Source organism: Oreochromis niloticus, linkage group LG11 (genome assembly GCF_001858045.2).
Source record: "Oreochromis niloticus isolate F11D_XX linkage group LG11, O_niloticus_UMD_NMBU, whole genome shotgun sequence".
NCBI lineage: Eukaryota > Metazoa > Chordata > Actinopteri > Cichliformes > Cichlidae > Oreochromis > Oreochromis niloticus.
This window is the reverse complement of record NC_031976.2, coordinates 33597204-33741382: the sequence shown is the minus strand read 5'-3', so window position 1 is coordinate 33741382 and position 144179 is coordinate 33597204. Positions and strand designations below refer to the sequence as shown.

General features: G+C 39.9%; 2 protein-coding genes and 1 long non-coding RNA gene across 4 annotated transcripts in view; 2 read left to right on the top strand and 1 right to left on the bottom strand.

Annotated features, from left to right (window-relative positions):
- Positions 1 to 3135, top strand: part of rab5ab (RAB5A, member RAS oncogene family, b) — a 9646-nt gene extending 6511 nt beyond the window's left edge. For both annotated transcript variants that reach the window (XM_005472864.4, XM_003443149.5), the window contains exon 6: positions 1183 to 3135. In XM_005472864.4, the coding sequence (XP_005472921.1) occupies positions 1183 to 1298 (116 nt within the window). In that variant the 3' untranslated portion in view covers positions 1299 to 3135. The remainder of the gene's footprint in view (positions 1 to 1182) is intronic.
- A 26642-nt stretch (positions 3136 to 29777) lies between these two features.
- Positions 29778 to 124939, bottom strand: znf385d (zinc finger protein 385D). Its single transcript, XM_005472874.4, has 8 exons — positions 124667 to 124939; positions 113148 to 113290; positions 78523 to 78630; positions 63138 to 63306; positions 41181 to 41528; positions 39493 to 39674; positions 35720 to 35821; positions 29778 to 30868 (listed from the first exon to the last, which is right to left on the bottom strand). The coding sequence occupies exons 1-8, from the start codon at positions 124686 to 124688 to the stop codon at positions 30617 to 30619; spliced, it is 1326 nt and encodes a 441-aa protein (XP_005472931.1). The 5' UTR covers positions 124689 to 124939; the 3' UTR covers positions 29778 to 30616.
- LOC109204252 (uncharacterized) lies at positions 114955 to 115920 on the top strand. The gene is made up of 2 exons (XR_002063847.2): positions 114955 to 115004; positions 115730 to 115920. It is a non-coding gene; the product is annotated as an uncharacterized LOC109204252 (long non-coding RNA).
- Positions 124940 to 144179: the final 19240 nt, after the last annotated feature.

Here is a 144179-nt window from a genome sequence, read left to right as displayed (position 1 = left end):
TTTTTAAATTGCGAAAGGTCTTGATTAGTTGCTGTCAGTTCTATGGAAGTGTTTTTTGCTTTTTCATGCAGATGTTTTAACTGATGATGGACACATTGCCATAACTGTGTAAGCATCCACAAACTAACACTGAATCCTTTATTCACGTTTGATTGTTTTGATTTTTTTCTTTTCTTTTTTTTCCCCTTTTCTTTCTTTTTTTCTTTTTTGGCCATAAACTGAACACCTTTGAGGTTTGGACTGATGACACTGACCTGTGAGAAATTCTAAACATTTAATAGGCAAAATAATTTATTATCAGGAAGTATTTGAGAAGACCATAAGCAGATCAGTCTTTATAAAAGAAAGGGGGGAAAAAAATGAAAATCATTTGGCTGTGAGAGCGTCGGTGCCACTGAGGTGTAGGACCACACCCATCTTCCGACTAAACCTTCATTTTGATCCTAGCCACACTCCTCTAAAGTGTCATGACTAGATCATGGCAAGTTATGACGTCGTGTTGACAAAATCTGTCCCTGGACAAATGAACACCCACCAAAGTACTTACAGACCTATTGTAGTAAGAACTAGCACAAAGGTGGTTTTCACATGTGGCCATGATGAGACTATGACTCATCGAGTAAAAACAATACCAGTCATGTCTGCATGGCTGGTAAGAGCTGTTAGCTGCATTCCTGCCCTGACGTTAGCATTGTTGCAACAGTTGGGGTGTAACTGTTCACACAGACACATAGGCTGTGCCAGAAATCAGTGCTAGATACTTTTCAGGGGTTTTCAAAAATACATTTTAGGGCTTATATTATTTGCTTAGTAAGTTGATTAATATCTCAAAGCGACTTCGCATAATGTTTCTTCACCCTGACACGCTGCTTTGGGAAGTGAATTTGGACTCTTGTGGAGGGGCAAAAACAGAGAAGGAGGTCGTGCTGAAAAGCAAAGTGACAGCATTATTGCAAAACGGACTTGAACATAAGAGTCATTTTATCTCGAATATATCTCTAAAAGCTCAAATTTGCTACTGGAAAAAATTATTAGGTATTATATAAAATATATCAAAAATAATGGGTTTATTTGAAGTTACTCTTCAAATAATTTTTGATGTAATCACCTGTCAGGTTGTGGTCTTTGCTTTTCTAAAATTTCTCTAGGTGCATTACTGATTCACTGTCTTTCTCACTGCAGCAAAGAAACTACCCAAGAATGAGCCTCAAGCGACCGGAGCCAGCACCGGACGGAATCGGGGAGTGGACCTGACAGAGACTGCTCAGCCCACCAGCCGCCCCTGCTGCGCTAACTAACCCAGCTCTTCCTGCTCATGCTCCCCACACAAATGCCCTCTCCTCCTTCTGGCTCCTCCCCTCCTTCTCACCTGAACAACATCTGGACATCGGGCTTCTTGGCTTTCTGACGTCAGACCTGACTTCAACCTCACTCCCCTGGAATAGCTAAAAGACTCTGTATAGCTGCATTTCTAATACTTTATTTTTTTTTTTTTTTTTTGATGTTCTCCTTTTTTTTTTTTTTGTTTTTTTTTTTAAACTTTTTTTAAGAAGTGTATATCAGTATAATGGATGCATGTATCACTACAACGCCTAAAGGAAAAAAAAAAAAAGACAAAAAAAGAAAAACACATTTTTATCTCTTATTCACTTGGAAGACTAACCCCGGTTAAGAAAGATGAGTGAGCGAAAAATCCGTGAGCGTGTGATCATGTTTTGCATGAGTTTCTGATGAGAAGGTGTTGCCTCATTTGCCACTTGGCAGGGTCGGCTGCTTGTTGCCCATTTGTGTGTGCGTGTGCGTGTGTTAATCTTTTTTTTGTTCGGGTTTTTTTGCTCACTATTTGGGGAAAAAAAAAAAATTGTCCCCATCTTGAGATGCCTGGATTCTCAGACTCTTTGTTGTGAGCCACTTGGGTGTCTCAGTGGTGCCAGGAAATGATTATCGTGCAAACCAACAACCCTTCCCTCCCTCTTCACATCTGTTACACAAGAAGATGCATCCCTCCAAGACTTCATTTAGGGGAGACTGTGGAAAATAAATATGGGTACTGTTTGGTGTTTGAATAAATTCTAGCATGAAGAAGAAGAAGAAGGAAAAAAAAAAGAAAAAGAAACGGTCTTTATACACATGTGACTCCTCAGTATGTGCAGCCATGTATAGAGCAACGCTTGTCAGATTTCTGTACATCGTACCCAACAACAAGCCTTCGTGGTGCCGAAAATGTGGAGTTTGAACAAAGAGGACTTGAAAATTTGACCTAAAGAAGGCTCTTATGTTGTCATCACAGTGTCATAGTAAAAAATTGGAGTGACGTAGAGAGAGAAATCAACAGGAAACTGTAAGAGTGCCGAACATCCTGTTTTGTGTTTTGCAAAGACTTGAACGTATGACTAGTGATATGTTTAAACTTTCAGCTTAGCTAATCTGCTCTGTTTCCATTCAGGCCAGTAGTCAACCTGCATCAGTTTGGGTAATGTAGATGAAAGGAGGGGCGTGGTTTTAAAATTTCAGACCGCATACAAACAGAAAATTGGACTATCACCCCATGTCACGAGTCTGTGGGGGGGGGGGGGGGGGGTAAACGAAAAACTCTAATGTTGTTATAGGGTGCAATGTCGCAATGTTGTCTTCTTCCTTTAGTACAGCTTGCAGAGCTCGCGAGCTCACCAGGAAATTTATCTAGAGATTCCGAACAATTGTACAGTTCATTATAGGTCTGCATTTTTTTCTTTTTACTTTTATTTCCATTCTAGACCTTGTCACAAACTGGTCAAATGTTAAGCAGTGGTGGTCTTTTTAGGTATATGTAGTGTTATTAACAAAATCCCTCTCTGGTGTCTTGTTACTTTTCTCAGAAATGGTTCATGGTCGTGTTTGAAAGGAACTTTTATTGCATTGCACAGTGTTGATCATGTTTTAATTATTGATGACTGCCCTTCGATTTTATATGATGGACTGTATTGGACTTGCTAACCTTATGGCTATAAGGAAGTAGCATAATTAACCTAACTGGTGGTCTCTCTTACAGCTCAATGAATTTTAATGATGTAAAAACAGCATTACTAGTGATGGGCTGATCAGTTTTGAGTGTCTGAATACAACTTAATAAATCCAATAAAGAGGTCTGTTGTACAGCTTTTTGCTCTGAACATGTTGTGATATGAGGAGCAGTCTGACACTGCATGTCAGGCCCATATCCTCCTCAGTATATGATGCAAAATGTCCATTTTGGCCACATCTCAAATGGAGTCATAAGGAATCTCAACAAAAATGACTGGATCTATATAAAATACTTAATAACTCATAACGTTCTGTGTAATCCTAATAAACAGGCAAATCAGACCAATCACAATAACCTCTTTGGCCTAGCTTAGCTTGATGTCAAACAGAACTGACACTGGATTGGAGGGATTCAGAGATTTGGAGTCTTACTGGGTTTGCTTGAGTTGCTCCTTGGATTTGTGTACATGTACCTGACTTGCTGGTTTTTGCATACAAGCCAAAGCAAGATGCTATCACTTTGGCTTATGCTCATCTCCTGCAGTCCAAAGACATGCATGCCATGTAATTGGTGGTGTGAAATTGCCTGTAGGGATGTGAGAGTGTTTATTGTCGTCATTTTTCTCTCTGTGATGGACTGGAAACTTCACCCCCTCACCAAAGGTCCTATTACACCCCTCCCATTGTAGAAGAGTTTGTTAAGGTTTGAAATCATTATGCGTATAATTACCAGGTAATTGTTTTCTAGCATGCCAAAAGAACTAAACACAAACTGTCAAGATTAAAATGATGGGTAGAATATCAAATTTGCAGGTAATTTTGTGAAATTAAGATACTGAATGCTGGATGTTATGGAGACACAAATGTGTGATGTGTCAGAAGACCTGACCAGTGTTCTGCATTATCTAAACCATTTAAAGTCCACACCTCTGTGGCAAAAGCATTTGACTCCTTGTTTGCATATGCCGTCAGCTTTGTTTGGTTTTTGTAGTACAACATGCATATGTGTACAAATACATCTATATAAACATTACTGATACTGATGTTCATATTTTGTGTTGATTTTATACATTTTTCTTATAGAGACCGTATATACTAAAAAGTACTTACAGCTGTTCCCTCATTCACAAGGCCAGCACAGCAAGCAGTGACATATTTGAGGTGGCAGAGTCCTGATGGCCTTCCCGACACACCTTCCAAGGAATTTGCATCTCATCCCAGGATCAAGTCAGTGAGCTTCTGCTTGTTAGGTAAATGTGTAAACCACTACACTATGAAGTCACTTATATACTGTACATATTACTCATATAATTATTCTAAATATGCAGTTATTATTATTATTTAGATTGGATATAAATAATTACTATACAAGTTAAAAATGCCTGTGAATTTGGCAGTGCATTTTCCTTCTTTGCAGTGACCAGTGACCCACAAACCACTTCTAATGCTTCATTTTTAAAAATGGAGCAGCTTAAAGAAGTATACCAACAATCAACAATCTCCATCACAAAGAAAAGTTAAAAAAAATAAATAAGGCTGAGATATTCTGGTTTATGTATTCTGTAGTATAGGTCAGCATCAAAATCTCTGTCATACAAATTATTTCATTGAACTTAATTAAGTTCAATTACAATTTCAATCTAGTGGCAGAATGACTTGCAGCTTCTTCACGCTGCAAGTCAAAGTGTTAAAGTGATACATTGTGATGCGTCATTGCTGTGTGAATGGCTGCATGTTTAAAAGGCTTAAAAGTGACTGGTTATGTGTATGTGGCTTTTACTGTTTGGTTAATATTACTAGAAAAAGTGCTCATGTTCTCATCAGTCCATTCATTAGTTACACCTTGCTAACGCCATGCTGGTTCTTCCTTTGCCTTAATTCTTTATGGCATAGATCCAGCAAGATTCAGCACATACATGAATCTCCTGTTCCACCGCATCCTAAAGGTACTCTATTGGACTGAGATCTGCTGACTGTGGAAGCCATTTGAGTACAGTGAACTCAATGTCATGTTCAAAGACCAAGGTTTAGATGATATGAGCCACCACTTTGTCATAAAGGCATAGACATGGTCAGCAACAATACACATGTAGGTGTAGCATTTAAAATGATGCTTTTTTGGTACTGAGGGGTTCAAAGTGTGCCAAGAAAATATCCCCAACACGAGCATCCCCAATATTTACACCAAATTTTGATCCTACCATCCAAATGTGCATACCTTAGGTTATTTGCTATCAGCTTGAAGAAGTCCATGTCTGACCTCTGACATCAACAAGATATTTTCACCCAGAGAACTAATGCAGACTGAATATTTTCTCTTTTTTAGGCCATTTTCTCTAAACCCTAGAGATGGTGTGCATGGGAAAATCCCAGTAGATCAACATCTTCTGAAATCCTCAGATAAGCCGTCTGGCACCAGAAACCATGCCACTCTCAAAGTCCCTTAAATCACATTTCTACCCCATTCTGATGCTTAGGTTAAACTTCAGCAAGTCTACACGCCTAAAGGCATTGAATTACTGCCATGTGATTGGCTGATTTGATATCTGCGTCACTAAGCTGTTGAACAGGTGCACCTAGTAAAGTGGCTGGTGAGTTCAAGTGTAGTCTACTGAAGTCAAGAGCTTTGTTTTGTACACGCATATCAAATTTCACACCTCCAATTTGTCACACTTGAGCTTTGAGTTTTGGTCTACACCCATCCAGCCGCACCACCATCCAACCAAATTTTCTCACTTGAGCTCACTTCTTGTCACTTCCAGGCCCGTGCTTCAGTATATTCCCATCTTCTGCCTCTTCTCTCAGCATCTTGCTTGATGACATCCTGACACTTCAACAATCTCTATCCTCAAAGTCCACATAGATGAGTCATCTGAACTCTCAGCCTGATCACGTTTGGATAGGACTCAAATTACAGTTCTTAAAACCTTATTAACAGCTTGTTCATTGAGTTCTGCCCACACACTGCAGAGGCGAGAAGCAGCAGATAGAGAGAAGGGTGGTAAGGCTGTATAATACAGGGATAAATATCCAATTAAATTGGAGGCTAAAGTGGCAAAAAACCTCTTGGAGAACTTGATGATGCTCCTCAACTTGACAGCGCTGTGATAAAAGGTTGATTGAACAAAATTACAAATCATTCCCTACTGGTACAAAGTCAGTCATTTTAAGATTTCAGCTTTCACTCCAGCATTATGGAGAAAGAGTTTACTTTTGCTTCTCACAGTATTTCTATAAAGTCTTGTCAGTCCACTGAACTGTCAGAAGTTCTCAGAAGCACTGTTTCTCCAATTGTAGTAAAATTTGAAACAATGTATATTTTAAGATATTCCTGCAGGAGGTAGAACAAAGCACAGCCACATTTTTGCATATTCTCAAAGGTGTCCGAAGGAATTTTAAACAAATTGTCATATAAAAATATTTTGCTGTACAATCAGTTGCATCAACAGATATTACAAAAAAAGAAAAGAAAAAAAGAATAATAGATAAATACATATAAAGTACAAAATATTGCCAAGCTGTTATGATGTGCTCCGTCTGAACTCATGTTAAAAATGTGGATAAACCAAATGATTCACACCGCATTATGTCATTTCTAGTATACTAATTATACACTAGTTATGTATTTTACATCATGTAGTAAATTATTTACTCAACTAATGTATAAGCTAAGTAATAGTTGGTTCATCTTTCGATTGGCTTTCAGAAGACGGGCAAGAAAGTAACTTGTCCATAGTGTTGGCAGCAGAATTGAGTCCAACAGCGCGGAAAAGTAGAACTTAAAGAATAGACTAGAATCCCAAATACAAAAAAGACATGCAGGCAGACAAGTGAATATAGATCATCACTGAATATGTTTTATAACTTTCCAGATTGAGCACAGTCGGGCCTTTCAGCAAACACTGATTGGTGTTTCTGAGACAATTCCTGTGAAAAACAGTCCAAAAGTATAAAAATACTTCATCACAGATTCTCATATTTGAAGCTTCTGCCTTTTGTACCTGTATGTTTGTGCTGCTGCATTCCCTCATGGATTTTTTTTTATTACATTCTGGAGTTATCAGCTCAGGCGTATTGTCTATATCTATCAATATATCCACTTATGCAGTAAAATATTTTTATTCAAGAATACATTTCATAGTTATTATAAGTTGAAAAATGTATCCGTTAAAAAAAAATTATGTGCTTTGTTCCGCTTCTGTTGGGGTATCTCTTCATTTCTAGAAGCACTGCACTAAACCTTATTTACTTCACTGAAATGCTTCAACTCAAGTATTGATTTAGAAAAATAAAACAAAAATGATTTTTTAATATTGCATCCTCATCAGCCAAAGGAAAGTCTTCCGAAATAAAAAAAAGGTCTATAAATCTATGACATCTGAAGGAACTCCGTCTGCTGATGAAGTCTGATTGTTTATTCGATCAACGCCTGTATGACTGCTAGTGAAGGGACTGAGACTGCAGTTTCCAATGGCACAAATTCACTTGAACAAAACTGTCGATATGGATAAATGCAACTTAAGAAATTACTTTTTTTTTACAACACATATATAAAGCTTCCTATATTTTAAAGCTTAATCTTCTAATAATCTTTGAGTATTATGCTCATCATTAGAAATTCATGACGTTTTCTGTTTCTTGTCGATATGCCCCTTTCATGTTAAAAAACACCATTACTGACAAAGATAAGTGGCATTCTGCTCTTGTCGCAGTGAAGCCTCGAGCTTTGCCAGAAAATCCTCAAACAAACGTTGGGCCAGGATGTGAGTCACCATGTCACATTCTGCTTCGCTGGAAAAGCTGTCGATACACTTCATCCAGAAAGTTAAATCCGAGCCCTTTGATGAAAAGTTCAAACACAAAATGAATATTGACCACAGTTTGTGATTGCAATCTTTCCGCTGGGAGATTCTCACTCCTGACCTTCCACTGTCAATCAAGCCCACCAGATGATTCTGGAAAATTTATTTATGTCCAGGGAAATAACTTGAATCATCCTATGGAAGGAAGTTTCTCCCTCTCTGACTGAATTAACATGGACTTGTTACTGGTTCTCTGAGCTCTCCCTTTGAACAGGCCTTTTTAAGTGGGCCAGAATCTCTCTGGTGGTTTTCTTAGGAGAGGAAGTTTTGCAAAACTGGTCACTTCGCTTGGAATGGTATTCATAGCAGAGGGCCTTCCTTCAGTGGGTTACATCTTCAGTGAACCAAAGGGTTGTTTGGTTTCAGTTTTCAGTCTAAGAAAGCAGCAATTTTCACTCAAAAGCTGAGCACCAACCTCCTGGGCTGAAAAATGAAGCCAACAGAGAAAAATGCAGTACCTCAAATGGCCATGTGAGGCTCACTCTAAACAATACGATTAAAGACTTACAAAAAGAGTTTTGGCTACTTGAAGTGAAGCAAACGTTCTTTCTTTTTTAGTTACCCCTAACAGGCAGCAGGATGAACTACAAAAAGAATTCCAGTTGTACTGAAGTCTATACTCACTCTCAGTGCTTACTTTCATGATGAGTACATCGTGTCAGTCGTTAGTTTCAAGCATGGCGTTCCCCTAAAGAACAGCAGGGTTTGCTTTAGGGGACGGCTACTTTGTGATTGACAGTGATCATCGGATGTCTTCTGAGTTAGAGCCATGTCTCGCTCCTCACATCAGGTTTGTAAACCCAAAGATGGTGACAGCCAAAATGTGGAACTCATAGATTCTCATAGAAGTTCTCTTTTGAATCTGCATTCCTGTCTAAATACTGAAAAATCACTCCACGTCATGCCTGAATTGATTCCCTGGATCCAGTCCATATTAGCCTGTGATGTTTTCTCAAGAACTTATTTTTATGTCATGTATATTTGTGAAGATATGATAGAAAATATCAAGTTTGTATCATGTATTGATAAAGGAGTCTTCCAAATTTGTGCATTCAGATCCAGAACAAACGTATTGTTACATTTTCATGCAAATCAGTCCTTCAAAAACAGCTTTTTTAAACGAACCACTATCAGTATTGTAGCAGGTGAAACGTGAAGGTGATGTTGGGACTGGTTTTTGTATCTACAGATATAATGCTCACTTCTCTGGCTTCAGTGAGGTACATTTCTTCTTGCCTAAAGACGTCAAAGTTTTTAAAACTGAATTTAGCTGTCAACCTTTTCACAGCAAAAATCACTTTGTGAACCATGTAGGATGTGACTGTCTGCAGATTTCCAAAGTAGTAAATAAAGAAGAAGTAAAATCTTGGCCACAAACCTAAACAACATGTATTAAAGACTCTGTAACTCCACTGGCCCAACAGACGTACTAGTTTTTAGTGCTATCTGTAAGAATGTGAACTGATTGCAAATGATCCAAATCTGGCCCGTCATATTCTTTGGCACTGCTCCTAAGGTGGAAATGGAAACTACTGTTCCATTCAGTAACAGGGAAAACAGCTTCTTCTTATTTATTCAGATAATGGATTTATTCAGTGATGGATACTGGAAATAAAACTCAATTTGAGTGTAAACATTTAATTCACAAGTGCATTAAACTATGTCAACAAAAAATGTGTCTTTTAATGAAAACAAAGAAATGCACATATAGTTTTACTTTGTTCACCAATTTACTTTTTAGCCTTTGAAATGGAAAGCAGCAAAATGAATTTTTCAGAGAAATGTATTTAATAAAAAAAGATCAATAATCAGTGGAAACCTTGCTCCACAATATCTTAATGTTTAACTTCCCTCAGTTGAACATCTCCAGTTAAATTTAAAAAGAAATGTCACATAAAACAACCAAACGATCTTGTATCTGAAGGATGAATGTGGGATTAAAAGAAAATCTTGCTGATTTAAAAACAGATCGATCCCCACACCAAACGGCTTCTATATAAGCTTTTTATTTGGTGTCTAACGTTTAGAGCACAAGGCCCACCCTTAGACGTCTCTGAAGTCTGTTCTATTGACATTTCATGAAGGGAAAAAAACACTTCAGAGAGGCCAATTTCAGGACCATATCTGGTAATCACAGCAAAAGTATGTGATCTGGGAAACAGAAAAATCCACAGCTCTCATAGGTATGTCCATCCCACACAAATGATCCTGTAAATGATTGAACCTGTTATGGTAATTTTCAGCTCCATCTATTTTTATTCTTTCTCTCTAATAGAGTAGCTTTGGATGATTCTTCTTTAACCATACGGAAAAAAAAAAAACAATTTTAGCTCCCTTCCCTCCTTTTAACTTCCCTGCCAGAGATGACTATATCTAGATATAGCTGACTTGCAATCATCCCTCCGCATATGCATATCTTATTATTTTAAACCATGTTTATTATTCTTACGGATACCAAGAACAACGACAATATCAGGAAGAAGAAACATGAGAAGCTCAAGAAGTACCAAGGGCTGAGAGAGGAGCTAGAGAAGATGTGGAGTGTGAGGCAACAGTGGTCCCCATGGTAATCGGAGCACTCGGGGCGGACCCCCAAACTAGGTGAAAGGCTTCGAGGACAAAGATTCCCTTCAGGGCCAATGGGGAATTATACAGGTCTGCAAAATGTATTTAGCACACAATATTCATACATCAACTCGTTTTGTTTTCATTCAGTTAGCCACACGCAGCCTTTCTCCCAAAATATATAAAAATATTTTTCCAGTTCATCTTTTACCACTTTCATCCAGTACTGTCTTTCATGCTGGTGACCATGTGGGGGCAGCAATGCACTGTATTTATTTGCCATTATCGTCAGTCCACACATCCAAAAGGAACATTTGAAAATAAATACATTTACTGCATTGATATTCACTTCAGAGGCAATCTGTTTTAGGATACATTACGTCTGCAGTTTTTAAGTCGAGTAATTTACCGGAGCAATCACTCAACATTAGAAAGTCAACAAGTACCTGCAACGAGTTCATTTTTCACAAGACCTCTGAATTTATCAATAAGTGAAAAGACAGTATGATCATATTGGGAAATTGCACATAAGTCCAGAGGAACACAAGTCATTGCATGTCCTGGCTGCACTCATGGAGCAGGACGGTTTTGTCTACTATGTGTAGGTAAAGAATAAAAAACGATAGGCAAGTCTATTTGGTGCTGAGCCCAAGAGAAATCGGCCATTAAATTAGTCAGTGAGTTTGTTTATACAAGCCATAACTTGATACCGGTTTAGCAGCAACTTTGATTGACTTTGATTATTAACATTGTATCAAATATCACTTTTTGGTGCTATTGGTGTTGCCAGAAATATTAGTTTTCCCAGGGAAAATGTTTAGAAATGCAAAATCTTGATGCCCTGACTGAGGCAACATTTTCATTAAACCGGTCACTGCAGTGAACAGCTAAAGAGAAATATGAAAATGTTATGAAATATAATAGCAACCTTTTCCACCTTTTCCTGCCAATTAACAGAAATGTCATCAGACAGGAAACATCAAAGTGTTATTTTCTTGCCCGCATTTCATATGCTGAGGCAGAGCACAAGGTGAGACCTCCTGAAAGTCACGGCTGTTGCCTGCTGTGATCTCCATAGCCGACGGCATGCGTCACCTGTCCTGGCTGTCACCGGTAACCCCGGGATGTCGCCACGGTGACAGCCTCATTACAGTGATAACTGTGCTGACTGAAAATATTTCCGTTATGTTCCTGGTGATGTTGTGATGTGCAGTGTTCCAGTGATGGCCGGGAGGGGCACTTCTGCAAACTTTTAAGTCCTCGGCTACAGGCTGTGAGATATTTCATCCACGTACAACCTGCAGGCTAAAGAGGGTGCAGAGGAAACCGTTACCACAGCGACAAACCACAGCAGCCCCGGCTCATAAGCGCCTGTGGTTTATCACTATGTGGATAGCGCTTATCTAATCCACCCAGCTCTCCAGTGTCTCCCACCTTGGTTACACACGGGCCACACGGTGACATATTTCCATGCAAGGAAAAAAAAAGTGTTTCATAACGAGACTGATTTGTTCTACCCGAGATAGAGTTTGCAAAATGTGTTCTGTCATAAGCTGAGATGGGTTTGGACAGAGTTAAGGGTTTGAGAGATGGAGAAAATGTATAAATTATAGAGTACTTTTGAGAGATACATTTTTTGGTTTCTGCTTTAATTTGAAAGATGGCAATTGAGAGAAACTGTCATGATCGTGGGATTTTAGATTCTGTTAAAGTTTAGATTTTCCTGTTTTGGTAAGCTGAGTTATGGGTTCCTGTTTTGATGCCTTATCATTCTATTACTCTTCAACTTAAGTTGAGCTTAAGTTTGATTATTTCTCTAATTTCTCCTCCTCACTTCACCTGTTTCCAATCGGCAGTTAGTCCTCAGTGTATAAATAGCCCTGCCCTCCCCTTTTGTCTTTGTCAGACCTATCATCGTGTTACTGATCATGGTCCTGTTTCTCATGGTTATTGTATTTTCATGAACTTTATGTTTCAAACTAAACAAACGTGTACTAGAGTCCTCTTCACATCACTTCATAACAGAAGCAGGAATATGGTTATAAAGGTTATGTCACTTTATGGACATGGCATAACTTATTGCAACCATGCGCAATAACCTGTGATTTGGTCAAGACGGAGATCACATTACCACCACAATAATGATAATAAAACTGAGTCAGTCTGCTATTATTTTGAGATTTAATGGAGTCAAGCTGCCAAATACACGCAGTCTGTTACAGTCAATATTAGCAAGCCCAGCCAAAGTTAAACAGCGCTGGTAAGTTTGGCTAAGTTGTATGGTTGGGTAATGGGTAATGCTGCTAAACTGTGTACATACACATTCATTCATACATACATGTTATTAGCTGAAAATTTAGTTTCATCGAGTAAATATAGATTTCACAATTAACTGTGAAGCTAATTAACATCCCTCCCATCGGGGAGGGGCTCAGAGTAGAGCTGCTACTCCTCCACATTGAAGGGAGCCAGTTGAGGTGGTTCGGACATCTGACAAACATTCCCCCCTGGGTGCCTCCTGGTGAGGTGGTCCGGGCATGTCCCACCAGGAGACCCCCAGGTACAGATACAGGGCACGGTGGAGAGATTATATCTTTTGGCTGGCCTAGGGGTTGGTTAGGGAGAGGGAGATTTGGGCTTCTCTGCTTAATCAGCTGCTTCTGTGACCCAGCCCGATCATGTAGAAGAAAATGGATGGATGGATTAAGTTTATCTTTAATTTTTAAGATTTAATTTAAAATGTAGACTGAACTGAAAAATTAAAATTTTTGATTTAGACTGTAAGACTTTGAACAAATATTGCTGTAAAGTTAAGTAAAACTTTGGACCCAAATGTGATCAAATGTTCCAGTAAATTATTAGCATGCTTTGGTTTACAGTCTGCCCTGTGATTGTTAGGGTTCGCTTATTAATATTGTAGAGTCTTTGACCTAAAACATAAAGCTAAGAACTGCTACCTGATAAATAAAAAGTTTAAAACTAAACTTTGGACAGTGGAATAACTGTGCTGCCCAATGACCAAATGCCCCAAAAGGTTATTTCTTAAGAAACAAACATTGTTAATAACATATGCTTTTTTGCTAATGAAGCAAAAAAACAAACAACAACCCATAAGCAGATTGCTACCACTCCCACACCTGTGACTATAACTTTGTGCAAAACTAAGTCAAATTGTTTCTTGCTAAAGACTGAAAAAAAGAAGAATCGGTAGACAAAATATCAGATTTTCACTTAGTGATTATTGGTGTCAACCATTTTTCACAGTGATACTGGAGTATCTACAGGACTTTTGAAAACCAAATGGCTAGCTAACCAAAGCTAACCATATAAAATACATTAAAACATAAAAAATACTTTACTATTCCTTATAAAGGAAAAATGCAGCATACCTTGGAGATAAAGAGAGCTGTGGTTATTCAGCCAGACCAGCCACAACCTGCAGAAACCTGAGATTACAGACACAAGTCACAGTAGCTCTCTTTAACAGAGCAGCTAACCGTAGCTCGGAGAGTAGAGGCAGCAAGCTGACCACAAATGGGTTATTAAATTAGCAATTAAGTTCTCAACAGTTCACTCAACTTCAGTGCTTCTCTCAACAAGCCTAACTGCACCTCTGTCACTCAGTCAGGTTTAGTGAGTTTGCTGTGGGAAATGAGTCTCTCCTGCTGTGTGAGAAAAGTTGCTGCAGCAACAGAAAAGTGGATGCCTTTAGTGGTAATCGCTTTACTTTAGTCAACCAGAAAGTGTGTAGAGAAGCTGAGGGTGCACTAAAGTCTTCACTGAAAGAGAAAAAGACAAACTAGGAAGATGAGAATTGTTGACATGTGTTTATTAAAATTCTTTAACTATCACAATTATCATTAATACAGATGTATTATAACAAAGGCGACGATATAAAGCAATCTTTGCTTGTTCGATCGTCAGAATTTTTAAGGTAAGAGACACTGAAAGATTTAGTGTAAAGTAGGTGCTACTATAATATATGAACACCAGAGTAAAAAGAAATACAGTGGCTAATTGCAAAATATTAATTCCCTCTTTAGTGGCATTTTTATTAAGCAAAAACAAGACCATTAGTGTGAAAATTCTTTTGTTTTCCCAAAGAAATCTTCATTCAGCAGCAACATCTTCAGGTGTGTCTGTAAGACTGTATAACGGTTACAACTTAATGTCCACTTTTACCCAAAACTCCACAAATTTGAAAGATGAGTACTCACTGTAGTACTAGTTGGTCCAGGAGGAATAAAAGCCTGAACTCTGAGAGCTTTAGTCCATCTCTCCACCAACTGACCTGACTGAAATAAGCTCCATAAGCCTTACCAGAAGATAAAATCGCTCTCTAAGCTGAGCTGTTTTCACTCCGCAGGAAGGTTTTATTAAGAGATTGTGATCTCGCCGCCACCACCCGCCACTGCCACCTTGCATAGTACCAGTAGATCTTTCATCAAGTATTCCCAGCTCCTTAACAGATACTTTCCCTCCATATGGGCCAAATTAAATCCGCTAATGTCTTCTACCTGGGTGCTTATTTGGTTCCTTGAGGTGAAATGGAGCAGTGTAAGTATTTATACCCATCCTACAGGCTGATGTATGAGCCAGTCATTGTCATGAAAGCTCTCCTTTTACTAGTTCCCTGTCCTTGAAATTTATAGCACCTCGCAAATGTGTTCATACACGACTGCTCATGGTCGGACGGTCAGACACACTCGCCGTGTGTTTATAGCTCTGTTATTCATCAGGGTCAAAGTATCCGTCTCGCTTGACTGACATCTGTTTGAGCCAATTATTAATGGCTTGATAATTGATGTGCACATCATATAGGCAGGGATATTACTGAGGGGCTTAGGTCACTCAGTAATGCACGCTAATGGTTACCAAATAACCTCTGCAGTACTTGATACTGAATACTCAGGCATCCAAGAAATGATGACTGTTTCATGTTGAATGGAATAAAATAGCCTTTTATTGTCATTGTACATGGACAATGAAATTGTGGATTCAATAAATCATTGAATCATGTCGAATAATAACTCTTTATGTTCAACACTGAAAGCCATGAAGGACTAAAAGTGATAGACTTGATTTTCATTCATTTATGATCATTTACTTTGAGTACTCATGCCATAACTGCAGTGTACCACAGATAACTCCAACTATAAACGCTTCATTTACTAAATTCCTTAGTTTTAAAACAGTTTCATTTGATATTTTTCCTACTGCTTGTGATTGTGTCCGTGATCCAGAATATCCATATTTAGATGAAAGGTTGGGATGGGAAGCTGCCGCTAACAAGCTTAGTGACCAACGTGTTTTTTTAAACTGACGGTGCGCATACACCATCTTACTGCGTCCTACTGCTGGTGCTAAGCAACGGTCTAATAAAATAATATAATTTCACTCATCTAAACTGGAGCCCAGACTTCCTCGGACAAACAAGTTCACAGGAAGTCATATTATTTATCCAATAATTAAATTACAAATAATCCAAAGGATATCAAAACCAAAACACAGCCAAGAGTTCGAGTTATCTCCCACTGTTGACTCACATGTCTATTAAAGTAGCCAGGTCCCTAACTTTTACACTTAACAAAACCAAAAATCAGGAAATCGAGACGATCGGTGGTTTGAGCACTTTCTCCTCCAGTCCACATGTGTCCTCGGGCAAGATACTGAAATATCCAAGCTGCATCCATTGGAGTGTGTCTGTATGTGGATAATTAAAGTAGAAAATGCTTGGGTAGAAAAGTTCTTTAGAAGTGCCCGTCTATTTACCTATAGAGAGTAAAACTGTGAAACTGTCCGTTTAATGAATGAAGCTGGGGATTGCGGGATCTTTGGGGACTGGTCTGGTGTTGTTACTCCAAAAAAAGAATATTTTACATATTACTTCTTACTTTTTAGAAAATTAATGCATTGCATTCATGACTTTAGCATTGGTCTGTTACACAGCCTAAAATATATTGTTAATTTCTAGTTAGCAATATAAACCCAGAGGTAAACTAGCACACACTGACACAACCTCCTAAGATAGTGTATTAAACTATCACTATTGTAGAAACAGATAAAGGTAAAAAGGAGGCTACAGTGTTACATGTGACACGGTCCCTCTGTCATCGCCAGTCGAGTCACCAGTCTTTCTCTTTCGCTCCTCTTGTCACTGTCACTCTTCCTGTGTGTGTGTGTGTGTATCCTGGTTTTGGTGCAGAAGGGTTCCCACCGCTCTGCCTCCACACACCTGCTTTAATCATGCACCTGTTCCAGATAAGCTAATTATGGCCTCTTCTAAAAGGAATGGCAGATCTTCAGTCCTCACTGGATCCTTGTCTCGCAACAGTTAGTGCAACCTGGCTTGAGTTTATGTTTCCGCTTCCCTGTGAGAGAGATCCTTACCTGCTATTTGAGATTTTGAAAACTGTGGAGAGCCACAGGCGAGTCTGGGAGTGTGACAGCTGCTCTGATCATTTGGAAACTTTTGTTATTAACTGTAAATAAACACACTGCACTTTGACTCGGAGCCCCGTGTGTGAGTCCTACCTGTGTCCAATTCTTGATAACAACACTGACTCCTCATTACTGTTTCCTGTTGAAGATCAGGTTCTGGCTGTTTAGCAGGGTTCAACATACACTGAGCTTTAACATCACTCTGGGTTCTTTGCTAACTTTGTTTTTGTATACTGTATGTAGTTACTTTAATGTGGTGACGTCCAGTAAAAACAAAACTAATGCCTCAAGTCTTCGAAAGTTGTAGATTGTTCTGTCAGCTTCCTCCTCCCAGTGAGCTGATTGTATGTGTAAGGATTTTTGTTTCTATCCACCCATCCTGCAGATAATTAAGTAAACTTTGCAACGCAGGTAATAATCTAGCCTTGTAACCGTGATGTGATTACTGATTTTAGCACAATAATGGGTTATATTACTGTGTTGTAGCAGTGGAGCTGAAGCTGCCTGTTAGAGAAGATGATCATCTGCTTGTCCATTCAGGGGATAACAGTTTGTTTAATGACCTCCTCTCCACCACAGCTTCATAATTGTCCTGATTGAAGCCAATCACAAAGCCCAATCAGTAAGGGTGTTCCAATCACCAGCTTTGTTACATTGTTTTGTGTGGCACTTCCTACTGAGGGACCTCATCTGGACTACTTGGGTCCACTCTCATTAGCTACAAAGTTACCATACCTGACCTTTATTTATTTAATAAATAAATAAAGTTTCTTTAGACAGTCCAGTCATGTTTTTTTTAATGGTCACAAAAAAAATCAAACAACCATCAGTTTTAAGTTCTTGCACTGGGTTTCTGTATGCCTTTGGTTCACCTTCAGTAATTATAAATTCTGAGAGTCTGAATTGAACATTGAAAGATCAACAATATCTGGATCCTACAATTCCCTCAATTTCAGCTCAGGTTCAATTTTTGTTAAAGCCTCTTTCCTGGTCTCTATTTTTCAGCTCCACATTATATCTTGTTCTTTCTGTTAAAATTTGATGACTCCAAGTTGAGATTCCTCAGCGGAGTCATTCAAGTTAGGCATCAACGGGTAAAACATTTCCCTGTCATAAGGTTCGCTGATTGGGGGAATCAGTGCCCTTTCTTTAGATTTTTCTCAGTAACCAGAGCAGCTTAGAAATAAAATCGTATGTTTTTCTATAAAATCCTCACACAGATGCATTAGCTCTGGGGGAGCTGGCTCATTCATTTTCCATTTTGTAAAGATCATATGCTTCTCAGTTTTATTTCGTTCCTTTTCCAGCTGGATGCCATTGTAAAGTCATCACTAAGAACTTCCATTCAAAGTCAGGAAGAATTCAACAGCAGTATTTGGAGCTGTTAGAGGATTTCTCATTCACTGCCCTCAGCAGGATCTGTGCAGCTCTTTTAGGCACCTTCAACATTGATTCACAGAAGAGTACAAAGCTTTCTTTACACTGCCGTGTGGAAAAGATCTCGTATGTGCTATGCAGCCATCATTGGTTGATTCTGTGCTATTATGAATGTATAGTTCGTGGGCTGCAAACACCACCAGAGTCAAAGGGAGGAACGTGGTTACCTGTGTCAGTCACAGTAACGAGAGCAGGCAGTGCTGTCTATATTCATGAGCACTGTGATAACATAGCTGTCAGACTAGTCCTTGAAACTTTTTTGATTGCACTCGTAGTGTTCATGTAGCTGCGTTGTCAGCAGAGATTTTTCAAGAGCCAAATGGAAGGTAATATCCAACGGGGAGACACTTCAGTACCTGTATGTTATTAAATTTAATCTGCAAGTCGGGTCTGTTTTTCAGTCTGGTTACTTTAACCAAAACACACTTGAGTTCATTTTAATTTATGCTAAATGAAAACAAACAACACAAAACAAAACATTTACACTTTCCTGAGAGCAAATTATAAAATTGATACAGGGTTAAAAAAAATTATGATTTTGGGTCAAAATGTGTAATCTGTGATCATAAACATTTGTAATCTGACTGATTGTGACCGATGAAAAATAGAAGTATGCACTGCTGACTTCTGCTTCTTTCTAAATTTATATTTTCCACATAAACATTTATGTTGTGCTTCGTGTTTGAGCGGTTGAAGTCACGAGAAGCCAAAAAATCGTAAATATCTCATTAGTTTTTAAGCTGATTGCTTCTGGTCATGAATTATTAAGTTTTGCTTTTACAAAGTTGAGCAAACCCTGTCAGTGGGTCATTCAAATGAACTCAAGCATCATTAACACAGCCTATTTAAAGCAATCAGTGATACAACTTCCAGCCCTAGAAACAAATGTAAACACTTCTCTGTTTATAGAGTAAAACTGAGGCTTTGTCAGTGATGGAGAGGTTGGAAAGCCCCTGGAGTCAATGATACACAGCAAGGAAACCACACAAAAACAGCAACTATGCTGTTCATTGACAGCTTGGAGGCTCTCCTCTCCAAGGACATTTCCAGGACTTTTTTTTTTTTTTTTTTTAAACGGCATGAAAAATGTTTTGTATTGAATACATTGGCAAAGTGGTGCAGCAAGTACAGTGTATGCAGGCACAGCACACAGGCTTCAGCACCGACATATACTTAAATGTACACTATTTCAAATGCAAGGATGAAAACACTTCAAAATATACATAAACATATACATAAACATAAAGAAACAACAAACTTTGTCATTATGTTCAGGCTAACCACTCATGTTATTATTGTGCGACAAAGACATAAACAGAAGTTAACAGCTAATCAGTATCACCAAAGGTTGTGCCTGATTTTATTAAGTATGTACGAGTGTAATAAACTTTTCTTATCCTATAAGCGTGGTGATCTGTACATGACGCTGCTTCCTTCTACAACTTCTACACCAAAAAACTTTGACAGCAGTGGCCTAAATTAGCTTCTTGGTACCATGGGAATTTGTTTTCATGGAAGGCTGGTGAACCCAACTCAAAATGAATGTATATAGGATGTTCTTATTGCAAATCTACCATTGAATACCGCAGGTGCTGCTATTAAAAATCATTCCAGTGTGACTGTGTGTGGGTGGATATGGATGGGTAGATGGTTAGAGTGTGTGTGTGTGTGTGTGTGTGTGTGTGTGTGTGTGTGTGTGTGTGTGTGTGTGCGCATGTGTTGTGCATTTCTGTGTTTGTACAGTGTGAGTGTGCGTATATTAAGTCACCTACCGTTTGCACTGAGCCTATTTTGAGCTTTAGTGAGTCTCTTGAAAAAACTGCAAAGGTGCTCTGAAAGCAAACCTTTCAGCGACTCCTCTGCACACCTCCCCTCTCGTTAAATCTTTATCTTTTGTTACTGGAGCCTAAAAGCACTCATCAAAAACACACAGGACACTAAAACCAGGGCGCTTTTAACGCAGGTGTTCTTTCAAATTCACAAGCGGGACCGTGTTTCAAGAGGATCGCTGGCCGGGAGCGAGTCTCTTTGTAAACCGTGAATGTCCAGATGAAGTAAAAATGTCAAAGCCTTAATGGACTGGAATGTTAATTGAGGCATTTATCACAATGTTGAATCAAAGCTCTTACACGGACATGGAAATGGGCTGCCCGGACCTGCCTGGCCCTGCCTGGAGTCCTCGAGGGATTGTCAGCGCAGCTCATTTTGAGTATGTGTTACAACATCCTGAGTGCTGTGGCCTTTAGGGGTTCTCCTCTCAACCAGCTGCAAATGAAAAATGAAAAACAATTCAATACAACTAATGAAAAGTAATGAACTTCTTTCGTGTCGGAGTGACAGAAAAACACAAAGTGATGAATCTGACAGCGTAACCTGGCCAGCGAACGCACTCCAACTGTGCCAAGCAGGTAGCCTGGCTATAAATCACTTCCCTGTAGAGAGAATTGAAATAAGAGCTGAAGACCACATGCAGCTGGAGATGAAATCATCAGTTTAACAATTCCAAAAACACTGAATGTTTAGTTTGAAATTTCACTGTAATTAGTACCACCGATGTGATTCAGTTTAACACTTCCCTTTGTCATTATTAACTTATGTTTATTGTTAACTTTGTGTTTTATTGCCTTTCTTGGTGCCCCTTCTGTATTCCTGCTGTTTTTGTGCCATGACACTTCCTGTTTTATTTTGTGAATCCCTTTATGTGGGCATCTTTGGTTGTTTTCTTTCCTTTGTTTTTCTGCTCCACCCTAATCGTTTCCTCGTGTATAAATAGTCCTTGATTTTTGTTCGCCAGCTATACGAACCTATTCTGTATATACAGGATGGACAAAGCTAACATGACAACACCCACTGGTTTGTGAAAAGACCATTGAAAGCAGGGGTGGGGGGAGTCCAGGCCTCGAGGGCCGGTGTCCCGTTCTCACTCCCGAGGCGTAACATCCCGACGATTTGTCACGTCCCGTGGCGTACCCAAGAAACGCGAAAGGTGACCTTCTGCGTTCTTATGCTATGCGTTATGGGTGAAATCCAGTAGAATGACGGTCCCGCGGTAATACACGTTCCAGGCATGTATTACAGCCCTAACCATAACCTTATCCCTAACCTTAATCAGCACTTTAATGATGTTAAATAGTGTTTTCCAAAGCAATTTAAGTAAAATGAATGAACATGTGTAGATTGATTCCAAACGGTTGTCATGATTCCTCTTTTTTCCGATCTCGTCATTTAGGGACGTGCTGGGTGCCTGGAAGCGTCATATGTTGACGATTTGTTGCCTAGCGTGACAAATCGTATTACACTTTGGGAGTGAGGATGTGTTGGGTGTCCTGCAGGTTTTAGATGTGTCCTTGATCCAACACAACTGATTTAAATGGCTAAATTACCTCCTCAACATGTCTTGCCGTTCTCCAGAGGCCTGGTAATGAACTAATCATTTGATTCAGGTGTGTTGACCCAGAGTGATATCTAAAACCTGCAGGACACCGGTCCTGGAGGCCTGAAGTTCCCCACCCCTCATTTAAAGCCTCAGCTTTGCTGCTATGACCATCACCACTTTGAACAATGATTGACTGTTGGTACAATTAACATCAAAGTTACTGTAAAAATGTTTTTCATCAGATATTTGCATTAAAATTCTCCAAAAGGGACAAACACGGTAGTGAGATCAACTTCAGTGCCTGCTGCTGGCTTATCTGTCTCCTTGTGTGCCGCATTTAGGTCGTCTGTAAAACATTTCTTTCTGCTAAGATTTGTGTGTAAAAATACTGGGCAACAGATAACTGGTCAAGTTATCTGTTGCCCAGTATTTAAAAACCAGATGTCTACAAACTTCTAAAAGTTACTGCGGGCTTGTAACTTTGGCGACAGCCATAAATAACTGTGTGGTTATTATTTTTTATAGGCTGAGCAGTCAGTACTTGTTGTAATTCAGTCATAAGCAGATAACCAAGTCGATGAGCTGATTCTTTAACTCTATTGTTCTCTTTGTATGACACTGTGAATACGGAAATGTCAAATCTATCAAGGATAGCACTTTTTTTTTTTTAATCACAGGAGCTGAAAATGTCACATCATTATGACTCAAGAGCCATGACAACAGCCTTGCTGGAAAAGAATCCCTTTTATATTGTAGGATCATAATGAGCTGTGTGTTTTGCCTACAGCTTCATCAGGCCTGATGATAATGACATACAGGTTTTGCCCATTAAAAACTAATGAAACAAAGCAGATTTTTCTTTGCCAGTTCAGTTTTTCCAGGTTCTTAAGCTATAAATGTTCTAACCATTCTTGTTTCTGGTACCAGCACCTTATGGCTGTTAATTTCTGCATCAACGAAAAGTGAAAAGTATATTTACCTCAACTAAATGCCAGTCATATTTTTAAAAACTATAATTACAGCCAGATAATCAGAGCAAATTACCATTTTATTTCTACCCAGTAGTCAGCTGACACACAAAAAATCATCAGCAGCAGCTCAGAGGAATATGACAGTTTGTGTTTCTTTCTATTTAGTGACTTATTGCAGCGTTGTTTAAATTTAATCCCATGCACTTTGCTGTTTTTGTGGCATTTTTTTCTTGACATTTTTGTGTGCAGAAGAGAAAAAAGATGTCCTCATTGTTAATGCTCCAAACAAAGCTCAGACTGTGCAGCACAAGCCCTGAGGGGCAAGTTCACAGGCAGGGTTTCCTTGTGTTAGCTGGCTTAATACAACCTAAAATCAGAAGTAATGGATATCATAGTTTGTGGTTATCCCCGTCTTTGCTAACCCAGGCTGTCTGTTCCAGGCTCTGTTTGTGGTCACATGTAGCGACGCACAGTGCACCCTGTGCTTCAGCTGAGAGGAACACGTCACACTATGAAAAATCCAAAACAATAATAATATGTCACAAATAAGGCAAGAAAGCATAATTTATTCATACTTTCCCCCTGAGTGCATGCTCAGTGCTGCTGTTCTAAAGCTGCCACGTTAAAGCTCTGAGACTTTAAACTTGATACATTTGAATTTGTTACTCCAGAAGTTCATTTAAGTCTGGCATTGTCCCAAAGTGAAGAGCACCCAGAAAATAAAGTAAAATTAAAGTGAAATCAATTTTCTGCCCCCTGTTCGGTTTGCTGCAGTAAAAGCGTTGTATTGTTATCAGGATGAAGCATAGAAATCTATACAGTACATGCATTTTCTGCATAATTACTCAACACATGCGAATTCCTGCAGCAACCATTTGTGCTGTTGTGCTGAAGTCACCAATCTGTGTGTAACATGGGAGACTGGTATCACCTGCAGTTTGACTCCCATGTCTTTGCTGCAGGACATTGGCACTAATATGGCTGTGATTGGTTGGGTTAATTGAAGGCAGGTGTATTTAATTGTACTTCTACTTATATTTCACACAGGAAACACTGCTGCTACATTTCCCTGTCTTTCTGCACAGGCCAGGGCCTTCCTCATGCTGCCGCCTAAAGGTGGAGTTGGCGGCCTACGCCGAATGGGGTGTGGGAAAACAGCTGCTGTTCCCTGTTGCAGGTGTCAGCGTGTTAGAGAGCATAGCTGACCTGTTGCATAGCTGATCCTTGCCTTGGACTGTGTGTTGTTCTTTTTGGAAGTGGGACAGTGAAGTGAACTATTCTGCTTTTCAGTATCAAGGCAACTGTTTCCCCTTAATGTCAGGTGTTCTCCTGAATGTTGGCCAGGACTAGAACCAGTGTGTTATCTGTGGGTCAGCTGGTTTTCTCATAAGGTAGTGCAGCTGCTGACAATCTATCCCACTCTATATAGGGGCCACTCTTAAAGCATACTGACAGGACGAGTATTAATGAAACGCTGGTGCTGATTTTAAACTCAAACAACAGCAGGCACTGGAGCAGGTTAGGTGTTCAGCATGGGTTACAATGGTGATTAAACCAGGTTAATACAGAGACTTTGTGACATTCAAATCTAGCTTTAGGCTCTAAATACAAGTTGGGTCACCTGCCACTTTATTAGGTACATTTGTTCATCTGCTTATTCACTTAAATATCTGTTAATCTAGTAACGTAGTGCATGTAAACATGCAGGATGAAGTTCAAACTGAGAATCAGAATGGGGAAGAAAAGTGATTTAAGTGACTTTGAACGTGGCATGACTGATGGTGCCAGATGGGCTGGTCTGAGCATTTCTAAAAGTGCTGAACTGCTGGAATTTTCCCACAAACCATTACTGGGGTTTACAGAGACTGGTCCGAAATGGAGAAAATGTCCAATGAGCAGCAGTTCTAAGTTAAAAATGCCTTGTTGATGCCAGAGGTCAGAGGAGAATGGCCAGACTGTGTCGAGCTGATAGGAAGGCAATAGAAACTCAACCACTTTTTATAGTCAAGGTATGCAGAACAGCATCTCTGAATGCACAACACATTGAATCTTGAGGCAGATGAGCTACAAAAGACCACACCAGGTGCTACTCCTGTCAGCTAAGAACAGCAGACTGATGCTACAGTTCACACAGATTCATCAAAGTTGGACAATGTAAGACTTTGACCTTTTCCGCCGAAACATTCAGAGTTTGGACAAATAGCATTAAAATGTGGACCCATCCTCCCAAATTGTGCCATTCTTGGCACACTTTGGGCTCCTTATTTCTAACTGAGCGTTGTTTAATGCCATGATGGCTTGGTGACCATGCAGATCCCTCTATGACCACAGTGCACCCACCTCCTGATGGTTGCTTTCAGCAGGATAATGCACCGTGTCACAAAGCTCAAATCATCAAACTGGTTTCTTGAACATGGATTTAAATCTCTGAGGAATGTCTCCAGCACCTTGTTGCTGAAGAACACCATGAAGAATTGAGGTAGTTCTGAAGGCATAAGGAGGTCCAACCAGATCCTAGCAAGGTGTACCTAACAAAGTGGTTGGTGATCTTGTGGTTTCTGTTATTTTCAATAATTTATTCTGTTTAAGTTCTCCGACTTTCAGGCAATTAAGTGCAAAAATAAATAAAACATGTCTCCTGCAATAGTTAGTGTAGAAAGGATCATTTGGGATGCATTAAATTTAATTTTTGGCAAAAATGGAATTATGAGTAATGTATTGTTTTATTAAAGATAATATTTTATAGAAAGTTTAAAGGTATGAAAACTGGAGAAACTGGTTGATTACTTATTCCTGATTTTCTTTTTTGACATTGAATAACAAATAAAAACAATCCCGTTGCTGGGTTCACTTCCTCAGCCTGATGAGAAATGAAAATAAATAGATGCCGAGAGCTTAGATAAAAACAAATACAGAGGATGTTGTTTTCCCATTTTTATGCTAATTATAGAGTGTGCAGTGAATTATTAAAAATTCACTTCATGTCACTGTTTGTTGCTCATTATTGAATTCATTGTCTTGAAACAAGCCTTAGATAAGGTTCACTTGGTTTCAATCTGGTCATCAGCTAGAGCAGATTTTCTCTTTTCTGAGTCACACTCAGACCTAATCTACATTCCAGTGCTCGCTTGGTTGGACATCCAGCTGTTCGCAGCATTTTCCCCGCTGACAGAGAAGGAGCCAGGCGCTGTTTTCTGCTGATAGCTCTCTCTTACAGCAGATAGAAAAGCTGAGCATCCCACTTACAGATGTTTGTGATCATCGCTCCAGTGAGATTAAATGGAAGCGAGACGGTGGCCAGAGATTCAACTCGCAGAGCAGCGGCCGGGTCCTCAGGCGGCCTGCTGTATTGGTTTTGGAGGGCGAGCAGAGCTTTGGTGAAAAGAAGCTCCCTCGTCTGGGTAGAGAGCCAGTTTTCATGCGTCAGGGAGTTTGGGGCTAGATGTGCTACAAACGAGGGGTGAACGAATGAGCTTATGGGCCTATGGAAAAGTTCACACACTGAACAACTGAGTTTAATACCTAGTGCAAGAGTTATGGTGTTGTCGTGAGTTGCAGTCTCTCCAAAATGTTAAAACTCTCAGCCCTGCTTTGGCCAGTGATTTTGTTTCTTGGATGGAAGAAAGCCATCGGGGCTTTGAGATGTCAGACCTCATTGGTGTATTTATGGTGTGTGTGCATGCATGCCACGCTGTCTGTGAATTCTGCACGCTCACTTGTTAATGTTCGTCTGCCACGTATATGAGTTTTTATTAAAGGATGCATTCATTTTTATCACGCTGTAAAATGTATTTGCCATGTTTATTTTGACAGAACCAGATTAATGTCGGCAGAAAAATGTTAATGGCCAGTTACTGTGGCTTTTAAGAACGTTGCAGAGAATAAAGATGGAGAAGTCTTGTCCAAAAGGAGAGATTTAGCTCAGTAAGCCACAGCATTGCACTGGCTGACATATTCCTTCATTACCATAAGCACGCACACTCGAGTTTGTTTTGACTCAGTCCCACATTCGCCGCCCTGCTGCCACTAATAGTTAGCAGAGTACCAAATGTCTAATTATTCATGGCTGACAATAGTCCCTTAAGGTGTCTGCACACAGTAAGACTTCAGAATTTTGTTTAGTTTACTGCAAGCTCTGTGCGGCACAGGTCTGATAAACTTGTACATGTAGGCTGCACAATGATCATTTCTACTGAATGCTAGACTACGATGAAGTCACACAAACATAGCTCCTGCTGCTACAACTCAACTTTTTTTTTTTTTTTTAAACATCCAGTCCGTGTGGTGTTGTTTTGGGCTGTTTGTTCTCAAGACCATTACAAATGACATGGGCTCAAAGTGGGCTCTGGCAGGTGGAGGAACCAAGATCCTGGTAGCGGTTCAGTTTTCAGTGGGGGAAAAAAATGAGTCATCTCAAAATAACTACCAAACTTGTGAGCTCCAATTCACCCAGACTCTGAACAGGCTGTAGTCAGCTGACCTTTGCTGCTCCCATGGATTGGCTGCTGGCTGGAGGTTTAGTTCTCTTTGTGGATTTAGCCAAATACATTTCACGATATATAAGCAGATGTTACATGAGCTATCGTGGCTACTTTCCGATTGGCAAGTACTTCTTGTGAGCATCATCAGTTTAAATTCATTCTGACGTCTGCCGCCCTTGAACTAACCCGGTATGAGCGACACCAGGCTGTGATGGCTCAGACGGTCGAGCAGGTTGTGTGCTAATTGGACGGTTTGTGGTTTGATCCCTGAGTGTGATTTTTCACAGTGCTTAAAGGCATAGAACACATACATATTTGTCTGAACACGGCTTATTCTCACACAGCATGAAGTTATTATCATTCAGTTTGCTGTGTATGTGTGAAATAACCAGCTCATTTTAGCGAAACATATGCAGAGCCGTGCAATATATGCTTGGTGATACTTACTGAGAGAAAAGTTGCGTGTTAAATTACTTTGTGCTTTTGCTCCTGTGCCCTACCTAGATGCTGAAGTGAGCACAACTTTATTGACAACTGAATGAACACAGAACAAGTATGAGGGGGAAAACAGATGTGTGTGTGTGTGTGTGTGTGTATAGCTTGCAGGTGGGACCATGAGATGAATTTACTTTCTGATCTCTATGACGTCCTAGAAGGATGTCTGAGTAGAAGCACATACAAAAGGAACTCAGTTTATATTGTTATGTATTAAACTGCCTGATTTGATTTATGTGTTATTAATTCATTAATTGCTCCCTTTAACTCCAGACAGTGATCATTTTTTACCCTCATTCACAGTATTCGTCACAGCCAAGAGCATCACCAAGATCCTTGCGCGCCTCTGGACTAACCAAGAAATTGCAAAGTGTATACTTTGCTTAACACGTCCTAAACTCACTAATGTTTCATTAGCATTTTATCTGAACTACAGTTTCAAAGTTTTAAAGTTTTCCATTTTAAATGACAAGAAATGGCTCTGTGCCTGACTGGCTGGACTTTACATAACTACATTCAACTAATTATCAAGATCATGAGCTTTGCTGTGTTACTAGTCCAATTAATCATCTGTCAGTCACACCATAGCAGCCTGTTTGGGCAAATTTTTGCACTGAATTAATAAGTTTCATGTCACTTAAAAATAAATCAACTCTGCTTGCTAACCCTGGATAAAAGCAGCATTATATTTCTGATATTTCAGCAGAATGCAAATGTGCCGGTAGCATATTTACCCTCAGGATTATAGATTTGTGTCTGCAGTAACATGCTGTGATACAAATAAGGTGAACAAACATTCTTCAGAAACATATTTGTTTTTTGTGGGGATGGTGCTCTGTGATGAATTTTAATTCTATGTTTTCACTTTGATTTTTGTATTCTGACTGTGTATGCATGTGCATTACTGTCGCTCTGTGTATCCAAACCTTGCAAAAACTAAACAATAATAGAGTGAATATCCTTCATTGCACCAGAGTATATATGTGGTGTTTGTTTTTTAGGTACAGTGATTTGGGATTTCCATTTACTAATTTTTGCTGTCTCTAGATCATGTGTTCTGAACTTGACCTTTATTTTTATCTCTTCTGAGTAAAGCGTAGAATTAGTTTTAAACAGCCACAAAGTGAAGCTTAGCCCACAATCCCAACACATAAGGTGATGACAGTTCCAACCAACATCAGCTCAAGCTTCAGGTAGAATATTTTTTGTTGGTACATTTAATTCAAGGCATACTATTTAAGCTGTTTACCCTGCCTACAGTTACTGCGGCAACCGCAAGCCACTTTGTAACCCCACTCATCTTCTTCATGTTGTGTTTGGATCTTCTATGCTCTCCAAGCCTTGCACACTTTTCACATAGAATTCTACTGCAGCCAGGCTACTTGACACCATTTATCTCGCAAGCATCAGTCAGCTGCAAGATGGAATCAACTTAGCAACACTGTTGAGTCTGACAACATGAAATAGCTGCATTTCCTGCTTTGTTCCTTAAAAACTGTTCGCTGTTTTTCAGGTTTCTCCAACACTATCGGCTCATAAATAACCTCTTTATGTCCCTGTAAATTTTAATATGCGCACTATACAGCAGTGGCTGTTCTGCCAGAGCCAGAATTAAATTTTCCCCATTTTGTCACCTTGAAGTTTAGCATGATCTCATATTTTAGTTCCATGTCTCCAACTCGAATGTCCAATATTCTTGATCTTCAACGTGGGTGGGCGTGTTCTCGACTCGTGCACATAAACTGCAAGTCGCTGTCAGGACCACGCCCACTGGCTCTAGCACCACTCATCTCACCCACCTGCTTTTTATTAAAAATGAATTAAATGCTCGTGACACTTTCCATGTGAGAATCCCATTATGCTCGTATGTGTGTGGAAGGCCTGGAAGGTCTCAGAACAGAGCCATAGCAGCACATATAAATTATTGCACATGGAAATAATCTTCTTTTCACTTTTGTGGTGTTCTTTAGAAATGTTTGAAAACTGGATGAATATTATTGAAATTACACAGCTGTACACTGGTTGATCAAATATTGTTAAAAATTATTCAGAACTTGCTGATGTAATTCAATGTTGTAAGCTCATATGAGTACCATGACTGTAACACGTGTGATTTTATCCAATGAATTGGTCATGGCCACCAGCATTAACAAATTAGGGCTCTTTTATTTGAAACTGTTCACCTTTTACACATTGACAGTTAACACAGACAAGCCTTTGTGGTCCCTCTGGCCCGAGACATGGTCAGTGACAACGTGTGCTGGATATCGACTGGGATGGCTTATGGTGGATGGCAAGCTTTCTCTCTCTCTCGCTCTCTCTCACTCACTCACTCACTCACTCACTCACTCACTCACTCACTCGAGGACGGATACAAAAAACACACAGTACGACATATACTAACCATCTAACATAGTCTAACCATCTAATGTAGACATCAACGGAGGAGGGGCTTAAAGTGCATACAGGAACAGAGGAGGGCTTTGCTCACTCCTACAATTTGTAACAACCTTTTAAATTATGAGTGACAGTAATCCTCCACCAAAGCAGTGATCTAAGTGCCACGCTGCATCTTTACAGAAAGCATATCCCCACCATATTTTAGCTCAAACTGCGCCTCGCTTCATGAAATAATGACACTGCATAGTTCACGGGGTTAGTCTTATATATTATTGCGGTACAATGTAGGTTCAAGTCCGGGGGCTAGGCATGAGCCATGGGCAGCAGGATGGCACAGAAAGCATGTAAAGTCCAGTGAGATTAGAGAAATCCAGCATGAGAAAGCACCCGGTGCTCTGTATGGAGGTTAATCCACATGAGGAGAGGTGAGAAACAGTACAGGTCCGATCATGACACGATGATGTTCAGTATTCTGGATGCATAGAAGGAGTACGGTTGCCGAAAGCACTCCTTGGCCTGGTCTGGGTGACCCGTATGGTCAGTTCCTTGAGCAGAGGCAGAGCAGCTCCAGCTGGGTCGAATGGGTCAATAAGGGGCAAATAGGACTTGCGGATGGGAGGTCCTGATAGGCCCGGGGGCTGGGCGGAGCAGTGCAGCAGGCAGGGTTTGTGTCTGAAAGAGCGCAGGGGTCGGGGTGTGATTAGTGGCGCTGTTCGTGCGGTGCGTGAAAGAGTTGCCGATGGCTGCGGCAGCTGCTGCCACTGCCGCCAGGTGAGCAGGTATGATCTGTGTGGTCAGAGGCTGACACTGGCGCTCCTTCCCCAAAATCAATTTTATCTGGTGGAGACAGGGGAAAAGACAGTTAATACAGCCTTATATGTGCACAGGACTGAGAGAGCAATGGAACGGTATAATCAAGACATCTCTGCAAAGCTGTCACACAAAGTATACGTATACTTAAAACTTAATTGACATACTAAGAATTGTATCTGAAGTTCTAGATTATATCCTGCCTGGTTCAAACAGCGATACAAGAATGTAATATTCTTTTATTTTAAAAAACAAGATGGCTTTTGAATGTGATCTTAAGTTAGAGCAAATAGGTGTCCAGGACAGGAGCATAAATCTAAATTAAACTGCTAAAATCAAGACAAGTTTTGCTGTTTGTAAATTAGACAAACTACCAATCCTGCTCGGTCTGCTTGGACCGACATTTTACAACGTTCAAACATTTTATTCAACAATCAACGGAGCACACTGCGGGATAATTAAAATACGTCCTACATACTACATCAGAAACGCTTTGAAATGATTTGTTCACTGAACGTACTACATTTACTTTTTCCTGCTTAAGTTTGTCTGTTTTCGTTTACAAATTGGTTTTGAGACCAGAGGCCTTTATTATGAAACAGGATTTTCTCTTCTCCAGGTAACTTTAGGGTTAACCTGGGATTTCCTGTAATAGAAGGGGGTTCTAGCCCCAAGTTACATTCCAGATTAATGATAGGTATGAAATCATATCCTGTTGACTAATCAGTTCTCCAGAAAATAGCATCAATTCTCAGATCTCTGTGCATGGATAGTGGATGTTTTTTCACAGATGAAAAAAAGTACAAATTTATTCCTTGATATTCTTTCCTCTGTTGGCTGGAAATGATTTTTTGTTGGATAAACATGAACGTGATCCTAAAGCCGGACATCTATTTGTGCCTCCTGAATTTGCACATTGGCTAAAGTCTAATTATTTGATGAAATATTCAATATTAATTAGATTCTCCCAGAGTTTAATGATAGAGTTGTGATATTGATAACTTCCACATTCAGCATTTATGCTGGATTTCTTTTGTGGCTTAGAATAGGGCAAACCTTATCAAGCTAATAGAGCTCTTCCAGTGTTACTGACTAAACTGTTTAAAGGTCTCACACATTTATACAGCAATAGGCTAAATAAACTAAATGTGCAGTGCTTTTCCTCTCACACACTCACACCGCTGTTCTCTCTCTGTCCTACTTTCAGTCTGTATTCTGTGTTTAAGCTCTTTATATTTTTCTAATATTCCAGTTTTATCTTCCTTTGTAAAATCAGCTGCTTTGCTGCCAGGAGGCAGAGCTGAAGGTGGCTGGAGTTGAAGATGCTAAGATTCTAGTTGGGAACGACATGGAGAGACAGGATTTTCAGAAATGAGAATATCAGAGGGGCAGCTCAGGTCGAACAGTTTGGATTTAAAGTTAGAGAGGCAAGGCTGAGATGGTCTGAACATGTACTGAGCAGGGAGAGTGGGTATGTTGGGCAAAGGATATTAATTATGGAGCAAGGAAGGTTCATGGAGCTATAGCGATGGAGAACAAGCAGAGGGGCAGCGCAACAAAAAGAGAGGGTGAGATGGAGGCAGATGATGTGCTGTGGTGTCTGCAACATACTCAAGCTCTAAACTGGGATAAACTTAACTGTAGTAAATAAAACACATATAAGCAGAAAACTGACAGCACTGCTCCGGCTGTGAGGTGGGGCTAGAGAGTTCAATGGGGCATCAAACAAGTGCCAGAAATCAGCTGCTAATTGAAACAGTTTTGTTTGATAGGCATTTGCCAGCTGAAATGAGTGTGTCCAGTATTATTGAGCAGCATGAGAATAATTCAATGGCAGTGTTTCGTATAGTAGAGTTTATGTCCAAAATGAGATAACTGCTTTAATAATATACTCTCACAGTTTTAACAGAGGAAGGAAAAGGCCAAAAAAAAATTAAAGACAAATGTAAAACTCATGATGTGACAGGGACACAAACTGTGCCTGACCTCCAACAAAAACCTAAAAAAAAAAAAAAGGTTTAAAGGTCACCAAAGTTATCTGGCTTAATCTTCTATATCAGTATTCTCATGGCACCAGTATGGCAGCACTTGTCATGGATTATCAATCACTGATTCAGGCACCGAAGCCCTGTGGGATGCATTCTTTACTCTGTGCTCATCAGAGAAGCTCCTCTCCGTTAACTCAGTCAATGATGGGTTTCAGAAAAAGTCATTTCCCCCACACTGGTAACCCCCATGCTTCGTCTCACCAAACAGTGGGTGTGATGAATGCGCTTTTCTGGTGCCTCTTTTGTAAGATGAAAAGTTCGGCTGTCCTTTATCTTCCCCACTTTGATTCCATATGGCTCCTTATTGCATGCTGCTAATCATGTGTCATATGACACTCAAAAATCCTTTAGCAGTTGTCTCAACTCGCCGGGAGTGCGAGAGAGATCGGGTTTTCTACAGAACGCCAGAAAGTTAAACAATGACCTCAAGAAAGTATTTGGAAGTTTTCTTTTCAATGCATTTCTCTTGCTCTGCGGTTTGTCAGCTTGCCTGACTCTAATATGAACTGCTGTGATGCTGAAGACCACAGTCTGGGGCACTCCAAATAAGTTAAAACTGACATTTACAATCAACTCTAAAGAGTGTTCAACGCGAGCCTGCATTCCACCTCCAGCACGCTGGCTCAGAAAAGCCTTCAGCCGTGCCATTTTTGTCAATAAAATATCAAGTTTTCAAATTAAATGGCATCGCACACTGTCACAGGTTTTTAATAAAAGCTGGATAATGGGTGATCCGGTTATGAGAGCTGACATTTTACTGAAACAGGTACCGTCGAGTGGACTGAGCGTGCTTAATCAAAAAACACTTTAGTAGAGATATGCAGGATTTTGTGCTGACAAACAAAGAATTTTGGAGTGTTGATTTGTTTTCTGTTCTTTCCCACAAAAACAAACTATGACCACAAGAAGCTGCAGCACCTGGAAGAAGCAGGAAAAGAAGAGAAAGACAAAGGATCTACAAACTGCTGCTCGTGGGTTGATGAGTCTGTCTTCCAGGAGCCCATTAGCTGTGAGTCACTTTGCCTGTTGTGTTGATACCGATGGCCTTTACAACAAAGCAAGATCAACATACCCCGAGGGGTTAGTTGGAGATTAATGGGGTAGTAAGGTGTGCCGAGCCTAAAGCCAGAGATTTCACGATAACAGCTTTATTTATTTGCCTGGCTAGGTCGCCATGGTGACCTATGTTAAGCATGTGACATGGTCAAGAGCAGGTTCTGCTCATAGTTTTGTGTGATATGTTTTTTTTTTTTATTTTACAGGGAGCTTGGTGGGCTGCATGTTAGTAACACTGCTAAATAAAGCCATGCAGTAAAATCTGTGCAGTGCAAACTGTCTGGAATTTGCATGCATTCGGTTGGTGATGCAGAAAATTCCCAATCTGCTGCCACGTCTGTTCTACGCTGCTGAAGTCGCAGCCAACAGAGCACAGATTAGAAAAATCAATTAGTCTATTATTTGTTGCAGAGAACATTCAGTCAATAAAATGTATTTCACTTTAATCTTGGGAGAAACTAGATGAAGTGTTTTGACACCTTTGTCATTGGGCTAAAGGAGTGTGTCAGACCTGAACGCACAGTGTAGGTTTCACACCTTTAATATGCAGCTATCATGTATCAGAAATAAATATATTCTTTACGTGTGTGTGTGTGTGTGTGTGTGTGTGTGTGTGTGTGTGTGTGTGTGTGTGTGTGTGTGTGTGTGTGTGTGCGCGCCCAGCTAAGATACTGGGAACAGCTAAGATACTGCGCAGGACCCTCAAGCTCCCAGGCCTCTGGTAGAGGACCCGAGCTTGTAGGATAAACCGCCCGCAGGGGCGTGCTGGGTGTTTTTTTTTTTTTTTTTTGTTATATATATATATATATATATATATATATATATATATATATATATATATATATATATATATATATATATCTCCATCACTTGTTCCTCTATGTCCGAAGCGAGCAACACTTCAGTCCATTTTTACAGAGACTGAAATGACACAACAAACACACCTTTTTTTTAAGGTGGATTAACAAAGCAAGCTGATAACCGCTGTAGTGATAACCACAATCTCAAACTGGGGTTTTAGGTTGTTAACACAAAGAAAGCTCCGTTGGTCAGCGTCAGATATATCGGCCTATAAGCTGAGCTTTGAATGTTGCAACCTGCCATTGTTACACTTGGTAGTAATGTGCTGTGTAAACACCTAAATCGATATAAAAAATGAATGGCACACAGATATTCCATAAAAAACATGTAATACATAATAGTCTGTTAACGTCAATGCAGAAACATTCAGTTTCTGCAGCTCGACCAACTTGTGTTTGACCTGCGTCCGCTCATAGAAGACTTCTTTTATTTGTATTCCAGTAATTTCAGGTACAGTAAATGTTATTCATTATCAGCTGTAACTCTGACATGTTCTGTGAGGCTCAGTCAGTAACACCACCACAGAGTAGCAAACAAACATGTAAAGTATGTTAGATCAGTTAGTTGCAGTTACTTCTTTTCTGCTCTGACCATTAACCAGAATCAGTTTATACTGAGTTTTGTTTGAGTGAGAATGATAAAAGTTCCTCTAACCTGGAGCACAATTGGAGAAAAACTGATATGTTATGACATGATTAGTGTTTTACTGTGAATATAAATTAGAAATTCCCACAAAGAAAAGAATAGTGTACGCTGTAAGTTATATTTCCTAAAATTAGAATCAGCCCAGAAAATTGAAATTGGTGTATCTCTGCTAAAAAACCCAGGGCTAAATCTGGCTAAATCCTACTTTGTAATGCAGCAGTCTGGACTCATGTTGCTGATAAGATAACTGAGGTGTGCAGTGACTCACCGGCTGCTTGGTCTGGCCTTTCTGTGGTTTGCTGTAGGGGCTATATTTCGGTTTGGCTGGTTTACCTGCTGCTCGGTCTTTATGACGCCGGCTGCTGATGTGCTGGAAATGAGACACAGATTCAAAACGAGTCACACTTTAATGTTGTTCTTTTACTGCGGTTATTCCAGTATGAAATTTCTGACATGAAAATAACACAAACAGATTGATAATTTGGGATTTCTAACAGGGAACTCGTATAAATGAATTAAAAAATAAATGTGTTTATGCTACAGAGCAGTTTCAGTAAGACTAGTAAGTCATTTGTTTTTCTGACTTAATCATTAAACCACCTCCAACACAGAACAGGGAGTCCTCTTCATGCTCTACTGAAAAATATCCACATTCAGTTTCATAACAATCTGTCTGAGACAGCCTCTTACCCTACAACTGCAGTACTGCAGCAATAAAATGTGCAAATGTGGTAAAGTGTTTTGAATGTGTGCAACAATCTGTTAATGTGAATACAGTTTGTACAGAAACAGTCAAATCAAAATAGATTGGGAGGCATCACTGAGATGGAAATGTACATTTATTTTTTTCTTCTTAACCCTGTAAAGTCTGAACCATGAAATAGTTTCCAGAAAATTCCCATTTTTAAAAACTGGTTTGTTTATTGAACCTCCTGACAAATGTAGAAATCTAGAAACGGAATATTAATTTGCATATATGTGTTTTAATTTGTCATTTTGGCTACATCTGGCATTTATTGCTTATAGTTTATCTAAAACAAACAAAATTGAACCCACACATAGGGTTTAAAAAAAAAAAAAAAAAAAAAATCACGCTAATGAGATAAATGTAAATCCACGTTTAAAGGTTTCTGATGTGTGCTCAGAGTTGAGCAGACGCTTCGAGGTTTCTTTACACCTAAACAAACCAGACAACGCACACACAGAGTGCAGATTCAGAATAGGCACACAGTTGCAAATGATACTGCTACACTAATACCCCCATAAACGGGCCACTGCTCAGAAAAAGCTAGAAAAATTGAGCTCTTTTCATCATCATCACCTCTGTTTTTTTCACATCCTTTTGAACCGAAGAGTGAACACGGGGAACAGAAAAGGAGGTATGAGGACCAAAAATATATCTCTTGACTCATGGCAAAAGATCTTACAGCTTTATGGTTTTCACACCTGTGGTGAAAATGTCTGCACTTCTATCGCTGCAAGTTACACTGCAGAGCTTTTTACTAAATGCCACAGTATATTCCATTGTTAAATACAATTCATTTTGAACGCCTCGGAGCATCGGGCGTTCAATATGAAATAGAATAAAATAGAAGACAGAGAAATACAGTCTGACCTAAAGCCAGCAAATTCAGAGTGGGTACATGCTGACAACAAAAGGCAAATTTCTGGCTGTGTCTACATTTCACAAGCCCTTGCAGTGGGCTTAACAATCACACGTTTCTTCTGCTTTCAGCTCTAACTAAAATGTGTCATGCTGGATTGTTTTCACAGAGAATTGCTGCTGTTCAGAAGTACTCGGCAAAAGTCCTCGCATGAAAAATTCATACACATCCCGTCTGTCTTCAGGGAGAAAACTCGAGGTTAGCTCAGACAAAACAGAGTGGTCTTCAGCTACTGTAGAAGACATTCCCCCACATGACAGAATGATCAGCACTACAAGAAAAGAAGATTTGCACAGTGTCCCGCAGGAGCTATAAAGATACACACGAAGCTATTTCAGTCACAGTTGCATCTTTGTCACCTCTTATCGGACCTCACTTAATCTTGAATTAAAACGGGCAACTCCTTGACCTTCAACCAGCTTTTTTAAGGATTTCTGCATTCATAAAGACCTCAGACAGATATCCAACAGGAATAAAGGTAAAACTCATTTCTAGTTGCTCTTTAAATCCAGTCTGGCTCTGACATAACTTTAAATAAGTTCGTTTTCAAAGATGAACAAAATACCATTTTTTCAGATTCAGACATTCAAACATCACTACAGAATCTAAAATAATCCATAATCTAAAAAACCCCTGAAAGAAACATCCATAAGAGGCAGGTTCATATCTCCAGGCGAGGATTAATTTGCTCTCCCAAAAGCTGCAGATAAATGCGAGTTTTATAGGAATACGTTTAGTATAATAATGTAGGGTACTGTGCTTTTCTGCCTTCAAAAACAGGTTTAAGGACAAGTTAAAGATCACAAATTAACCAAACAAGGACTTGTTATTTAATATATTCAAGTTCAAGATTGGTAGATGGCAGGACTGCATTTCACACCAAGACATACCAAGCATATTCTGCCTGTTGATCCCATGCTGCCTGCGTTGGTTGGGGTATGTTTGTCACATGGAGGATAAGAGGCTACCAATGCTATGTGGACAGCTAGCTCAGAGCATCAGAAAAGTCAGTCATCCCACACTATGTTTTAAGGAGAAGGACAAAGGAAAAGCTCTTGTGCTGCCTGGCGATCTTTGGAGAGGTCAGATCGCTGCAGAGAGGACGCGTCCTGTGGCAACCACCGAAACCAGGACCTCCCAATTGATTTGTACCAACTGCAACACAGACTTCATGCGTCAGCCTGCAGTGCAGTAGCAGATGGTGTCAAGGCCCAACCACCTGAAGGCATCTCGGTTTCTTAAGACTGAGATGCCAATGGTAATTATTTTGTAGTCGTAGTTTTCCCAGAGTTTCTCACTCTTATACTGTGCTCATGCCTCGGTCCTGTTTGTTTAGAGTTGGTATTCGTGTCTTCTTTGGTTAGTTCCTGTTTTCCTTCATGTTTGGTGTCACTTTTGTTTCCTTTCTGCCTTCCCCTGATTCCCTGACTGTTTTTTCCTGTTGTTAATTGTGTTCACCTGTTTTCCTCTCCCTCCTGTTTCTCATAAGTAATCAGTCCACTGTGTGCTGTATGTAAAGCCTCCTTTCCTTTTGTCCTTGTCGAGCTGTCTGTGAACGCTTCTCCATGATACCTTGCTTACTATTTATAATCTGAGTTCTTGTGTTTATCTTCCAGGATTTTCTGCTCTTGTGTTGCTCTTTGTAGTTTGGTTTTTGTTTGAGTTATCTGCATTCTGTGTTTCAGATCTTCAACAGTCCATACGACACTGAAGGCACAAGGAGAAAATGGAAACTACACACAACAAGCTCAACTTGTAAAATTGCACTTACAAGTTTAATGTTTGTGTCAGTTTTCCAGTCTAGCTGTTCTACTTTCCCCTATACTGTGAAATGACTCATTTGAATGCATTTATTCAATCAAACATATTGTTTTTACTTCAACTTATTATATATCCCCCCCCCCGTCTGATCTAATAAAATCACAATGGCACAAAACAAAGTGGTAAACCTCCAAACAGACCTTTTTAAATAATAGCAATGCAAATATGAAGCTAAGCTTCATTTAGCTATTGTATGTCAGGCACTGGGTTTTATTTCCATTTCCAAATGCAGGGAATGTGGTTGACAGATATGGAAATAAAATCAATCCTTTCAATATTTTCCAAAAAGCTAGACTGCTCCCTCAAAAGCCAAATGATTCACTGAATAATAAAAAAAACCCGTTAGATGATGACTTTTAATTTTCTTTGATATTTATAATGCACGATGAACATGATGAGTAAAATGCCACATTATTACAAACATCTTGATTTTATGTCAGTCTAATCCGTATACGGCTTTGCTTGTTTAATAAGATCTTGTGACCAATTTTACACAGAAATCTATTTTCCAGTTTACTTCTGAGTGAGTGTCTCGGTCTCTGTTTATATCTCTCACCTGTTTTAGCTGAGTCTCTGAGTTGACGTGCACGTCACATGTCTCACAGTAAAACGTTTTGTTCTGCAGGCCTGTGGATGATTTGGAAGATGTAGCCAGTTTGCTTTTGACTCCTGCTCGAGGAAAAGACTTGATGGAACCCACGCCGCTCCTGGCCTCGAGCATCGTCTTGTGCTTCGTACCTGCAGGTTCAAATAGGAAGCAGTTTGGTCAGTACATGAATCTGACTCAACAGAGGGCACCTGAGGGAAAAGGGGTCAAATTTTATATTATCCTTATGTCACAGATCAAAGTAAGTGAACAGTCCTATTAAACTCACTGAGGAAAAAGTTGACCTTTTGACCAAATACTCCTCAGGGCAAGGGAGTAAGGGCCCAGTTGTAGGTCACTTCCTGGAACGATACCTCCCCGAGCACTTAGCTGCAAGGGCCAAGACTGGTTCACTGGTTCATCCAAAAACTCTGCTGAACTTGTTTCAGTTCCACTCAAACAGAAGCTCAAGTCACCAACATAGATGTCACTAATATGGGGCACTTATGCAGTAAATTAGCATGTTTAGCTGTTCAGTATTCAGCAGGAAATCACTACATTTCAAATTGAAATGATTTTTGGGCAAACTTCAGGCAAACGATGCAACTGCAACTGCTAGTTGAAAGCCATTCGTTTAATCCGGATATATTTAGGTCCAGCTCTTGTAGCTCCGTGGTGTAATCCAACAGGTTGAAGAGCTAAAGGAGATCCAAGTTTATGCAAAACTGTCACTGCCAATTGAACTCAAGCACTGAACCCAAAGACGGACTTTTCCCTAACTGAAAGCAAATGGAATATTTTAGCTATTACAACTGCTTAAAAAAATACTGCTGACAACAATGGGCTGCAAAGCTGGTTGAATGTTTATGAGATGACCAAATACTCTGTAATGAAGAAGCTTGATTTGTGTGAATTCGTGTAGAGCTTTGTGGTCACTTGCGAAATCAGGCTGCCTGATGAGTGTTTCAGTAGGTGTTCAGTGTTTTTCATGGTGGAAAAACGGTTTAGAAATCTTTATTTGACTGTTTTATGTTGTTGAAACTTTAATGAAAAAGTCAAAACACAAAGATATTGCGGGCAGAAGCAGAGGAACAACCTCAGACTGAAAGCAAAGATGACTCAGTGTACTGTCATTTCCCTGTGTTATGTCTCTGTGTGTGTTTGTGTGTGAATGCAGTATGAGAAATTAGTTTGAAACAATGACTGCTTTGTTTTCAAAAGCAAGGATGTCTCACAATACCTGATCAAAGTTTGATAAAAGGTTCCTATGGAAACTACCGAAGGATAATTGAAGAATTGTGTTTTTTCAAGCCCCGGAATGATTGTTGAAGACAGCGGAGATAACTCTACAATAATGACAAACAAACGCTTGAACACTGAAGGAACCCAGCAGATAACAACCTTCCTCACAAAAAGCACTGACTCACTGAAAAAATCATTTCAACACAGATGCTGTCATGGAAATTGCACAACATGGAATGAAACAATCATGCAGAGTCCGTGTTCACTGAGAAAAACACAACCAGCAGGTAAACGCATCATTCGTACAGCAGAGCCAACCTTATTTCTGTTGTTTTGTTTCAAGTTGGGGGAAAAAAAGGTCTGTCATCCACTCAAACTCTCCACGTTTGCGGCAAATCTTGGCACACATCTCTCACCGCTATTGTGAGCCTCCAGCTGTGACGCGGAGTTGACTGCCACTTTGCAGAGGGAGCAGTAGAGAAGACGACGAGCTTTCTCCTCCTCCGTTTCTGTGTCTGTCTCCGCTTCGGGTTCGGCATCGGGCTCCGGGAGGTCGGGTTCGGACGGGGAATTTAGCTTCGAGTGCCCCTCGTCTCCCCCAGCAGCTGAGGTAGTCTCTGGGGCTGCGGCCGCCGTGCTGCTCGGCACTGTCAGCGAGGCCACAGGTGCAGGCGTTGGCGTGGTAGGGACCGCCAAGGATGCCAGGGGTTGTGCTGTTCTGAGCACGGGAGAAAGCACTAGGGGTGCTGTTCCAGGGAGGCCATCTGTAGGGAAAAATAAATCACAGAGAAATGCATTTGATTTGAATCATATTGCTCCATCCATCATTCACGGACAGAAATGTTTTATTCATGTGTTCACCCAACAGGTGGCTTAATGTGTTTTTATTGAGACTTCACAGGATCATTTCTATTTTATTTGTTTGCTTTATTAAAGAACATAACATGAAATATTGATCTAAAGTAAAAGAGGTACTGCTGTTCACTGTCATGCAGCCCATGCCTGCAGTGCTGCCCTACTTGTTTTGCCTCTGTCTCTCGCTCTTCTCCTTTCCCATGTTCATGAGCTTTGTTTCTTTTCTCTATCCTCTTGCCTCCTGTCCAGCCAGAAATCAGTCTCAGTGTGCCATCCTTAAGGATAACAGCCCTTGCAGAATATACACAAACTAGAGATACATTGTTAGAGTATCTCCTAACTCCAAACAATATTTCATAACTCATTAAATTACCACTGAAACTGGTTCAGCACTAGTAGTGACTGATACTTGAAGGCAAGGCATCTGTATCATATTGCAAATGGAAAAAGCTGCATCTCAAATAAAAACCACAGTGGGAGGGGGACTCTGCAGATATGCATTCATGAGCTGTTTCAGGTATTTAAGATGATCAGCTGTGTAATCAAACTGTCTGCCCTTCACTGTTTGTGTGTCTAGGCTATATGTGTGTTTGATAAATTAAGAGCATGAATATATCATAGCTCAATCTTCTTGTCACAATTAGCCACGCTGTGAATTTCATTCACCGCAGGCCTAATTATATTCAGACATGAACTGTGCTACTCACAGTGGTAGATGAGCCACACGTCATATTTAATAGATTCACCTGAATCACTTTAAAATGATGTCTGAGAAGCTAGCACAGTTCGTTTTGTTAAACGCGTTAAAGCTCGACTCCTCTCTCCTTGCATCTCTTCCTCTACTGAGTCTTTGGTGAGAGGAACTAACAGAAATGGAGATGAGGTGAGGAAAGGAGTCAAGGATGCACAATCTGAGAAGGTAGGCTAGTGTTTGTGTGCAGCCCTGGGTGTGGCCTTCTCCCACCGGCACCAGGACTGTCGCACATGGCTTCAATCAACTACTCATCAAGCTGCAGTGTTTATATTCCTTTCACTCACTTCCTGCCAAACTGTTTGCATCACCGGTGTGGTAGCAACTCCTGGCCCTTTTATAAAGATTTTCTTAGTTGTAACTTGGCTCTGTCCTTCTTCACAGCTCGCTGCCCGCTCCAGTCTCACACCAAAACAACACCGTTCATGTGCCCGTCCACTCTCCACCAGTTACTCCAGCTTCTTCCCCCTACTTGCTCCTGCTTTGCCAGCTCAAGGCTCCAACATGGTCTGTTTTTGGGGCATGCTAGCTTTTAGTTATAAAACCTCAAAGTATATTCAATTTATGAAAGCCGAGATTTGGAAATGATGGCTTATGATGGCTGGATTCAGATCAAGTTATTTTTTTCGATTAATTATGTAATAAAGCTGAACGGTACAAACTATATACAAGCTGATCCTTGAAAACCAAACATCCAAAAGCTTTTCCATCCAGACATGTTAGTTGCTTAGGAGCAGACAGACGTCATTTTGCAAAATCGGCACATACGGAGCGGTTGAGAAGCTACAAACACAACTTGTTTTGTTGCTAAAACTTGGAGAGACAAACTGCACTGAAAGCAACAGCTCCACAGTCACAACAGCCTTAAACATATACTGCAGATAAACATGGCAACGTCACTTTGGCAACATAAACCCTGCTCGGTTTCGAGACATCTGTCATGAAACAGAATGGAAACGTGCACTTCCAAACACTTGTGCGAGTTGATGCATGTGCATCACCATCCAGTAACACACAGAACGCAAGTGCAAGAGTTTCAAATGGCAGCCATCAGACTTGCTCATGTCACTTGTTCCAGTGTTTCTCTCAGAAAAACACCATCACACTCACTGGAGACTCTGACATGATAACACAAATAGTGCCCTGAAGGATAAAACAAAAAGAGATTTTAAACTGATGAATGAAAGCGACAAGATGTGAACTTCATAGCTGAGGGAATGTGTAACAGTTTACAAGGGGTGTCAACCTCAGTTTCACTAAAGGCCACAGTGGGAAATAAGAATCACATGAAGGCACAGATGTGCACAGACGTTTGTTGACTTGCTTTAACTTTATCGAAAGAGTAAACGCAACTGAAGTCCTAAAGCTTGTTATACAAGTTGGCTACCATACAGCCAACTCACAACACACAAGCCTGGATATGACTCCTGGGTCATTTATTAAACCAAAATGCATCCATCCATCCATCCAGGTGTAAAGCAAAGCAGAGAATCTTTTCATTTTGTTCCTGCATGTGTGTCTGCAAGTTTGTTTCACAGGCCTGAACATGACAACTCTGTGTGGTAAATTTTATTTAAAAAAAGACCTTTGATAACATAGATTATATGTACCATGCAGCCTTCTGCCATTAAAATAGACTGCTCATAAAATTTAAACTGCCTTTTGCTCCATCGCTTTATTTATCTGAGCTGATTGTCATATTGTGCTGTAGTCAGTTTTTTTTAAAACCTCGAACATCAATATGATGGCTCAGACTGTGTTCCTGCAAAACAGAGATGTGTCATACAAATACATCACTCTTTCAGCTTCTCAATGGAAGCTTATTTCCAACACTAAACATTTGTTCTTGTTTCTTTCTTTCCTTTTTTTGGTCAAAATTTGGGATTATTGCAAAATTTAGACTTTTTTGTGGATTTTGTGTTATTTTCTCAGCATTTGGAGTGAGAAATTTTCAGACCAACCCTAACACTATTTTGAGGTAATAACCCAAAACGATCAAGTGTTTACTGAGGTTACAGATCAACGGAGCCGTAGACTTCTTTATGATCCTTATTCTTTTTGCAAACACAGCAGTTATCCACTGCTGGCAAATGATTTCACTCCTTACATGTGGAACTGATATCCATTTCTCATATACAGGGTATGCTTACAGTTAGGGGGACCAAAACATAAAGTGATATACGGACTGGATTAAAAATTTTCAAAGGGCTGAATTTAGCTCTGAAGGACTAAGTTTGATGTCTCTGATTTACACAGTCAGCTCTTCTGGTTGTTTTTAGGTTAGCCTCTGTAAAGAAGGACCTGAAACACTGTCATGATTATGGGTTTTTAATAGCACTTTCACAGGTTGAGTCTCTCTGTTCGCAGCCAGTCTCAGCGCACACACACCTCCCACTCCAGTCTCTGGCTTCACTATAAGAAAAGAGACGTCTCATTAAGCAGATCGTCACCACCTGTGGCCTCACCTGCCTTCCCGGCACCGCCCCCTTAAGGTCTCTGCACCACCCCTCCCCTGCAGCTGAGCCAGGGACCACAACTCCACCACAGTCTCTAAGCTCAGTAACCAGCAGTGTTGGGCAAGTTACTTTGAAAATGTAATTCAATTATAGTTACTAGTTACTTCTTCAAAAAAGTAACTGAGTTAGTAACTGAGTTACAATATTCTAAAAGTAATTAATTACTTGAAAAGTAACTATTGCGTTACTTTAAAAAAAAAAAACGTTTAACCCTCTGGGGTCCAGGGTATAATTGGCCATTTTTTACTACTTTTGATTTTCCCTCCACATTTTACCTTTAAAAACTATTTACTTTGCCTTGTTTGGTGTCATCCTTTTCAGCACAACCTCACGTGTCTGAATTTACAGTCATGTTTTCATTTTGACATACTGTATTAACACAATTGATCTAAAATCAGACAAAAACCATAAAATCAGAGTAGAAAAAGTTATATTTTTTACTGTAACAACCAAAAACATGTTTAATGAATCATGTTTCATAACTTTAAATGCAAATATAAATTGTTAATTTTAAAATCCTATGCACAAGTTTTGCAAACAACCAAGTTATTTGCATCCATTTACCTTTTACCCTTTTTTAAAATAACCATTTCAAACTATTTACAGAACAATCAGCTGTTCTTCAATAAGATGCCACAAATTATTTGTGCCACTCCAAAACAATAATTTCTGTCCACTATAAAGGAGAACATCACAGCCTGATCCCTGCAGGTCTGACAGCAGCAGGTGTATCACTGCTGTTTCTACCTGGAGACAGCAGTCGCCTCATTGTTCTGACACACAACACAAAACTATACACAACACTACACACTAACTACACAAGACAACACATTAACTACACACTCCAAACACGCTAAACGTCACAAATCTCTCACATCTCAAAACTCGCTCTCTCTTTTCCTGCTCTCTCTCTCTCTCAAAACTTCCCCTGTTTTGTTTTGGTTTTTTGCTCATAAGCAGAGAGTGTTTGCTCGCGCTGTCCTTAGTAAACGTGACGAAACTATTGAGGAAAAAACGCCGCGTTTATCTTGTTTATCATGACTCTGGTTTTACGTGGCCTATCAACATAATTTATAAACTGGTATATATCACCTTGTTGCTTTGTCTTGAAGTGGTCATGTGATTGGCTTACCACGACTCCTTTATTCTTCCTCAGTCAAACAGCAGCACTCATGCGATTGTTTTGCCCCCTGAGCTCCAGGTGTTGTGCCAGACAGTGACCGTGATTGCTGTCCGCGGGAGCGCGCAGCTGCTTAAAGCTGTAGCGTCCAGATTACTTACAGCTACTTCCGTGCAACTGATATAAGATGCGGTAACCTGAACACAGCTTCAACCGTCTGTTTGTTGAAAAATAGTAACGGACCGCGTTTCCTTGTTAGTAACTGTAACGGCGTTGTAACGATAGGAATAGTAATTAGTTAGATTACTCGTTACTGAAAAAAGTAACGCCGTTAGTAACGCTGTTACTTGTAACGCCGTTATTCCCATCACTGGTAACCAGGAATGTAAATTTTATTGTTATATATTAGTACAGCCAACACTGTAAATATATCACATTCTTCTAAACATGGAAAAACTTAAGTAGAAAATTAAGACTAAATCAAAAGAAATAAAGTACTAAAGTTTTAAAAAATGTTTACTTTACTGATTCAAGCTGTACAATCAGACTCAAAAGAACACACATGACTTTCTAGACCAAAGGCAAGAAGGTCTGATTTCTATCTAAGGTGTTGAAATTGCTCCAAGATGAGTTGTTCAGGCGATTACTGATTACATGCCAGATCAGGCACATAAATATGAAACAAACTGTGCAAACAGTCACACTTCTAATCTGCTATTTGTATGAGAGATCACATTAATGTGTACAAAGAGGCTGCTGAAAGAAATGTCTGATATTTTTAGGAACAAACACAGCAGCAGATCAATTTATTTGACTCCTAAAACAACACCACGTGTCACAGTATGGAATACAGAAGACTGCTGCCACATCTGCGAAAATGAAATTTTGCCTTGGCGGCTCCGTCTGATCGATGCCAATGCCTCACAGTTCCCCGCACTCCAGTGTCACAAAATGAAGATCAGCCAGCCAGGAGAGCAAATCAATAGTGAATTATGTCATGCTATTTTTGTGGGCCATTATATATGGTTCTTATTTATCCCAGTGGAGATGTCGCCAGTCGGCGCCACAAAACCCTCTGAAGGTACATCGTGACTGAGATCGCTTCAGCCAAAGGTTACGAAATATATCAGAGTTGAAAGCAGCAGACCTCCAGCGACAGAGCTTTATATGCTTTACATCTAAAATGATTGCATCAGGTGAATACTGCCTATAATTGGTGAGTGCTGAACGGTTTCTAACTGTATATTTTAGACAGTACACTTTTGTCCATTAAAGTATTGATTGGAAACCACACTAATTTTCCTGGCATTGACTGTATTCATGCAGCATGTCTGTCTTCTCTGAACCGCCAACAAAAACACAGACCACTCCATGAATCTACTTCTCCACAGCCACAAGGAACGTCTATTTTTAAAACTGTAATTTTTTTTTTTAAATAAATGCTTCATCCAACCACTTTTCTCCACATTTTCACAGTTGTCCAAAGTGGCAGCCAGCAAAGCAAAGTGGCCAATATTTCCTTCCCCTGAGCCACATCTCTCAGCTCTTGCTGGGATGTGTAGCCCTTCCGGTGTTTGCTGCCTGAAGGATTTTCTTCTTCTCCTTGAACATGCCTGGAATACTTTTGCAGGAAAGCATCCGAGAATCCGCTCGATCCTGAAGCACCTCAACAGATCAACACGAAAGGGCAATCTCCCTCCAGATGTCTGACCTCATTACCTTACTAACAGGGTTTTTGCACACCGACTCAACACTGTGCAGAGAAAAGCCTCTAATTTTACACAGGCTGTGTTACATTTCCTCCTAATTTTACAGAAAAATGAACAAAATGAGGGGATTTAGAGCAAAATAGGGGATTTTAGAATTTATAAAACGTGGAAGTTGTTGATCTTGCTGAAGAAAGAGAAGAAAAGTTAATTTTATGTTTCTGGATTCAGAGTTTTACAAATCATCTTTCCCATTTTACAAGGAAAAATGCTTAGTGTAGGATCCCAGTCAGCCATTTTGTGCTGGTGTTCAACCTCCACGCCATTTCAGTATCCTACGAAAACTATCAGTGCATTCTCGTTTCCATGGTGCCAAATCCTGCCATTCTGTAAAAGCTGCTTGTGTCTTTTTAGCATTGTTCCTGCACAACAGTGCACCGTGGGTAAACATGTTTTTTTCCACTGAGCAGATTTAATGTCATAAAAGATCACATTTCAACCTGAACCACACACAGCCAAGCAGCTTTCAGCGCCTAAAGATAACCAACAAATGACAGTGCAATCTTCAGTCACATGCCGGGGCGGTATTTGACGCCGTGAGATGAGAACACATTGAAGCTATTTTTTCTCGGGCGTCTGCTCTGAAGCCGTACACTGTTTGAAACTCATTACAGCTGCTCAGACCTTTGATCTCATTCTTTGGTTTTGATCAGCTCGTGATGGACAGATTGACACTGAAACTAAAAGCTTTGCCTGAGACTGGATTTATTCTTTACCCCGGCAGTCTAACCGAGCCGCTGACAACTCAGAACCAATCTGCTTATCAATCTCACACTCCTCAGACTCCTTCGCGTATAAATAAGACCCTGCAAAATTCAAAGCAGTCACTCATTTTTAAAACAGTGTTTTCCAAAAAGCCACGCAGAACATCATTTAGATGCGCATCGTTAGCAGCTTTTGCTGTTAACAAATATCTATCCATTAATTTCTGTGAACCAGGAGGATGGGTGATGGGTTGAGCTGCTATCATTGGTACACCCAATCCATCACAGCATTAACAATTAAATGATAAGAATTTTACTTTTTTATTTCTATTTAATTTTGTATAATCAAATTATTTTAGGAATTTCATTTTGTAGTACGCCTTTTATCAGATCTGTTAAGAAAGAATAAGAATTACATACGAGCCTGTTCTCACTGCATGGGCCTCAGATAATACTGTTAGTCGATGGTTTAGTCAAAGCTCTGTGCGATTTGCACAAAGTCGTTTGATGCAAGTGTCACGGAATTCTGAGACCATTGTCACGACATCATATGAGTAGTTAAAAACCAGCCAACCAGTTAGTAAACTGAAAGAAAGCAACGAGTGAAAGTCAAACTCAACATGAATCAGTTTCCAGGTGCACAATCGTGTGATTTGCATCACTGGCACATAGGGCTGGGTATCGTCACTGATTTCTAGAATCCTTGATTCCGATTCACAAGGTCCCGATTCGATTCGATCCACGATTCGATTTAATTCGATTCGATTCGATTTGAATCGGGGAAATTTAGCCTCAGACAGTCAGAAATATTATAATTCTGATTATTTATGATTACATATCCATTTTTCTATATCTATGAAACGAAAGCTGACACTTGTGAGACTTCATCAGAGATGTAAGCATCACAGCAGATGCCTTTGTGTCAAAGTAACAGAGCATAAAACACATGAAGATTTTCCTGTTCCAACTTTATTTTTACCCTTCAAATATTTTGTGAACAGTTATCCATCCATCCATTCATCCAGTTCCAGTGGAGCCTATCCTAGCTACCGTTAGAGAAGTGGGGCACACTCAGGATAGGTTACCAGACTATCGTAGGGCCAGCACATAGAGACAGACAACCATTTACACCTACAGGTAATTTATAATCCGATCCCACTAACTGTGGGAGGAAGCCCACAGAGAACCCACACATGCATGGGGAGAATATGCAGCCTTCACAAGGAAAGGCCACAGCCAAAAGGTGGATTCAAACCCACGACCTTCTTTCTGTGAGGCAGCGATACTAACCACCGTGCTGCCACCACATGCTTGTTAAACATGTGTACATCGTATTTTAAACATATTTAACAACTTTAGACATCAGCTAACAGTCTTATACAACCAATACTTATAAATTAATAGACAATTTTTCATGAATAAAGTTTAAATGATAAAAGTGCTATTGATTAATTATAGCTATTATAAAGTGATACTGACGTAAGCTGCTGATTTTCAGCATTTTAATCACTTTTGTGTTGCTGCGGTTCTTTTACCTGATCTGTCCTCTCAGATCTCAATGGATACCCTGGTTAGAGGCTATTGCTATTGCTTACTGACTATACTGACTTAATATTTTTTGAGCATGGCACAGTGTGCACGTGAGGATATCTAAACTCTTCTGTTATGTCAGTAGATGCTTTGGATGCCTGCGCACTGATTTAAGGAAGAACATTTGGCATTAAAAGAGTATCATATCCAGCTTCTGCAGTTAGAACCATGACTGAAACATTTACTTACTTTAAACTCAACTTGATAGGGGGAAATAACTTCACCAATTAGCTGTGTGTAACTTATATCCTATTTTCATTCGCGTTGAAGCAGACTTTCTACAGACAAGGGCGAGAAAATCTACCCAGTCCCGTCAATCACAGCACAGTCAAAACACCACCATACCTAAAGAAGTAATTAATTTGTCAAAGAAGAAAAAGTCGATCCTGGCAGGAGACAAAAAATCCCTTTGGAGTAGGGTGAGTAAGGGCATCCGCTGCTAAATTAAACACAAGGAGCTTCAACTGGTTTAACAGCAATTTTCAGCATGAATGTGGCTTTACATTGCATCCCATCAAGCCATTACTACAAGAACAATAATTAATCAGTTAACTATTTATGATACGGCTGACCCTCCCAGTCCAGATAAGTAATGTTTATGCCACAAGCAGAACAGAAAAGCGACCTCTTTGCCCCCTGCAATTACCCACCACTTTCTCCCAGTCCGCTTGGGTTTGCCAAGCGTCAAAACAACCTGAAATCACAGCGATTAACTCGGGCAGCCTCGCTGGGCTCACCAGCCACCAAAAGTCTGCCATCACACCTGCTTCTCTGGGCAGATTTTCAATGGCGTGGTGAGCAGTCTGAGTGCAGTTTCAAAACAAGTTCACGTAAAGGTTTTAGTATTCTTGCGAGCCAGCAATTCTCTATGCCTGTGAGTTATCATTTAACTGATTTTGGCAGGCGTTCTCACAATTAGAGAGCTGAACTGGATGCACCACCAGAATCAGAGATTCTCGGGTCCATACTGGGGATTTTCTCTCCTTCGTGTATCAGAAGTAACATCGTAGGAGAATAAATCTCTGTATCAGTCAGAAAACTGACAGGCTAATGAACAGCTTTGCGGGGTGCTTTTGTTGAACAAAACTTCAACATTTTGGCAACATCCTTGTTTTTTGATACCTCAGAGAGACATCAACGAATTCTCTTTGTGAAGTTGGTAAAGAGACAGATCTGTTTAATATAGTTTAAAACAGCGGCTGCAAGCAGAGGGAAATAATTAGCTTCCATGAGATAAAGAGCTCCTTTATAGAGTTACAGTATTATGAGGTAGTGAATAGTGAGTGTCAGCTTGCTAACATCAGTCAACACCACATTAAAGAACTACTAGGGGGGTTATTCAGATGAAGGAGAAAAAGTAAAGCCAAAACGTCCTCATGAGGTGAGGATGCTGATGTTCAGTGATTTCCACAGATGTATTTTATTTGTGTTTCTCTTCACAAGCTTCTCCTCGGCAAATATTTTACTTGCCAAGTGCTTTGTGTGAAAGGTCAGTATCGCTTGTTTCTCAAGTGAGTGTCTAATCCTGCAGATGAACTCCACTTCCAGCATTGTGAATTGTTATAGTCCTGGTTCTGCTCTGCAGCAATGTGTAGCTCAGTCAGTGGAACATAAACTAGTTCTCCACCTGGTGCAGGTTCAGGCTGGTGTGGACCTCCACTTAGAGAGACTTTACTACATGCAAGCTTCATTCAGGAACAGTGGCTCTGGAGTGCAGCCCCAGGTTAATGCTACCACAACAATTGGTAGATTAATACAAGATGTTATTGGCCAGGACTGTCTACTTAGCAGCAACTGAACTTTCAAAATAAGAGCAATGTGTTTTCAAGTACATAAATCACATACAATGTTATTTTCTCCATAGAAAAGGAAAACAATGCTAAAACATACACCAATATACTTGAGTGGCCATACCTGGGGAAACATAATATCTCATTAAGGATTTTACTTTTCTGAAGTAATTTAAAGCTTTGGGTTGGCTCATTTCTGTGTACACAGCTAGTGAGCTCCAGAGATGTTGTTAGGCATATTTTTTAATTTGCACACATGATAGAAGTTTCCACCTGCTTCCAGTCTTTACGCTAAGCCCACTTAATCAAATCCATTGATACATTAAATTTTACTTAGCTGTGTGAATTATAGCTCGTGCATATATTTAACCATTAATGTTTGATAAAAATGCAAAGGAAATCTGTGAGAAGGTTCTTCTTCATCTGCTTGCTATAGAAGCTGGTTGGTGAGCCCATCTCATGTTAAGTCATGCATGTATTTGCCCTTGTGTTGGGGTGAACTCATCTACCACGGTGTCATTAAAGAGCCATTTGCTGTTCGAGGGGCAGGTGATTAAAGTGTACTTTGGCTGGCCTAGGACGCCCTGCTCTCTGGGAAGCCTCTTGTAATCCATATCCCCAGTCAGTGTGACCTAACTGGCTGTGCAAGGCCCAGTTAAGAACTCAATCCCATCTCATTAATGGAGGTAATGACTGTGATCAATCTAAAGTTGGTATGGGCGAGCTGGGCAGGGTATGTGGGAGAGAAAGAGAGAGATAAATATTGAGGGCCAGGTAAAAGGAAGAGAGAAGAAACAAAAGGGCTGAAGACACAGAAAGATTGAGTTGAAGCGAGAGAAAAATAAGTTAAATAAAAAGCGAAATGAGAAAAGTAAGCAACCTGTGAGACCAAAACAATGGGAGACAAAGTGTGTGAAAGAAGGAGGACGAATGACAGAAGGGGGTAGATAGAGGGGCGTGTGAAGGTGAGAGGAAAGAGATAACATTAAAAGGGAGCAATCGAGTAAAGGACACAATTAAAGCGGGAGAATCTGAGAGGCTGAGAGTGGTGAAGGCAACAATGATAAAGAGAATTGAGCGAAAGGCAGATGGGGAAAGGAGCCGCGACCCTTCGAGACAGGACACAGCCTCTTTTCTTTCCTCTGTTTGTACCTCAACCTCTCCCGGCTCCCCTGACATTTCCTGTGGCGATAGAGGAGAAACGTGGCTCGGAAAACTTTCCGCCCTGTTTAAGCTTCCGGGCAGTCACAAGACTCCCCAGAGATCTGATTACCTTCCTCAATGAAGCTGGATTAAGCTCTTTAATTAAAATGATTGGGCCTTATTATATGCTGTCACAATTTAAAGGACATAAATCCCTCATGGCCCTTGAGTTCTGTCAAATTTCATTTGACATCCATGATTTTTTTCCTCCCCTCTTGTCAGTATTCAAAGTGAGTAAGTGAGCAAGGCTGAATATTTCCAGCACAGAAGACTGATAAGATGACAAATTTGCATTTACAAATAAGTGTGCGTCGATGCTTGCAGTCATCTTTTTTTGTTGTTTTTGTCGAAGGGGAAAAAAGCTGCATTATCTCAGACACTTAAACACAGCAGGGGTTATTGATTTGAATTCACACAGATTTATCTCTTTCCAGTTTCATTCCAAAGCAAATGATCCGTATCTAATTTCTATTGGGAAGTTCCTGTGGTTACACGTTGGCGCGCAGAAACCTCACAAATGAGAACATTTGCAGCACTGCGCAGGTATGGAGCCAATCTGGTCACACGCTCATCAGGTATGCTGCTGCCTCTGACGTCTGTTAGAGGCTTTTTCCGAGCTTGCGCGTGTACACGGACGCACAAAGGCTAGAGCGGGGTGGGGTGGAAGGGCGGTGGAGGGTGTCAGATGCCGGTGGGAACTTGAGGAGAGAGAGCCTGTAGAGGAAAAATGCCTGAGCTAGCCTCCTGCCTCCCTGCAGCCTGCCCCATTGTACAGCTGCTGTCAGTGCTGGCATGGCTCCCCTGACAATCTGCTCTTTAATAGCTAATATCAGGGTACATTTCCTCAGGCACTGGACTGGAACTGAGAGATGGCGGGCTGTGCTATGGGCATTTCTCTCTCTCTCTCCCACGTTGCCTTTCTCGCTTTACCTCCGCTCTCTCTGGTGCTGGTGTAAGGACGCGCACAAACACACTTGACAGGCAGCGGCTGAGTCATCTGGCTAATCTGCTATCTTACAGTGTCCAGTTGCACATTCTTCTCATAGAGCACGCAGGTACAGTAATATTATGATGTAAAGAATTTTAGATGCTATAAATGTAAGTACACACTTTGAAGCAGACTCATAAACGATGGGCTGATGTTCTTTGAAATGTATTTTTTAAGTGGTGTTTGTTTGCACTGGTTATTAGAGAGGCTTTCAAAAAGCCTGGAAAATGTTATCCCTAAACTGCAAATACATTTAGCTAAACCAATGAATTATAATCACTAAATATACAAACATGCTTTTGCAATTTCACAGTAATTCAGTGTAATATTTAGAGTTTTTAGAAAGATCTAAACATTGGTTAACCTGACCTAATTTGAAATTAGCAGTTGAATTATTGCACTGTTTAAAAAGAATATTTTCTTACATGCTGAAGGATGAAGAAACCCTATGCTCTCAAGGTTTAGTGCGTACAGATTGATGACAGAATTATTTTTTTTGCTGGATAACAGCCTGCAGTCGTCTCACACATGTCTCCTGAACAATCCCAGCCCATTCTTCTCTGGCAAATCTGAGCTCCTCCACATTTGATGGTTTTATAGCATGGTTCTTTGTCCTCGGTTCAACACAAAGACTTCCAGAAGGATTAAAGTCAGGACTTTGTGCAGGTCAGTCAACAATGTTTCGGGTCGCTGTTGTGTTGGACACCAGAACAACGACCAAAAGCCAGTTTGGTCCCAGTTTGGTTTCAGGTTTTCTTTCAGAATATTTACTTCCTTGTTTCTTTAGGATTTTGTCCACTGTCATGAGATTACCATGTTACAGAGGCACTGAAGCGTCCCTGCAGGATAATACTCCCACCACCGTGCTTCACTGTGGGGAAAGTGTTCTCTGGGTTGTATTTCTCTCCCTTATTTCTCCAAACATAGGCAGTGTCTCTGGACAAAGAGCTCTTGTTTTGTCTACCCAAAGACCAGCTTGCATAATGATTATGCATAATGTATTTTGCATAATCCTTCTTCAGGTTGTTTTTAGCAAACACTAGTGTAGCTTGAAGGTGTCTCTTCTGCAGATGTGCAGATTTTCTTGGTCCAGGGTTCTACTTATTCTCCTCTTTTAAGATGACAATTCCTGCCTTGGCTGTGTCATTCACTAGTGTCTTGGCAGTTGTTCTGTGGTCTTTAGACACATCTCTCACTAGTTTTCTTTCCAGAATCTTTGAAATTTTTCACATCCTTCCTCTGCCAGGTTTGTTTTGTACAGTGTGGCTCTCTTTGAGTTTATTGACGATACTTCTTACTTCTTAACAACTGGAAACGCTGTTATTACTTTGTCTCCATCTCCTGCTTTGTGAGCATTAACATTTTTTTCTTATGTTTAAACTGATTTATTTCAAGTGACAGCTCAAACCCTTTCTGAAGTTTATATACAGTTAAATCACAGCAGTGGTTTGTGCTGTCGATCAGTAAAAAACAGTTAATAATACTGATTATGTTATTTTTTGTTTTTCTTTTATAATTCTGTCATTGTGTGCAAACAGAAATAATTTGTGCTTTTAAAGAAGACTAGTGTTTTTAGAAATGTTGTCTTAAAAATCACTTGCTCTGTTAAAAAACAACAAAAAAAACAGGAATGTTTTGAAAAATATTTAAATTTCATAGGGAGGCTAATCATTTTATCCTCATCTGTTTGTAGAAGGGAGTTATTTACTTTTATTTACTGATAAAATCTTAATTCACATAACACAACTGAAATGCTGTTAACTTCATGCAAAACCAGCAGGCAGGGATGAAGCCCCTTACCATGTTGGCCAATCAGAAACACTGACACTTTTGGTCTTAGTCACGCCCACCCAAGAAGCACAGGAGGCCAGGATGAGATAAGAGGAAAGCAGAGCGTTTATTGCAGTGCCGTCAGTTTAAATCAATGTCAATTAAATGTGATGTGGACCACAGCTGCATTACCTGTTGTTTTGTTAAGCCTACTGCTGCTTATTTTTAATTAAATCCACAACATGGCAGAATGTGACGGATATCACAGAGTTTTTGTTTTAACACCCACCCACATGCGCACCAAAGGTGAAGGGAGAAAAGTGTGATTTTTGCAGTAAATGATGTTAATAGCAAAAACAGCTTATGAATACAAATGCAAAGCTTGTTCGTGGAGTCCTCCTCCCACTATTATTTGTATATTCCAGCTGGGCCTGATATGTCTTTTGTGCATCCACACTCATAGCTCCTTCAGCATGCCTCCTCTATCCTTGAGAAGCATTTTTGGATTTGAGATATCCTTTGAGATGAGCAGTGAGATCAATTTCTGGGTCAGAGGAATCCAGAGAAATGGGGGCAGAGGAGAGAAATATCAAGGAGGGAGAAAACTGAAAATGGACCTTTTTTGGAAAATTCTTGCAGGGTGAAGATTTTCAGCTCTGACTCCTCATTTTCCTGCTATTTAAAGTTTGTGGGCAACAGGCAGAAACATGAAGAACAGGTGCTGTAAAAATAACCCGGTGCATAAGTCGACAAGTTTAACCAGCTTCAAAAGTTTCATATTGTATTCGCAAACAAAACAAAACAGCAAAAAACACTCGGGATTAATTAAATAGTCACCCAACTGCAGAGCTCTCATTACAGAACACTCTCAATCAGATGTATTTCTACCAAACACAAATGAGCAATCAGATTACATTGTTTCCACCATGGACCTGTTGTACTGAAATTATAATGGAAATCATATATTTTTTCACTTGTAGTTAATAGAGCAAAACAATCTAATTGAAAGCCCACTCTGCAAACGTGCACCGAGCTCTGCCTCCCTTTTTCCCACCGACCCTCACCACGGCCATTACTCTTCTGCGATCTCGGCATTTCATTAGCGCCAGCTTTGTGACCCTGATATACCATCAAATACTTCAGCCTTACAGATAATGCAGCATTTACCCGCCTCGACAATTAATTCTTTTGACATCTGAGTACATTAATATTCATTACCCCGTGCCACTTGTGACAAACCACCACCCCCACAAGCTGTAGATATGATAGTGAGATGCTGTATAGAAATATAGTTGTTGTTTTTTTCTCCTCTCTCTTTTTTTAAGGGCACTGAAATGATTAATAGCCATTTGTCTGTGTGGTTATGACAGCTTGTTGTTTAAGGTCCCAGAGGTCTCTGTCTGTGTATAATGTGTTTACAATTTCCCCCAGGCATGAGTGTAAGTTTAATGTCAGAGCTGTGTAGAGTCCATTACAGATGAGTATCTCAGTTCAGGTGCAGTGGGAGGAGGTCAATGTCTGAGCTCTACCTTTGTTGTTTGGCCTTTTATGTTTTTTTATCTCAAGAAAACGTGTTTTTCCCCCTGGCGTGCAGCGCTATTTCGCGCTTTAAATTGTTTCAGTGTCAGTTGCCCAGTTTTTAGAGATCCCTTTCTTCCCTTAACTATAATGCAACTGAATGATGTTTGCCTTGTGATGTTCAAAGCATAAAATATATAAGTTTGAAGAACTTTCTGATGACTACCAGCTGCACACTTCTTTTCAGCCAGCGCAAAAAAGTGTACAGCTGGCGAACATTAGTAGGACCACTCATGTCAACGAGCCATCATCGATGCTTTCGTCGTGTCTCAGTGTCAGGAACATGAGACTGTTGATGCACACTTTCTTTTGCACAGCAGATCAGCTCTCACTGTAAGGTCGGTGGGGAAAATGGCTCATTGCAGAGATTAAGACCTCAAAAATCTGCGAACTTTGTGGCTTAATTGTATCAGCAAATGTTTTTTTCTTTTTGTTTCATTTTACTACTGTTGCAGCTTTAAGCACCGCAACACAAACGATATTTAGTTTAATCTTATTCAAGAGAAGGCGGCCATTTTTACAGAGATATCTGCAAAACTGACATCAAAGCAATCCAGATGGCTTTTCAGGGGGAACTGTTCCTTTAAGGTCTGAATGTCTTCACATCTATCATCTTTTTCCACTAAAGGCTGTATGATTTTATAGAAAAATATTCAATCACCGTTGCTGCCTAGCTGACTTTCATAGTTACTGTATCTTTGGAAATATTTCAGTCAGATTGAGTTATATTGGTTTGATATGCTGTGTAGCAGGGCTCTGCACTGAGATTGAGGAGGTAAATTAGAAGTCATCTTTTCATTTCAAACTTGCTGAAGAAAGAATGAATCACAGACGTGTCACTTCTAAATTACTTTCTACAGGCTCATTTTCTACTTCACAGAAAAAAAAACACTGAATTTGATGATGTTAGACAATGATGGACACAAACGCACAGCAAGGAAACGGGCTAGTGTGGCTAAAATGGTCTTTAGCAAGCATACGTGAAAAATATTACGAATGGTCAAACTGCTCTTACTTCAAAAAGCAACTTTTACTATAAAAAAGTCCTTTTTGTTTGTTTTTTGGAGCCAGTTTGACCAAAAAAATGTGTTGGAGCCACAAAATTTATTTGGGCCTTATAATGAAGGTGATACAGCCTATTAAGTATGAATTAGCCTATCACCATCACTAATAGGTGTAAATAATTAAGATCATTAACCACATGAGACTACTCTGCAGTGGGCTATTTACTACTGAACTACTAATGTTGAAGGCAAAGCTCTTCTGTTTTCCTCAGCTGCACATCGCATTCAACCTTTAGGTCTGTAAAAAACGATATTCTGCTTGTTCTGGAAACGTCTCACCACATTACTTTTTTCTGTTGTTTGCTAATTTCTCATTGTGGGTCAAGCGTGAGAGTAAGTCAGCAGCATTAGCACACAACTCTGTCCAAACACACTGTTAAAGTCTCTGTTTTTCCTCCCTGGATTTTCTTTTTGTGGATTAGGAATCCACAGCTAGAGGGACTCAGGACCAGCCATTTATTTGTATACATCCATGCGATCCACCAATGTTGAGGTATATCAAAACTAACAGAATGTGGATAGCTATGGACATTTCAATTGACAAAATATGAAAACAATTGGTAAAATTTAGGCTACATGTTTTTACAGCTGGATAAACACGAGGAGTCATGTACAGAGATGATAAATAAAGTCAAGAGATTGGACTCACTGAAAAGATTAGCATGTCTAAACTTTTGGATGCTAGTGTATAATACAAAAAATAAATAACAACTTTTCCACAATCACATGAGCCAAAGACAGCTCCATAATCACAAGTGGTCTATGGATACAGTCTATTAAAAATCTTATTGTCTAATTAAAAGAGCAACATAAATAATCAGTGTTTAAAGACAATCTCATCTTATTTCAGTCCAACATTTATTGTTTCATGTTGATTCCAGCTGTGTCTATTTTAAAATTCCAAATTGTTTATTTTACAGTTTAATTCTTCCTCGGTGGCCATTACATTTCAGAAGACACGTTTCATTGTGACATTTCATCAACGGAGCTTTAGTGCCTCTGTCTGCTGCTTTACTCAGATAACTCTCATAAACGCGGCTGCCATGTTTGTCCTGAATGACTGACAGAAATGCTCAAGAGGAAAAATTGTGTTATGAAATAAAAGTGACAAGCAATTAAGTCGAAATGTTTGTCACAATTACATGTTGATGAATTCATTATCTAATGTGGGATTCGTTCAAGATGATATTTAAAAATTCAATGGAAGCAAAAGATGACAGGAGATGTTTCGTAACATAACTGTGTAAACATTATTTTCAAACATATCTGCTATTAATCACAAAAACTCTACTGTAAAGCCTGATGTCTTACAAACTGGTTAATTACTGAGTCCTAAATGCTCAAAGCTCTCACTAAATATGAACTTCCCACAGTTCACATGAAAAGAGTAAACAGTGAATAACTATTTAATTAAAATTTAATTCTCAGCAGCAGCCGGGGGGAAAAAACACATTCAGTGCATTAAATATTTAGGAATATTAGATATAACATGTTTCCTATGTTGGTCAGAGTGCGTCGACTCTTTTGTGACATAAATACACGAGAAACTTATATTATGCGCTATGTATATAGTATTTGTATTTCTATTTTATTCTATTGTATATATTATTCTATTCTATTTTATTCTATTGTATATAGTATTTTATTTTATTTTATTGTATTTTATTGCATTCCAGTGTTTTCTAATTTCTGCTACATAACTTTGCACTTTTGCTGTAACAAAACAAATTTCCCACCTGTGGGACTAATAAAGGCCATCTTATCTTATCTTAAGTAAATTTACTTTGAGCTAAAAATCTAAGTATTGTAAATTTAGCCATAATTTCTGAAATGCATTTAAGATTTAATAACTAAGGTCCCTTCAGATGTGTGACCTCCAAAGTCATAGCTCGACTTAGCATTACATCACATCACATTCCCTCTCTTACGGTAAATGTCGATAGACTGCAGTGTGGGTTGGCTTCAGGGAAGCTTGAGTGCAAATTGCTTCTGTTAATGGTTTGACATTTGTATAGTAGCTAAGTAACTCTGCGGGGTACGAGACAGACTGCAGCCAGGTGTGAAGCTCTTAATATAACTTAAAGACTTAAAGACTAACACATGATGTGCACAATGTGAAATATATAAGATTAAATTGCCTGTTTGTTAATGCTCTTTTATGATACTGTTTTAGGGGATACAGAAGAAAATTGTTATCCGGCTTATTTAAGCAACCTGGATATTCCACTCATCCATTTTCTTAACTACCTATCCAATTCAAATGCCACGAGGGGGTTGGAGCTTACGCAGACTATCATGGGGCCAAACCCTAGACAGATTCACAGGATATTCCCCCTGAGAATTGACACAGCTTTCAAACACTGATATATAACCTTTCACCTCAAGTATTCTTTAAAATGCCCACATGTGGCTTTACAGGTTCATTTTTTTGTGAGTCTACTATAATATGTGCAACAAAAACATTGCTGCAGCTCTTTTTAAAAAAAATTGTACTCTCTTCCTTAAATTCTCAGTTTTAGCTGTTGTGCCCTTAAGACCTCCCTCTGCTCTCCATGAGCGCAGTCAACTCTAATTGGTCAATTGGCCAAGTGAAATTAGGTGTTAGTTAGTTTCTACAAGGTCTAGTCAGTCAGGTCAGTTTGAACTCAAATCAGACCCAGAAAAAGAAGAAGAATCCTGCATTCATGTAATCCTTACATTACAGATTTTACAAAGATTTCATTCAATACTGTTTCTGAAATTACTTTTTGTGACCGTTAAATCTGTATTTCTTTGTGTTTATGTTGTTTTGAAAAACAACTTAAATTTCATGTGACCTGGTTGAGAGGCAGGAAGGAGCCACTAAATTTAAATTAAATGTTCTTCTTCTAGTTTTTAACATGTACCATCAACGAATGCTAACAAAAAAGTTAAAAGGTTCCACAATTTGTGGTTGGCCCTAAGCATTACAGCTTTAACTCACCTCTGACGTGTAGGAAAGGGATTCAAATTAGGGTTGGGTTGTGGCTGAGACGTAAAGTTGAGGAAATGGCTCTGTCAAGTCATCTAAGGATCTTGGAAAAAAGCTGAACTGGACTTTTCATCTGTTATCTGAGAAGCTTCTTCAGTTCTACAACCAAATGGTGGAGAATCTCAGGCATAAAAACCTGGTATAAATAGAAGTCCAGTCACTGTCCCTCCAAGCTCCTTAGAACACCATGACCTCGATGAATGAGAACCCACAGACTCTGTCAAGTAACCAAAAATGATGGGCGGTGAGGAAGCTTCTTTTTGAGGGTATCTCAAAGTAACTGCAAGTTAGATGCAGATGTGTGAGGCAGTGATGAGGCAAACTCTGGGCTTTGTAATTTTGCAAATCTTTACATGCTAAAAAACAGACTAAGGGAAAAACCCCAAACATGTCACATGGGTGCTTTAAACTGCAGGCGTCAGGGCTGTATAAGGTTCTACATATGTATAGGTCACAATGCAAAATGCACTCCAGAAATGTGCTCCTAATTTAAATACTTTGGAACATTGGAAGAAGACATGGTTGGAGTTTGAAATTAATCCCAGAGCAGAATAGCTCAATGTGTTTCTAATTACTCTAAAAAACTTCTATTGTTACAGTTGAAGGGGAAGACTTTCATTGGGCCAATTTTATGACATAATAATAGGCAGCTTAAGGAATATTACGCTTCAGAAGACAGAGAGGGCAGGGCTCCTCGGCAGTGCTTTCAGGTGCCAAAAACGTTATCCTCCACAGGACCAATATGGGACACAGAAGATAAAACCATTTAATATATTGTGCATCTGGTTTCTGTCAGGCGCTGAAAGTTGCAGTTAGTTTGTGTTTACCTTTTAAACATGTTTTAAGCAAGCGAATACCACAGAGACCCAGAATCTTTTTTAGTAAACACCTGGCCAAAATAACTGGATTTAGAAAGCCACCTGGCTGCAACATGATGAATATTAAGATACACAGAGTCAGCACACAATAATGTGGACCAGAAAATTGGAATTAAAAATGGAGTAAGGGCAGATGCAAAGTAGAAAGCCAGAAGAGGAAGATGCAAAAAAAGCAACAGGGTGCTTTGTACCAGGAAGTGAGGTGTAATCCAGAAATTATAGTCTAGATTCATCCATTAGAAGTGCCCAAACACCTCACATCTGTTTGTAATGTATCAGAGAGGATATTACAGCAGTGGAAAGTTATGGTGCAAGTCATTTCAGCTTTGGTTAATATATTGCCAGGTAAACAGCAGGAATACTGGTGTGCACGTAACAAAGCGCCTGAGCTTGATGTTTTCTTCTTTTCTTTTTTTTTTTTGCCAGATTACCATGTAATGATTTCCAGTTGCCCAGCACGTTGCATCAATGGAATCATCTCATGCAAATGAGCGGGCATAACATGTTTTGTCACAAAGTGTTGTTGCCTGTCAGCACTAGATAACACAAAAAGCACACTTAGGCCCTACCTCATCCCTCCCATTGCCAACCCAGCCAATACAGGGCTGATATAATCAACAGTGAGTCTATCCAGGTCCTAAAGTGATTACAAGTTGACTGCAGCAAATAAAAAATGCCAAATAGGAAGGCTTGGAGGTTTAATAACGATTCCCAACAGAAGGGCTCCATCTACATAAAGAACAGCAACAAAGTTCTTGCGTTAGGAATATGCAGGCAGGAAAATACAAACCTTTCCTCTCAGTGTTGTTGGGGACCTGTGAGATGTTGATGCCCTTGGCCATCTCCTGGTTGGCGGTTTCCTTGGTGACCACTGAGCCTTTGAGCTTACTCTTCGGGGTGTCCAGGGCTTTTAGCTTCTTGGCATGTTTGGTGCCCTTGTAGTGGGCCAGGGCCTGGCTCTGTGAGAAGAACAAATAACAGGCTGTGGGAAAGCAGCTACAAAGTCTGGATGAATTAAAATATGAAAACTAAAAGAACACAGTCAGGGTCAATGAAGCAGACAAAACATAATTAGCAGGCTCAATATCCCTTGCAGTCCAGCAAAAAGTGTTGATTTTGTTTCAGCCAATTTTAGAAAATAAGTATTAAAGCTAAATGTTTAATACACCCAGGTACCACTGACTTTCAAAGCTATTTATGTGGTTTATGACTGACTGAATAGCTACTACCTTTCCTCCACATATGCTAGTAAAGGGAGCATTTTTGGATCAAATATTAATTTGTTGTTCCACAGCCAATGACTAGTTTATAAGGCCTGGATGTCAAATATTTTTCCTATAAGAGGAATTTTGCTAAATCAGCTCATTATATCAACAATATATTTGCTGTTGCACCTCCTGGATAGCTGCTAAAGTTGAATTTTTCTGGCTACTCCAGCTATAAAAGTTTGCATGAAATGATCATTAAGTCTAAATATGAGGCTAATTTCTCCAAATGGGACCTGTTATGATTATTTCCAGCTCCACATTTGTATTTGAGGAATCTACTAGAGCAACTTTGCATGAGTCACAGATCAAAACAATTTTTGTTTATCCTAAACTGAGCCTTGCTGCAGTCCTTTAATTCACCCTCTCTCCGAATTCAATTTCAGTTCAGTTCAATTTGTTTATAAAGCACTAAATTCCAACAGTGGTCACCTCAAAGTGCTTTATATAGTAATGTATACAGAGAAATCCCCACCAATCAAACAAGCCCCTGTGAGCAAGCACTTGGTGACAGGGGGAAAGAAAAACTTCCGAATAACAGGAAGAAACAAGCTCAGGGAAGGGCAGCCATCTGCCATGATCGGCTGGGGGGTGAGGGGAGGAAGACAGGAGTGAAACAAGATGTTTTAGTTCCTCTGCTCTCCCTTGGAGCCATCTTTCATTTGATTTGCTGGACTTGCAAACAGAAGGTTTGAACAGCAGGTGGGTGGGGCTCTGTGCTCAACCACACCTGTGTACCTAATATGATCGTATTCGGGACATCCATTTTCACTGACATATAGAGTCACAATGGGGAGGAAAACTGGGCATTTAGATCAGCTATTTATATCTAAATCCATGCATCTACATATCTACTCCATATATTTTCAAGAATAATATCTTAATGTCAGTGATTAAGAAATCTTTGTGACCCATGAAGTTTAATTTATGCAGTGGCCATTTGTTTTGAAGTCTGAGCACGTAACGCCACCAAGATTCACCTTCACAACAGATTCATCAAGTCGCACAGAAGGGGGACATATGCAAAGACTTTGAGCTGCCCTTGTTTACCTCTGCGCACTTTGCCTGTGGCAGGAATGAAGGTTTCAGGACGGATCCAATTGGAATAAATAAATACGCCAAGCATGCATCCCCAGAAGACACCGGTAAGCAGTTTTATTTATGCACCGCGGTGGGGATATTTACCAAAGACTGCTGGGATAGAAAGCCCTTTCCAGGTAGTATCTCTGGATTAGCATATTGTTTCTTTCTGTCCTTTTCAGTAATTAGTGTGCAGCGGTTTGGATTATTTTTAAATGAAAGGAAAACAAGAACTCGGGATCACATAACAAAGTTCTTGTAACATGCCTTTTGGGCATTCAGTATATTACCTAAAATGGTCCACAATATAGTGTGCAGACTGTGAACTTTGGCGAATAACACGAGAAGGTGCACTAGAGTATGTGACAAGTTAATAGGATGAGACAAGTAAAGAGGTTTCATTACACTAGGTGCATAAAGTTGCCAAGAACTCATAGTTCAGTAATTTTGTTGGCAAAGGAAATTGCTGGAGTGCCTCGAACATTCCCCCTTCATCCCAGGAACCACTTTTGGATGAAGCCTCACTTTTTCAAAGAGCGTGTGCATCTTGTTCTGGCAAGAAACCATTCATTTTAGCCCGCATTCATCACCCTCCAGGTATCAAAGACATAAGTTACCGTTTGTCATGAGACACAGCTGATATGGATGGGTATTTAATGCAACCACAGAAATAATTCATCTTTCATTAAAGCAATGAAGTGGAAGAATTGCCTGAACTCCGAGTCTGGCACATGCATGATTAAAACTAGAATGGAAATCATTTGTTTCCCTTTCAGGTGCTCTGCGAGGGGTGAAAACACATCAAACAAACCAGCGTTGCAGGGTTTCTTTAGGATTTAGAGAGGCTGCTGGAAACCGAAAGGTCACAGTTTAAATTCCAGTGTATCCATCAACAGCCATGAACAATTCAGCCCCCTTGTGCATCATAAGTAAACCTCAATAAAAGTGCTGGCAAAATAAAACGGAAACTCTAAGCTTTGTTTTGCCGTGACATTAGGCTGGCATGTTGCCTTTTGTCTACATAGAGCCTGAATAAGGTTCAGAGTCACGATGGGAAAAGTTATGACGAGAATTTGGCAAGTTTTCTGTGAAAGGTGTGCAACCATATTAATGGAAGTAAGGATTAGTAAGGACAGCAGTAAAGGGTCAAAACACAAAGACACATCACAGTACAACTACTTTAACCAGTGTTTACACATTACAGACGTTTTTCTTTTCTAAATATCTACATTTTGAAAAGTACTCCTTCTTATTAAATGCCTTGTTGACCCAATTAAGGGCAGCTTGAATAGCTAACTCACACTAATGAAAAGCCATCTCATTGTAGTTGTATAAAAGATCTTAATTTTACTTAGTTTTGGTTTATTCTCAGACCTCAAATTAGTTTCATTTCCAGTTTTATTTTTACTCCAATGTAAAATTCCCATTTAACTTTAAATGGTGCATTTAAACTCTAAAGGCCCAATTATCTCCTTTATTTGTTAGTGTAGTGTAAAATGAGAGTGAATATCGGTCCGGGTGACCAGAAATGTGATTTAAGATAAATGTTATTGCTATCTGTAGCTACTAGATTTGTAGCCTAAATAAGAAACCAGTTGATAAAATTTTAGAAACTTTAGAACAGTTTTAACATTCCCTTTGTGAGGAAAACAGACAAAAACATAACCCACATCTCAAAGATACTATAAATGTTCTTTTCATTCCCTTTTTGTGTTATAGTAATGCTATTTTGATTACGTGTATGTCTATGCATTTAAAGCAATTTTAAATAAATCCTATGACGTAACTGTTATTTCAGCTACTGCTGTGTTTCAGTCATGTATGGGACATTTAAAAAGTTCAGTTGATTCAATTAAACATTTGTACAGAAGTCAGGAAATTCAAAGGAAAATAACCAGAATCCTTATACTGGCCACTGTCTTGCTGAAGAAGAAGATTAGTTGGTTTTGACTTCACAATTCAATTAATTTAATATCATTTAAATAAGACTATGACCCATTTCTTCCATAAACAGAAAAGCTGTTTTTGGTTATTCAGAGCAGATGAAACTTTCAATACAGGGGAAAGTTCACAATCCAACATTAATTTAATATTTAAATAAAATTATCTCCAAAGCCCAAAACTGATGCAATGGAGAGTAAATCTGCTCATTGTATTTTTTTCATATGTAGATTTCTTTTTTAATGGAGATGGAACCATCTACCACTTTTATATGTAGTATTAAGTTTATACACCATTTTTAGCCTGCCATAAATCTTTATGATTTACACAGTGTGTATACAAACCTTTCTAGCCAGTAGTATCATGACAGTGCAAGCTACGGAAATAGAACTCAGAAAGTCTGTAGTGATGTTGTTTTAGGGGATTTTAAGTTCTTATTTTGAAAAGATCTGAGTCTCTTACACAGTCCGTCTGCATGCAACCAGAAACCCACCCATTCACATTCCTGTGGATGAGTTAAGACCCCAGTAAATGACTCCAAGTCACAACAAAGAAGCGGCAGTCGTTGTTTTAACCCATAACAGCCAGTGTGCAGGCCTCAGTCTGATGGGGAGCAAGGGCAAGTCTCACAGCAAGAAGCGGCTCGCAAGTCTGATTCATAGTGTGACTCAAATGTGTTGTGACTTACGTCAAAACCAAATGAAAATAAACACATTCTTAAAACACATTTTCATCTGGTACCAGCCTGCAGCCAACACCTGGTTGCTGTTGAGTTATTATTAGATTTCCCTCAATAAAGTTAAATCCAACTCGATGGTTCCTGCACAGATTGTTGCTGTAGGGTAGGGTCATAAATTTCTAACGATTAAACTGATTTGTGAATAAATGTTTAATCCAAAGTAAAATATCTGTATGACATTCTTATGTATTATTTACTGTACTACATGTACAGGTCATCAGTAACTTTAACTACTGAAGTTAAACTTTTATTTTTGTAAGAAAAAATAGGTTTATGTTAATAAATTATTCTAATACATCAGTAAATTGTGTTTCACTCTTGTAGCTTGTAACTATGAAGCCGTTTTTTAAGACTAAAATAATGACTTTTTCCTTAGACACCAACTCATGTCAACCTCGGCCCTCATGATGAACAAAATGTGGCTGTTATTACTGGTCTTAATCAGGCAAAGCAAGATCAATGAAAAACAATGACACCCAGGATTATTAATATATATATATGAGGGAGTCTCTTTCCAGTCATTATATATGTCATACATGAAGAAATCTGTCGAAAACTGTGCAGATGCTGAGTGTGACTGAATGAAGAGTTGTCCCAATCAAGATGTCCAACCAGCAATCCAAAACAAATCCCTTTTTTCTTCCCAACTCTTAGAACAACTCCTGAAGCTTCTTCATTTGTTCGCTAAGCAGAAGAAGCTGCTTCATGTGTTTCCTCACCAAATCCTGGGCAGCTGCAGTTCTTGATTTCACTCCCAGTGCTGCTGCAGCCAACACCATGAAGAACACTAAGAGCAGGTCCAGGAAGAACAGAGCCAGCAGGCAATGATTCTCTTGAATCACTCCACACCAGCCCAGGAGCCAAAAATCAGAGTCACGGCACCAATAAATAACTCAATGTTTATGGTGGGGGTTTTGGGTTGTTTTTTTTTCTTTACTCCTGATATGGATTAACACAACCCCCGGGAGGAGACACACATCCCTTTCGTGTTGTGTCAGAAAGGACTTTGGGGTAAAAATCTCAAACGGGTAGATCTACCCGCTGTGGCAAACTTTGTGAATAAGGAATCGACCGAAAGCAGCAAAGTATTGATAAAGTACTGAAACGTAAAGTTGAAGGGGGAAGCAGGTATTTTATGACACATTGTATAAAACCACTTGAAGCCAAAGTAAGTCAGCTACTGTTTGATAAAAACAGGTGTTCACCTGTTCCACAGGTGGGTCTTGCTTTGTGTTTCTGATGTCCTTTTTCTGTGCCCGTTTCTGTCAGTGGATGCAGTCAAGTAGTCAGATTTGTTGTAGAAGGTTTTTAACGGAGTGATGTGACCTAAATGTATCTGGATGGCAGTCATAGGAAGAACTGCTTAAATGAGCTAAGTACTAAGGAAAAGTGCTTTAATGGTTTCTTTCTTACGTCCTTTAGCACTTTGCTTACAAAAACAATCAGCATAACTGATGAGTGGCACGAATCTAATCTATAAATATTAATTAAAGGTGTGCTTTCCATTTAACTTGTTGACAGGTTTTAAATTTTCACCGGCAGAATGTTAAATCAGCAGCTGAACTGTGAACATTATGCTGCTGTAAAAAATCTCCTTCTTATCAAGGCGGTTTCTTCATTGCCTTCTCTGTCTGCTGTTGTATTACCGGCCTTTAGAATTATCATGAAATTAATTTTTACCTCAGGTCAGCTGGGATGAGAATAAAATGCTCTATTGGGATAATATCATACTCTCAGATCTCGCAGATATGATGGGTCTGATGAGTCAGGATTTTGTATGTGAGAAGAAGGATTTTAAATTAAATTCTGGTTTCAATATGGAGCCAATTAAAGACCTCTGGTACTAACTAAGCACCCTACTGCTAGTTAGTACTTTTGCTGCAATGTTTTCAGAGAATGTTTAAAACAGCCAGATAAGAAGGAATTACAATAATCTACCAAAGAAGTAACAAATACATGAAATTGTTTTTCATTATCATTCTGAAGAAGGATGTTTCTAAATTTAGGAATATCATACAAATGAAAGAGTGTGTCTTGATTTGTTTAATGTGCCCACCGAAGAGAATATGCTGGTCAAAAATAACTTTAAGATTCCTCATACTGTTGCTGTGGAATGCCAAAGTAATGCCATCCAGAGTAAGCATGTGGTTGGACACCTTTCTGAGGTTTTTAGGGCAAAATATTATAACCTCAGGTTTAAGTACTCAAGTACTGCTCATCCTTTTCTATTTAATACATACCTGATAGTAGTTTAACTAACTGATCTCTGTCATCTGGGGTCATTGTTAAATAGAACTGGATATCATGTGCACAGCAATGGAAATGTAAACGCTGTCCTTTTTCATGCATCCCTAAGAGAAGGAAAAAAAAAATTGGTCCCAACACGGAACCCTGTGGAACTCCAAGAATAACATCTGTATTCAAGGGAGACTCCCTTGAACTAGTCAGATGGATATGACTCAAAACAGTGCAACGTGTTTCCTTTAATACTGCGTCATTTAGTCTTTGTAGGAAAATGTTGTGAATAGCACTATCGAATGCTGTATTAAGGTCTACGAGGACAAGCAGAGAGATGAGCCCACTGTCAGTGACCACAAGAAGATCATTATTTCACTAGTGTTGTTTTTGTTCTATGATGAACTTTAAATCTAGACTGAAAGTCTTCAAATAAAGTAATATATTTATATACTTATCACTGATTTGGGAAATTCTTTTGTTACAGCATTTAAAAAAATAAACACAACAAATATAACAATTAGCTTTAAGAAGCAGAATGATGTATGTCAGTAAATAATACAATGTAGCAACAATATCTTAGTCAGGTAACAACTAGTCAGAAACCAAAATAAATATGATAAAGTAAACTAACCTGGGTTTAAATGACAAATATTAAGTGTATATAATTAGCTAAAAGAGCTGGAATTCAAGATCCTGTGCTCCGCTTTTAGTCGCCATTCTGTTTTCCACCTCTCACTATTTCCAATTATATTTCATTTGGTTTTTTATCAGCCTTCTGGAGTTTGTGTTTTCTCTGACTTTCTATAAGTTCAGTGGGCTTTGTATTAAAGCTCACTTTTTGTTGAGTAGTCTGCATTTGGGTCTTCATTTTGGTAAATTATAATTGCTTTCCATTTTCCTGAAGCTACATAATAGTATTTCTTCAGGCGTTATGGCTGCTTGTTATTCAAACTACGGAAAAACATGGAAGGGGAAAAAAAAGAACAGGCTTGAGATTATTAAGCAAGGTCTCCGGAGAGGAAATTATTTCTCTTTTCCACAAAATAATGCCGATACAACTAATAACACAATAATGATAAAAACACTATTAAAGTGGTGACAATTCATGTTGCCAGAGCAGTGAATTAAAAATGTCACTGATAGCTCAGAGGCTGCATTACTGATAGTTTTTTAAAACTTGTTTTGCCATTAAAGCCTTAATTAATTGTCATCATGAGCACAAGGAACATTAAGCCGAGTTTTAATTCATATGCTGTGTGCAAAGGTTTTTGGTGGATTTGCAATAACTTGCAAAAAAAGCAAAAGCAATAAGTAGATGTTCCAGATTTCCTGTTTTTGTCTTCTTCTGCTATGATGGGAATATTATTTTTATTCACTGACGTGATATTCAAAAAAGTCTTATACCAGTTCATTCACATCTTTTCACCAATATTATTTTTGTTGTGCACATGCATGATAAAATGTCAAATAAAAAATCCATTGTAATAATAATCACAGAGAACCATCCAAATTGTAGAGTTGTATTTCTCTGCATTTATTAGAACTAGCACAGCTGCAGCTTTACATTAATCTGAGAGAGTGCAATTCCATCTCATCTCCTGCTGAACTGCTTATGGAAATATTATTATTGTTGTGTTGCACCTAAAGAGACCACGGTGTTTATTCCAACATGAGACCGACATGTTAACTTGTCATAATATTAACATGAAAAGGTACATGTCTAAAGATGAAGTCAGGGTTTGTCAGTACTAATTTTGAAGAAAACAGTAGCTACACAGGGTGGACTGAAACGCTTTGTCCTTCATACTCAGAAAAGAAAGAAGATGCCATAATTATTTAAACTCTGGGATATCACACATTTTCAGACAGCCTCTTGATGAATGCATTTATAGTGTTGCTTCGGGTTTAATAAAAAATGAAAACGTTAAGATCAAAACACAAATATAAAGCCTGACTCATCATCACAGCTGGACCTTCATGGCATGGAGTGAGTGTGAATGTCGGAGCGTTGGTTTCTGAAAGTGACAGATGATGGGCGACACAGGCTGACCATACAACACGCAGTCCAGACACAACAACAGAGAGAGCATCCCAACCTTATTGGGGAATTGGGACAGCACCAGTGCTGAGTAAAAAATCCCAATCAATGCCACTCACAGATTTAAAGAATGAAAATGCACTTGATTTAGCAACAGCATATTCTTTGGATAGAGTCCATTGGTGATGCTTAATTTTCTGCATCCAACTGACACATTATCAGTTAAAACTCATTTTCAGTATGCCTCATAAACCTGGGAAAAGTGGTATCGTAATAACACGACAAAACATTAGGTTTGTTCTTTACAACTGTGAAAGCTGTATTCTGTACACCCAAGGCTTTAGGGCCTTGGGTGTACAGAATACACCTTTCACGAGATCAGGGTCAAAAAACAATCTTCTGTTTACTTAAAAGTAAGCAACCCAGAATCACTGTGTTGTCTGTGAAAAAAGGAGAGAAAAGAGCTCCAGAAGTGGAAAATAAGAGTGACCTCCACAGCATGACTATTTAATTATGCTTTAGGACATAAACGCTAGGAAACAATGGGCTCATCAGCATTTCCTAGCCTTTTTCTTCCATGTACTGATTTTGAGGAATATGTGTATACATGTACACACATCAGCACACCTTTCTTGCAGGTTATGTCTTTGTGCTTGTTTCCTAGGTTATATATTGGCAACCTGTCCAGACAACAACCTCCCCAAAACCCCGAGATAGATACACTGTTAAGAAAATAAATCAGTGGATGCATGAATGAATGTCCAAAAATGTTTTTTCCCCTCACCAAGGCCTTCACCTGGTTAAAGAAAGGATTCCTTTTCCAATCAAATAAATCATTCACAACCTTTACTTCAGTCAGGACCACTTTAAGAAGATTGTGGTTTCCATCATATGTGTGCAAAGGCAGAAAGCTGGAGGTGAGGACAGCCAGCACAGAACACAGAAGAGTACTGACTAAGCAACGGTTCACATCAACAGGGTTCGAGGTTTGAATCCTGCCTGCAGCCTGTCTGTGTGGAGTTTGCATGTTCTCCCTGTGTCTCTGTGGTTACTCTGGCTTCCTCCCACAGTCCAAAGACATCCATGTGGTTAACTGGGGATTTAAAATTGCCTACAAGCAGGTGGACTGCTTGATTTCCTTGCTTCTCATTTTTTTAAGGCTTCAAGGAGGAAAGCTCAACATATCTTTCGTATTACATACGTGAAGCTCTCATTAAAAGAAACAGCCACCCTTATTCAAATGTTGCTCAATGTTTGTGTTTGACTGTTGAGACAAAGTTCTCAGACCATCAAATCGTATGATGCTGGCGCCCAATAAGTGAATTTACTCTGGTTTCTTTGTAGGTCTGTTCCTGAGTGACTCCTGCTTTTATCTGAGCTCCCAAACACAAAAAGTCACCCTGGTTACAAGGCAGGCAGGCAATGAGCGAGACAAGAACCTAATAATTATTAAAACAGGCCATCCTCAGAGCTTGACAAATAACATTTGTCGTGTGGTCAGACAGATTTGGGTAACCTAAATGGAACAAATTAATCAAAACAAGGAAGTAAAATGTACTGTGCACACAACAGCATTCGTGCACTGTGTAGTAAAACAAGGTCGCAACATACATAAAGTGTTTATTTCTCCTTAGTGCAAATAGCAGGATTTATAGATGTGAGAACGTGTGTGTGTGTGTGTGTGTGTGTGTGTGTGTGTGTGTGTGTGTGTGTGTAGCTGTTCTGTAACAGCCTGCACATCATCACTTGCACATCACTGAAAAAGGTAAACAATGTGGAACATCATGTGTAATGTTACTGCACTTTGGCATGACACTTCTCAGGCCAGAGGCTGCAGACTTATCAACATGTGTTCTTCAGATGGCTGCAGGAATTTAATGAAGTAAAGGAGAGCGGTTTTCATTAAGCAGCAGTGGACAACAAATACCAAAATACCAGCGATTCTCTCTTCATTACCTTATTTGATTAAACCTCCCACCCCTTTGTTCCCTCCCTTTGCACTTGGCACCAAAATTCTGCACAGGTTGGCAAAGCAATTTTCAGTGGAAATTTTTTCTGCTTATGTAAACACCATCATCATATGAATTAATAATCAGCAGCTTCTCTCTGTGTGTGTTTGGCTCACATTCTTTCTCGCTTGCTCTCTCTGTATCACACACACAAAACAGTAACTAATGTCACTCATGATCATTTTGGTCTCAGCCTCTCCTGATGTGCTTACTGTGACGTGTACATTTGTTCCTTTGTGTTTCAAGAAAGAATATTGAGAAAGAAAACCTTGTAGCTTGTAAAAGGGCTAAAACGTTAACTGGATAAAATCCACAAAAACAAAAGTCAAGGTAAATAAATGAAGGACTTATTTGAAATGCATCCGATGTAAACTGGAAATAAAGTGTTTCTTGTGATGGAGAAGATGAGACTATCTGGTGACTCACTCGCACTTAACAAATTGCAGACTTGAGGCATGTTTATGACCCCAACTCATAAACATGACTGCAAAGTAAAGCAGGAAGATCTTAAAATCCATTAAAGCTGAGAAGTGTTTTTTTCTTTTTGAGATCTCAGGCCATTAACTGGTTTTTAACCCGACTTTCTTCCCTCCTCAGAATGTTTCAGTATTGAGTATGAAGGACAGGTCGAGCTTCCCCCCTGCATCATCTCACATTTATGATAAATGATCACTGGAGAAAATTAAAACAATTCCCTGTTGTATCCTTGAATAAAGTAGAAGAAAACAGCCCCTGAGTTCATTTTCAACCCCCTCTGTCTCTCACAGTGCTACATGTCCACTGACAGCTAAACACAGGCTCTATTTCTCTAATGAAGCTTTAAATTAGCAGCTGATGGATAGTAAATATATACTAAGGCAGATTTCCCCATGTAAAACATAATAATCTCATTCTGAGTAATCACCTACCCATTCAGTGTTTGAAAAGGATTGATTACTCATTTAATCATGGAGCCACGACACTGCTATTTGGGGATACAGCTGATTTAACGGCATGCAGCAGGAGCCGTGATTTTCCTTTTAAATTTTTTGATTACTTTGAAAATGGTATGGAAATCAGGTGCAGGAAGAACTGAAACCCATCTGCCTGTCCGTCATTTAAATTTAGCGAGCTAATAGCATTGCCATGCATTTCATCACAGCATATTAGAGCGAGCACATATAATCTAATGAAGGCAAAAATACATTCAGTTTGGAACATATGATATATATTACTGAAACTCAGTGTGATGATGACAAATATAAGGACAAGAAATCCTATCATACTGAAGCTGTTATGAGCTTTGTAGAGCCAAAGAGAGCTACACGGCATTCTGAAACTCCTCAAAGTGTAGAGACACTAAAGTTTTGTATCCAATCTCTCCTGATGATTTGGAAACACAAATTTAATGGCTACCCGTTTTAAAAAGGACCGTTCCTATCCATATTTCTAATTTTGTGTTGATATTTTTTGGACCACAAAAACTTTGCATGAATCACTTTAAATTATGTACATTACTTCACCCTCTGTCCATTAAAGCTATTTTATTTCACTTTAAAACAACTTTACTGTGACTGGCCATAATAAAGATTCCTCTGATGTTATAAAGATCCAAAAACAGAAAAAAACAGTTAGAAACCATTAGCACCTCTGTAGCCGGATATAGTTACATCCATAATTAGATATTGATGCAATTTTTCTAATTTTACCTCTGTACACCACCACATAAAATATTTAAGATCTGATTAAAGTGCAGACTTTCAACTTTAATACAAGAGTTTTATCAAAAGTATTGAATTAACTGTTTCACAGGCTCAAAAGTAACTGAACAGTTGACTGATAGATTGTTTTACAGCCAAATGAGGCCTGTTCCCGTGTTATTCCATGACGGATAGAACAGATTCAAGATTTGAAGTTTATTCCAAGTATTAAATTAGGCATTTGGCATATTTTCATTGGGCTTCTTTCTATGAGTTCTAAAGATATGTTGATGTAAGTGAAGTACATCATAACTGAGCTGGAAAACCAAAATAAACTATCAGAGAGTCAGCAAAAACTTTCAAAATAACCAAATCAACAATCTGGTACATTGTAAAAAGAAGGAATGCACCGTCCTGCTCAGCAACCCGGCCACAACAATCCAGTTCAGCAACATCAGAAGACCACAGAAAACAACAACACTGAATAATCACAAAATTCTTTTGTTGTTAACAAAGTCTAGAACACTTTCAAGCAGGTCCAGTTATCATTGTTGATGTCTACAATTAAAAGATGCCTTCATCAGTGTAATCACAGAGAGTTTACAACAAGGTGAAAGCCACTGGTTGCACTCAAGAACAAGGTCGGATTAAACTGTCAAAAAACACCAAAAAGAGCGCCACACTTCTCAAACCAAGATTGACTGGTACGAGAATGATGGAAAGAGAAATGCATGAAGAAACGCCAGCCTGGTCTCATAACCAAAATCAGTCCATAAAATGAACACAATTCTCTGTTAAATAAGGTTTCAACTTATGATAGCGATCATGAACTCATTAGGAAATGTTCTTGAGGCAATAATCAAGTGTTGCCCTCTGCTGTCGCCCTCTAATGTTGGCTTCACTTTTTAGATCTATGTGCAGTCTATGGGCCAGACTTACTAACATGTTACACCAGTACAAACTGAGTTTTGGTGTAAAAAAATAATGGTCGGTATTTACAAAAAACCCCACAGTGACAAGGTTGTGTGTCCGAGGTGAGAGATCATTTTTGCAATGACCTTGTGCAAAATGTAGGAAGGAGAATATTTAAATCAAGCGTTGAGACTGATTTACTAATGTTTGCACCCATTTTATTGATGAGAGCACTGATATTTAAGGCCAATGAATGTCAACTGTAAATGTCCATGACAGTTTTATCTGTACATGTTCTGTTTCATAGGTGAGCACTATGCTTTTTTCTTTTTTGGTTGGCACACAAATTGTTTTCTCTCCTTCTCTTCCTCACTATTTCTCACCTCTCTCACAACAAGGTAGTGAGGCTTTTAATTGTGTTTTTCAGTGGATAAATGGAGACTCTCCTGGGGTGTGAAGAGGACATTTCCTCCACCAGGTGTGCCGTGGATTCCAGCAAGTTTTCCCCACACAGGAGACAAGCCTGACAGGAATTATTATCAGGATTTAATCACAGGAACTCAGCTGCAGTTTTAGCTGCTGAACTGTAGGTCAAACATGATCCAGAAGAGTGTCAGGTGGCTCTGACTCCGTGTTTCGAGTGTGTTGCTTTTGAATATAAATATGCTTTACAAAACATTATAGGCCAACTGTTGTTGTTGTGGATGGTACACCCTATTTCAGCTGACATAGGACAAAAATCACACCCTGTTCTATGTTCCATAAACCCTTTAAATTCATGCTCTCCATAGAGCTAAAGATGATCCACTGATGCAGGCTGTTTGTAAAGCAACGACGTGTAGATGTAGCTTTTTTCTGTTTTTTTGCAGAATTAAAGCCCAGCTCAGAGAGTAACACTGGACTATGATTTACAAAATAAATGCCATGTTGTAGAAAAAAATAATGCTTACAACTCTAAACTCATCCTGGTAGGCATTAATTAAGAGTCAATTTATCATAGACAATCTGGGCTCCATCTGCAAACCAAGATGAAACCTCCAGGGCTGAAAAATGAAGAAACTTGGAAGCAGAAAAAAAAGCAGTTCCTCTTGGTGCAACTTGAGGATGACTTCAAAAGACACCATCGAGCTGTATGTTAAAATGCAACTGAAATATTTACAGCCTGGTTAGGAGAGTGGTTGCTTCAACTGATGGGCAGTTGTCGCCACCTGGTAAGTCTCATCTGCACTAACTGGACTCACTGACATGGACCTTTCCACCATGTTCGTCCTATTGATGCAATTAATATCGCCTGCTCTGCAGTACCAACTATACAAGAAGCTTGTACTTTCTCTACTATAGAGAAAATGAGAAAGTACAGTATGATAAGAGGGGCATCTTAGTGTCAGCCATATATATTTAAATTGAGCAATATACTGGAATAATCATAATTAGAGCTATTTGTATCTATTAGACATGTTTTGTTAAATTTTGTAACTTTATAATATATTTTATTATTTAATATGGTTCCGTTAGTTTCTGTTCTTACTGTCATGGAGATACTGTGACCACATAATTTCCTCAGGTATTGATAAATTATTCTGATTTTGATTGGTGACATGACTTCACTTGTACTGCATTGGACCCATACAGTTCAGGCAGCTTGCTAACCCAGCGGTTCCCCACTGAAGTGCATTTAAAAGAAAGCAGGTTTTAGGCACACCAACACTGACTTCACTTTTCAGACCCTAAGATCAAGGCCATCTTTTTATATGCAGTCTATAATGATTTAATAATAAGTACGCAGTGGCTTGTAAGGTTATTAGAAGGCTGAGTTCCTGTCATTCTGTCCTGTTTCATTCATTTACATCACAAAGATATATTTTTATATCTATCATCTTTTTGTCTGGTTCACAGCTAACACCAAACCCTAACAGAGCACGAAATGCACACACATTTAATGCACTGCTAAATCTTCCTTTGACTGTCCCCACGCAGTGAATGAAGAAAATTCCACTTTTTCTCTTAAAAACTTCCCTATTACCCTTTAATCTTACCCTTTAGCCACTGTGACAGTATGTGTTACCGTGTGCAATAGAATACCTTCAGCTTCAACAGAGCATTAAGAGAGTATGGCTGACACCAGGGCAGGAAGAGTTTTAAACTTTCTCCTTTGCAGGTTGTGATGTGATGCCATTTTTCTCATTTCTTTCTTTTTCTTTTCAGTGTTCATCTCTTGCAGGAGTACTTGTGACTTTTGAACTTTCTTTCCTCTTCAGAAGAAAACTTCCTCACCTGTGAGTTGAACCTCAGCTGGCAAACGCTGCAGGAGACATGCTTCCTCTTGGCGGTGGGAGGGAGTCTGAGGGTGTGATGGAGGACGGCTTTCTGCACCGGGTCCATCTGGAGGATGGAGAGAGACACACAGAGAGAGGATAATTAAAACAGTGCTAAAGCCGACCTGTAAATCAGCTTCATTCCGCTCGCTCGCTTGACTGTGAAAAGAAAACAGGCTGCCTGGGGCTTTCTAGAAAGCCAGACATCCATCTTTCCCTTCAACAGGTGATTTCTGGCTCAAACATTAAAACAGAATTAATGGTCTATTTGCTTACTTTAGGCATACGCCACCACTCTTTACTAATCTTACAGTAATGGCTTTTGGCAAACTCCCTCAAGGGAACAGTTAAAGGACACCTGTGGCTTTTTTTATACTATTTTTAACAGCATGTTCTCACCTGAAAGCACATTAAATTTAACTTGCTAAAAGGTGAGTGAGATCTTTCCTATGCCTACCACATCTCAGATAATGTACTGTCCAGTGGCAGGCTCTCTTGCAGTTCGTTGAATGGCCACTTGAGCTTGGCTCCAAATTCAAGCCAATCTCTGTAGATGATCATAACATGCACAATTTATAAGCAAAAATAAACATAGTGGCTGTGTAGTGGTTAACACATTTGCCCAACAATCAAAAGTCCCAGGTTTGATTCTGGGAAGAGACACAAATACCTTTGGCGCTGCCTCAGGAAGAACATCTGGTAAAATAATCTGCCAAATCAAATGTGGAACTACCTGCTGTGGTGATCGCTTGAGAATAAAGGAGCTAACACCAGAAATAAACATGTTCACAGCCTCCTGGTCTCCATGGGTTATTTCTGCCTTTATGACAATTATTCACTGTGTGATGACCCTGCAGTAGATTTGCGACCTGTCCAGGGTATATCCTGCCTCGTGCCCTACAACAGCTGGGATAGGCTCCAGCTTCCAACATTGCTGCTGCTTTCTCTACTTTCCATGTACTGTACACATGTGAAAGAGACCAGAAAAAAGCAAATCGCTCTTTCACTTTCAGCTCAACTCATTAAACCCCAAAAGCACTGTAAAAACAAAGCAGTGTGCGTTACTCTCTGGATATTGGAAATGCAGCTGCTCTATTGTGAACTGCACTTCTTTAGTGTGTAGGCATAAGTTATATCAAGCTGTGCACAGATAATAACTGTTAGCATGATCAATTCTTTGTACATTTGACAGAAGATAGAATACCGGTGCCCAAACCCCACAAATATGAGCAAAAGCCCTTCAGCTGCACAACGACTGCGAACACTCTCCGCTTTAGAACTTGCACAGCTTCGTGTTGCTTGTCTGTTTGGTGTGTGTGTGCCTCCCTCTGTGTGCTGACAGAGCTTTGGGGAATGAACAAACACATCTGCCTCTCTCATGAAAAAGTCTGAATAGGCACCACTTGGCTGGGGAAAGTGGAAAGGTGCCGGCTCCGCGTGGGAGGATTAACTAACACACCTCGACAATTGTGCTGCAGAAGGTGGGCACAGTGATGTTACACTGTCGCTTTCTGTGGAAGCTGTTCAGCTGAACTGAAGCATTACTTTAAAAGTATTTGTGTGCAGAGGTAGAAAAAGAAGCTTGATGTATTTTTTATTGGGATTAGAAAAAAAAGAAAAAGACGAACAGCGGTGCCACAAAGTGGAACCAGACAGTTGGCTTTTTTAAAAATTCAAATCTTTGGTCAACTTTAAAGTTTTACCTCTTATTGGTCTATACTGACAATGATTACTGACATTTTGATCTTCACCCACGTCAGCCATGGGCAGGCAGCAGGAGTCAGACAAACAACTTGAAAAGGACTAAAACAGGAAGGGCAGTAATTGTGTGCAGGTGACACCAATGACTGGAACGTTACAGCAGCTTGGCAGCAACAATCTGGAAAAGACCGGCTAAAAACTGTGTCTCTGCTGGGACCCAACAAATGCCTAGTGGGTGGGCAGAGTAACCGCAAGGTCTCAAGGTCTCAAGAGGAGGTAAACTCTCTGAGGGCAACTTGAGTCTAGCTGACGTAAGACAGGGAATGGAAAATTCCAGGGAAGACACAGGAAAAGTGGGAGAAGAAAACGGCTGAACAAAAGAGGGGAGGAGGAGTTCAGACATCATCCTGACAGAAATCCTGCTCTGATGATAGAGATCCCTCCAGGAACCTAGACACAGGATGAGCAGGTTCACACTGACCTAATGGTGAAGCAAATATTCTGGAGCAGAGTAAAGCACTTTGGAGCAGCACATTATACTTCTGATTTCTAACCTAGTTCATGTGAATTATTTCTTATTGATTAAAACCCAAGACAATGTCTGGGAAGCATGATTTGTTGAAGCTTCGCCAGAGGCAACAGGCTCAGAGCAGAATCAGATGTGCTGCTTTAATGAAAGACTATTGTAATGGGAGTTTGGTGCTTTCAGTATAGTTTTATAAAGTCACCAAAACCACAACAGAGAAATGAAAAAACAAGTGTATACCCCAGAGTTGTGTGTTAAAAGATATGCCCTTGAAGTAAACTGTGAGGTCATGATCCAAAGATTTTCCTGGAAGAGAAAAGAACTTTAGCGAGTGGCTACAATTGCACAACAGTAAGCACGACTGGGCTGTCAACAGCGAAGAGAATGAATCTGTGTTGCCTTATTTGACAGAAATCTTATCAGAAATGTTGTTTTTGTTCATTTGAAATGCAAATATTTGCATTATCCTAGAGGAAATGCAAACTCAATCACCAAAAGTTAAAAATACGAATAAGAAAACTGCAGTGGATTTTCCTTTGGCTCCAACTTACACGTCTTACAGATTTGTCCTGTCTGTATGCAGGACAAATCTGTAAGTAATGGGGAGACCAAGACTACGGACATAGAAATGTCAAGACTATCATGAAGCCTAATGCAAGAAGCGCTTCACAATTGCCATCTTGGTGGAGATAATTGTAATACTGAAAAGTACAGCTTATTACCCACTGTATCGCAAACAGAAGCAATATTAAAAGCAGTCACATTACTGTAACTGTATCTACTTGCATAGCTTTAAAATATTTAGCCTACAGACTGTCAAATTTGTTTAGATGTTGGGCAGCCTGAGCATTCAAGGCAAAAATCTCTATTTTTCCATAAGATTTAACAACTATTCTAGTCATGACTAGATTTTAATTCTATTATGAAGTTAATAATATGTCTGACTCAAATGCCCTAATGATGTGTTACACTCATGTTACAATCGTGTATTCTAGAGAACATCAGTATTAGATGGGGTAATTACTGGTTCACTTGTTCAGTGTGTCTTTTGCTGCGTCTCCCTCCCCCTTACCCCCAACCGCTCAGCCTGGTTCTCCCAGACGGTTCTTCCTGTTAAAAGGGAGTTTTTCCTTGCCACTGTTGCCAAGTGCTTGCTCACAGGGGGTCATGTGCGGGTCATGTGATCATTGGAGGTTTCTCTGTATTACTGCAAGGTTTTTAACTTAGTAGTATAAAGCACAGATGACCAGATGACCGCAAGATAAAAGAAAAGTTTAAACACAACCATCTAAAGTTTAGGTAGCAAGTAAAAAAAAAAAAAACTGCAGACCCCAGTCTTACATCAAAATCCATTTTGATTGCAGAGTACGTGTAATAACACATGCTTGCTTTTACTTTGACAAATTCAGTATTTTTTGCCCTGGTCTGGCCTGCCTTTGTAAATATAGTTTGTGTTGTTTGTGTTTTCATGAAATGTTTGTCTCAAATAGAGTTGAAATCGGTTATTATTCTCGCTTTGGCAATCAAAGTCCTGCAATAATAATACAAGAAAAATTATACCAGTTGAGCTGTCACAGAAATGAGGGTGTCTCTGACAAATTACTCACTATTGTTCACAGACAATCAGCAGTATCACAAAGTAATCCTCAATCCACTGTAGCAATCATCAGCGAGGGGTGCAACTGTTTCATCATTATCATGATCAGACTCTGCACTTTACCTGTATTGTCTTTGAACATCCTGTTTTGGGGTTAATGAGATTTTTTGGTCAACTTACACTGCCCTTATTTACTTAATTTCAAACCAGGGGCACTCTAACTGTACACTATTAAATATCAGGGAATCAAAACACTGGGAAACAGTTAGGATACAGCCAAAAGGAAAGTGAATAATGGACTTTAAAAGTTCCCACACTTTCCCTGTTTCAGGCTTTAGTGTATTTACAGAGCGTCCCCAAGGAGTTTGAAACATTTAATGTTGCCTAAAGATGAATGTGACACTTTAAGTGTGTTTGGTTGTTTAAAAGTGCTTCCAGATTGGCTGGAAAACAAAATGCAAACAGTCTAAGGTGGGAGAAACCTAGACAAAGCTGCTTTTCTTGTGTAGAAAAATACTTACATTTACATTAAAATATGCAGCTTTTCTGAGTTCCATGACTTCTGATTATTCTGTGACAGAAGCAGAGAAGAGGGCAGACTAATAAAAGCTTTTCCGTCTCCACCAGTATTTTCAGCAGGTAGAATGACCTAACACGCCTACTCAGCAGATGGGAAACTGGAATATGTTATCAGCTTTAATGAAGAGTGTACTGACAGAAAATAAAAATAAAATTACATGTTAGAAACACAAAGGCGGTTCTAACGTATCTGATATCAAGAAAGAAACTCTTTAACATCCTGCAGCTACACAGCCCAGTCTACACTGGCCACTTCAATACATACACCTATTCAGCTGTTAGTTAACACAAGTATGTAATCAGCCACTTGGTTGGAACTTAATGGAAGAAAGGGGATTCAAGTAACTGTGAACATGGATGGAATGGTTGCTGGCGCCACACTGGCTGGCCTAACTATTTCCAAAAAAGCAGATCTACTGGGATTTTCCTGCACAACAATCTGTAGAATTTACAGAAAATGAACTGAAAAAGAGAAAATATCCTACGTCAGGTCTATGGGTGAAAATGCCTTGTTGATACCAGAGGTCAGAGAATAGCCAGACAGCTTCAAGCTGACTGGAAGCTAACAGTAACTCACATAATGACTCATTACAACCAACGTATGAAATCCAAACAACTTGAACCTCAAAGCAGATGAGCTACAGCAGCAGAAGACCATGCTCGGTGACGCTCCTATCAGCTGAGAACAGAAAACTCAGGCTACAATTCACAATGTATCCGTCTTCTGATTGGTGCTTCCAGCAGGATAACATCTCATGTCACAAAGCTCAGACTGGTTTCTTGAACATGACCATGATTTCACTGTCCTCAAACAGTTTCCACAATCACCAGATCTCAAATGGGCAGAGCACCTTTGGGATGTGGTGCAGAAGGAGAATTGCAAACCTGCTGCATCTTCGTGATGCTATCTTGTCAGTATGGAGCAAGTGAAACCAAAAGATTCTTAGGAATGTTTCCAGCATTAGTGGGAGATCGACAAATGGGCGAACGCTGTACCTGTCCGTCGTGGAGAAGAAAGAGCTGAGTGCAAAAGTGAAGCTCTCACGTCGATCTACGTCCCTACCCTCACCTGTGGTCACGAGCTGTGGGTAGTGACCGAAAGAACGAGATCGCGGATACAAGCGGAAATGGGCTTCCTCCGAAGGGTGGCTGGCCTCTCCCTTAGACATGGGGTGAGGAGTTCAGCCATCCAGGAGGAGGCTCAGAGTAGGGCTGCTGCTACTCCACATCAAAAGGAGCCAGTTGAGGTGGTTCTGGCATCTGATAAGGATGCCTCCTGGGCGCACTCGTGGGTGAGGTGTTCTGGGCATGCCCCACCGGGAGGAGGCCCAGGGCAGACCCAGGATATGCTGGAGAGATTATATCTCTCAGTTGACCTGGGAACGCCTTGGGAGGTCTGGGCTTCTCTGCTTAGGCTGCTGCCCCCGTGACCTGGCCCCAGATAAATGGAAGAAGTTGGCTGGATGGATGGATGGATGGCTGGATGGATGGATGGATAGTTGAATCTATGCCATGACGAATTACAGCAGTTTTGTAAGGACTTCTGAGCATTTTTTCTGGATGTCGAGTCTAAAACTAGTTCCTAAATGAAAATTGGATCATTTACATGATGTCTGTCTGACGTCCACAACGGACTTTGTAGCTAGGGCAAGTCTGTGTAACTTATATTTTTCTATAAAAAAGGTATTCCATCATGAGGCATCGTTGAACCTGTGATTCTGCAAACCAGTATGGGGATCAACATATCAGCATATAACAAGTATATTGTTAACATGGGACAGACAGATGAACGCTGTCATAGACTAATAAAGGAAACACACAAAAACACAGGTGCAAATGGTCACAAGTGAACATCATATTAAAAACCAAATTTTCATGAATTTGCTTCCATTATTGCAATAATATCAACATTTATTGATTTATAAAAGAGGGTCTGACTCAACTACTGTTGTAGGTAGAATTAACATTAACATCTACTTTGCAGTGTTTGCAAACAGTCTTGACTGGGAAGAAAATGTCAACATTAAAGGCATGTTTGCTGAATTGCATTAGTCGTGTAGGCAATGTCAAGCAGGTAAAAGAAAATAATGGCGGCTTTTTTAACCAAAACACACTCGGTATTACGCAGTGAAATGTGAAGCCTGGCGAAGATCAGACTGGAAACATTAAAACAATGTCTCTGCACTGCATTAACAGAGAAGGGACTCTCCTCAGCCTTTGCCCTGACACACTTTGTTGCTGAATTGGACAGAAAGATAGAGTTATGCAACGGTCTACCTTTGTACTGTAAATCTCGCCCAAGTTATTTGGAAAGAGAGAAGAGGATGACACACGGATCTGGAGAGGCTCTCTGGCTCAGGAAACTCTACAGCAGAGAACCACACTCGCTGCAGCCCACTGGGAAAGTGGAGCCTGTGCTGTGGAAAGCTAACGACAGTTAAAAACATCTGGGCCATAAGAGAATGGGTGACCTCTTACTAGAAACATGCACTGGGCGAGAAACATGTTATTCCTCTTTCATTCTGGCGCAGATACTGTGAAATGAATCCGCAGTGACAAAGCCACAAAAAGTAGCATAATCAGTGAAGATTTTTGTAGCTATTCGTGGAAATATCATTAATCATCGGGCATAAAGTGGTGAAAAGGAGACTCAGGACTCTCTATCTGAATTTATTCCTCTGTGCTGTTCTTGGCTGGGCTGTTAATTTATCAACAATTCTCCATCGAAAACCGCACCGGCACTGCGCACGTATCTTTTTAAGAAATCCCCCTGTCATGTATCATTTAATTCCTCCCCATGCCGATGTGTACGGGGCTCGTCTGCAGAGAGCAGCTGCAATGCCAGAGCTGTTATTCCCCGAGCTTTGCTCCCTTCAACCACCCACTGAGTCACACACTCCACATGGACCACGCCTGCCAGAGACTGAAATGTTGCCGGAGCAAATGTACCACGACCCACATATAATCCACTTGCAAAGCACAAACACCCACACACCAAAGGCATATCACAGACTCCCATTCTGAAGCCTGCAGCAGTGTGCAGTGCACCATCTCCAGCTGCAGCAAATTCAGTGTCATCTTTCAAATCACTTCCTAAAGCTCTAATATGCAGTTTTTCCTCAGCTGGTCGAGTTCCAGCACCAAAACCTGTCAATCATCCTGAGCTGTCTGCCTCGAAACAGCCTCTCGCCCCGGGCTGAGGTAACCGTAAAGCCACCACAGCCGATCAGTGAGCAGATGGCGAACACAACCAATCTGCAATTAGAGAAAAAGAAATGTTTGCGGTGCTTTTTGAATAGGTCTTGCAGTCACGTAAACATCCCTAGCAGGGTTGATAACGCAAATTTAGGTGAATGTTGCAGATTTAAGATTGCAAGTCTAATGGGAGATTAAACATATCTATATTTAAGTTTAAGAAAAGCCTTTTCTGTTTCTTTCTCCTGTTTATAAAAAAAAAAGTAAATGTATTTTTCTCCCCCCCGGCGCTCTGTCTGTTGGTGTCTCCTTTCATTCCTCGGACTGTGTTTGATTTCCACTGATGTGTCTGTGTCAGGGGAGACGTCGGCAGAGTGTCGACAGCGAGGGAGAATAAGCAGGTCATTTGCTGGATGCTATCTGACAGCCCACAGAAGGCCTGTCCATCTCAAAGTTCAGCACAGCATCCGCCGCTGACGCTACCCCACTCAGCGCTGCCGGATAATGTGACAGGACACGACAGTGATGAGCTGAGATGGCGGTCGACACTGGCTGACGTTTACAGCGGACGGCTGGTAAAAGGGTCAGAAACACACACTGAGTGCTGTCTTTTCTGGCTTCGCAAGGATTCAAATCCCATTACTCGCCGATATGGGTTTGTGTGTGACAGCAGGAGTTAGTGCCAGTCAAATAGGCTGGATTTGAAATACACACACAGAGCATCACATAATCAATTATTTGACATTTTGGATTAATTTGTCCCTCTGAGTTGTTTTCAGGGAGATTATAATCACTTTGAAGCAGCAGTATGTCACATTTTTACTGATCTACACCATAAAATGGCTGCAGTGTAACTGCAGGAGGCTGGTTAGTCAATACCAATAACTTAATAATGGCCCAGCAGGGAGATTCTTGCATTTAATGTAATGTTTTTGTCACTGTTCTCTGTGAGCAACAGCATTTGTATATGTACCTTTATGTTGGATTTGAATCCTCACAATTGAGATAAATGAGTTTGTTGCATTTGTATTTTTTGGAGTTTTTTCATCTTTATTATGACAAGACGGTTGAGAACTAGCATTGTTTTCACATGTGGTTCATTGCTGCCACCTGTGTCTGTGTTCACTTATATGAAAAGGGATTCAAATTCAAATTCAATTTTATTTATATAGCGCCAAATCACAACATCAGTCGCCTCAAGGCGCTTTATATTGTACAGCAGATACAGAGAAAAACCCAACAATCATATGACCCCCTATGAGCAAGCACTTTGGTGACAGTGGGAAGGAAAAACTCCCTTTTAACAGGAAGAAACCTCCGGCAGAACCAGGCTCAGGGAGGGGCGGGGCCATCTGCTGTGACCGGTTGGGGTGAGAGAAGGAAAGCAGGATAAAGACATGCTGTGGAAGAGAGACAGAGATTAATAACAGATATGATTTGATGCAGAGAGGTCTATTAACACATAGTGAGTGAGAAAGGTGACTGGAAAGGAAAAACTCAATGCATCATGGGAATCCCTGGCAGCCTACGTCTATTGCAGCATAACTAAGGGAGGATTCAGGGTCACCTGGTCCAGCCCTAACTATATGCTTTAGCAAAAAGGAAAGTTTGAAGCCTAATCTTAAAAGTAGAGATAGTGTCTGTCTCCTGAATCCAAACGGGAAGCTGGTTCCACAGAAGAGGGGCCTGAAAACTGAAGGCTCTCCCTCCCATTCTACTTTTAAATACTCCAGGAACAACAAGTAAGCCTGCAGAGCGAGAGCGAAGTGCTCTAATAGGGTGATATGGTACTACAAGGTCATTAAGGTAAGATGGGGCCTGATTATTTAAGACCTTGTATGTGAGGAGCAGGATTTTGAATTCAATTCTGGATTTAACAGGAAGCCAATGAAGGGAAGCCAAAACAGGAGAAATATGCTCTCTCTTTCTAGTCCCTGTCAGGACTCTTGCTGCAGCATTTTGCAGCATAACTGAAGGCTTTTCAGGGAGTTTTTAGGACATCCTGATAATAAAGAATTACAGTAGTCCAGCCTGGAAGTAATAAATGCATGAACTAGTTTTTCAGCATCACTCTGAGACAGGATATTTCTAACTTTAGAGATGTTGCGCAAATGGAAGAAAGCAGTCTTACATATTTGTTTAATATGTGCATTGAAGGACATGTCCTGGTCAAAAATGACTCCAAGGTTCCTCACAGCATTACTGGAGGCCAAGGTAATGCCATCCAGAGTAAGAATCTGGTTAGATACCATATTTCTAAGATTTTTAGGGCCGAGTACAATAACCTCAGTTTGATCTGAATTAAGAAGCAGAAAGTTAGCGGCCATCCAGGTCTTTATGTCTTTAAGACATTCCTGCAGTTTAACTAATTGGTGTGTGTTACCTGGCTTCATGGATAGATAGAGCTGCGTGTCATCTGCATAGCAGTGAAAATTTATGCTATGTCTTCTAATGATGCTGCCTAAGGGAAGCATGTATAATGTAAATAGAATTGGTCCTAGCACTGAACCCTGTGGAACACCATAATTGACCTTAGTGTGTGAAGAGGACTCTCCATTTACTTGAACAAATTGGAGTCTATTAGATAGATATGATACAAACCACTGCAGCGCAGTACCTGTAATACCTACAGCATGTTCTAATCGCTCTAATAGGATATTATGGTCAACAGTATCGAACGCTGCACTGAGGTCTAGCAGGACAAGCACAGAGATGAGTCCACTGTCAGAGGCCATAAGAAGATCATTTGTAACCTTCACTAAAGCTGTTTCTGTGCTGTGCTGAGCTCTGAAACCTGACTGAAACTCTTCAAATAAGCCATTCCTCTGCAGATGATCTGTTAGTTGTTTGACAACTACTCTTTCAAGGATGTTTGATATGAAAGGAAGGTTGGAGATTGGCCTATAATTAGCTAAGACAGCTGGGTCTAGAGATGGCTTTTTAACCCTAGAACACTATCGCCGGGTGATTTACACCCGGGAAAATACATTTACATGATTTCTCTCTCCTGCAGCTGTTTGCGTGTCGAGGAGCCTGTGCCTTCACCAGGGAAGTCTCAAATTTCCCAGGAATGGGTGGACCAAAGACCAGCTTTCCAGTGTCATTATTTTGTTTTAGGAGGGGGTTTTTTCATTTTGTTAGACATGGCACAGTTGAAAGTAAAAGAAGACCACTCTAATTTGTCATGTGTTGTGATATTTTGATATATTTGATTACTTTTTATTGGTTATATTATATCGGGTAAAAATCACCCGGCATTAGTGATTGTGTTACTATTTATAGCGATAGTGTTCTAGGGTTAAGTAAAGGTTTAACTACGGCTACGTGTTTGAGAATTACACCATGGAGTCAGGTACTTCTGATTTGAGGCCTTAGTTTTTTCACTGTTGTTTTGCAGGTCATCTGATTTGCATACAAAATGATCCCTATGAATGCCACTGATTCAGATGTTGATAATGTTGATAAAACGATTAAAAATATTTTAAGAACATAGAAATTTAACAGTAAAATGCAACACTGTTGCAAATAAAATGGAAGTGTAATGCTGCAGAAAATCATTAATCTGGTGATTAGGTGCACAGAGCAATAAAAGAAAGATTTTTTTTTTAGCTCTGAGTCCTCCTACTTGTTTCTAAGTATGAACACATTACAGCTCTGAAGTGACCAATCATTTAAAATGCACACTTTAAATTTTATATTACTCTACAGTGCTTTTACTCTCACACAAGCTCACTGTCTTCTGCTTTGTCTGCAGCGACTGTGTTGCTTCAGTCTCTGTTTCAATTGTGTTTTTAATCTCTTGATTTTTTTCCATAATATAGTTTCATCTTCCTCTGTACAGTTAGCCACTTTGTTGCCAGAAAGCTTCTCAATAACTGCGACTGATCAGATGCTCCCAACAACATTGCATTAGAATGCAGAGGGGAAACCCTGGTTTAACTTAGTGAGTGGATAACCAGCTCTATGTCTCTGCTAATCTTGATCTCCAATGTTAGGGTAACTAAAAATTACCTGGAGTATATTAGCTTGCTTCAAAGTACACGTACCAGCTGTATAAAATACAGAAATATGTGGAATAGATAGACCGCTAATAGGAAGTGCAGAGGACTGTGAGAAATACAAAACATAATGACCAGAACGTAAAGAAATCACATATGAACAATAGAAATAATAAAATAAAAATATATTGAAACATATGAAACAAATGAAGGAAAAAGAGAAGCAAAAATGATAAAAGCTGTACTCTAACTCCATAAACCGCAGCTGAATTCCAAAAAGCTGATGTTGTTCATCTGGACTCAGGGTTTTCGTCCAGATGAACAGAATCAACTTTTTGGGATTTTCTTACCTGGATGATTGAGCATGCATCAATACACCGAACAGCCAAAATATAAGGCCAGTGTGTCAAGGTGTAGGGCACAGAGGTGCTCTTTAAGAGAGCAGCTCGCTGTAGCTCAATGATGAGAAGCCTCAGCAAGGCCAGAGAACAAACTGGTAATTACATTAAGAAGTCCACAGTGCCTCACAGCCTAACTGCACCTGTGTGACTCAGTTTAGCAGATTTGTTGCTGGAGGTGAGTCTTTCCCATTGTGTGTGTGTGTGTGCACGACTGTATGCATGTGTGTGTGTGTGTGTGGGTGTGTGTGTGTGTGTGTGTGTGTGTGTGAAAGTAGTACTCACAGCCACAGAAAACTGAATGCTGTGAGTGGTAGTCACTTTACTGTAGTCAGCCATAAAGTGTGCAGATAAGCTGAGGCTGCAGTAAAGTAGTTACTGAAAGGGAAGAGAGCCGTCATAAACTGGAACGCGGCTCCCAGCTGCACCTGATTGTTTACTATAATATTATGTGAACATAATGTGATCATTTCTTTTATTTTAATTTGCATGATTATCATTATTATGGGTATAATACAATACCTCATTACAAAAAAAACAAACACACACAGAGTACGTATAAACAAAAAGTTTCTTTCTTTCCAAATTTTTTCTTTGAAACTGATACTTTGTTAACACAAACAGATTACGTATGTTTGTAAGCTTTATTTCAGATGTGTTGCAGTTCTGGCTGATTTCCACCAGTAGAGCACGTCTCTATTTTGCTTTATCATCTTGTAAGCAAAAAACAAAATGTTGGTTTACTATGCACTATAGCTCAGACTTTTTCATTATGCATGTGGATGTATATACATAATTTATGTGAGCAAACAAATTACAGATTGGGGCTTAGCGGTTCTTACAGGTGGAAATCTGCTCTCTTTGCACACAACTGGAAGCAGCATTCCTGGTTTTCAAATCCACCGACTCTTTGGACAGAAAAAGAATCGACTCTTCTGACATTACAGGCTCAATATTCCATACATGACTTGGAAGCTTTTGGATTTAGTGCGTAATATTAAAATACCTGATTATGGCTTGGAAAACATCACTGTCCTAGTTAAAAGAAACTAGAGCTCAACAGACAGGACTGGATCTGAATCTGCAGTGTCCCAAATTTTTGTGGTATCCCACTTAGTTTCTTAATGCTTAAAAGAACACATCATGTAATAACACATGAGTACACACACATGGGGATTGTTAAATCTTAACAGCTATAGCTTTACATTTTGCAAAGGAAGTAACAGATTAATTTTTATTTCGGAGTTTTGATATTACTGCTATTTTCACTATATTTGTAGCAGTTGTAGATGTGGAGTCTTTACAGTGATCTATATGCATATTCTTTAAGCAGCAAGAAAGCACAAAAAATGTCCAATCGCACATACACAGTGCATACATAACAGAGGACAGGAGCTCTATGCACACAGTGTGCTGTATTTTAAATATGTTTATATGTTTAACATGGTGTTTAAACATGATACAGAGCGGGAGAGAGAATGACTGGTCAATGAGGTCTAAATGCTCTGTTCACCATCATTCAACTCGCTTACTATTTACTAAAGTGGAATGAATGACCTGTCAAACCTAATTCTTTCCTCTATGTGTCTCCCAATTACATCCAGCACCTGACCCAGTCCGTTACTTCATCATTAGACAACACTGTAGATGGCTGCGACACGGAAAGGACTCCACTCCAGGCGCTCATAAAAAAATCAAAACAAAACAAAACAAAGGTGAAGCACCTAAAAATAATGTTGTTTGGTAAATTAATTAAAATGTGTAAATAGAAATATTAAGCGGTATCATTTTTCTTTATCTTCCAGTCATTTTTCATGCATGGGCATGCCCATTATCATTAGGTATGCATAAGGGAAATAGAAATGTGACGAAGAAAGGACATGCTTTGCAGAGAAAATGAATAAGTAACTAAATGTGAGTGAGTGGAGACAAAAATATATATTTTTTATTTTATTATTTTTTATTATTAAAATGGAACACTAAAGAGACACGATAACCTTTTACTATATGTTTTGAAAACATAAAATTTATAAATATAGCAATTGCTGAGAAGGAGCAGAAAAAGTCGCTCACACAGCTGGTGGGTAACAGACGGCCAAACCTGCAGAAGAAACTCCACCAACCTAAGCTAGCTAATTTACAAAATAGTCCAGTAGCTTCTCACTCCAAAACAGAGCAATACACAATGAGACTTTAGACCATAACACACCAAACACGTTTCTTTTTTTGAGGAAAAATTTGTCCTCAAAAACACAGTGAAAAAATTGAAGACTAAGCCACGATGAGCTGGTCCTCATGTTTCTAAACAAGAAAATGTAAGAAACTGAGAATCTGGCTTCATCCTATTCTCAAAAGAAAACAGCAGCAGGGAGAATTTCATGGTTTAATCCAGGCAGAGAGCAGCATCTATGTGTGTTTAGTACCGTATGGGCGGGCTTGTTGCCAAATGCAGTGATCTGATTGGTCAGATCTGTTTATTTAGATGTGAAACATCTGAAAAATCAAGCTTGATGGAAAAAAAAATATAAGTTTGATTCTGTTCATCTGGACGTAGCGTTTTCAGTGGGAGAAACGTTTCGTCACTCATCCAAGTGACTTCTTCAGTCTGAGCTGACTGCAGGTTTCCCCAAACCTTATAAACAGTACATTTGCATAATGACTAAAACTAGCACCCCTGAAGGAACGATGGGCTGGGAGGTCAGTTCCTTGATCATTAATATGCAAATTCTCATGACCATTGATCAACAACCACTGATCAATGGCCATGAGTACCTTTCACAGGGAGTTTGTATGCCGCAAAGTCATTCAGTGAGTCCAAAAAATATTGTTAATGCATGAAATATTTGCAGGGATTTTACATGACTGGTATCTAAAGGACTTTGCACCAATGTACGCACAAGCCAGGCTACACTGCAGACCTGCAGTACTGTTTGTACTGACCAGAGCCGGCTTGGGTTTTCTCCCAAATAACAGACACTTGGTCTGGACACATGGACACATGGACAAAATGGACGATATTTGACGCCACCTGATTCACAAACTCCTCCATGCGTCTAAGTATAATCAGCCATTCCAAACTAAAGTCATCCCTTACTTGCCTTTCATCAAATAACATCTGTGTTCCAATGTTTAATTATCAGAGAATTTACTATAAAGTAGATCTGTGCCCACTGGCTGGTGGTCATTCGTTTAATAAGCTACTGTTTGCATAAGTTTACATGGCTCCCTAGAGAGACTGACTTTGGCAGTTTGACTTTGCCCAGTGGCACTGTAGTGTTTCTGTTAAAGATGTCACTTGCCCACTGCACTATGTTTCCATTAACTTCTCCGACTTGTTAAATGAAGTAAAAAGAGCACTATTCAAACGATCTTATTTATAATTTAATAACGAAAAAGCAGAGAGTTTTACATGCTTTCATTCTTTAGATTAAAGTTATCTTTGTTCCTCCCAATTATGTGGAAGGCCGGGTGGCTGTAATGTTTCTGCCTGCATCTTTCTGCTGTATACATGCTCCATTTACTTATGCGAGCAATTATGTGAAGTCTAATGAATATAATGACTCCAACATACATTCACTGTAGATAGATAAAAGAACAATTTCATTGTTGAGGGCTTCACTGAGCAGGAAAATTCACACTTTGAATAATATTCATAAAAGCCACTTTCTGCCTTGATACTCTTTGTACATATTCTGATGGGATTAAACGGGTTACTAAAAATCTATTTGATCTTGTTAAAACTTTAAGCTTCCCTCTTTAAAGCCTTTGGGGAAAGTCTGTTTCCACTTGGTGATTATATTTGTTTACCTGCTTTTCATTTGAGTGTAGGCTCTTCAGACGGTAAAATCTCAACAATGTGAGTAAACTGTAATTTTCCAGATTTATTCTGCAAGTCAAATTGATTAAAATGGATTAACAGAAGTACAAGTAACTAAAGGTTCAGTTCTTCTAATGAACTCATCACAGTTTTTAAAGCAAAGTTCCTTATTGATGGGATTTAAGCAGTGCAATTATGGAAAAGAAAGGCTCTCTGTGAGTGGATGAGTTTTACAGTGAAGGTCGAACACTGCACTCTCTTTGGTTTCACTCTCCAAGACATATTTTTGCTTTTTCTTTGCTTCTGCTTGAACATATCTCCACCTTCCATTACTTCAGCTTTTTTCTCCATTTATCGCTAACCCTGAACCTCGGTTTTTTCGAACTCTTGTTCTTCCTCCCTGCATTCTCTTTGCAGTTCTCTCTGACAGACATGGTGTTATTCAGCAGGTATGTATGTTCGCTTCACATTTTCCCATTGCTCTTCCCCACTGACCCCTCTCAAACCACTGGCCACCATCAGGATGAAATATTGAACTGGGCAAGCTCTCAGCAGGCATTTGGCAGCCTCACACTCCCTCGTGAGTCCAGGTGAGATGAAATATAAAAATGTAACACCATAACCCCTTCTGCGCCAGGTCCTCCCACAGCCTTCAGCCATTACATCCCATTCAGTATTATCACAGTGTTCTAGATTTCGGCTCTTGTGGCTATTTAAAGTAATTATGTATAAATTTGGTTTTATTAGAGCTTTATTTGTATTTCTCTTGGGCCAACAAGCCGACGAGCTTCCCTGTCTTTTAAATCTAAGCTTTTAAAAATGATTTCCATGTAAACCATGTAAGTGTGAAATTTTTTTTTCAAATATTTGGGCAACATTATTGCATTGTGAGAAAACAAAAACCTTTGTTTCTGCGCAGGTTCTGCAGAATCAATACTTAATCTTGGTCCTTGAATCAATGACGGTCCTACTTTCATCTGCACATGAGTTTTTAAACCTATAATCTTTCAGCACTGAGCTTTACTGGTCAAACAATTGGGTGGGCTCACATGTTGGCATTTTGATTGTTCACAGGTTTGAGTTTTTGTAGAAAAATATTAAATGCTCCCATGTACTTTTAAGAAATACGCATGGCATGGCTCCACCTCTTCTTTAAGGCTTAAACAGCTTGTTGCATTGCCTTTAACTACATGTCTACAGATATCATAATTTCTTTTCACAGAGGCCTCCACTGTAACCAGATTTAATTTAATTGCATGTTTAGTATTTAAATACCTACAAACAATATATTGTGACTGTGTTTAGCATTGATTGACAGCTTGCTAATGCTAACAAAGATACTAAACAGCTGATGGATTTTAGCTCAAATCACTGAAACGTCATATAGGGCTACTAGACTGACTGCAGACCTTTTTTTAAGAAGACCAGACAAATTCCAAAATTGTCTTCATTTAAATCTTTTTCACCATTTTTTGCTTTTTTACCATTAGACACAAACACACCTGTATCATGAGTAAAATTCTAGATTTAATAGCAATGGCATCTCAGACAGCCAATGTGAAGAAAACTACAAACATAAAATGTTCAATATTTATCACTGAGATATATTTATTCAGTACCACCACAGTACCGATATGTAAATATGAAACATCTGTTAAAATATGTGGGCAGGGTTAGCTGCCATTTCAGTTTTGGAGCCTGACTAACACTGCACTGTATTTTGGGGCTGAAAGCGAGACCAAGAATCTTTAAATACACATTCATCACATATAGTACTGCAGGGACACATGTATATAAGGAAAGGTTTCATTCTCAAAGAACAGTGAACTGTCTACAAGCTAGTAAGCAGCTTACATGAAGATACCACTTACTCTGCACTGGCCTCAGCTGTGGTGCTTCTTTAGCACATTTGCTTCAGAGCTGACAGTATCATAAGCAGTTAGAGCCACTCTTCAACAAACTATGTTACTATTCAGTTCAAGTCAATTTTATTTATGTAGACCAGATTCACAACAACAATCACCTCAAAGCACTTACTACTACTACTACCAGATGACCCTAATAAAAAGCAAAAGCACAGACTTTATAGTCACTGTGACATGACTCTCGGTTTACGCACGCACATTTTAAAGTCTTGAGTTTGGCATTATCTCTGTCGACGTCGTGTTATAAACCCTGACTGTAAATGTGTCTCTTTTTTTTTGAGTAAAGCTGTAAATTTTAGGGGAACACAATTTCAGTCCAGATGCAATTTTTAAATAAAAACAATGAAAACCTTATTGGTCCATATCAGCTAACATATATGCTAATACTGAAAAGTCAGTGATGGAAAATTATCGTCCAGAATCATCAGCCATAGATACACCAGATATGCTTCAGTGAAAAAGGGTTGCATTAAGACTGTCACTGAAAAAACTGTATGAAGACGCCGTAGAATAAGTGCGTTCTCAAAAACTGCATGTATTTACCTTGTAATATGCATCTTATTAAGCTAAAGAAAAGTGCAGCGTCAGGACAATGAAAGTCTTTTTTGCATATAAATGACCAAACTGGAACTGCTGTTCGATTGTGTTTTTGCTAAATTCCCTCGCAGGCTAATTTCTAATCCGTCATTCTGTCAAACTGCTTCAGCTACTCCCACAGAATGAAGGGGAGTGTCTCACTCATGACAGCGTTCAATAAAATCTAAGATTAAACGATTTATCTTCTCATAATATTCCACCATGAATATCAAACAAGGCGGATTCTGTGGTAATGAGAGAGGAGCCCGAGGAGCGTGGCTATCTATTGGATTTCCAAAATCGATGCCCTCCAATAGAAAAATGCATGAGCCACCTGCAGACACTGAATCTTAACAACGCAACAAATGCGCCGTATTCCCTGTAACTCCTCAAAGGGCCTGTAGGGATTCAACTTTCTAATCCTACTTTCGCCGATGTTGGTATTCATTAGCGTTGCTTAATGCTGGGAACATTTGCTGAGCAAGCATGCTCTTTATCAAAGCCTCGCTGCTTCTCATTTATCCAGGTCTACATGTTATCTGTTACAGTAAAGCCTGGTGCTATTAAATATGGACTGTGTTCGCTCAGAAGTTCAAATCTGGGGGCCTCCCCTGTGGTTATGTGTTCTTCTCAAACTGCACACAATGTCAGCTGAGTATTGTAATTTCCCAGGCAAAGCAGGAATTTAAACCACTCAGTGTCTCAGCCCAGTTTCTTTAACTCCATAGCGACTGCCACCCTCCGATAGGAGCTTCGCAGTATGAATGATTTATTGTTGGCCTTTGTTTGAGTTCTCTGGGTCCGCAGGGGACACATTTTTGTGAGCTCATGGAGAGAAAAACAGTGCTCAAAATTTATGTATGAGAACGGAGGGGAACTATTGCTACAGACGAACAGGGTGTGTTCTAGGACCTCGTGTTGTTGGCACGAGGCTGTGCGAGCCGCAGGCTCCCTCATCAAAATTATGATTTAGTCCTGGGAGTCCGTCACACTCGTAAATCCCCAGTCAACCTTGTCTGCGTGCAAAAAAAGACACCGCTGAATTCTCCCTCTGGAACTCGTGTGCTTTTCATTAAGGGAACGATGGTGTTGCAGGTGCAAACTGTTCCCACTAGCGCTCCAGCTGGTTCTGCTTTGACGATGAAACACGGTAAAGCACGAAGCTAACGCTAACACACACTGTGGAGGGACGGATGTTTGAATGACTGAATCTAAGAGGATGTTCAGTTCTTGGAAACTGAAAAACAGCTGTCTTTAAGAGCAGTAGCACTTGATTTACCAATGCTGTGTTTGCAGTGTTTGAGTTAATAACGCTTCAATGATACAAACACTTCTGTGAGGCAGAATCTCTGGTTAAGTTTGAGTTCAGAGAGCAAAGAAAAAAACTCAAGTTTTCTGGCTAATTAACATCAGATTTAGGTCTGCAGGGAGAACCACTGTTAACGTGAGAGAGAATAATACTGTGACATGAATGCTCTTCCTTATAAGCTGATAAAATTTAATCGGGCTGTATCCAATCGTTTGGTATTTTCCACATTTAATACAGCTGTGCTGAATCAGTCATCCACTGCAGGTCAGTGGTTTCAAAACTTTTTAGATCGAAAGGAGCAGGTTGCAGTGAGAGCTGTGAGAAGTTAAACCAATTATGTATCTACCGTATTTGAATATTTTGAATAAGAGTAAATTAAAAAATATCATATTCTATAAGCAAACGATAAAACACAGAACTACCTACATAATGAGCTGAAATATTTAAAAAAGTCTTCAAATCAAATAAGTTATTGATATAAATTATTTAGCCAGCTTGCTGTGATGAAAAAAAAAAAGTAAAGTTTTACTTTTTGTTATCTACAAAAATCCAGTTGTTGTTCCTCAGTAGTATTTTCCCCAGTGACACCATTAGTTCCTGTCAGTTTTCATTTTCTAATGTCACCGTTAAAAATAGCTCACGCTGTGAAGAGGAACCCCAGCAGATGAGCGGGCCATAGTCACTATGGCAACTTGATCTGATAATGTGAAAAACGTGGCTGTAGGTATCGATAGTAAGACATCCCCAGTCGATTCATAAAGTTCATGTACTTTTTTTTTCACTTTGCCACAGATTTCAGTTGCTGTTGCTGCCAAATTATTCTGAAAACTTTAAAAGAAGAAAAAAAGATGATCAGTGCCAAATTTGACGAAGCTCTGGCTATGTTTAAAGTATTTATGGTTTCAGACTAAGTGCAACAGAGTGGCCACATAAATCTCGTCCACATGAGAGGCTGTCAGGCCCAATCTGGATTTCCAGATTGGGGGGGAGTTACTGTAGTGCCTCCCAGTGGGAAAACTGACTGAACTAGATAGATGTAGACATTATGACATCACCCACTGGTTAGTTAACTGTAAAGCCTTAAACTGAGTGTTTTGGCTTTCTTGACATAAGGGGTAAATCTGACACCGCATGCTCATACAGCGGTGACTTTATAATCATAACAAAGGACTGCCTTAAATCTTTATTATTCTTTTTGACTCTAATTGGGATGGAAAAAGGACCAAAATAATTTTTTAAAAAAAATCTTTAAAAATTTATCTTGCAATGAGTAAGACAAGAGTCCATAAAGTGACAGAGAAAGGGAGCCAAGGAGTCTTTTTATTTTCCTGTACAATCTGACATCTTTTTCCATCCAGAGGTTTGACCCCCTGCTGATTATTAGAATGAATGCAGATTTAAGGTGCAGCCTTTAGTTTTGTGATTAGGAGTGACTGCAGCTCAGCTCACAGGTAGTCGACTAGTACGAAGGCTGATGGTTTGATCCTTTGCTGCTCTAGTCTGCACGGGCACAAGCTGATCTCTGATGCATCTATTGCAAAAGTATAGAAAAAAGTACTTGTATGATTAGTTGAATTCATAATGGTATATATACCATTATGAATACTCGAGTAGAAAAGCAGTTGGTATACAGTCCATGAAACTGACTTAATGACCTTGGGAACTCCTCTGAGGCTACCAAACAGGAATTATTTGTTCCAGGAAAGCACCTGTCAGAAGATTGTTGGTGCCAGTTTTATTAAAGATTAGATGAAAAAAAGTACTGTGAAAATGTTTAAATGTTTTTATAAATTCTAATATGGGGGAAGATCAAAAATGTCATTCAGAACCACCTGAATTCGTCACCAATTTCACCAAGCCACTCATACCATGAAGAGCTGAAAGTGCATGAAACCTGGTGAAAAGGATCAGGACTTTCACCAATCAGTGACACAAAACTCAAAGTGGTGGTGTAGTGGTTAGGATTGCTGCCTCACAGCAAGAGCGTCTGAGATTGAGCCCTTAGTGGGGCCTGCATATTATCCCTGTAGCCCCTCTGGGTGCTCCAGCTTCCTCCCACAATCCTAATGTTAGGTTAACTGGTGGTTTTAAATTGTCAGTGGATGTCAGATTGCTTATATGATAATTTATTTTATATATGAATCAGTTAAACATTGGCCAAGCATTCTTTCTGCTTATTATAACAGTCTAATTCTGTAAAATGAAATTCTTCAGCTGCTTTTTGTCCTTGATGTAGTTGGGTGGTTGTGTGCCTTTTTGAGAGCTAGTTTAACTATTAACTGAACCATAGCATGGTCACATAGTTAAGACAGTAAAGTTTAATGTAGCTTAGTTAGTTGAAACTAATCATGATTAAATTTTAACTACATCCCCCGAGTCATGAAGAGGGTTGGGTAAGCACACTGCTGCAATAATGATCCAAAACTGTAAGCATTCCCGCCTCCCAAAACAGCTGTGTCAGCATCGTGATAATCTGGTCTAGATTTGTGGTCATGCGTGCAATAACTAGAAATACAGACTTTGAAAAGGACTGCGGCATTTTCAGGTGCTTTTGTTGCACAAACATGAGCTCTTTTAAAACTAGTCAGGCTATGAGATGACAGTTTCAATGAACCTCAAATCTCTACATGTCTATTGCTTTTACTGTTGTTTACTGAAAGCCAGATACTCTCTGTGACCAACTTCCTCTAAAATCCAAATCAGAAACACACTCTGCCTTTTTTAACTGCTACATACGGTCTTGAATTCTCAAATTGAGTAGTATTCCTGCTTTTTAAGATGACCAGCTGGGCAGTTAAAGTTGACATATTTTTGTTATCGCCTCAAAGAGCCCAGGCACATGGCACCACCATCAAATCAGAAACAGATTGTTCCCGTCTTCCATTTCTTTCCATTTATATCCTGAACTCTAAAACACAGGAGGAGAAACTGTCCTTCTTCTCAAACCCTGGCATTCAGTTGTTAAACAGTTGATACTTCCCAGAATTTAAACATTCGGAATTTAAACACTCGGATGAGCGTTGAGAGCTGTTAGCCCGACTGTAGTGTACAGCACGAGCAGGTCACTCAGACAACGAGGAGACGCTGCACTATAGCATCAGCTCTCCTGGGAAGCTGGCACTAAACACCTCCATAAAAAATCATCTTGAGCTCTTTGCATTCCACCAGAGAGAGCGGTGAGCTGGCAGCCACCCAAAAAGAGTGAAATATTATCGTGGGAGAACACATCGAGACAAGCTCTGCCAACATAAAGCTTCCACTCAGTTCAGGGGGTTAAAAAGCCCCAGAGCACGAGCTAAATGATAAGGACCGCTGTGCCACGCATTAAACAGATATGCACTCCACTCTGCTCCAGGTGTGACTGGCTGGAAGGCAGCGGCTGGCACTGTGGTGGTCCGCTCACTCTCTACCTTTGATCATTCGCTATTGTTTTGCAGCCTTGCATGCTTCCCCCAGGAATACAATTTATAGAGTCCATTAGATGTTTATAGGACATGTATAAATCAAATGAGAGTCTGCAAAGCAGGCTTAACTCACCCTTTGTTCTTTTTATTTTTTATCATCATACAAAGCCTGCTTTGAACAATTGTTTGTCATTTATGAGGCAACAATTTTAATGAAAGTTGCAGAGTTGGAGTGGATGCTGGATCTTTAAGTGTGTTTTATCCCTATAATTTCCTTTTTTTTTGTTTTTGAGTCCCCTGTGGAACAATACCACAGTTTAGATTAGGGTAGATTATAACCTAACCCTTATAACCTAACCTAAGAAATAACATAGTTGTTATTTTTTAAATTATTTGTACCCCAAAGCAGAATGTTGTTGTTAAATTGCTCAGGGAGAGCATAAGTAGCTGTAAACACCACAATATTATGACCTTAGAAGTTGTTCTAGCTAAGGCTCCTCTGCAGATGTGCACATGGACATCACCTGTACTTGTTCTTATCATACCACTGAAGGAGTTTCTGTTCCAACAAATTTGAGGGTGAGCAAACATCAAGAGTGGAATTCTCATTCTGTGTAAGTTCGGGGTCCTTGGTGAAATTGCAGGCAGACGCTTTTTTAATGTCAAATGCTGTGTGCACATGGTTTCTTTTGCCAGTATTAGATGGAGAGAAAGCTTTAACATTTCTTAAACATTCTTCCCTAATATGTATATTTGCACAGGATTGTTTTTTAATGAAATTATCTGTGCAGCTGCTTCACAATCAGCAGTTAAAAAGAGTAAATTAACACCAGGCTGAAATACAGTTTTGCTGCTGCTGATGATGATTTTTTTTACAATCTACAGATGCACCCAGCAGTGATGTCACAGGTTCCTGGAGTGGACCTGTACGACACTGCAGCAAGGTGAAAAGGTCAGCAAAGATGGAGATTATGTATAAGCTGATAAAATGCAATTTGCAAATCTGAAATATGTGCAGAGATTTGGAGCTCGGGCTAGTTTGGAAGTCTTCCACTTGTCAGTCACCAAAAAACTATGCAGAAAATAAAGAGGACTTTTGCCCAAATAAACAAAAGAACTCCTCCAGCTTTACTGCTCACTGTGTTATGTGCTTTGTCAAAGAGCACATTTCCATTACAGCCACTGATGCTAACATTGACTTAGCGAGGGTAGGTACACATTGAAATGGACTGTGATGTTGTCTTGGATGCAGACGGAGGCCGGTGTGTCACTGCAGCTGCAGGACTACAAAGCAATTTCCCAGCGTGCAGATCTGTGCCCAGAATCGATAAATCACATTCCTGATTACTCTGCAGGGGGAAATAGAGTTTGTATTGTTTCTCCAAGACAAATGTAAGCTCCAGGCAAGATAGATCTTATTTCCAGGGCCAAAGAAAGACAACCCAAATGCACACACACTGGCACACACACACACCTCTTCTTCGACAGGGCCTTCCACTCTGTTAAACCGAAAACTGCTTCTCCCCCTTTCACTTTTCTCTTTCATTACGCTCCAAAACTCTCCCGTTTCTGTCAAGCTCTCCCTCCTTTTCCCCCCTTTTCTTCTCTGGTTTGCTCCATTTCTTTCAAGGTAGCAATTTCAATAACTTCTCCGTGATTGAATCAATTGAAAGTTGCAGAGCAATTCCAAAAACTTCTTCAAAGCTGTTTGCAAACTGGCCTTTTTGCTGAAAAGGAACTGTGTGTTATCTTCAACACATCTGTGTGTGTGTGTGTCAAGTATTGAGAGGTGTCAGCTGTAACAAACAAACATAACAAGTGTACATTTGTGGAGAAAAAAATGTGTTTGTGTTTTCAATTTGGGTGACATTTCTAAAGTTTCATATCAGTAAGAATGGCTGATAAATTTCAGTGACAATTGGATGCAATGAAATTCTAAAGTGTAGCTTTGTTCTATTAAAAAAACACAGAGGTGCCAAGAGTCCTTCCAAAGTCGTTTTCCTCCTTTTAATCTGGGCCAAGGTGAGCATGGTGGTAGAGTACTTAGGACTGTGGCTTCACAGCGAGATGATTCTGACTTCAGTCCTTCTGGCTGGTTAGGGTCTTTCTGTGTGGAGTTTGCATGTTCTGTTATTTCCTCCTACTGTACACAGAAATGCACCAGTGACTTTGGGTTCCCAATCATGGATGGACTGATGGATGTTGGACCACGTCTTACCACTAATAAGGATCAGACAAAAGACAAACTGGATCATTCACATAATATCTTGAGCAGTAACTACAAACTACACTGCTCAAAACGACAATGGGATGAAATCCTTGGAGCCTACACTGGTGCAGTGGATCCTGGGATTCTCCTAATGCATGACAATGCGTGGCCTCATGTGGCGAGAGTATGCAGGCAGTTCCTGGAGGATGAAAGAATTGATATCACTGACTGTCCCCCACATCTTCCCTGACCTAAATCCAATAGAACACCTCTGGGACGTTGTGTTTCAGTCCATCTGACGCCGCCAGGTTGCACCTCAGAGTGTCCAGGAGCTCAAGGATGCTCTGGTCCCGATCTGGGAGGAAATTCCCCAGGACACCATCTGTCATCTCATTATGAGAATATCAGACATGCACACAAGGATGTAGGGACCATATGAACTGCTGAGTACCATTTTGAGTAGGATGGACTCGTCTGCTGCATATTTTTTCCACTTTCTTTTAAATTCAGCCCTCTGATTGTTAATAATTTTCATTACCATCAACCAGTGTGGCGTCCTTTCATTCCTTACACATTATCCAAACCATATCAGTATAGATATCAAGCATGATATGTTCCCCATTAATATCTGATGTTTTCAAAGTGTTCCTTTAATTTTTTGGAGCGTGTAATGACAATGCACCAGCTAAAACCTCAAAGAGTGACCGCATCTTTCACAATTTTGTCTGCAGACAGGCAGACAGAAACACCTCTCAGACTATTCAAAACCATCTCTTTGTTAGGTACTGGTATAGTAGGGGGTCTGCAGAACCACATTTTTTAAAACACACACACGTACATACAGGCACAGATATGGACAGCCCCAGGAAGGTAAAACAATTTGTTATATAGCAAGAAAACTCTCATGATAGAAAGAAAAACGAATCTTTTCTCTGAAATGCATCAATATACTGAACAATTAAATAATCTCATACGTGATTGTATTCAGAATAATCTTGGATATATTTGAATTATCATGCTGTATTAATAACTGCAGCAAAACAACGTTGAAAAACTTTTATATTTCACAAGCAAAATCAATAAAGAACTTTACTACTTGTGCACAATTTTTGCAGTTTTTGGATAATCAAGTAAATCACATCTGTATAGAATAAATGAAAAATTCTGTATGCAAAATCAGTAATACGTATTAATTGTTGTTGCAACTTTACTCACAATGGTACAAAAACCAACAGTTATATTCAAAGAAATAGCAGCTTTACCTAAGTGGGAATAGTGTAGTAAAATATTATGTAAGGTGCCGTATATTATTACACCATAACAACATCCTCATTTTCACCCTTTTCCGAACTACTAACATCACTGTGTGTGTCTTAAAGCTCCTTATGAACTGGAAAACTTGTCCTAATAGAATTTCTCCCCCGTGCGTTTCTGAGCACATGTAGTTGCATGCATGAAGTCTTCTTCTATGGCTTGAAGCCACATATTTCCTGTTACATTTTATTGTATCAAGGCGCCCCACTGGGGGAAAAGAAAGTAGACGAGAGAGAGAAAACAAACGCTGTTTCTTCCCCTCTGGCTAAGGACTTCCTGAATGTGTCACTCATCCCAGAACAAGAATATACAAAGCCCCAGCAAGAGACTTTGGTATTATTCCCTCTGCATGCAGGTGTGGACACGCAAACACTTACACAATTTCTTTTTTTACTCCACCACAATGCATCCAATAATACAAATCCTACCAAGAATGAGTGTGCTCCTACTGCTGCAGTGCGTTAATGGAAGAACTGTCATCATCACCTATAGGATCATGTGGCTTTTTTTTTTTTGAAACGGGGAGCTCAAATGTTTATTGAGCCCCGGTGGCGCATAAGAAGATCTGACCTCATCTGGGCAGATATAAAGCGTCTGCTTTCAGTGGGAGTACAGATGGAAACTAGCTTCAGCTTGATCCGTAACTCACTAAATCTGCTCCGCCGAATCAAACAGCTGTTTGGTTTCTGTGCACAATTAAAATCCGAGCTCCTCTAATAATCTGCTTGAGTGAAGACATATCGTACATGTGCAGAAGGGGAAAAGCAACTTCTTAGTTAATCCTAACAAAGTTGCTTATGTGATTTACTTCTTTTTAAATTTCCACTTGTGCAGCTTAGTACTTAAAGTCTACGACTTTCGGCGGAAATGTTGTATTTTTACTCTTAATTTCACAGTAAATGCAAAACAAATAAAGGCAAGCATTATAGAAAAGTGTTTGTGCTTGTATTTCAGAAACTACTTGAATTCAGAACTTTCCTTCTTCTTCTTCGATATTTCCAGCACTGTTTGTATAAGTTGAAAAATATCTCTTCCCACTCAGCACACCACCTGCTGTGTGACACATAAAGAAATCTGATCAGACCTGTGAGCTGGCAAACAGGCTCCTTTGTTGCACCTTTGAATCCAAACTTACACCGGTGCTGAAAGTGCTACAAAGGGCTTGTATAGGCAGAACAACAGCATGCAGAACAGTATATGCATGAACTTTCTACTTGTGCACGAACTTTTAAAAGCGCACCACATTCTTCTGGTGATTAAGAAATCAGGAGCTCAGAGCAAAGTCTGAAAGAACATGAGACAAGGAGGGAAACAAAAGCTCGCAAAAGAAAAGAAGAAGGTTGAAAGACTGAGATGGTGTGTGTTAGTGTGTCTGTGCGACAGAGTGCAAGAGGTGATTACTTTGTGTTAATCTAGTATCAGCTTTCCACCATTTGGAGGCTTCCCAGTGTATTACTCATTATCTGCAGACAAGTCTGTTAAATACAGATTAGACAGGGCGAGTAAAGGGACACAGTATTCCTGAACTTTCTCATGAAACTCTCCTTGCAGAAACAATCTGTCTTCCCATGGGTTATCTGGGCTTTTCTCTGTGATGTCCCACTTTTTTCACCCTTCATGTTTTTTTTCCTCACTCTTATCCAGCTGTGCTCCATATTTCAGCCCTTTTCGTTTCAGCACATTTTGAATTGAGCTATCCCAGTGTTTCAAAGGGGCAGCGGGGTGAAAAAAGAAAAGTAAGAAATTAGGCTAGGTTATCTATTTGAGTTTTTTTCTTTTCTTCCAGAAGTCAACGTATTTTGTGATGACCTCGTTGATTTGAGCTGGTGAGGCCGCATTTTTTTTCTCATGATTACTTTCTACTTTCAAAAAGAAAAATCAATAGATCCATACGGGTGTACACATCCTGCTACAGTAAGTGCACATCGGGTGAGTGCTCCATTTAGAAGGTGGCTCCTCACAGGTCACAAATCTAATAAGGTCTGTGCAGCCACATGCTATCACTGCATTACAGAAAGCTGTTTACTACTGTTACTGTTTAAAAAGATGAGCTGTAAAGGAAAAGTATTAACAGATAAATATAGAGAATAGGTATACAGCAAAACAATCACTGAAGAGATTAGAAAGTGCTTTGAGTACCTGGATATAAATTATATATTGTGTTAAGGTTTTGATGTGCTTTAGTTTGTCAAAGCTAAACCTACAACCGCAACAAAAAACATTACTGATGAACAGCAATCCTAAACCCAGAGATAATCAGTTTAACATCATCATAGAATTTCAAATTATGACTTGTTTTCAGGATTTCTGCTTGAAAATTTACTTCAAACCCAATATATTGTTGAAATAGTTGTTCTTGCATTTTCTTATGTTAATGTAATAATAATTCAGATTAGCATTATTCCTTGCAGATAGTAGGAACTCTGTACACAAGCTACTAGATTCACTGTCATAAAACAAAAGGCTACACAATTCCCTTCACATCAGGAGCCTGTGTTTCACTTTCAAACTAAGTGAAAGAGAGGCTGGTTTAAAGGCACAGTATGTAATTTCTGCCTCTGGGGCTCTTTCAATCAGAAGTATGGGCAACAACATAAGCTGTTTTTGTGACAAAGGAGAGACATTACCAAAGGATTATATTCCTTTGTGAATTTAACTGAAGTGAATGTCTTCATTTTCACTGTACATAGTACAATGAGATTCAATGTGCAACTTCTCCAAAGAGCCACGTGTGGATACAGACCCTTACTCCAGGTCTGGGACAGATTTGTTTCTGAGGTGTACATGCAGACAGCAGAAATAGTGACCAGCTGTCACTATTTATGGTTGAGGTAGGCAGTGCATTGTAGGGATCTGTAACATTTGTGTATTTGCTCAGCGTGTTTGATCCCCTGGTGAGGTATTGCAACTGGTAGAAAAAAAATGTATGACCAAGGCTCAACAACTGATATAGTGGAAGTCCATGTAAGGCTGTGCTAGCTTAGCATTAGCTTGAGTTAGAATGTAGATAAGAACAGAAAACTCCCTCAGGAAGTAAAATCGCCTGTATCTGGGAATTACGTATACCAAATCTGGGGAGCAGTAAGTCCCTATAGTGACTTGGTTTGTGTACTACTCAGTATTTAAATAAACATAGAGCCCTCCGCCATTGCTCTTGCCAGAGTTCACTGCTGTATCGACTAGTTAGCGCCACAACTCCATGGAGCTACTGAGACAAAATAACATGTTTTTTGTAACAGTCTGCATTGCTTTACCATCCATTCATCCATTCATCCATTTTCCTCCACTTTTTTCATTTTAGAGTCGTGAAGTACATTTTGTGTCTGCAGTATATACTTTGTAGAGATGTGTCACCATGGTAACCAGGAAACCACAGCTTTACAAGGAAGTGGAAACTACAGGGTGGGCCATTTATATGGATACACCGTAATAACATGGGAATGGTTGGTGATATTAAAGTCCTGTTTGTGGCACATTAGCATATGTGAGGGGGCAAACTCCTCAAGATGGGTGGTGACCATGGTGGCCATTTAGAAGTCGGCCATCTTGGATACAACTTTTGTTTTTTCAATAGGAAGCGGGCCATGTGACACATCAAACTTATTGGTAATGTCACAAGAAAAACAATGATGTGCTTGGTTTCAATGTAACTTTATTCTTTCATGAGTTATTTACAAGTTTCTGACCACTTATAAAATGTGTTCAATGTGCTGCCCATTGTGTTGGATTGTCAATGCAACCCTCTTCTCCCACTCTTCACACACTGATAGCAACACCGCAGGAGAAATGCCAGCACAGGCATCCAGTATCCGTAGTTTCAGGTGCTGCACATCTCGTATCTTCACACCATAGACAATTGCCTTCAGATGACCCCAAAGATAAAAGTCTAAGGGGGTCAGATCGGGAGACCTTGGGGGCCATCCAACTGGCCCACGACGACCAATCCACTTTCCAGGAAACTGTTCATCTAGGAATGCTCGGACCTGGCACCCATAATGTGGTGGTGCACCATCTTGCTGGAAAAATTCAGGGAACGTGCCAGCTTCAGTGCATAAAGAGGGAAACACATCATCATGTAGCAATTTCAAATATCCAGTGGCCTTGAGGTTTCCATTGATGAAGAATGGACCCACTATCGTTGTACCCCATATACCACACCAAACCATCACTTTTGTTGTTCCAACAGTCTTGGAGGGATCCATCCAATGTGGGTTAGTGTCAGACCAATAGCGGTGGTTTTGTTTGTTAACTTCACCATTCACATAAAAGTTTGCCTCATCACTGAACAAAATCTTCTGCGTGAACTGAGGGTCCTGTTCCAATTTTTGTTTTGCCCATTCTGCAAATTCTGTGCGCCGATCTGGGTCATCCTCGTTGAGATGCTGCAGTAGCTGGAGTTTGTAAGGGTGCCATTTGTGAGTAGCTAATATCCGCCGAAGGGATGTTCGACTAATGCCACTCTCCAGTGACATGCGGCGAGTGCTACGCTGTGGGCTCTTGCTGAATGAAGCTAGGACAGCCACTGATGTTTCTTCATTAGTGACAGTTTTCTTGCGTCCACATTTTGGCAATTCCAACACTGAACCAGTTTCACGAAACTTAGCAAGCAGCTTGCTAACTGTAGCATGGGAGATGGGTGGTCTCGTAGGGTGTCTTGCATTGAAATCTGCTGCAATGACCCAGTTACTGCATTCACCAGATATCAACACAATTTCGATCCGCTCCTCACGTGTTAACCTCTTCAACATGTCAATGGCTGTGAACAAAGAGAAACTTGTAAATAACTCATGAAAGAATTAAGTTACGTTGAAACCAAGCACACCATTGTTTTTCTTGTGACATTACCAATAAGTTTGATGTGTCACATGGCCCGCTTCCTATTGAAAAAACAAAAGTTGTATCCAAGATGGCCGACTTCTAAATGGCCACCATGGTCACCACCCATCTTGAGGAGTTTGCCCCCTCACATATGCTAATGTGCCACAAACAGGACTTTAATATCACCAACCATTCCCATGTTATTACGGTGTATCCATATAAATGGCCCACCCTGTAGTGTGTTTTAACTTTGTTATCTGGTATTAAAAGTGCATTGGTTCACCCCACCAGCAACCCTCCAGCTTCCAAATCTAGATTTTTTTCCCCTACTTTTTAGAAAACATTAATGTCATGTACAGTACTCTGCTGTCATGTCTTTATATTTTGCCTCCAAGCAGCCAGCAATAGTTCTCCAGGCTCTCTGAAGGTCTTCCAAAGTTTATCTTTGGACATTAGTGGCTAAAATCTCTTCATATCTGTCCTTAATAAAATTTGTGGAACAGGTACAGGACAAACAAGACTAAAAAAACATCTACAGCAGATGAACTGTATATGAAAGTCACATCTTTAAGAAATTGTAAAGAATCCAGCGAAGACCCGACACAGGACCCGGGAGATGCTTCTGGCCCTGCAGCTGATCCATCTGCTGCTCACCAAAGCACCATCAGAAATGGTTTCAGAAGAAGGATGGCTGTCAAGAAGCCATTCTTTAAGAAAGGAAACGTGGAGAAAAAGTTGAGGTATGCTAAGTTACACAAGAACTGGGCCAAAAATCTGTGGCAACAGATCTTATAGAATGATGAATCAAATTTTTCATTCAAGTCATCAACAGCAAGTGTCTATAGCATCTGTAAAACATGATGAAGGGCCTGTCATGGTTTGGAAATCTTGCCAAAACCGACTGAATTGTGAACATAAAAAAGTATCAACAATGCAATACCATCTGGAAAGTATCGGGCAATAGCTTCATTTTTCAGCATTACAATGATCCCAAACACACTGCCAATGAAGTAAAAGCATATCTAGACAGAAAAGTACACAATGGAAGACTATCAGTCATGGACTGGCCTCCCCAGAGCCCGGACATCAATATTATTGAAGCAGTGTGGGATCATCTTGCCAAAATAATAGAACAAAAGGCAGCTAACGCTAAAGAAGGGTTTTGGAAAGCTCTTCAAGAAGCCTGGAGAACTATTTTTGAAGACTTCTTAAAGAAATTACAACATAGCCACAGAGTTCAGGCTATGTTGAAGAGCAAAGGATGTTATACCAAATATTGACTTCCAAGATCGTTAAAATTCTACAAACTCTGTTTTTGATTTATTCATAGTGCTGTTCATGGACTCAGAATAGTACATGTGAGACTGGACAGATGAAAAATCACATTCAGCTACATGAAAATAAGGATGGAAAATAGATTATAGGTTGTGAGTGTTTGACAAACTGCCATGAGACTGCATTGTGGGATCTGAACTGTTTTTGGTTTTTTTTACCACTTATGCAATAAAAAACGTAAATCATGTTCACACAAGAGGTGCCATATATTGTCATATATTCAGGTTATATTGTTTAAATGCATATCTATGTAACAGTTTGTGGTATTTCAGTTGTGTTGCAACCAAGCACTGTTATCTGAGTTCAAAATAATACTGCCAATGGCAGCCAAATAAAATAGCACTGCCCATTACAGTGAATGAAAGTACACATTTATCTTGTTTTCATCACTGTTGAAAACATTTCTTGGAAAAGAGGTACAGTATACAAGTCTACAAGTATATAACATTGGTCAAAAATGTTAGATGCTTTGAAGTTTTAGAAGCTTTCGAAGGGGTGTTATGGGTGTAGCCAGCACTGATTAAGAACAACAAAGAAAGAATGTGAGCCAAACACATTAGTGAAAAATGGACAATGTGAAAAACGATTGGAAACACTTTGAGTGTAAAGTCTTAATATTTTCTCTGAAGTTTTCTGTGAGTGATTCTGTAAGAAGTTACTAATTAGAGAGAAATTTCATGTTTGTCTGCTTCTAAACAAATTTAACAGTTTTTGATGTTCAGCTGACCAGCTGTGCACTGACTCTCGATCTGACAGCAATTACTCACAAATACAAGTCTGAAAAAGTGACCTCTGAACACTGCGTCTGTTTTCCTATAATTAATAGCGAACTACACAGTTCTTTCCAGGAAACATCTTGGTGATTATCAGCAAATTATTTGGACAAAGACAGACACATAAAATGAAGCCAAATTATTTGCAACATTTCTGCAGCCGGACCTTTGCTACCATCATGAGTGCATCTTGAAGCATACTTGCGCAGGCTCACTTTGGACTAATAATTACTTAAGAAGCCATATTTTGAAAAGAAGCAATGGCTGATTTTGAAGACACATTTTGGATTGTGCCATTTTGCACTGCTTGGATGAACACTAGTTTTCAGCATTTTCTACAGTAAGCTACATCGTCTTCTGCGTCAAGGTTCAAAATAAAAACAGATGTGAATGTTAACAAGGAGATGAGTTGTCCTCTGCAGACAAATTCCTCCAAGAGAAGTAACCTGCTCTGTTTTTATGAGTTTTGAACTTGGAGCTTAAAGGCAGAACTGTCTATAAATCACATAAAGATAAAACAGATTAGGTTAACTCTCTGCAGAGTAAGTGCACAATAATCACAATAATCACACATACAGAAATGCAGAAACACATTAGTGGAGCACTGAGAAAAGACAAAATGTGTGCTTCTATAATAGATATACAACGAAATGGTTGGAGATCAACGTAAATGGCTTCTATCTAAATGTGTGCATAAGAAAGCATTCATTAATCCATAGAAAGACATAGGCCTTTTCAGAGAAGTGTCAGCCACATTATACATACTCCTTCCCTTTCAAACTCACATTCAAGCTTTGAAAGAATCATCCTAATTAAATGGTTTATGCACAACTGTGTGAAAGAGTGTTTGATAAAAAGACATGGAAAAAAAGGTTGGACCTCCCTGCCTCAAAGCTAAAAGCTTCTCATTGTATCTTTTTGAGGCAGTAATAACAGCTTAAACAAACATGCTGACAAATATGGCAAAAACACCACTGAAATGCAAAATCTGTCTACTCTGCTGCTGAGATCACAGAGGGTGTCCTTCACTGTGACCTTAGCAGGAGTCAGAGAGAATCTGAAAACCAGCAAGCCAATCACATGACACAAGGAGATAAGGATGACACTCACTGTGTTGAATCCTGGAAAGAGGCTGACCGCTGAGGCTGTATCCAAAGGAATAGGTAGAAACTGCTTCATGGCCAGCGAGGTCTGGACAGCAGGCAGGGTGGGACGCACCAATGCAGGCATGAGGCCATTTTGACATGTGTTACCTGCAGGAGGGAGAGCAAAGACAACATGTTGAACTGCAGACAGCAACAGGGCAAGATGCACAAGCCGAAATCTGAAAGCGTACATTTAAATTAACCTTCAGTGCTTGTTTTATTCAGGTCTACGACATCACGATGTCCCTGCCTTCTGTTTGTACAAATCATTTAATCTACTACTTAAGCACCTCAGCCACCACGACTGCCAAGGCAAGACATTCCTTACATTGGCTCCAGAGCTTACAGTGAAAATTGATTGAACTTAAATTAATGCCAGAAGTAAAAAAGTATTTTTGGCAGCTTGTGAAATACATTGTAATTCATCTGATGGCATGGAAATCCCCCAAATCTCCACTTGGGATCGTTTTAATGTTTCAAAGCTGGAAAAACCTTGATGCCCTTTGGGGGATTTCCATTATTTCAAAGTAATTTTTTTCATCATTTTCTAGCAATGGTTTTATTATTGTAGTGCAAACTCATCATAATCTAATTTCCTCTCTCCAGTTTTGAGGATTTTTATATTTTAACACTGAACTGTGATTACATTATTTTAACTTCAGGTCCAATTGCAACCTTCTTCTGGAACTTTTAATCACATCTCAACTGAAGAAGAATATGAAAGTCTTCTGCCGTTCTGTGCCGAAGAACACACATTTTTTAACCTCCGGGGGAAAAATGAAGACAGTCCAAAAGTGCTAAAAAGTGCAGTTCCTCCGATGGCTATTGAGGCAAAAGATGTTTTGAGCCTGGTACTTTATAACCCCTTTTCCACTAGTGTGCAATGGACTCGACTCAACTTACTCTTGGGTTATAGAGTTTTCCATTAGATTGTACTACCTGGTACCGGGTATTTTTTAGTACCCTTTTGGCAGCATTTCCAGGTGAGCAGAGTTGAGCCAAAAATCAACAAACTGCCACTAATTCACCAGGGAGTGACAACACTGGATGGGGTCATGAGAGGAACTCCTTCACAAGAATCATTTTTGAAAACTGTCACTAACAGAAATGCCTACACACAAACAAAAACTGTGGTCCAGCGATGAGGTGAACACACTTTTGTGCTTGGCGGCTAACGACAGAATCCAGAGTAGGGATGGGTATCGAAACCACTGTTCCCACTGTTTCAATTCCTTGGAATTGTTTGCCATTTTTGCAAACGATTCCCTTACCGATTCCAGTCGCCCCGAATGACGTCACCACGTTGCGGAGCGTCATTTACCTGGCAGGGCGCCTAAGCGGCTCAAACGCTTAAAAGTTTGGTTATACTTTACGAGAACGGATGACAACGGGGCAACTTGCAATACTTGCAAAGTAGATATTTCATTTAAAGGAGGAAACACTACGAATATGCAAAAGCATTTGCTCACAAAACACGCGATGAACTTAAATGAATGTCGTATTTTTAATTCCGCTCCGGACTCGTGAATCTCAACCCAGCAGCAGCGGTAACGTTTGCACGTCCCCTCCCGTTAATGCGGCAGGTAAATAATCAACTAACAGTGCATATTATGTTAGCGCGATCTGCCTTATTACAAAACCTGCCATTACTGTGCATTTAGGTGACCATGATGAGAGAGACAGAGTCTGGCTGGCAGTTCTCGCTGCAGTCTACCGGTAGCGTCTCCTTTCAGGCCAGGATAGACGAATGTCACCGAGCAGTGACTAAGTTTGTGGTCAAAGGCTTGCACCCATTTGCCACAGCAGATGCCCCCGATTTTCGGTAAGTGAATGTGTTTAATTGTAGGCAGGGACATTACTGGATATGCTTGTGTAATTGCTACAGAATAATTTATGTTATGTTAAGAATATTTATTTTATTATTTTACATTTACAATTTTTTTTCCTGGGGACCCTGTGACACCCCATTGAAGAGCCGTGGGCTGTGGATCTCTTAAGATCTCACTGTTGGGTTTGTAAGGCCATGTTACTCCTAAATTTCTATCTTGTTCAAAGAGAAGATATAAAACAAAGTTCTAAGCTAATCGACCTTAGTGTTCTCCTTTTTAAAAAAAGGAATCGATAAGAGAATCGATAAAGAATCGAATCGTTAAACAGAATCGAAAATGGAATCGGAATCATGAAAATCTTATCAATACCCATCCCTAATCCAGAGAGAGCTAAACAAGGCGACTGAAACGAGAAAGTGTACCAGGAGTTCATAGGAGAGTTTGTTTTTAGAACTTATCCATTTAAATCCCAATAAACTTTAAAGTTAGGGCTGTGGCTTTTTTTTGTTGGTTGGTTGCTCAACACAGAGATCTGTAACCAACGCCTGGGAATGATGATGGCTTACAGTAGAACTCCACCTTCTCATCTAAATATAGTATCGTCTAGGTCAAGAAATCCGATATCGCTGTTGGATTTCATATATTGTCAATAGTGAAGACTGAACAATTTTTGAAAGAAAAACAAACTAATAAGATTTACGATTTCATTCTTTGGCAGGGCGTGGTTTGTTGCACGGCTGCAGGGGAGGCTGACACACCGGAGCTGCATCAGCTCATCACACCTCCCTTGTATAAAACGTGCCGGGACCTGAGGTTGGGGTTGTTGTTGTTGTTGTGTGTGGGACACAGCTGAAAAGCTGTGGCCGTGTGTTAGAGGAAGATCAACCAGAATAAAAAAAGAACAAACTATGTGGTCAGGTCCGTCACTCATGCCACACATTCAGTTTAAAATTTTTTATAAATATATACAGCATAATTCTCTATATCATTTTGTTTTAAATCTTAAGTCAGCATTTTTCTTTTTCTTCAGCCAAAGCTGATGAAACTGTTGCTACATGTCCCGGCAGTTTTTGCACAAGGGAGGTCATGCTCCTTGGATTCTTGATCAGTAAGCCACTAAATAGCTTAACGTCATATGACTGACAGGTACTCGCCATGCCCTACAGCCTCTTCTACAATTGCACCTGATTGGATGAATGCATCTCATAGACTCTCTGCTCCTGAAATTCAAACTTAAACTAACACCGTGGCTGTTTCACAGATTTTCTCTGTCACTGCAAAGAAAGTGTTCTTGAAAATCTTGAACATGAGAAATAATCCATGCTGATGCTGAAGTTATAGTTTTCAGAGGGAAGTCAAGTAGTGTCAACCTCACATTATGCAACTCTTTGCTCTATTGTTCAGAAATAAAATGCAACTGGACCACAATTGCTCTGCTGGTTGCACAGATTATAAACTCAGCGTGGAAATGATGGATCCTGTGGAAACGTACCATTAGGTATATGCCTGTTGATTTCAGAGTCAAGAACTCACCTCCATACTCAATATCATATCTACAATTCACCAATAACCATCACAAGTTATATCATTATAGAATTGTTCATTCTAACTGTTTTACTTCCTCTAATCTTGCAAACGCAGTCATGCATGTGCGTTACTACACGGTTAAGAGAACACTCTGAGTTATTTCAGTGATTCATTTTCCTCATTCAGGTTGCAGTCTTGTGAATTCCCTGAATTCATTTCCTTCTTGTAATCACAATAAGACCCAAACTGTCTACCGAGAGCAAGCTTTATATGCAGATAACCGCCGTGTGATTCTACAATGATGTTTATCTCTTCAAAACAGATGTTCTCGTTCTGAAATCGTCACCACAAATAGCTGACGTGGAATGACTGCAGCGAGCGCAACGTTTCAATGAGTCAATGGCAAGTGAGGTCTGGCCCACACATCTCTAGGAAAAACAAAAGTAAATATTTCATTTTTATTGTCATGTGAGCGCGCCACGCCAGCAGAGTGCTTTTAAAACCACCAATTAGAAACAGCACAGGACTGATTTCAGTACAGCCAGGACCGAACGAAAAAGAGCAGAAAAAACGGTCACAAGCTTCCAAAACATTAGGAATTAAAGAAGCTATTCCGTAAAGCTATAATGAAAACCAGAGGGATGATTTTTTTTAAATCACAGCACATTTAACAACAGTGGAACTCTGGGCCAGCATGGCTCTAAAGCGCTGGCAGATACGATATCAAACCACTGTCTTGAGACAAATAAAAACAAGTTTTGCCACGTTTCAGTCCCCAGGCAGTGGTTAGGGGTAAATAAAAAGCAAAAGTCATAAAGATGAGAGGAGAAGAGGGGGAAAAAAAACCCCCACAATTTGTCCCCCCTTCTCCCACTCTGTCTTCTGTCTTTTCCCTCCAGTCGCCGGAGTGTTGCCATCTGTTGGAAAAAAGAGCACATGCCGTCTCTCATGTGGAGGCACGTCCTAGTCCTTCTGTAGGGATCATTCAACCGTGCCATCTCTCAACATGCCGGCCTGACGTCAGCCTGCAGGCTCGCTTCACCTCTCTCTCAGCCAAAATCCGCCATTCATCAGCTCGACGCGCACAGTCAAAACAGCCCGCTCAAAGACACCGGGGATGTGTCAGATTAGTCTGCAGTGAGGTGAGGAGTGACAAACTGAAAAGTGAATTTGTTTGATAGGGTCACGTTTGGTTTGCTGAGTGATAGGATATGAAATCTGACATCCCACCATGGTTGAAGTCTGAGATTTTTTTATATACAAGTAACTGATTTGTTCCATCACTGAACAGGAAATCGCAATAAAGTTGTGTTATTTTATTGACACTGTTACTAGTGGGAAAAAAATAGCAATTTTATTTCGAGACACATAAAACATCTCCATTAAAAGCCTTTCGTAAGTGGTCACTTTTAGAGTGTTTTATAGCTCAAGATTTTTGAATTATTATTACTTAATTAAGAGTAACAGCTTTAATATTTTGAACTGTAGCTTTATGCACTGTTGTGAAATTAAATCAGTGGCACTGCCTTCTATTACTCGACCTTAAATGTTGAAGGGAAAAAAAGACGGAAATGGATAAAAGCGAAATACTTTCAAAGGTGAGTAATTGTACATAGCTTTCTTTCCACCGTTCGAGATAGAATCTGTTGATTATAAATAAAGCATGTTTAATCTGAGGCCACACTATTCACACGCCTCACAATAAAAACAATATTTATTTTTCATGCAGTATTTTTCAATCTCTTTAGTTTTCTTAAATTTATTCTGTTTTATTTTTGCCAACAATCTCTAGTATTCTACTGGTTTTTATTATTATCATTATTATCCCTCTCCTCAGCCTTAACTGGTTGACCAGATTCAGTTCAATTCAAATCAGTTTTATTTTTATAAATCACAACAGTCACCTCAATACGTTTTAAATTGTAAGGTAACAACACTACAATAAAAGAGAGAAACCCCGACAATTAAACAACTCTCTGTGAGCAAGCACTTGATGACAGTGGGAAGGAAAAACTCAGTTTTAACAGGAAGAAACTTCCGGTAGAACCAGGCTCAGGGAGGGACGGCCATCTCATCATCCCCTATGGGTCGTGGCAAATGGCCGCCCCTCCCTGAGCCTGGTTCTACCGGAGGTTTCTTCCTGTTAAAACTGAGTTTTTCCTTCCCACTGTCGCCAAGTGCTTGCATATAGGGGGTAACTGGAATTTTCTCTGTATTACTGCGGGGTGTTTACCTTACAAATGAAAAGTCTTGAGGCAACAGGTATTCTGTTTTGGCACTATACTGATAAAGCAGAATTATTATTAGTAGTAGAAGTAGTAAAGGAATTTAAAGGCACTTTTTGGGTGTCAACTTCTTGGTTATTTGAAAACAAGAGTGAGGGGTTTGACTTAGAAATCAAGGGCATTTGATATTCAGTCACCTAAAAGAATATACTGATTCTTACATGATAGACTGCTTTATTTTTTCAAAACATTAACACATCATGAAAGTGACAAATGATGTCATAAACATTAAAAAGTAGTTATTTTCTGTTAGACATTTACAGAATCAGACTTCTCTTCATAACCGCTGGGGTCACTGCCTGCTGGAAATTAGAAACAATATGGGTCCAGCCATGGCTAGTCAATAACTTAACATTGCAGTGCTTTCAGCTATACTGACGTCAGGGTCCAAACCATTTAATTTAATTTGTGTAATATTCACAATCTCCCTTTAGCATGCTAGCATATAGGCAAATATTCATTTTTCTGGACTTTCACTTATTGTGTAGGATTCTGTTTCCAAATCTGGGATTCAGATATTTTGGAAATATAAACTTTCTCAGCTTCTTCACCTGACATCCATCTGGTTCACAGCAGTAATAATCACGCTTCATTTCACCTGTTTGTTGCTATCTTAGCAACTTTGTCACAAGATTTCGTCACTTTTTCATACACCTTTAGCAGATCACGTCTCTTCAACCAAGGCCTAGCAACAGCTCTAAAGCTGCACATCATCATGCTCTCCGGGCACAGTAACGATGCGCTCTCGCTCTCTCCCCGTCTGATGTGTTCATGGGGAGGAGTGAGTGACAGACAGCAGCGGTGCACAGAGTGAGACATAAAAAGTAGAGACCACCTGCTGCTCTCTGAGGGCTCACGTTACATGTAAATGTAAAACGTCTTTAACGTGTGTGTACAGTGATTTTAGAGAATCAGACATGAGTACTTGTCCCGCATTTGAATATCTGTAAATTTTACAGGAACTGATGCAATTATTCTGAGATATTTCTCACTGTGGTGCAATATGAACAGTCACAGGATCACCAAAGTCACTGGACTAATTCCCTGGGTTTTTTGTGCAAAATTTCATGCCAATAAATTAAATAAATGTTTTATCTGCTCCACAGCATTGGATTGGTTTTCAGCCATATTCCCACACGTTGTAGATCAATGCGACTTGTATGGCTAATAATCTAAAGAGCTCTGAGAGTAAAGAGTTAAGGTCTTCCATAGTTTCCTAAGCCTGAGGTGTAAAAAGGTAAAAGGTAATGCAACAGTCGGAACCTGGCCAACATGTCCAAACACATGTAAACATGCCTGCATTCCTTCTTAAACCTGATCTTCTGTCACCACCAGCAAAAGGTCACCATAAAAGGAAACAAGGAAAGGAAACTTTGACCCCAGCTACTGAGCACCATACTCATTTCATGATACTTTAACACAGTGACAGAAAAAGTCAGGTACAGGAGGCTGTAAAAGCACAAATGGGATACATGTTTGATGCATGTTAGAGAACTTATGTGTGCCTGACTTAGTGACTGAGTAAATCCAGGTGACGGTGTCATCTACTTTGCATCAAGACTCTCTCGGGAGAGTCACTCCACTCTGAAAGGTCATTGGGTCACACTCATTATATTGAAGCAGAAGACTGCCTGAAAAGCCTGCAAGTCAGAAATGACGAACTTTGAGTTCTCTCTTCAGCCCGGGCCCAGTCGCCTATTTTTCTGTCAGGAGTATCTGCTGAAATCATCACAACTAAAGTAAACAAGCAAAGGCAAAACAAACAGAACAGTAAAGGTCACTGGAATAAGAAGCCTGGTTATATGTCAGGACAGTGGCCTCCAAACAATCTCTCCGGTACTGATCTGTTTACATAGTGAGGGAAGTGCTGGAGCTGAATGAAGACCTCTCTGTGAGCCTCTCGTGCAGCCAATGGCACCAAGTATGCGAGAGCTAAATGTAAGATTTATGAGTTGTTGAGGTTGCAAAATGTTTGTTTATGAAATGTAACCACAAATTTGTACTTCATGCCACACAGAAAACTGCAAAGAGAGCTTACTGTCTCCCTCTTCAAAATCTGAAACCAATGAAATCAATCAAATAAATATGAAATAAGATGCAATCGTAGTTTAAATTAAGTCTCAGCAAAGATCTGATAATAGGCTTCATTTACAGTGTTTCTTTGCAATTTTGCTTTAATTAGACCAAAACTACTTTTTTATTTGTGCCCAGCTATTGGTGTGCTCGATTTTTGGTTCTTCGATATTAAAATGGAAACGTTTAGCTTTCTTAGCTTGTCCACCTGACATCGCTCTCGCTCTCAGCAGTGACCGTCACGCTTCAGTTCACTTGATTGTTGTTAATTTAGTATCTCTATCACCAGATTTAGCCGCTGTTCATCCTTTGCCACTTCTTGCTCTTTCTCTGTTGCTTCAACATCTGGCACCGGGGGAGTGGCAGCCTGTTACAGCAGCTCCTGCTTATTACTGAGATTTTTTTCTATTCATAGGTTATGTAATATTATTTATTCATTCTAGTCTATGGGACACATAAAGGCTATTTTATCTCATGCATGAGAGATCATTTTACATGTGAATGTAGCTGAAATCACAGTACAGCCATTGGAGTTGGATTTTTTCCAGTCCAAAGAGAAAAAACTGAATCCAGGAACTACGTTTTTTTCTCATTTATATTTTAAATTAACCATATGTAAATGGATAAGTGTCACTTACTGCATAGTGATAATCTCACAGAGATTTGGCACTTGACGCTGCTTCCTCGAGCTCAACAAAGTGTTCATTGTTTTTTTTATCACAGCCCATTGCTTTACTGTTTGGATTCACTGGGTCTCATCAAATCATTTCCAGCCACAACAGACAGTTGTGTTCACCACAGAAGGCCGTGATAAACACACTCGATGCTGCCCAGTGCCAAAATCCAAGCAGACAAAGTCAGTGATTTGTACGGGAACATAACAATTAAAAAACCCAGAGATTTCCCTAAAGAGTAGGCAGTGACCAAAGCTGAGCTAAAAGAAAAATAATATCACAGCTGTCATTTTTTCCCACATCATGAGTGCAATCCAATGCTAATGATGCTCTGTGTCTGCAGGACATGCAAACACATCAGCATAATGCAGCTTGATAACATTTTAATGTCAGCTGAAGGCATGTTTCAGGGCTTATTTTATTAAAACATAATTCTAATGAATCAAATTAGGCACAATCCAGCTGATACGCACTCAACCTCGGGCTTTTGGAGAAGCTTTTTTGCCCGCTTGGCCCACAAGCGTAAGGATGTGGAGCTGAGATGAGATCTGACTTCTGGAAACAAGATCGGAATAGATTCAATTTTTCACCCACCGGCCTTTGCTTATCCATTCCTTTTGAGACCGTGTTGCAGCACACACAGTATGAGATGTTAAGAGCAGCTCATTGAACGAGATGTGTGTGTGTGTTTGTGTGGTTACTGTATCGTACTGTGCTTCAGACTCTGACTGTCCTCTGCACTGCCCTTCCTGAAGGATTCGCGTATCTGGGGCTCAAGCTTTTTTTACTCCTGCGGCACTATGTCGAGAGAGGGAGAGAGTAAAAATGATGTCTGGAGGACGCCGACTGGCATTAATAATGAATCATCTCGTGCTCGCTCTCCTCCACCTTCTGCCTCCTCTTACTGTCCTGAACGTGGCAGTTCCTCCGATAAGATCTGCCCAGAGAGACCGAGAGTCCGCGCAGCCAGAGAGTCTCAAAATAACAAGCTCGCTCTCGCCCAGCCATCTAGTTCTCTCAGCAAATATAAATCCAATTATTAGATAAATCTGAATTCCTCTAAAAACTCATTCATATTCTGATGACGTTCCAGATGTGATTAACACTTTTGTGTTTTCGCGGAGTTTCCTGATTGTATTCTGTGACCCTTAACATGCTGTGAGATCAGCAATTGCCTTCAAGCACGCAGCATAAAATCATTTCACCCCCATTAAAATGAACAAAGTGAGTACAAAGGGTAGATTTAGAACATTCTTACTTTTTGAAAGCTACACGTTCACCCATTTTCCAATTAACCTTTATAGGATAAACTCTGTACTCTTGAAATTTCATAAATCTCAGCGGCGTGTGGCATAAATCTGGCTTCCAGCTACATAACACATGCTACCTCTAGTCCCTTCAGATTAGCATACAGTAGCTCTCTATGTTGTCATGAGTGTAGCCCACTGATAAACACAGCTGTCTATGAATTGGCTCCAACAATCACTTCCCATGCACTCTGTAATCTGAGGTTAACCAAAAAGACGTTTTTGTGAGGCTAAACGCCGACCGCAGTGGCAAACACAACGTCTAGATATCTTCTGGGCCTCTGACTCAACAGTGCTAATAGCTTGTATGATTGCAGCCCACACTCAGCACCTATTACCCCGCTCAGAGTTCATTTACTGATTGTGATGTATGAGAGATTAGCGTTTGTTTCTGCTCTGTTTATTTTTATTCCTACACTACTGGAATCTTGTTTCGAAGAGGTCAGCATAAGTCACTTGATATTAATCACCTCAATGGAAAACAAGCTCCAGTTAAAACTGCAGCAATGCAGAGCGAGAGTACAAACAGCGTTATTAATCTTTTAAGAGATACCATCCATTTTCTCCATACAGTGCACTCAGGATTGCGTTCGTAAATGCTAAACCGATGCACATCCACTATGCAGTGACCTTTACCCTTTCATTTGTTTTACACTGATGAGGTGCCTCTTAGTATTCCACCTGATGAGAATGAAGAGAAAACAAGCGTGACCTTCTGACGAAACCTCTGAGTTCTTCTCTGCGTTTTCACTTTCACTTCTTATGATTTTGGGTTAAACGGGCCCAAACTTGTAACCCACTCATCCAGCCCGACCTGCACTACCTTTATTTTTTCTTTGCTTTCCAGCAGTTTCACACCTGACCGACATCGACTGTGGATCTCAAAGAGCTCAAGCTGTCTCTGCACCTGACAGCTTATTCATTTATAAGCTTCCAGCTCTCCTTTCCTCCCTCCCTCCCTCCTCCTCTGTGTATGGCATAACAAGAGAAAATCCTTCTGATGCTTACAAGCCACGGTCTGTAACTTCAGATCGCTTTAATCCCTTGAATAGAAAAAAGTATTTCATTTAACAAATCGCCCCCTTAGAACTCCGGATCCCTGTGTAATTATTCCTCCGATGTGACTGTAAGCCAGCCGTGAGAAGAGCACTTGACTTGAAGTCGCTCACGCATTAAGTCTTCCAAAGCCTCCTTCAGTCTTCTCCATAAAAACTAATGGAAGAGGCCTTTCGTCAATTTCTCTAACTAACCTACATTGAATATCAAGTGGTGCCCAAGCCAGGAGACTCCAGTCTTATTTAGATTCCTCCAGAGTGTCAGCTGGTTAAACATCCACAATGAAATCCAAAGCGTGGATTCTCAGCCACCCAGGATTGACTCCAATAAACTCATACATGAGCTTGAGGAAGGCGTTTACCTGATGAGCAGGTTCATTCAACATTTTTAGGAGCCCTCCGTGAGCAACTTCACGCTTTCAGCGAGCAGCTCCCCTATCCACCTTTTTTTTAGTTTCCAGAACAAGTAACAGGCAGGCTGTAACATATTTACATTTTGGAGAGGAGAAAATGTGCACTTTCACTCTGCATCTGACTGCGATAAAGCAGCGAAAACACACACACAGACAAAAAGAGGTCTCTTAGGTGTGTAACTTCACGCTCTTTTCCTGTAAAGGAAACCTGTGCTTTTACTCTCATGCTTTTAAAGGAAGGACTTTGCACTGATTCTCACACAAGATGAGGAGGTGCTCTGTGTAAACACTCCACAACCACACATAAATATAGACACTCACCAAAGAACATGCTGCTCTCCATAGCTCCTCAGGCTCGGGGGTTTGCTGTATTTCCTCTCTGTTGCCCTGCCAGTGTGTGTGTGTCCATGGACAGCAGCCTGGGCATGTCTCATACACTCCTCAGGGGTGTGTGTGTGTCCGCATGTGTGTTCAATCCAACAGCAGTGTCAGTGGCCAGTCTGCATGCTGCACTCTGCACGCTGCTGCTGTCTGTGGACCTCCGTATCTGCCTCTCTCTCCCTCTCTCCTCGTACTGGTCCTCCCTTGCCTCTTTCGTCCCCTCCCCTCCTCTTTAGCGCTTCCCTTCCCTCCTCCTCCTCTTATCTTCCTCCTCCTTCTCCTCTCTGGCCCCTCCACGAGCTAAATCCCTGCGCTTCTTTCTTTTCTCTCTCCGAGGTGTGTATCTACATTTTCCAGCAACAGCTTCTTCTCCACAAATGCCTCTTTCGCTCTCTGTAGTTGTCTCATCTTTGTTTTATGTGTCAACCAAGCCTCTCCCTCTCCTGCGCTTTCTCACTTCTGGTTTCCCCCGCTGTCACTCCTTTATTTGATCGTATTCTCCTTTCCATGCTTCCATCTCCAGCTCGCTTCTTTTCCTTTTACTTTACTCTGACTTTTCCCATCTCTCTTTCGTCTTTCTCTTCATATCTCTCTCAGTGTTTCCACCTCTTTTAATATCTTTGCCCCTTGTTTTTTATTTTATTTCCCTTTCTTGTTGCTTTTCTTCACTTTTTGTCTTTTATCAACATCTTTTTCTTACGCCGCACATTTGCATGCATACAAAAAACTTGGGAGAAATCAGGTTATGAAGGAGGTTGAGCAACACGGAAGCAGATAAAAATGTCAGCCATCAAACTTCTCGATAAGCATTTCACGGAAGCATTTCAGTCATTCAAGCATTAAGAACAAACTTTGCGATATGAACTAAATTGTGGTAGTCAAATTTCGTTAAACCAACGGTATTTTTTTTTCATATAAACAACAGTAAAATGCATGGGAAATATTTCAATCAAGGCAGAATTAAAGCTCTGCAGAACATTTTATTATCTTTTAGCTCATGTTTTGGCTTTTTTCCCCACCTTTTTCTTATTATCTTTGTTTTCTTTACTCTGCTGGTGAACAAAGTAACTCCTCAGCAGAGCTATACAAGCCAAGTGCAAACTCTTTTCTGTATTTTGAAGGATACCAACATATAAATGAATACAAATTGTGTAAATACAACCACAAAGCATTCAGTGTATAAACCATTTTAAGATACCAATATCACAGCCAGTGGGACTTTTCTGGATGGAGCACCCGGTTACATTTTTTTCTAGAATAGAGATAAAGTAATTTTATAATTCTTGATGTGTAAATACAATCATGTAAGTTAAAAAACACTTTCTCTAAATGAGATTGCAGGCGTGCATGAAACGTCATACACACTAAATAAAGAAACTGGATTTATGCAGTATTTTCTTTTCTAGGACTGCACCTGCTGCACAATGGCATGTGCATGTCACACCAGTCACTACTACAAAGTTCCCGTGCCAATACTTTATCTAGAGCGATGCAAGAAGTAGTTACTTGTGCATTATGATGTCGAACATAACATGAAGACATATAAAGCTTATGTTAAAGTCCCACAGACAACTAAAAAAATACTAATTAATATCCAAGTTTTAGGACTAATTTCTGCAACTCTATACAGATGTGGTAGTTTCCTACTTTGTTTTTTATTCTATTAATCATGAAGCCATTGTGACCTACTGAAGTGCTGATTTGATTTTAACACTATTTCATTGTTTTTTGGAGTCATAAGTCATTACATTTAATGGGAAGATGGAGTGCTAAGTTATCAGATAACATTAATAGGCTTCATTAGCAAGCTGCATCCATAAACTGTGTGGGTGCATGCCACAAACACAGACATCTGCTAATTAGTAATAAGCAACATGCAAATGAAATGCTTTTATGTGACTCACCAAGACTGATGCACAGCCATCTTGGGCAAGCTGTTAAGAGCACAGCAATCCATAATATTAATTATTAAAAATGCTTCAAAAGGCACCAACACGCACAACAAACCAGCAAACCCGATCGAGAGTCCAGTTTAAGGATCCAGGTTAGCTGTGGTTAAGTTTAGCAGGCAGCTAACTGCTACAGCCAGTCATAGGGTTAGCTTCCCCTCAAAGCAGCTAAACGCCTAACAATGCAAACTTTAATTCTTTATGCAGTTTAAAGAGGTGAGGTATAAAATAAAAATACCCAGAACAGTTAAGATAAAACCTTGCTATTGAAATAAAACAGCTTTTGTACCAGTAACCATATTTTGTTTTTCTGTTGTAAAGTTGATAATTATAATATTGACGTCTATCAAGAATGATTCACTTTTGGAGCCAAACTCAATGGCAAGACTTGCTTTAAACTTTATTTCCCACTCATTGAGATTGACACATTATCTAATCAGCATATTACATCATATCAGCACTCAAGAGTTAAAATGTACCAGACTTTTTGGACATTTTGTAAAATAACAACAACAACAAAATTTGCAGGTGGTTAAATATCCAGAGATTTTTCTCTGGGTTTTAGTTGCCTCATATCTGTCTAATGTTAAATAGGCCATTGTGTGCTAACATGTTTACCATGGCAACTTAATGAGGTGATAACATGTTGATGCTATGTTTACAGCTTGTTTGTTTTGACCTGCGAGTGAAAGAATGAATTAATGCAGGATTACCAGGATAAAAATGTTTGGCTGATGTAAAGCAGCAAAAAACATTATTTATTCTGACTTCCATTAACATCAGACCTTATCAAATCAAAGACAGTGGGAAGGGATTTCTTTCTCTCACACTGACTGGCTCAGCAGTGCTCATTGCTGCCATGGGTGGCTAATTTATTTTAATCACAAGCTGAGTGCACTACACTTTTTTTCACTTCTTGTTTTTTCTCTCCAAGTTCCAAGGAAGATTAGCTACCACCTGGAGAGTTTGTATTTTTGTAACTGTTAGGATTCTCAACACCTCCCATGTGCTGTGTTTATTTTTAGTTTGAATTTTCATTTAAAAAGGATATGAGGCCTTGTAGTAACATAGTTAGACAGGCCATTAGTTAAAAACACACATGCATGCAGCAGGTCAGTAATTAGATTTCTTCCATATCCTTAGATCTGTTGTTTTCGTTTTTTTGGATGATTTGGACTAATGGTACAGGAAGCTCAAAAGTACTCCTTTCAGTTTCCAATTTTACAAACAGCTAAGATTCAAAGACTTCCCTTTGTATCTATTTCAGCATTATTATTCACATGGAGCATAAATGATTTTGAAACATTTTGCCTTGGTTCTAATGATGTCTCCACTCTGAAGTCCCAAAAGTCTGATTTACCGATTTCTTAGTGTTCTGCATATTTGTCACACTTACATGTTTACGATCGTCAAACAAATTGTAATATTAGACAAAGATCATCTGAGTAAATATACAATGGAATTTTTAAATGATGATTTCAATGTTTAAGGGATAAAGGTAATCCAAACATACCTGGTAATTGCTCCTCTTGCTAAATCATGAATTAACTGTCATTTACCACATTTTTTGGAAAGCCGAGGTCAGTGTCACTAAACACACTAGGGTCTGATTACTGGCAGACCTGTTGAATCAAGAAATCACTTGATTCAACAGAACCTGTCTGAACATCAGACAGGTTCAACATCATGCCACGAGCCAAAGAAACACTGGAGAAACAAACATCTATGATATTAACTAACATCTAACAGTGGTGAAGCTTCCCAGGAGTGACTGGCCTACCAAAATTACTCCAAGATCACATCAGTGGCTTACCAGGAGGTCACAAAAGAACCTAGAGCAACACTGAAGAACCGCAGGCTTCACATGGTTCAGTTAAGGTCAGAGTTCATGATTCAACAATAAGAAAGAGACTGGGCAAAAATGGTATCAAAATGACATCAATGGGAGAGTTCAAGGAAAAAACCACTACTGACCAAAAGCAACCTGAAGGGTTGTCTCACATTTGCCAAAAAAAAGATCTGGAAAATATCCTGTTGACAAGACAAAAGTTTAACTTTCCAGAAGGTTTGATTCCCCTTATATCTGGCATGAAAGTAACACAACATTTCGGAACATCATACTACCAGTGTAATATGATGGTGTGATGGTCTGGGGCTGTTTTGCTGCCTCAGGACTTGGAAGACTTGCTGTGGTCAATGGAACCACGAATTCTGCTGTCTACCAAAACATCCTGAAAGAGAATGTCCAGCCATCCGTTCGTGACCCCAAGCTGAAGCACACTTGGGTTCTGCAGCAGGACAATGATCCAAAACACACCAGCAAGAAAAACAAAATGAAGACTTCGGAGTGGCCTAGTCAAAGTCCTAACCTGAATCCGATTGAGATGCTGTGGCATGACCTTAAACAGGTGGATCACGCTCAAAAACCCTCCAACGTGGCTAAATTACAACCATTCTGCCAAGATAATGAAGGCCAGAATTCCTCCACAGTGGTGTAAAAGACTCATTGCCAGTTATCGCAAACGCTTGATTGCAGTCATTGCTGCAATCAAGGGTTGCCCAACCAAATGTGGGTTTAGGCAGCAATCACTTTTTCAAACAGGGCCATGAAGGTTTGGATTTTCCTTAATAATAAACATCTTCATTTAGAAAGTGCATTTGGTGTTTATTTGTGTTATCTTTGTTTAATATTTAAATTTGTTTGATGATCTGAAACGTGTGCCAAACACATAAATCCATCCATCCATTCTGTTCCGCTTATTCTTTTCAGGGTTGTGAGGGGGCGCTGGAGCCCATCCCAGCTGTCTTAGAGCAAGAGGCAGGTTACACCCTGGTCATGTTGCAGGGATAACACATATGCACAGACAACCATTCTCACTCACATTCACACCTATTTAGAGTTTCCAATTAACCTGACCCCACTGACTCCATGTCTTTGGACTGTGGGAGAAAGCCAGAGAACCCACGTAAACAGTTGGGGAACATGTAGACTCCACATAGAAAGACCCCAGTCTGGTGATGGAATTGACCTCAGGACCATCTTGCTGTGAGGCAACAGTGATAACCACTGTGCTGCTCCTCAATCATATAGAAACGCAGAAAAGCAGGAAGGGACAAAGACTTTTTCCCACCACTGTATTGCCTGTTATTCAGGTTTCTCTAATCACCTGCCTTAATTTGCAGGCTGTTTATTTTTGTTATGTTAAAGAAATCCGATTACTGCAGTGAGGCAACAGTATCACAGTTACTTATGTGCATTGAGTAGCCAGACTGATTATTGTTTGTCTTTCTCGCTCTCCTCTTTTACACATCCTTTTCAGCCTTTGTTGATGACACTCAGGCTTTTGTTTTCTCTCAGATACCTACACACTCATTCCTAGAAAGTCATTCTGTTGCATTTCTCTCACTTCTCTCTTGTTTTCCTTTCACTTAGTCACTCTCTCGATTACTTTTTTCATGATTTTTCTTTTTCTTCTTCTCCCCTTCTCTCTCTCTCTCTCTGGCTGGTTGTAATCAGACTCAACAGGAGGTGATATGAGGCTGCTGCTCTGCTGCTTTCCTCTTTGCTCTCCACACACGAAAAACACACACACAGGGTCTCTAGAAATGAAACACAGGAACAAAATAATCTATAGATACTCGACCCACAGTCACATATAAAAACAGACTCACTGTGACATATAGAAGGTGCAATCAGAAAGTTCCAGGTCTCCACCTACACAGTAGAAAACCTGCCGGTTTTAAGTTTGTCCCCGTCAAGGTCGTCTCCTTGTGTATCGTTGGACCACTTCCAGCACTGCTGGTATTTTTGGATCTCTCACAGGACTTTGTATTGCAGGGGCACCTCTGCAGAGCACCTAAGAACTGAAATTCATTTTAGAGAAATGGCTGTAGTTGCAGGGAACCAAAGATCTACAGTTGCTCCTGAAGGGTCCTTCCAAGGCCAGATGATATATATATATATATATATATATAATCTCTCCAGGGTGTCCTGGGCATGGGTGGAAAACCTCCAAAGGGAGGCACCCAGGAACCATCCTACAAGATGCCTAAACCACATCAACTGGTGGCTTTCGACACAGAGGAGCAACAGTTCTACTCCAAGCTCTTTCCAGATGTACGAGCTTCTCTCCCTGTTTCTGAAATGTGAATTATACTTCTTCGTCAGATCTATGTTGGGACTTATGCCATAACTGGAACCCAATTTTAACAGTACAACGCAAATCCACATCGGGTTGACACATACCACAACAACTTGAATGGCGTGGAAGGTTGTAATAAAAAGAAATACATTAAAAAAAGGAGTTCCTGGTACTACGAAAGTTAGTGCGTACATTTGCTGCAGAAGTCTAAATCAAGCTTGAGGCTGAGCCCAGCCACCCTACGAAGGAAACTCATTTTGATCGCTTGTTTAGTGACAAGCAGTCAAGCTGCAGAGCTTTGCCCAGAAGTGGGAAACCAAGGTTCTTTTTGGAGGCAGACTATGACAATATTTCAAGTAAAAGTCCCTTTGAGGTCAGGGGTTAAAATTGGACTTTTTAATCTACCTTATGTTTCCACTGTTTTTGAACCCTGTTAACTTACATGAAGGACTGAAAAAGTACATTAAACGCCTGCTGAAAACCACAACCAAATAGTTTTACTGCTACTCCTACTACTTTGAATATCAGTATCAGTTTCAAACCTCCACCAATTTAAAGTCTGTGAAGTAGAACAACAGAAACAAGCATGAATACTCTGGCTGTTTTATCTGTTTTATGATGATTCAGTTGAGAAAACTTAAAAAAAATGGCCTTTTGGGTAAGCTTTCAAGAGTCATATCACCATGGTGGTAGGTGGACAGTCAAAACAAGTTATATGAAATGCCTCCCTTTCTGCACTTTGATATCAGATTCATCATCTAGTTTTGATTTCTTAAGTGACAAAGTAACCATGATAATGTTAATGTTAATGATGATAATTTTAATTTTGAGGGGGTCAGTTAAGAACTTTTTCAGATTTGGTTGATTTTATACTTGGGAATATCCACTTGTGAGCATCAGTTGTGTTGGTGTAAGGTTTAATATAAGATTGTGGCTTAGGTTAAAATGTGCCCATTAAGTATGTAAAGATTACTTATTAAGCGCTTTTCACAGGCAGTCACAAAAAGAGTATTAACCCCGAGCACTGAAAGGGATGCTCAATTAATATATCTATATTAACTTAAAGTTAATGAAGTCCTGTTTTGACTGAGCCCATAAACTCATACGGAAAGCATTTACTGAGGTCACACATCAAGGGAGCTGAGGGTCATTTTCTCAAAGACTTCTCTACAACTGAAAGTGTTTGTACAACCCGAGGAGTCACCTCTTGGTGCCATTAGAAAGAAAACAACTTTAAGGTTCTTCTTGGCTCCACTTTTCACACCCAGAGGCTACACCCATCTTTCACATACAGTCTGGCTTAAATGTGCCACAGAGGGGTTCCGACCGAGTGTCCATTTATGACAAGCTGTGAGTAAGGTTGATCTTACGATTGCACAGCACCGACACCAGAAGACACCCTGTGCTTATTTCTGAGATGCCAGCAGCTTAAATAAAACTGGAGTATCTGACCCTGTGGACCTGAGGACAGACACTGCTCTGTTTACTACAGCCCAACCTACAAACACTCATATGTGTTATTTTTACAACCTTTTTTCTGCAGTCCAGGTGTGCTACTGTAAGGCACACACATGCATACACATATACAGGTGTCCAAAAGAACTGTCATCACACACAGACCAAAATATACATAAACAACATGCAGTCAAACTCCGTGCAACATTCAGTTTGGTTAAAGTAACAGAGTTCTACTTTAGCAGCAGCATAAAAGGCTCTGTTAGGTGATGAGAAATCTCTTCTAAACAACAGTAAGTCCTGTCAAACAAAGTGTCTAGCTTTTCAAACTTTGCCTTGCATTTGTGGTGTGGTTCAAATGAAATCATCAGTGCACCCTACAGGCTCAGGGCTGGGGGTTTTTTGGTGTTTTTGGTTACTGTCATACAATTTTCTAGATTTGTCTGTTGTAGGCTTTTTGTCAGCAGCCCTTCATAGGGGAAGTGGCAACAGACTGTTACACCAGAAATGAAACATGGTTCTGAGACATCTGTTCTCAACCCAAGATTCATTTTACACCACAATGTCAACAACTCACTTTACACTGCCTCAGGCAAATTAACCTTCCACTTGTTTGTGTTAGACTACACAGATGAGCCAAGCTCATTTGGAAGCTGGGAAAAGAGAAAACGGTTGGCGCATCTGACATCTGACTCATGGGTCCTGCTTTTACACCTGATGTCAATGTGTAAAAGAGTTAGGCAGGGCTTTCCAACAGTAACAAACACGGCTGTTCCCAGGCTGAGACAAGCTTTGTGAATGAACATTGTTCGCTTTTAATTCGCTTTCTGCTGCTACTTATAGCTTTGCTGCCTGTGTTAGTGGAATAAGGTGGGACTCATCTTCCTTTTTGTCTTGCTAGTGTGTAAAAATGTACATGATGCAGTTACACCTTAGTGATATCACAATGGAAGTCAGAGCTCAGTCTCACCTAATTGAAGACCTGATCTGCAAAACAACTTAATTTGCGCCTCTGTTATTAGTTTCACAAGCTGCCTTAATTCTGATCTGTGAAGCATGTCAACATTAAGAAAGAGAACTGCTGATTGCAGTTTGAGCAAACAAAATGACTCATTCATGCATCTCACAGGGCTCTGAGTAATATTTCATCATTCTTCAGATACTGTTAGCTCTTTAAGTGGCCTTTATTGTTGTTGTTGTTGTTGTTATCACTCTCAAAGATATTGCCAATGAGTATCCTTCTATACCTGTGTACCTGCATTCATACATGAATGTTCCCTGCAGCAGAAGTCACTAGAGCCTGATCAATACAGGAGTTTTAAGTCTATTACTGATATCTGGTGATATAAGCCAATATTGAATTTTCTTTCTGACAGATTTCCCCAAAATTTGTAACAAATTTCACACATTTTTTTACTTGTTTATGATGTGGCCAACTTATTTTTCTTCCACACCTAGGTGAGGTAAAACATGACACTGATGATGAAATTAGCAGATAATTAGTTTAACTAACCAAAAGCGAAGCAAATTTTTTGGAGAAGCTTCACCTCAAAGTAAATCATTTTACTTGCCATTTAAATGCTCCAAAAGACCAAAAAAACATCACAAACGTGTTACAGAGTTGTTGACATCTATCAAAGTGTCCATGCCCTTAACGTTAAGCTTTAACAAAATCCAGATGGGAAGTTTTGTTTTTTAAAGGCTGTAAACATGTTTTTTAGTGGTGCTAACTTAATTGACTCACTGTTGGAGACAACCTTCAGTGGTCAATGCAGGTAACGCAGGAACCTATATTTGTGTTGTCTACATAATCCAGCTCCAGAGGTTGCTTGGTATGGACTTTATAAAATACTTTGTGACTGATGCTACGGTAATATGTTTCACTTACTTGCCTCACTAAACTCATGTGGAAACAATTTTTTGAGCTGTAAAAACATGCCAACAAAGACAAACTGTATATACATGTGCATGTTTGCACGCGTGTGGCTGTGTGTTTGAGCATGGAGTTCATACTGTATACAAGAAGCATGCTTATTTACACCTGTGCTTCCTCACAGATGTGTCGTGTTTGTATGGGTTCACAGCTGAAGTTCAAATGTTCCCTGCGGTCTGAGCAGGACCGTACCAGTGTGTACGTGTGTGTTTATGCATGTCATAGTGCAAGTGTGGCTTCTTATTCCCAGACATGCTTAACCTCTGCCTGGTTTTGGCTCTGCTCTGGCACACACAGACACACAAATGCAGACTGGCCCACTGTAACGCTGCTGCTGCTGCTGAAGGTCAGACGGCATTGACCGCTCCTGAGCTCCGGCCGCCAGTATCGACTACAAATGAGACACTTTCCTTGATCAAAGCGATATCTGCCCACACACACCCCCACACACTATCTATCCAGACAGACAGACGGTTGGTGACATCATCAGCCGCCTCTTCAAGAGTGAAAAATAAATAAATAAAAACAGAATCAAATATAATAAATGTTCTCGAGTGCTGTGAGAGATTCCTCCCTGCTATCACTGCCTTCAGGCTCTACTGCTGCAGCCATTTTGCACAGCACATATGTTTTCAATTAATCCTGAATTCCCTTTCTCCACGTCCGCCCCCCCACCATCTCCCCGATCCCCCCGCTGAGCCCAGTTACAGAAAATAAGTTTATTCTGTATCTGAAGCTGCTGCTCTCCCTTTCTGTTCGTCTTTGCCCTCCCCTGCCTTCTATCTTCCACCCCTTTAAGCATGTCATCCACAACCGCACGCTGGCTGTGGAGAATGTGTTTTTTAACCTTGACTCGCAGGTGTCGGTGGCAGAATGGGGCATTATTTGTCACCATAAATAGCGGTTAAGCAGCGGCGGCAGCCCTGCAGGAAAAGCCCCAGTGCGCCGCATGCAAGTGCAGCCTGGGATACTTCATTAATCTTGCTGTCACTTCCGTGACGCTTTTCATTAGTCATAAGGCTATCTGATCAACAGGCACACTCTCGACGTTTCAAAGCCGTCCACCAGCAGCCAAGAGAGGAGTGAGGGAGAAGCTGTAGAAACAGAAAGGAGAGAAATGAGACCTCAACTGAATCAAAGGAGGACTTCTGATTGTGTTGGCCTCAAACAAATCAAAGTCTTGTGGGGAATAGACTCATGTGGCGCCACAGAGAAACCGGCTGACTCTTAAATAGAAACATTTTGCCATACACTGAGTTAGTAAGTGAATATTTCGGTCCAAGAGCTGAAATCCATATGTGTGTTATTTGTTATAATTTGTTTGGGCCATTTGTTCTAAAACTCTATTTATTTTAGCAGAAACAATCTGTGTTTTGAGATTTTCATGAAATCAGACGTTGTTTTCGGTGCTATTTAGGTCAGCACTTTTTCACCAAAAGCCAGATTTGCATTTACAATATTTATTCATTTTTTACTTTGTGTTGGTGCGGGCCCTCAGTTCATCCACCGTCTGAAACAAGCAGTTTTAGCTCCCGCGTGTTTAAGGCCAGCTTATAGTGTTAGAAATACACCATATAAATAAGACTGAATTGAACAGGGGGAAATTTTTTTAAAATCATGCTGCAATAAAAACCCAAAATGTTAATATTGGGTACACGATGTCCCAGAGTAAACATCCTTTGATTAGGATGTGCAGGATGTTCAAATCAAGGGTCAGTGTTCTTTTTGTTTCTTGTTTTGTGAATCTCTGAATCCTCCGTGCTGACAGTCACAGTATCCACGCAGTACTCTGTAACTATCTGTTTCCAATTACTTCAATTGTTAAAAGTGTGGGGTTGGTCGTGGAGGATGTTGAAAGGCGTTGCGAGGACCCTTTGATCCTCTCTGCTGAGAAACTCGAAGGCAAAAAAAACATAGAATCAACAGTTTGGCAAGCGGTCGAGCATTAGAGAGTATGCAGACGCAGCATTTTCAGTCTGATTACCTGAAGCCCCATTTCTATTCCATTTCCAATCTTACAGCAACCGTAAGTGTTGCCGCTGCAGTTTCACGTGTCATTTTATTCCTTAACTGCTGCAGGCTGACAGCCATCGTAGCCGTCCCTCAGAGGAGAAAAACAGCACATACCTTCGGTCAATACCTCATATAATATTGATGATATCCTCAAAAATACAATTATTCTCAGCAAAGAAGCCTTTGTATGACTCATTGCTGTAACTGGAAGCAGTTGTGTGCTTTACTCTCACGCCAGGTTCCCTTCAAAGTACGGCCACTTGTTTTAGATGGTGTATATCAAATTCCAAAATAAAAGCTCCTCCAACTGTTTTGGTTAGCCCCTACAGGTACAAGCAGTTGTCTCCTCCCTGTTTGCTGCTCACGTAATGATGTAAAACACATGGGGAGGAAACGGTGGGAAACCAGATTCAATCCCAGCAGGCTTAGTGGGAGGGACGCAGGCCGCAATGCCTTCGGCGCACATGTCGGTGGGCTACACACAAGCCGCATTTGACATGGTGCAGTTTTATGTAGCCGTGCAGTTCATAAACCCTCTATCACAGTCATACGCTGTCAGCGTAATACTCGGTCTGCAAGCTAGTGCTGGAGTCGACGTGAGCCAGAGCATTCTCATCTGGAGTTGAGTTTCCACGAGTGCAGTTATGACATTTCTCTCCGTGAATGACTCATAATCGCTCCAAATAAAAATGAAACGCTTCAGCTTATTAATTTCTGTTTTATTTTTTTCAGCTCTCCGTTGTCATGACATTTCAGGTCGGGGCTCTCGATAGGTGTGGCGGCAAAATGGATGTTGCAGATTGTTACAACATCTTGCATTACACTGACTTGTCGGGGTGGATGAGTTGACACAAATATTCATCGTGCCTTTGCTGCGTGAGAATAAGAGCTGAACCCTGACACAAATGCAATGCAGAAATGTTGTTTTCAGTCTGCCTTTAAACCCGAGTCAGGTTGTGACGACAGCAGTAAACGGATAAATGATCCCCTTTTTTTAATAAAAAATTGTCCAGTTTGTTTTTGGGAATGTTTCTGTTTGTTTTTGACAGACAAAATATGATTCCTTCCATATAATTTGTATCTTTACATTTTAAAGTACATTTTAAGAGAGTTCCTCCGTCCTTCATATTGTGTATTTTAGAGATGATCGTAAAGGGTCTTCACTGTTAAACTTCCCTTTATAATTGTTGTATAGTTGTTTCTTATCAAAGTGTGTACATTATAATAACAGTAATCACTGACAGCTCTACACTACAGGTTAATGTCTGGGTGTTTGCATTTAATACACTGCCATCCACAGCAGGTGTTATAAAGGGCCCTAGAGGAGCTAAATCAGGCCATTACTATCGTGACAGCTGCTGTCCTCTGAGGAGGATCACATTTTTCAGAGGATATAAAACTCAAAATATATTTCTTCAATTGATTACTCCTATAAGTAGTTCTGAGTCATTTCCTCATCAAATTACCCTAAAATTTTAGGTATACCCAAGTTTGTGACTTTCCACACCCATATCTCATTTGAGAGATACACAGAGTACATCAACACCAAAGCTTTTTATTTAAAACTAAATGGTAAATGGCCTGTATTTGTATAGTGCTTTACTAGTCCCTAAGGACCCCAAAGCATTTTACACATCCAGTCATCCACCCATTCACGCACTGGTGATGGCAAGCTACATGTAGCCACAGCCACCCTGGGGCGCACTGACAGAGGCGAGGCTGCCGGACACTGGCGCCACCGGGCCCTCTGGCCACCACCAGTAGGCAACGGGTGAAGTGTCTTGCCCAAGGACACAACGACCGAGACTGTCCAAGCCGGGGCTCGAACCGGCAACCTTCCGATTACAAGGCGAACTCCCAACTTTTGAGCCACGATCGCCCCAAAACTAAGGCTTTTGGATGTCAGATAGAAAATTCCTGGATTGTGATTTCTTGATAATCACAAATATGGAAATGATGCTGCAGATAGTCAGCTTAAAATATGCCAGAACATTATTGGTAGTCTGACATTCCTCTTTTCCCATGACTTCTTATGGCCATGCTCTGGTATTGTTCTGATTTCCAATCCATTTTCTACCCACGACTACCTTAAATTCACTACTTAACACAGGAACTCGCTGAGTGTGTCTCCATGACATTGTGTCTTACGCTCGGAGGGTCTCCGAGTGGAGCATTTAGTCAGCACTGGGTTTTTTATTTTGAAAATTGACCAAAATCACTGCCCTAATCATCTGCTGTATGCACATCAAATGTTTAATTATTTTTCCTTTCAATCAACTTGCGTAAAGAGTTACTTCTGAGTCTGATCAAATCACAAGTGTGGCCTTGAGTGGGTACAATCAGCCTTGAATCTGGAAAAGCCACGCCCAGGTCCACCTTAATATTGGTTCAAGCAAAGAAATCGAGCATTTTTCTGTTTTCAATAAATAACTAACCCTCTATTTTTGAAACAGTCCTAAAACTCTTGCCTGGATGGAGAAAACCAGCGTGGATGTTTGAAACCAGTCAAATCTGGCATCAGCCTTCATCAGCCTTCTCATCATGTCAACAACCTCTGATACTAGAATGGAGGTTATTAAGTGTGTCATAAAATCTCATGATCTTAATTTGTTCCCTTAATTGTTCACTCCTCTCAGGAAGACTCATGCTGCGTGTGCAGTGATGAGAAAGAAGAAAAAGAAGGTGGAATAAAATAGTTGAGCAAAAGATCTGAATACATAAATAGAGCAGGCGGAAACGAGTCTTCGCTCGGTTCTAGTTGAATGCTTTTATCAGTCTGCAGGAGACTTCTATTACACTGAATGTTTTGGTAGTGAACCCTTCATTTAAAGGCCTAATCTCCTCCAAAGATTCCTTATCATACAATATATGATTCGCCCTCCCTTGACAAGCTCCTTATCTTTGAGGAAAAGAAGAAAAGAAAAAAGAAGTCTGATTTTCAAAGGTTGGCAATTCATAAATGCTTGCTCTCAGAGTTAGAAATCCCCGTTAGTCAGAAACATTTTTCAGGAGCATTTATTTTATAGAATTACAATAGAAGAGAAAGTCCGGTAACCTTGATCTGAAAACATCACATAGTCCAGGCAGAAAACATCAAGGAAGTCATGCTCCAGTAATAAAACCAATTCCAGATTTATTCTGCAGCTTGGCTGTTGTGATTCCCTCCACTTCTGTTTCCCTCTCTCCTTTCAATCTCCCGCTCCCTCTTTCTTTTCACTTTATCTGTCTTTACAGCTTGTAAAGCCGAACAGCCAGAAAGAGACGAGCGGAGGTATTGATCTCTGGGGGAGGGAGAACTGCTGCAGTCTAACGAACACAAATTGATGTCAAAAGCTCATCACTCGCCTAAAAGACAAGTTTGCCTCAGATAAATGTTTACCACTGTTCAAAGGGATCTCACGGAAAAGAGGAGATTAGCCAAAGTGCTTAGACAAAAGGAGGCATCAAAGTTTGAAGATTATTAAGCGGGAAGAGCTTTCTGAGCTCAACAGAGCTCACATCTAAATGTCAGCTCTGGTGTTTTCATCTCATCTTCCACTTTACTCCTTACTTACGTCTTTAGACATAATACCGACATGCATGGTCATAATGAAGAATACCTGTAATACGGATACGTGCAGCTCTTTTGCCATGAAGTAACTCAGTGTCAAAGGAAAGTCAAAACAAGGGCTCTAAAATTTCTGTAAAAGCATGGCAAGTCTGAGCCTGATGTGATCTAAGACAACAGGCGTCCAAAATGAATTTTGTTCAACTGCACGTCGACCGCCAGGGCTCGTCTCTCCCCAAGCTACAGCAGGGATTATTCACTCTCCACTCCCCCTTTGACATGAAAGCAGGAAAAAAACGGTTTAACCCCCTACTTCTGCCAAACTCTACACGCAGGGTTCCCAGTTTTAACAGCGTCTAATTGGATACTGATGTGTTCCTGACTTCCTGGCGACCTCCTACTTCATCCAGTCTCTTTTAAAAGCCATTGCCAGTACTAAATCAAGGAAAGTCGCAAAGTGTGCTTGGGATGGCGACTATCTAAACATCTGTTTTTACGAGGAACAGAAAGGGTAAACTGTTTTTTGTTGTATTTTTAAAAGCAAGGCCTGCTGTTTGTAACCAGTGGAGATGCAAACACATTACAAACACGGACACTGACGCAAACTGTTGCCTTAATTAAGACAAAGAGCGGGCATTAAGGGTTATTAAAGCAGGTGAGATCTCTTCTGTGGTTGTACGCAGTGAAATATTACTGGAAGGCTGCGTGGCCAATCATCTGACTCTTGTTATCTTAAAAGTAGAGGAGGTATTAGCATTGGAACGCCATTAGCTAGACACTGGAGACGGCTTTACATGCACTCATGACAAAGTGCATTGTGGTCGTCGTGGCAGCGTCAAGTCAAGCCTAATGACAAAAACTTCAAAGGATTGTCTGAGACGCTGCTCTGTATCTTGCTTGATCTCCGACTGGGACTCCTTGCCCTGTTGTTGTTGGCTGTCTCAGCGCTTAATTAAAGCTGCCAGGAAGAAGGCGTTTCTGTGGGAATAAATCAGAGCCCTCGCTGAGTAATACACAGACCTGTGGCTCTAAAGCCGATCTGGTGTGGCCGTATCGATTGCAGCCCGCGCAGCTCAACCGAGCCTTCAGGATGTCGGGTCAATGCAGATCTGATTTGCATCAATGTCTTATAAAACTGAGATGGAAGTTTCCCCCTGAAATCTCCAGATACATGCCTGGTGTGTCTGCTGAGTGTGTACTGAGGCTAAAGGAAATCAGAGCTGAGACAAACTAAGACTTACTTTACTGCACTTACATCTGATTGTGTCGACAGGGCGTTGCTAAGTATCAGGAAGACATTGTGAAATTCCACTTGTTTGGTTGTTTGGCAGGTCGCGTTGTTAGCAGGCATCTCGCCAAAAGACAGTTTATCCCTCTTTATGTTCCCTGGAAAAACTTCCTTAGCACGATCTGCTAAGTGAACTGGACAAAATCTTTGACACTCCCAACAACGTCATTGTGATGGAAATAAATTCTAAATTTTGGGTGTTTCTCTTTTTGCTCTTTTTCTCGTCTCTATACGCCACGCCGTATAGAGACACAGCTGCTTATTATTTTACACTGAGCAGTATTAGAAACTAATTAGAGGTAACAGTAAAAACACAATGAGAACATCCTCTACCTAATTAATAATAAATGAGTAAAGGTCTTAGGTTGCCAATAAATTAATGCTGGACACAGACTTATTTTCTCAGAGTAAGTGTCCCATTTTTCAAACTGTGGAAATCTCATTGTGAGACAAAACCCAGTGGACATTTTCCTCACAACTAGTGCAGATCCAGGGCTTTAAAAGATCAATTTTCCTATCAAATCTGTCTTCATTAGATTCTCTAGAACCGAGAATTTCCTTGACACTAGGAATGCACGGGCCTGAGTAAGCACTTCGGGGCCTATACAAGCATGTCATACATCCATTTGCTGTGCTTAAAATGCATTTGTGATCTGATCCAAAATTTTCTTGGCTGGTCAACAAAGGCAGCCTTTGTAAACCGTCTGAGAAAATGTTTGCTGTATTTTCCAGCATCACTGGATTAGTGAGGCGAGAGGAGAGAAGAGGAGCTGCAGAAAATATTGCAGGAGGTCGATACTACAGCGTGCTTAGCTAACTCGTCAGCGAGACCTGCTAATGAGTCATTTTTTCCTCAACAAAGGAGCTCGTGTAACAGATCTCTTTTTATTCCATCAGAGAATTTGTACAGAGGTGCCCCAGAGCTCAGTGTCAAGACTGCTAAAATGTGGGTTTGTATTAGCTTTCATTCGTTGTGTAATTATTATGCTGTGAAACTGTGTAATGTCTGTTTTTCTGCTGAATCCATGATATGCCAGGAGAAATGCTTTGATTGCTTTTGCACACAAATCAGTAACTCGAGAGCCCCAACTAGCAATGAAATAATTGAATTCTTCAATTAACAGTGTCAGGCTCCCGTAGCTGCAGTGGGAGAATGATTTTTGTGGCTGCAATGGTCAGTTAACAATTTAAATAAAAGCTTAAGCCAGCAACACAAAACAGATTGCTAAACCAGACCTATTGTCAGTGTGCAGACAGTTTGTGGTAAGACAAGAGTGGATTCATATTTCTGAATTAAAATCACTGTTTTAAACTAAAGTGTGAAAATATAAGCATATTTCATGTTAACAACATATTACATTTTAAGCTGTTTAGATTACAAACCACAGGCCTAACTATAAAACTTTTGAGTTACATTAGTTTTCTGTTTTTTAAGACCAAATAGAACCACAAAACATGCGGCTTATATTAGAGAATACTACACATGTAACACAATGAAACAAAAGCAAACCAAGCTGAGTTCCTGAAATGCTTTCTGATAAAACACCAGAGACCAACTTGTATGAACTCCCAAGCAGGTTGAGTCATTACCTTCATAAGAAACATTGATTAGGACCTAAAAATGAGGAAGCAAAGAGGAGGCTCAGCAACCCATCAGCTAGAAATTATGTAAATGTGATATGGACAACATAGAAACAGGGAGCGTAACATCCAAAAAATCAAACTTTTCTGTCTATATTGTTATTATGTTGCACTGATGAATAATCAAGCACTGTGGGATTTAATAGTTTCTACTAATATAAATGTGTGAGGTGTTTTATTCACCTTTTGGTCTTTCTCCCTTTCACTGTCTCGTGGTTTTAGTGTTTCAGTAATCCTTGCATACGTCATGTTATCCAGTGTCAACAGTACAAATTAAGTACAAAGTAACCATGGATACACAAATTGAGCTGCTGATAATCAAAATTTTGATTTTGGCAAGAGATGATGCTTGGTTTTGGTATTATTTCACATCAGTTTTTTTTTTACAGGTCTTCTTGCGTTCCGCTGATCTCTCCGCTTTTGTTTTTCCGCAGATGTTTGTGGCTAACACTTGGCTTGGCAGCATTGTTTTCACATTATCACTGGAACAGCAAGCCAAACGCATTTCCCTGCCACCGTGTGTTCCATAGGGCCTCAATCATAAATTTTATACAATGTATAACTCAATAAAAGACATAACCTCGAGGTTATTTACAGGGAGCCTCCAACTAGTATCATCTGGGCCCATAATGCACGGAAAGAATGTGCACCTTGTCATAGGATGACACCCAAACCCCCATAAATCCTGCTGCCGTCACTGCACCACAAGATAAATGGAACCCCCCTTCGCTCGAACTACCTGCACTCCCCACCCTCCGGTCCACTCGCAGCTACTATCAAGGTTACCCAGAGCAAAGCACTTTGAGAGGGATCAGCACTCTTTATTTTCCATCATCGCAGCCCTGAGCTCCATGCAGCTGGAGCAGAAGATGTCTCGTTTGAGGGGGAGTGGGATCAAAGCATTATGTCTGGGTGACAACTGAGCGAACTGACTCGGCTACCCTGCAGGAATCACCGAAGAAGAAAAAACATTTATTTATTCAGGTTCTACTTTAATTAATGTTGTGCCAGAGGTTAAAAACAGGCAGTCTGAGAAATACTGTGAAATTATTCTTAAAGTCTTCGTGCTCACGCTGTGATGAAACCGAACTTCCACAGTCATGTAATTTCTGCTCTTTCCATTGTTTCATTTTATTGCGAAACAAATATTTAAAAGCGATGGGGTGACAATAAATCAGCCTTCTTACTTTCATTCTTTTGTTTTTCATTCCCCCGTCACACACAATATCACAGGCACAGATTTTTGTTATCCAAACACAGCTGCACCGGGAGCAGAAACAATCATTTTGGTTGGTTAAACCCCAGTAGACGGTGCCAACACACCATCAATTCTTTTTCAGACCTAACAAAAAAAGCTAAATGTCGATTCATGTAAAAGGTCCAGAGAGTTTAAATAAGAATGTGGCATAAAAGGTAAATCTGAAAGATATGATGATGATATGAGATCTTATCATATTGGCAGTGACATAGTCAAGATGACCTGTT

Bases quoted from the DNA above. Each gene is read 5' to 3' on its own strand.
- znf385d (XM_005472874.4), bottom strand. From the start codon at position 124,688: ATGGAGAGCAGCATGTTCTTTG. The intron at 113,291-124,666 runs GTGAGTGTCTAT...TCCCTCCTGCAG, and splicing joins GGAGAGCAGCATGTTCTTTG to GTAACACATGTCAAAATGGC. The intron at 78,631-113,147 runs GTGAGTGTCATC...TCCATCCTCCAG, and splicing joins TCTTTCCAGGATTCAACACA to ATGGACCCGGTGCAGAAAGC.